Genomic DNA, 144,179 nt, shown 5'->3' with positions numbered 1-144,179 from the left:
TGGCCATGTGTATTTCTTCTTTGGAGAAATGTCTGTTCATGTCTTCTGCTTGTTTCTTGATTGGATTATTTTGGGTGTTGAGTTTTGGTGTGTTGAGTGTGATAACTTCTTTATAGATCATGGATACTAGCCTTTATCTGATATGTCATTTGCAAATATCTTCTCCCATTCTGAAAGTTGCCTTCTAGTTCTGTTGATTGTTTCCTTTGCTGTGCAGAAGCTTTTTATCTTGATGAAATCCCAGTAGTTCATTTTTGCATTGGTTTCCCTTGCCTTTGGAGATGTGTCTAGCAAGAAGTTGCTGTGAGAGAGGTTGCTGCCTGTGTTATCCTTTAGAATTTTGATGAATGCTTGTCTCACATTTAGGTCTTTCATCCATTTTGAATTTATCTTTGTGCATGGTGTGAGAAAATAGTCCAGTTTCATTCTTCTTCTTCATGTGATTGTCCAATTTTCCCAGCACCAGTAATTGAGGAGACTTTTTTCCATTGGATATTGTTTCCTATTTTGTTGAAGTTTAGTTGACCATAGAGTCAAAGGTCCACTTTGGGTTCTCTATTCTGTTCCATTGATCTATGTCTCTTTGTGTGCCAATACAATACTCTCTTGATGATTACAGCTTTGTAATATAGCTTGATGTCTGGCATCACGATGCCATTAGCTTTGGTTTTCTTTTTCAACCTTCCTCTGGCTATTCAGGGCCTTTTCTGGTTTATTTGTTACAATTCTGTGAAAAATGTTGATGGTATTTTGACAGGGATTTCATTGAATCTGTAAATTGCTCTGGGTGCAATAGACATTTTCATAACATTTGTTCTTCCAATCCATGAACATGGAATGTTTTTCAATTTCTTTGTGTTTTTCTTCACTTCTTTCATAAGTCTTCTAGTGTTTAGAGTAGAGATCATTTAACTCTTTGGTTAGGCTTATTCTTAGTTATCTTATGGTTTTTGTTGCAATTGTAAAAGGGATTGATTCCTTAATTTCTCTTTCTTCTGTCTCATTATTATCATATAGAAATGCAACTTATTTCTGTGCATTGGTTTTATATCCTGCCACATTGCCAAATTGCTGAATTCTTGTATAAATTCTAGCAGTTTTGGGGTGGAGTCTTTTGGGTTTTTCACATATAGTATCACATCATCTGCAAAAGAGGGAGAGTTTGACTTTTTCATCAATTTGAATGCCTTTTATTTCTTTTTGTTGTCTGATTGCTGAGTCTAGGACTTTGAGTACTTTGTTAAACAACAGTGGTGAGAGTGGGCATCCCTGCTGTGTTCCTGACCTTAGGGGAAAAGCTCTTCATTTTTTCCATTTAGAATGATATTCACTGTGGGCTTTTCATAGATGGCTTCTATGATATTCAGGTATATTCCCTCTATTCTTACATTGTGAAGTGTTTTAATCAAGAAAAGATGCTGTATTTTGTCAAATGCTTTTTATGCATCGAGAGGATCACACGGTTCTTGTCCTTCCTTTTTCTAAAAAGGATTTTATTTATTTATTCATGAGAGACACAGAAAGAGAGAGAGGCAGAGACACAGGCAGAGGGAGAAGCAGGCTCCGTGCAGGGAGCCTGAGGCAGGACTCAATCCCCAGACTCCAGGATCACATCCTGGGCCAAAGGCAGGCACCAAACCGCTGAGCCACTTAGGGATCTCTTGTCCTTTTTCTTACTAATGTGATGTATCATGTTTATTCTTTTGTGGATATTGAACCACCCTTGAGGCTAGGAATAAATCCTGCTGTCCTGGTGAATAATTATTTTAATGTAGGGTTGGATCCTATTGGCTAGTATCTTCGTGAGAATTTTTAAATCCATGCTTATCAGGGATATTGGTCTGTAATTCTTTTTGGTGGGGTCTGTGTTGGTTTTAGGATCAAGGTAATGCGACACTCATAGAATGAATTTGGAAATTTTCCTTCCATTTCTATATTGAAACAGCTTCAGTAGAATAGGTATTCGTTCTTCTTTAAATGTTTGGTGGAATTCCCCTGGGAAGCCATCTGGCCCTGGACTCTTGTCTGTTGGAAGGTTTTTTGATGACTCTTTCAATTTCCTTGCTTGTTACCAGTCTGTTCATGTATTCTATTTCTTCCTGTTTCAGTTTCTGCAGTTTATAAGTTTCCAGGAATGTGCTCATTTCTTTCAGATTGCCTAATTTGTTCGCATACAGTTGCTCATTATATGTTCTTAAAATTGCTTGTATTTCTTGATGTTGGTCATGATCTCTCCTCTTTCATTCATAATTTGATTAATTTGGGTCCTTTCTCTTCTCTTTCTGATAAGTCTGGCCAGGAATTTATTGATTTTATTTTTTTCAAAGAACCAGATTGTAGTTTCATTGATCTGTTCTACTGTTCTTTTGGTTTTTATTTCATTGATTTCTGCTCTGATCTTTATTATTTCTCTTCTGCTTGGTTTAGGCTTTATTTGCTGTTCTCTCTCTAGCTCCTTCAGGTATAAGATTAGGTTGTGTATTTGAGACTTTCTAATTTTTTGAGAAAGCCTTGTATTTCTATTTACTTCCCTGTTAGACTGCCTTTGTTGAACAGCTTTGTTTTAATTTTCCTTTGTTTTTGTGAATTTTTAAAATTCTTCTTTAATTTCTTGGTTGACCCAATCATTCTTTAGTTGGATGCTCTTTAACCTCCAAGTCTTTGAGTTTCTTCCAAATTTCCTCTAGTGATTGAGTTCCAGTTTCCAATCACTGGGGTCTGAAAATATGCAGGAAATTCCAATCTTTTGGTACCTGTTGAGACTTGATTTGTGGCCCAGTATGTGATCTACTCTGTAGAATGTTCCATGCACACTCTTGAAGAATATGTATCCTGTTGCTCTAGGATGGAATGCTCTGTATATATCTGTGAAGTCCATATCATCCATGTATCATTCAAAGCCCTTGTTTCCTTGTTGATCTTCTGCTTAGATGATCTGTCCATTGCTGTGAGTGTTGAAGTTCCATACTATCATTGTACTGTTCTCAATGTGTTTCTTTAATTTGATTATTAATTGGTAGATATAACTGGCTGCTCCCAAATTAGGAGCATAAGTATTTATAATTGTTAGAATTCTTGTTGGAGAGATCCTTTAAGTATGACAGTGTCTCATTGCATCCCTTACTGCAGTCTTTGGTTTAAAATCTAATTTATCCGATATGAGGATTGCTACCCCAGCTTTCTTTTGAGGTCCACTTGCATGATAAATTATTTTCCATCCCCTCACTTTCAATCTGGAGGGGCCTTTAGGTCTAATAGGATCCCCTTTAATATTTCTTGCAGGGCTGGTTTAGTGATCACAAATAATTTTAGTTTCTGTCTGTCCTGGAAGCTCTATATTTCTACTTCCATTCTGAATTACAGCCTTGCTGTATAAAATATTCTTAGTTGCATGTTTTTCTTATTTAGTGTGTGAGTATATCATGTCTGCACTTTTTGGCCTGCCAGGTCTGTGTGGATAGGTCTGCTGCCAGTTTAGTGTTTCTATCATTGTAGGTTAAGGAGCTCTTGCCTCGAACTGCTTTCAGGATTTTCTCTTTATCTCTGCAATTTGCAAGCTTCACTAATATATGCCAGGGTTTTGATCTATTTTTATTGATTTTGAGGGACATCTCTCTACTTCTTGGACTTGAATGACTATTTCTTTCCCCAGCTTAGGGAAGTTCTCAGTTATGATTTGCTCAAATATACCTTCTGTCTCCCTCTCTCCTTCTTTCTTCTTCATCTGGGACCCCAATAATTCTAATATAGTCTTGTGTTATGGTATCACTGATTTTTTGAAGCCTCCTCTCATGGTCCATTAGTTGTTTTTATCTCTTTTCTTCAACTCCTTCCTTTCCATCCTCTTGTTTTCTATGTCACTGATTCTCTTCTTTGCCTCATTTACCCTAGTTAGAGCATCCAATTTAGACTGCACCTCAGTTAAAACATTTTTAATATCAACCTGATTAAATTTTATTTTTGCACTAAGAGGTTTTCTAGTGCATTTTATGCTCTTTTCAAGCCAAGCTAGTAGCTTTATAGTTGTTATCTTGAATTTCATCTCTGATATTTTACTTATATCCATATTGATTAGATCTGTGGCAGAGTATTACCTCTGGTTCTTTCCTTTGTTGTGAATTCCTCCTTCTAGTTATTTTGCCCAGAGAAGAATGGATGAGTGAGAGGACAAAATGAAAAATATCAACCATGACCCAAGCAAAATACACATTAGACAAATCTGAAGAGGTCAGGAACCAAAAAAGAAAAGGAAAAAAAGGAAGGAAGGAAAGAATACAACTTCCCAGGTGGACAAAACAGGGTGATTCATTTGTTCCTGGGTGAATTTTGGTCTGTTAATTAGGTGGCACTAAATCCCAAAATTGTAAAGATATCTATATCTATATCTATATCTATATCTATATCTATCTATATCTATATCTATTCACAAAAATGGAATACAGTGAAAGGAAGCCAAAAATTAAGACTATAAAATGCTATAAAATGTAAATATAAAAATAAAGATAAAAAAAGACAAAGAGTTGATAAAATAAGAAAGTAGGTGAAAGGAAGAAAAGAAAAAGGAGAGGAAAATTTTAAATGGAAAGATAAAAGCATCATTAAAAAGTCCTCAAATTCTATGTTATTCTCTCTGAGTGCTCAAGTTCTGCAGTTCTGTGTGCTTTGTAAACTTTGTATTCCCCTGATGTTACAGCTGGACTTCTGAGGGAGGTGTCTGCTGCACTGATTCTCAGGTGTCTTTGTCTGGGCAGAGTTGCACTATCCTTTGCCAGTGAGTTGGTATTGGTGTAAACTGCTTGGGTTCTTCTATGTGGCATTTGCTCCCTGAAGTCTTTCTACACCACTTCAGAGAATAAACATAAAAATAGCTACAGGATTTTTGAAAAAATAGATATTTAACATAAAAATGGAAGATTTCAAAGTAGTTATCATAAATATGTACAAAAGAACCAAAGGAATTTTGTTTAAAGACATAAAGGGAGGTATGATAATGTCAAATCAAATGGTAATTGTCAATAAAGAGATTTTTTAAAGAACCAATGAAGTTTTTGGAGGTAAGACTGACAATAAACAAAAATTCACTAGAGGGCCCAACAGTAGATTAAAACCAGCAGAAAAGTGAACTTGAAGAAAGATCAATAAATATTAAGCAAGCTGAAGAATAAAGATAAAAGAAGAATGAACAAAAGTGAAGAGAGCATCAAAGAAATGTAGGATACCATTTAATGCACCAACATATGTGCAACGGGAATACCAGCAGAAAAGGAGAGAGAAAAGAAAAAAACTGAGGATAAAATTGTAGAAAAATCCCTGAATTTATCAAAAGCAGTAGCCTTCACATCTAGTAATCTGGACACTCTCCAGAACACCTCATTTGCTGGGTCACATATCAGGCCTCAACAAGTTCAAAAAGATTAAGATCATCCATGCATATTTTCAGACCACACTATAAAACTTGAAGTCAATCACAAGAAAAAATTTGGAGACAACAAATACATGGAAGTTAACAGCATGCTATTAAAACATGAATGGATCAATCAGTAAATCAAAGAAGAAATTTTTAAAAAGCATGGACACAAATGAAAATGAAAACATGACAGTCTAAAACCTTTGGGATGCAGGAAAAGTGGTCATAAAAGGGAAGTATATAGCAATACAGGCCTACCTCAAAAGGCAAGAAAAATCTCAAATAAGCAACCTAACCTTACACCTAAAAGAGCTAGAAAAAGAACAACAAATGAATCCTAAAGCCAGGAGAAAGGAAATAATAAAGCTTAGATATAGAAACAAACAAACAAAAAATCCCCAACAGAACAGATCTACGTTCTTTAAAAAAATTAATAAAATTGATAAACCCCTAGCCAGACTTATCAAAAAGAAAACAGAAAGGACCTAAATGAAGACAATTACAAATGAGAGAGGAGAAATAATAACCAACACCACAGAAATATAAACAATTATAAAAGAATATTATGAAAATTATATGCCAACAAATTGGACAAGCTGGAAGAAATTGATCAATTCCTAGAAACATGTAAGTTGCCAAAACTGAAACTGGAAGAAATGGAAAACTTGAACAGGCCAATAACCAGCAGAGAAAATTAATCAGTAGTCCAAAGGCAGATTTCAAACTGGATAAAAAAAAACAGTCCAACTCCATGTTGTTTAAGGAGAAACATTTTAGATACAAAGATAAAAATAGAGTGAAAGTAAAAAGGATGGAGAAGATATATTATGCAACCACAGGAACACTGGAATGCCTACTATAAATATAAGATAGAACATACCTTAAAACAAAACAAAGTAAAAATTATTATGAGGGGAAATTTATAATTACAATGAGGTAAGTCCGTTAGGAAGATATTTTAAAAATATAAACATAGATATACTGAATCCCAGAACGCCAAAATATATAGAGAAAAAAAAAGAAAGAGGTAATACATACAAACAATAGTTGGAGGCTTCGGTGACTCACTTTGAGTAATGAACAGGACTAGGTTGGCAAGAAAGATAGGAGAGTAGGATGATCCTAAGTTCACCTCATCCCTCAGATACAACCAGATAACACTCACATGAGTGCAAATAACCCAGAACACCACCTAAACACTGGTAGAACAAACTCTACAACTAAATGTAGAGATGAGGCAACATTGAAAAGAGGTAGGAAGAGTGGAGACTCAGGGGGAGCTAAATGGACTGACAGGACTGTCTGCAGTAGAGAGGGGCCCATAGGTGCAGAGAGGGAAGAGAAACAAACTGTCACACTGGGGAATCCACATGGGAAAGATGAATCCTCCTAACGTTTGGCTTTGAAAACCAGAAGGGTGGAATTTCATGACTTCTTACACCCGTGGTACTTAAAACAAGGAATTTTAAAAATCAGCAATCTTAGTTCTGTGAGAGCTTGGAGAACAAGAAGAAATTGAGTCCCTGCCCTTAAAGAGACAGCACAACAAACAGCTCCCTGGGAAATAGCAGTTTGAAAAATGTCTGGGGCATAGAGGACAGAGAGTAGTTTATTAATCTCAGAGCATGTCTTAGAGGGACAAAGTTCATTGAGAGACTCCTCCAGGCCAAAGGAGCTGACAGGTACCGTTTTCCATCCCCTACTCTTGCCCCTCAACATAAACATGTGACTAACTGCAGAAACCAGTGTGATGCTGACATTCATTACCAAAATTGATAATACCAAGTGTCTTGTCCTATACACTCCCAATGCTTTGATGAATTTGCCTACCATAGTCTTACTGATAAGGTCCCCTGTCACAGAAGACTGGCTTATGCCCCACCGTTCTGCATGTTGCAATCCACCCCCTCCAATACACTCTTGGCTGGAGTCCATCTAAAATGGTACCACATCTGGCAATGTGAAAACAGTCCCAACAGGAGCCAGCAGCACTCCAAAATGACTCATGCCTTGGGGAGAGGGAAAGATAACCACACACACACCAGTCACACTGCAGCCACAGCATTGGACAAGGGGCAGAGAGCGGATCTGATGGCAGGCCATACCAACCAATGAAAACTTCTCAGGGGATGACACAGAGAAAGCTCACTGTAGTTTAGTTCTATTGCATTTCTTTCTTTTTGTCTTTCTTTCTTTCTTTTTTTTTTCTTAGAGAGAGAGAGAACAAGAGCAGGGGTGAGGGGCAGAGGCAGAGGAAGAGAATCTCAAGCAGACTCCCTGCTGAGCATGGAGCCTGCTGCAGGGCTTGCTCCCATGATCGTGATCTGAGCTGAAATCAAGAGTTGGACACTTAACCAATTGAGCCACCAGGGGCCCTGGTGCTACCACATTTCTGACAAATGTCTGGTCTGACTTACCTTAAGCCCAAGATAGCTCCGAACTGGCTCACTAACACTATAGGAATCAAACCCTGCCCACAACAGGCAAAAAAGAACTATTATAGATGACTGAATTGAAAGCAAAAGCAGCTAAGCCACAATAGTAGTGGGCATGTAACACACATAGGAGACACCTCTAAAATTCTAGGTTCCAAGGAACAGAAGACATTGCAATGTAGAGCACTAGAGGGCCTCCCCTTCATAAAGTCATGACTCTAAAGAGCAAGGAGACATAGCTTAATTTCCTAACACAGAGAAATAGACACACAGTCAAAGAAAATGAGACAAAGGAATATGTCCCCACTGAAAGAAGAGAACAAAATCATAACCAGAAGCCTAAGGAAATGGAGATAAGTAATGTGCCTGATAATTAAAGTAATGATCATAAGTATACTCACTGGACTTGAGAAAAAGAAGAGGACATTAATAAGAACTTTAATAAAGATATTTAAAAAATAACCAATCCAAGAAGAGCACAATAAATGAAATTTAAAAATACACTAGATGAGAACGCCTGGGTGGCTCATTGGTTGAGCATCTACCCTCGGCTCAGGACGTGATCCCAGAATCCCAGATCGAGTCTCATTGTCGAGTTCCTTCAGGGAGCCTACTTCTCTCTCTGCCTATGTCTCTGCCTCTCTCTCTTTCTCTGTATCTCTCATGAATAAATAAATAAAACCTTTAAAAATACACTAGATGATATAAAGAGCAGATTTGAGAAAGCAGAAGGTCAAGTGAGTGACCTGGACACTGACAATGTAATAGAAAGTAATCAAGTGGAACAGGTAAAAGAAAATGAATAATGCAAAATGAGAATAAATTTAGGGAACTCATATATACCATCAAGTGTATGTGCATTGTAGAGATCCTAGAAGGAAAAGAGAGAAAAGGGGGCAGATCATTAATTTGAAGAAATAATGGCTGGAAATTTTCCACGTCTGAAGAAGAAAACAGAAATGTAGATTCAGGAGGCAGAGATATTCCAATGAAATCAACTCAAGGAAGTTTACACAAAGAAGCATAGTAATTAAAACAGCAAAAGTAGCAATAGGGGATATTTATTTATTTGTTTATTTATAATAGTTTTTTTTTTTTTGAGAGAGAGAGAGAGAGAAAGAAAGCATGAGCAGGGGAGAGGGGTAAATGAAAAGGAAGAAGCAGACTCCCCACTGAGCAGGGAGCCTAATGTGGGACTCGATCTCAGGATCCTGGCTGGAATCATGACATGAGTGAAAGGCAGACACTTAATTGATGAGCCAGTCCGGTGCCCCATGATGGAGAATTTTTTTTCTCTTTTTTTCTTTTATTACTTTTTTAATAATAAATTTATTTTTTATTGGTGTTCAATTTGCCAACATACAGAATAACACCCAGTGCTCATCCCATCAAGTGCCCCCCTCAGTGCCCATCACCCATTCAACCCCACCACCCCGCATTCCTCCCCTTCCACCACCCCTAGTTTGTTTCCCAGAGTTAGGAGTCTTTATGTTTTGTCTCCCTTTCTGATATTTCCTACCCATTTCTTCTCCCTTCCCTTCTATTCCCTTTCACCATTATTTATATTCCCCAAATGAATGGGAACATATAATGTTTGTCCTTCTCCGATTGACTCATTTCACTCAGCATAATACCCTCCAGTTCCATCCACGTTGAAGCAAATGGTAGGTATTAGTCGTTTCTAATGGTTGAGTAATATTCCATTGTATACATAAACCACATCTTCTTTATCCATTCATCTTTCGATGGACACCGAGGCTCCTTCCACAGTTTGGCTATTGTAGACATTGCTGTTATAAACATCGGGGTGCAGGTGTCCTGGCGTTTCATTGCATCTGTATCTTTGGGGTAAATCCCCAACAGTGCATTGCTGGGTCGTAGGGCAGGTCTATTTTTAACTCTTTGAGGAACCTCCACACAGTTTTCCAGAGTGGCTGCACCAGTTCACATTCCCACCAACAGTGTAAGAGGGTTCCCTTTTCTCTGCATCCTCTCCACATTTGTGGTTTCCTGCCTTGTTAATTTTCCCCATTCTCACTGGTGTGAGGTGGTATCTCATTGTGGTTTTCATGTGTATTTCCCTAATGGCAAGTGATGCAGAGCATTTTCTCATGTGTGTGTTGGCCATGTCTATGTCTTCCTCTATGAGATTTCTGTTCATGTCTTTTGCCCATTTCATGATTGGATTGTTTGTTCCTTTGCTGTTGAGTTTAATAAGTTCTTTATAGTTCTTGGATACTAGCCTTTTGTCTGATAAGTCATTTGCAAATATCTTCTCCCATTCTGTAGGTTGTCTTTTAGTTTGTTGACTGTATCCTTTGCTGTGCAAAAGCTTCTTATCTTGATGAAGTCCCAATAGTTCATTTTTGCTTTTGTTTCTTTTGCCTTCTTGGATGTATCTTGTAAGAAGTTCTGTGGCCGAGTTCAAAAAGGGTGTTGCCTATGGTCTCCTCTGGGATTTTGATGGAATCTTGTCTCACATTTATCTTTCATCCATTTTGAATTTATCTTTGTGTATGGTGAAAGAGAGTGGTCTAGTTTCATTCTTCTCCATGTGGATGCCCAATTTTCCCAGCACCGTTTATTGAAGAGGCTGTCTTTCTTCCAGTGGACAGTCTTTCTTCCTTTATCGAATATTAGTTGACCATAAAGTTGAGGGTCCACTTCTGGATTCTCTATTCTGTTCCATTGATCTATGTATCGGTTTTTGTGCCAGTACCACACTGTCTTGATGACCACGGCTTTCATTAATTCTTTCAAAGAACCAACTCCTGGTTTTGTTGATCTGTGTTCTTCTGGTCTCGATTTCGTTGAGTTCTGCTTGAATCTTTATTAACTCTCTTCTTCTGCTGGGTGTAGGATCTATTTGCTGTTTTTTCTCTGGCTCCTTTAGGTGTAAGATTAGCTTTTGTATTTGAGTTCTTTCCAGTTTTTGAATGGATGCTTGTATTGTGATGTATTTCCCCCTCAGGACTGCTTTTGCTGCATCCCAAAGATTTTGAACGGTTGTATCTTCATTCTCATTAGTTTCCATGAATCTTTTTAATTCTTCCTTAATTTCCTGGTTGACCCTTTCATCTTTTAGCAGGATGGTCCTTAACCACCATGTGTTTGAGATCCTTCCAAACTTCTTGTTGTGATTTAGTTCTAATTTCAAGGCATTATGGTCTGAGAATATGCAGGGGACGATCCCAATCTTTTGGTATCGATTCAGACCCGATTCGTGACCCAGTATGTGGTCTATTCTGGAGAAAGTTCCATGCACACTTGAGAAGAATGTGTATTCAACTGAGTTTGGATGTAAAGTTCTGTAGATATCTGTGAAATCCATCTGGTCCAGTGTATCATTTAAAGCTCTTTTTCTTTGGAGATGTTGTGTTTAGAAGACATATTGAGTGTAGAGAGCGCTAGATTGAACTCACCAAGTATAAGTGTATTTTTTATCTAAGTATGTCTTAACTTTGGTTATTAATTGATTGATATATTTGGCAGCTCCCACATTCGGGGCATATATATTGAGGATTGTTAAGTCCTCTTGTTGGATAGAACCTTTAAGTATGATATAGTGTGCCTCTTCATCTCTCAATACAGTCTTCAGGGTAAATTTTAGTTCATCTGATATAAGGATGGCTACCCCTGCTTTCTTTTGAGGACCATTTGAATGGTAAATGGTTCTCCAACCTTTTATTTTCAGGCTGTAGGTGTCCTTCGGTCTAAAATAAGTCTCCTGTAGACAGCAAATAGATGGGTCCTGCTTTTTTATCCAGTCTGACACCCTGCGACTTTTGATGGGATCATTAAGCCCGTTCACATTCAGAGTTACTATTGAAAGATACGAGTTTAGTGTCATCATGATATCTATTCAGTCTTTGTTTTGTGGATTGTTCCACTGGACTTCTTCTTTAAGGGGAATTTTAATAGTTCCCCTTAAAATTTCTTGCAGAGCTGGTTTGGAGGTCACATATTCTTTCAGTTCCTGCCTGTCTTGGAAGCTCTTTATCTCTCCTTCCATTCTGAATGAGAGCCTTGCTGGATAAAGTATTCTTGGTTGCATGTTCTTCTCATTTAGGACCCTGAATATATCCTGCCAGCCCTTTCTGGCCTGCCAGGTCTCTGTGGAGAGGTCTGCTATTATCCTAATACTCCTCCTCATAAAAGTCAGGGATTTCTTGTCTCTTGCTGTTTTAAGGATCTTCTCTTTATCTTTGGAATTTGCAAGCTTCACTATTAAATGTCGAGGTGTTGAACGGTTTTTATTGATTTTGGGGGGAGGGGAATCTCTCTATTTCCTGGATCTGAATGCCTGTTTCCTTTCCCAGGTTAGGAAAGTTTTCAGCTATGATTTGTTCATATACATATTCTGGCCCTCTCTCCCTTTCAGCACCCTCAGGAACCCCAATTAAAAGTAGGTTTTTCTTCCTCAGGCTGTTGTTTATTTCCCTTAATCTATCCTCATGGTCTTTTAATTGTTTTTCTCTTTTTTCCTCAGTTTCCCTCTTTGCCATCAACTTGTCTTCCATGTCACTCACTCGTTCTTCCATCTTGTTAACCCTCATTGTTAGGACTTCTAGTTTGGATTGCATCTCATTCAATTGATTTTTAATTTCTGCTTGATTAGATCTAAATTTTGCAGTCATGAAGTCTCTTGAGTCCTTTATGCTTTTTTCTAGGGCCACCAGTAGCTGTATAATAATGCTTCTGATTATAATAATGCTTCTGATTTTGCTTTATGACATTGAATTGTAATCCAGATTTTGTAACTCTGTGGGAGAGAGGACTGTTTCTGATTCTTTCTTTTGAGGTGAGGTGAGGTTTTCCTTCTAGTCATTTTTCTCATTGGAGAGTGGCCAAAAACAAGTTGTATTGGGAAAAGGAAAAAAAGAGAGGAGAGAAAGAAGGAAAGAAAAGAGAAAAATAAAAAAGAAGAAAGGAAGAAAAAGAGAAAGAAAAAGAAAGAAAGGGAAAAAAGGGTGGGGAAACCAAACAGAAATCAAAAAGAAAAAAAAAACAACACGGGGGAGTATCTTCTGATTCTGTATACTTTAAGTCCCTTGACTTCCCCTGGAACTTGTCCATCTAGCTGGTCTTCTGGGGGAGGGGCTTGTTTGCTGATTTTCAGGTGTTAGCACTTGGGGGAGCTGCTCTGCCCCCCTGCCTTGTGCAGGGCTCAGTGGGGGTTGTTGTTTACCCCGTGAGGCCCCAGGAAGATCAACCACAGTGGCGTTGACCAGCTCTGGAGCCCGTGATTCAGCTCCCGCAGTAACTACGGAGCTCTCCGTCGGCAGGGTCTGGATGCTCCGTGGCGGGGCTGCTGATCTGCTCAGCTCGGGGCAGGAGCGTCCTTGCTGTCCTGGGCCCTCCCGGCCTCTGCCTGTCCCGGGGTGAGGCCGGATCCTGGGCTGTGTCCCAGGCGCCCTGTGTCCCGGGCCTGCGCTGTTGGATTCACGCTACCGGGGGCAGCCCCCTCCATGCGGAGCCTCCGGCCGAGCCCATGATGGAGAATTTTAAAAGCAGAAAGAGGAAAGAAAACAGTTACATGCAAGGTAAAATCCATAGGCTACCAGCTGAATTTTCATCAGGAACCTTACAGGCCAGAAGAAAGTAGCATGATATATTTAAAGTGCTGAAAGAAAAAGAATCTACAGCTAAGAATACTCTATCCAACAAGGCTATCATGGAGAATAGAAGAAGATATGGAGTGTTCCATACAAACAAAAAAGTTAAAGGAGTTCATGACCACTAAACCAACCCTACAAGAAATGTTAAATGATAGTATTTGAATGGAAAGGAAAGAAAGACTATAGTACAAGAATGAAAGGTAGGAAGCAAAAAGATAAAAGTAAAAATAAGTATATCTGTAAAAATACCAGTCAAGGGACTACCAAAATAAAAATATGTAAAGGATGACACCATATGCCCAAATGGTGGTGCTGGGGGGGGGGGTGGGGGGAGAATGGGCTCAAAATTAAGCAATCAACAATTTAATAATAGACTGATATATATATATGTATTCATATTATGTTATATGCAAACTTAATGGTAACCATAAATCAAAATCAGTAATAAATATAAAAAAGAGGAAGAAATCCAAATATGTCACTAAAGAGAGCCAGATTATAGTCAGAGAAGATAACAAGGGAAGAAAGGACAGAGACCTACAAAACCAACCATAAACCAAGTAACAAAATGGTAATTAATAAATATCTATCAATAATTACTTTGAATGTAAATAGATTAAATGCACTTATCAAAAGCCATAGGGTAACAGAATGCAAGAAAAAACAAGAGTCATCTGTATGCTCTCTACAAGAGATTCATTTCTCACCTAGAGACACATGTAGATTGAAAGTGAGAGAATAGAGAAATATTTATCATGCAAATGGATGTGAAAAAAAACCCGGGATAGTAAAACTTAGATAAAAGACTTTCAGACAAAGACTATAACAAGAGATGAACAAGGACACTATATAATCATAAAGGAGACAATTCAACAAGAAGATATTATAATTGTAAATATTAATGCACACAACATGGGAGTACCCAAATACATAAAATAGTTAATAATAAACATAAGGAAATGAATCAATAGTAACACAATAATGGTAGTGAATGTTAACACCCCACATACATCAATGGACAGATCACCAAACAGAAAATCGACAAGGAAACAGTGACTGAATGAAATACTGGACCAGATGGACTTAACAGATACATCGAAAACATCCCATCCTAAAACAGCAGAATACAAATGTTTTTCAACTGCATAATATGTGACCAGAATAGGTCATATATTAGACCACAAAACAAGACCCCAAAATTCAATAATATCGATGACATCATGCATCTTTTTTGACCAAATGCTATAATCTTAGGAATTGACCACAAGAAAAAATTTGGGAAGACCACAAATACTTGGAGATTAAATAACACACCTCTAAACAATAAATGGGTTAAAGAAATCAAAGAAGAAACCCAAAAGTATATGGAAACAAATGAAAATGAAAACACAAAGGTCCAAAATCTTTGGGACACAGCAAAAGCATTTTTTGAAAGGTTTACTTACTTATTTACTTGGCAGAGAGAGAGAGAGAGAGTGCCCAAGCGGGAGGAGTGGCAGGCAGAGGTAGAGGGCGAAGCAGACTCCCCACTGAGCAGGAAGCCCAATGCAGGACTCAATCCCAAGACCCTGAGATCATGATATGAACTGAAGACACACTTGATCAACTGAGCCACCCCAGTGCCCTGACCAAAAGCATTTCTAAGAAGTAAATCTTCTCTAATTTCCTGGTTGACCCTTTCATCTTTTAGAAGGATGCTTTTTAACCTCCATGTGTGTTTGAGTTTCTTCCAAATTTCTTCTTGTGATTGAGTTCTAGTTTCAAAGCATTGTGGTCTGAAAATATGCAGGGGACAATCCCAATCTTTTGGTATCTGTTGAGACCTGATTTTTAACCTAGTATGTGGTCTATTCTGGAGAAAGTTCCATGTGCACTCGAGAAGAATGTATTCAGTAGCATTCAGATGCAAAGTTATGTATATATCTGTGAAATCTGTCTGGTCCAGTGTGTCATTTAAAGCCCTTCTTTCTTTGGAGATGTTCTTCTTGGAGTATCTGTCATTTGCAGAAAGTGCTGTGTTGAAGTCTCCTATTATTAGTATATTATTATCTATGTCTTTACTTTGGTTATTAATTGATTGATATACTTAGCAGCTCCCACATTCGGGGCATAAATATTCATGATTGTTAAGTCCTCTTGTTGGATAGATGCTTTAAGTATGATATATTGTCCCTCTTCATCTCTTATTACAGTCTTTGGGATACACTTTAATTTATCTGGTATGAGGATTCCTACCCCTGCTTTCTTTTGAGGACCATTTGAATGGTAAATGGTTCTCCAACCTTTTATTTTCAGGCTGTAGGTGTCCTTATGTCTAAAATGAGTCTCTTGTAGACAGCAAATAGATGGGTCTTGCTTTTTTATCCAGTCTGAAACCCTCCGCCTTTTGATGGGATCATTAAGCCCATTCACGTTCAGAGTTACTATTGAAAGATCTGAATTTAGTGTCATCATAGTTCCTATTCAGTCCCTGTTTTTTGTGGATTGTTTCTTTGGGCTTCCTCTTTCTTTTATAGGGTCCCCCTTAATATTTATTGCACAGCTGGTTTTGTGGTCACATATTGTTTCAGTTTCTTCCTATCCTGGAAGCTCTTTATCTCTCCTTCTATTCTGAATGAGAGCCTTGCTGGATAGAATATTCTTGACTGCATGTTCTTCTCATTTAGGACCCTGAATATACCCTTCTAGCCCTTTCTCACTGCCAGGTCTGCTGTTAATCTAATATTTCTCCCCATATAAGTTAGGGATCTCTTGTCTCTTGTTGCTTTAAGGATTTTCTCTTTATCTTTGGAATTTGCAAGTTTCACTATTAAATGAACCGTGCTGAACGGTTTTTATTGATTTGGGGGGGGGGGGGAACGTCTGTGTCTCCTGGATCTGAATGCCCTTTTCCTGCCCCAAATTAGGGATGCTCTCAGCTATTTTTTTCCAATATGCTCTCTGCCCTCTGGCCCTCTTGGGGTTCTCTGGAACCCCGTTATATGTAGATTTTTCCTTCTGAGGCTATCATTTATTTTCTTTAACCTTTCTTTATGGTCTTTTAATTGTTTTTCTCTTTTTTCCTCAGCTTCCTTCCTTGCCATCAAATTGTCTTCTATTTTGCTCACTCTCTTCCAACTCATTAAACCTTGTCATTAGGACCTCCAGCTTGGATAGCATCTCGTTTGATTGATTTTTTTTTTTCGTTTGATTGATTTTTAATTTCAACCTGGTTAGATCTAAATTCTGCAGTCATGATATCTCTTGAATCCTTTATGCTTTTTTCCAGAGCCACCAGTAGCTCTTTTTTAAGATTTTTTTTATTATTCATGAGAGACACAGACTGAGAGAGGCAGAGACATAGGCAGAGGGAGAAGCAGGCTCCTTGCGGGGAGCCTGATGTAGGACTTGATCCCGGGACCCACAATCATGACCTGAGCCAAAGGCAAGTGCCCAACCGTTGAGCCACCCAGGCATCCCACACCAGTAGCTTTATAATTGTGCTTCTGAATTGGCTTTCTGACATTGAATTGTAATCCATATTCTGTAACTGTGGCAGAGAATACTGTTTTTGATCCTTTCTTTTGTGGTGAATTCTTCCTTCTAGTCATTTTGCTCAGTGCAGGGTGGCTTATGAGTAGACTGAATCAAGAATACCAACCATAACCTAAGTAAATTTCACCCTAGATGATTCTGATGAGGTCAGAGCTCAGAAATTGAGAACAATGATGAGAAAAAAAATAAAACAAAAAGACCACTAAAGTGAAAAACATTTTTAAAATAAAGTAGTAAAAAAAAAAAAAGGCCAAGAATCCCAAAGCAGAAGGAAAAAAAAAAGAGAAAAAAAGAAGAGAAAAAAGAAAAAGTAAAGAAGAAAAAAGAAAAAAAAAGAGAAGAGAAAAGGAGGGGACTGGGAGATGGTGGTGGTGATTAAGTTGTAGTGGAGGGAGAATATAGTCTAGCTGAGGGGTCCTAGAGAACCTCTTGGTTCTGAGCGTATTAAGTTCTGTCTGTTAGAAGATGCTCAGTCCCACATGTATATAAAGCAGAAATACTTTTAGAAAGCCCCAACATCAATCACCAAAACATAAATGAAATAAAAGAGGGGGGGCAGAATGTGAATTAAGAAAAAATATGATCTCATAGAATGAACCAGCATGGTATACCTCACGCTCACCATTTTTCAGAAGGTATTAACTTCCGCCATTATAGAACAAAATGAGGCAGGGAAAACAAAAAACACAAAACAAAACAACAACCAAAAAAAAACCCCATATCTTGTATATCTCCCAAAATTAAGTTGAATATGTTGAAGGGAATCTAGAAGTGGAAAATATATCTAGGACCTGTAATTGTAGAAATATGAAAGTCAAAAAGGAAGAAACTTAAAAATGAAGAGGTGGTAATATATTGTAGTTAAAATGGGAAAAGAGAAAAAATTGGAAATTTATGGTCTGTTATAAAAACGAGTCGTACTGGGGGGAGGGGCAAGATGGCGGCAGAGTAGGGTCTCCAAGTCACCTGTCCTCAACAAATTACCTAGAAAACCATCCAATCATCCTGAAAATCTACGAATTCGGCCTGAGATTTAAAGAGAGACCAGCTGGAACGCTACAGAGAGAAGAGTTCGCGCCTCTATCAAGGTAGGAAGACGGGGAAAAAGAAATAGACACAAAAGGCCTCCGAGGGGGAGGGGCCCCGCGAGGAGCCGGGCTGAGGCCGGGGCGAGTGTCCCCAGGACAGGAGAGCCCCGTCCCGGAGGAGCAGGAGCTGCACCAACCTTCCCCGCGGAAAGGCCTCTCGGGGAATTGGAGCAGGATCCCCAGAAAGGCGGGGATGCCCTCGGGCTCCCGGGGACAGTAACAGAGGAACTGCGCCCCGGGAGAGTGCGCCGAGCTCCCTAAGGGCTGCAGCGCTCGGCGGGACCCGGAGCAGCTCGGAGGGGCTCGGGCGGCGGCTCCGCGGAGGGGGCTGCGGGGCTCCGGGAACAGCTCAGCGGCGGCGGCTCGGGCGGAGGAAGAAGCTCCGCACGGAGGGGGCGGCGCGGCTCTGGGAACAGCTCGGAGGGGCTCAGGCGGCGGCTCCACGGAGGGGGCTGCGGGGCAGGAGCGAATCCAACGGCGCAGGCCCCGTAGCACAGGGCGCCGGGACACAGCCCAGGACCCAGCCTCCCCCCGGGACAGGCAGAGGCCGGGAGGGCCCAGGACAGCAAGGACTCTCCTGCCTGGAACTGAGCAGATCAGCGGCCCCGCCCCGGAGCCCCCAGGCCCTGCAGACGGAGAGCCCCGGAGCTACTGCGGGAGCTGACTCCAGGGTCCCAGAGCTGCCCCCGCCACTGTGGCTTCCTCCCGGGCCTCACAGGGTAAACACCCCCCACTGAGCCCTGCACCAGGCAGGGGCAGAGCAGCTCCCCCAAGTGCTAACACCTGAGAATCAGCACAGAAGGCCCCTCCCCCAGAAGACCAGCGACACGGACCAGTTCCAAGGGAAGTCAAGGGACTTAAAGTATACAGAATCGGAAGATACTCCCCCGTGTTTTTTTTTTTGTTTTTGTTTTTGTTTTTGTTTTGTTTTGTGCTTTTTTTTCTCTCTCTTTCTTCTTGATTTCTGATTGCTTCCCCCACCTCCCCTTTTTTTTCTTTTTTCTCCTTTCTTTCTTTTTCTTTCTTTTTCTTCTCTTCCCCCCCCTTTTTTTCTTCTTTCTCTTTTTTCTTTTTCTCTTTTCTTTCCTTCTCTCTCTTTTTCTCCTTTTCCCAATACAACTTGTTTTTGGCCACTCTGCACTGAGCAAAATGACTAGAAGGAAAACCTCACCTCAAAAAAAAGAATCAGAAACAGCCCACTCTCCCACAGAGTTACAAAATATGGATTACAATTCAATGTCAGAAAGCCAATTCAGAAGCACTATTTTACAGCTACTGGTGGCTCTAGAAAAAACCATAAAGGACTCAAGAGACTTCATGACTGCAGAATTTAGATCCAATCAGGCAGAAAATAAAAATCAATTAAATGAGATGCAATCCAAGCTAGAAGTCCTAACACGAGGGTTAACGAGGTGGAAGAACGAGTGAGTGACATAGAAGACAAGTTGATGGCAAAGAGGGAAACTGAGGAAAAAAGAGACAAGCACTTAAAAGATCATGAGGATAGATTAAAGGAAATAAATGACAGCCTGAGGAAGAAAAACCTATGTTTAATTGGGGTTCCTGAGGGCGCCGAAAGGGACAGAGGGCCAGAATATGTATTTGAACAAATCCTAGCTGAAAACTTTCCTAACCTGGGAAGGGAAACAGGCATTCAGATCCAGGAAATAGAGAGATCCCCCCCTAAAATCAACAAAAACCGTTCAACACCTCGACATTTAATAGTGAAGCTTGCAAATTCCAAAGATAAGGAGAAGATCCTTAAAGCAGCAAGAGAAAAAAAGTCCCTGACTTTTATGGGGAGGAATATTAGGGTAACAGCAGACCTCTCCACAGAGACCTGGCAGGCCAGAAAGGGCTGGCAGGATATATTCAGGGTCCTAAATGAGAAGAACATGCAACCAAGAATACTTTACCCAGCAAGGCTTTCATTCAAAATGGAAGGAGAGATAAAGAGCTTCCAAGACAGGCAGGAACTGAAAGAATATGTAACCTCCAAACCAGCTCTGCAAGAAATTTTAAGGGGGACTCTTAAAATTCCCCTTTAAGAAGAAGTTCAGTGGAACAATCCACAAAAACAAGGACTGAATAGATATGACGACACTAAACTCATATCTATCAATAGTAACTCTGAACGGTGAATGGGCTTAATGACCCCATCAAAAGGCGCAGGGTTTCAGACTGGATAAAAAAGCAGGACCCATCTATTTGCTGTCTACAAGAGACTCATTTTAGACAGAAGGACACCTACAACCTGAAAATAAAAGGTTGGAGAACCATTTACCATTCAAATGGTCCTCAAAAGAAAGCAGGGGTTGCCATCCTTATATCAGATAAATTAAAATTTACCCCAAAGACTATAGTGAGAGATGAAGAGGGACACTATCTCATACTCAAAGGATCTATCCAACAAGAGGACTTAACAATCCTCAATATATATGCCCCGAATGTGGGAACTGCCAAATATTTAAACCAATTAATAACCAAACTCAAATACCTTGATAATAATACACTTATACTTGGTGATTTCAATCTAGCTCTTTCTACCCTGGATAGGTCTTCTAAGCACAACATCTCCAAAGAAACGAGAGCTTTAAATGATACACTGGACCAGATGGATTTCACAGATATCTACAGAACTTTACATCCAAACTCAACTGAATACACATTCTTCTCAAGTGCACATGGAACTTTCTCCAGAATAGACCACATACTGGGTCACAAATCGGGTCTGAACCGATACCAAAAGATCGGGATAGTCCCCTGTATATTCTCAGACCATAATGCCTTGAAATTAGAACTAAATCACAACAAGAAGTATGGAAGGACCACAAACACGTGGAGGTTAAGGACCATCCTGCTAAAAGATGAAAAGGTTAACCAGGAAATTAAGGAAGAATTAAAAAGATTCATGGAAACTAATGAGAATGAAGATACAACCGTTCAAAATCTTTGGGATGCAGCAAAAGCAGTCCTGAGGGGGAAATACATCGCAATACAAGCATCCATTCAAAAACTGGAAAGATCTCAAATTCAAAAGCTCACCTTACACATAAAGGAACTAGAGAAAAAGCAACAAATAGACCCCACCCCCAGCAGAAGAAGACAGTTAATTAAAATTCGAGCAGAACTCAATGATATCGAGACCAAAAGAACTGTGGAACAGATCAACAGAACCAGGAGTTGGTTCTTTGAAAAATTAATAAGATAGATAAACCATTAGCCAACCTTATTAAAAAGAAGAGAGAGAAGACTCAAATTAATAAAATCATGAATGAGAAAGGAGAGATCACTACCAACACCAAGGAAATACAAACGATTTTAAAAACATATTATGAACAGCTGTACGCCAATAAATTAGGAAATCTAGAAGAAATGGACGCATTCCTGGAAAGCCACAAACTACCAAAACTGGAGCAGGAAGAAATAGAAAACCTGAACAGGCCAATAACCAGGGAAGAAATTGAAGCAGTCATCAAAAACCTCCCAAGACACAAGAGTCCAGGGACAGATGGCTTCCCAGGGGAATTCTATCAAACGTTTAAAGAAGAAATCATGCCTATTCTACTAAAGCTGTTTGGAAAGATAGAAAGAGATGGAGTACTTCCAAATTCGTTCTATGAGGCCAGCATCACCTTAATTCCGAAACCAGACAAAGACCCCACCAAAAAGGAGAATTACAGACCAATATCCCTGATGAACATGGATGCAAAAATTCTCAACAAGACACTAGCCAATAGGATCCAACAACACATTAAGAAAATTATTCACCATGACCAAGTAGGATTTTTCCCCGGGACACAAGGCTGGTTCAACACTCGTAAAACCATCAATGTGATTCATCATATCAGCAAGAGAAAAACCAAGAACCATATGATACTCTCATTAGATGCAGAGAAAGCATTTGACAAAATACAGCATCCATTCCTGATCAAAACCCTTCAGAGTGTTGGGATAGAGGTCACTTTCCTCGACATCTTAAAAGCCATCTACGAAAAGCCCACAGCAAATATCATTCTCAATGGGGAAGCACTGGGAGCCTTTCCCCTAAGATCAGGAACAAGACAGGGATGTCCACTCTCACCACTGCTGTTCAACATAGTTCTGGAAGTCCTCGCCTCAGCAATCAGACAACAAAAAGACATTAAAGGCATTCAAATTGGCAAAGAAGAAGTCAAACTCTCCCTCTTCGCCGATGACATGATACTCTACATAGAAAACCCAAAAGCCTCCACCCCAAGATTGCTAGAACTCATACAGCAATTTGGTAGCGTGGCAGGATACAAAATCAATGCCCAGAAATCAATGGCATTTCTATACACTAACAATGAGACTGAAGAAAGAGAAATTAAGGAGTCAATCCCATTTACAATTGCACCCAAAAGCATAAGATACCTAGGAATAAACCTAACCAAAGAGGCAAAAGATCTATACCCTAAAAACTATAGAACACTTCTGAAAGAAATTGAGGAAGACACAAAGAGATGGAAAAATATTCCATGCTCATGGATTGGCAGAATTAATATTGTAAAAATGTCAATGTTACCCAGGGCAATTTATACGTTTAATGCAATCCCTATCAAAATACCATGGACTTTCTTCAGAGAGTTAGAACAAATTATTTTAAGATTTGTGTGGAATCAGAAAAGACCCCGAATAGCCAGGGGAATTTTAAAAAAGAAAACCATAGCTGGGGGCATCACAATGCCAGATTTCAGGTTGTACTACAAAGCTGTGGTCATCAAGACAGTGTGGTACTGGCACAAAAACAGACACATAGATCAATGGAACAGAATAGAGAACCCAGAAGTGGACCCTGAAATGTACGGCCATCTAATATTTGATAAAGGAGGAAAGACTATCCATTGGAAGAAAGACAGTCTCTTCAATAAATGGTGCTGGGAAAATTGGACATCCACATGCAGAAGAATGAAACTGGACCACTCTCTTTCACCATACACAAAGATAAACTCAAAATGGATGAGAGATCTAAATGTGAGACAAGATTCCATCAAAATCCTAGAGGAGAACACAGGCAACACCCTTTTTGAACTTGGCCACAGTAACTTCTTGCAAGATACATCCACAAAGGCAAAAGAAACAAAAGCAAGAATGAACTATTGGGACTTCATCAAGATAAGAAGCTTTTGCACAGCAAAGGATACAGTCAACAAAACTAAAAGACAACCTACAGAATGGGAGAAGATATTTGCAAATGACATATCAGATAAAGGGCTAGTTTCCAAAACCTATAAAGAACTTATTAAACTCAACACCAAAGAAACAAACAATCCAATCATGAAATGGGCAAAAGACATGAAGAGAAATCTCACAGAGGAAGACATGGACATGGCCAACAAGCACATGAGAAAATGCTCTGCATCACTTGCCATCAGGGAAATACAAATCAAAACCACAATGAGATACCACCTCATACCAGTGAGAATTGGAAAATTAACAAGGCAGGAAACAACAAATGCTGGAGAGGATGCGGAGAAAAGGGAACCCTCTTACACTGTTGGTGGGAATGTGAACTGGTGCAGCCACTCTGGAAAACTGTGTGGAGGTTCCTCAAAGAGTTAAAAATAGACCCGCCCTACGACCCAGCAATTGCACTGTTGGGGATTTACCCCAAAGATTCAGATGCAATGAAACGTCGGGACACCTGCACCCTGATGTTTCTATCAGCAATGGCCACAATAGCCAAACTGTGGAAGGAGCCATCCATCGAAAGATGAATGGATAAAGAAGATGTGGTTTATGTATACAATGGAATATTACTCAGCAATTAGAAACGACAAATACCCACCATTTGCTTCAACGTGGATGGAACTGGAGGGTATTATGCTGAGTGAAATAAGTCAATCGGAGAAGGACAAACAGTGTATGTTCTCATTCATTTGGGGAATATGAATAATAGTGAAAGGGAATATAAAGGAAGGGAAAAGAAATGTTGGGAAATATTAGGAAGGGAGACAGAACATAAAGACTCCTAACTCGGGGAAACGAACTAGGGGTGGTGGAAAGGGAGGAGGGCGGGTGTTGGAGGGGAATGGGTGACGGGCACTGAGGTGGACACTTGATGGGATGAGCACTGGGTGTTCTTCTGTATGTTCGTAAATTGAACACCAATAAAAATTAATTAAAAAAAAAAAAAAAACGAGTCGTACTGGAAAAAGAAAAAAATAGGAGGGATACCCTCTGGTTCTATATACTGTAAATCCCTCGACTTCCCCTGGAGCTTTCCAGCGCTGCTTGGTCAAGAACTTGCTCTTCCCCCGCCCTTCCGGCAGGTCTGGGAGAGGGGCCTGCTGTGCTGATTCTCAGGTGTGTGCACCTGGGAGAGATGCCCCGCCCCCTTCCGGGTGCTGGGCTCAGTGGAAGCAGTTTACCCCATGAGGTTCCTGTTCCGTGGTGGCCCTGCTCCGTCCCAGGCACAGGGTGACACCAGTAGGAACAACAGTACTGGCAGCGGCTGGGTCTCCAGCTCTGGAGTCAGCTCCCCCAGTAACTAATGCAGTCTCCCTGTCCACACTGGCCTGGATACTCTCGGGTCAAGGGCACTGATCTGCCTGCGCCCTCTCTGTCCTGTGCCCTCTCCACCTTCGCCTGTCCTGGGGGGAGTGCAAGATCATGGACTCTGTCCCCCGGCGCCCTGGGATCCAGGGCCTGTGCTGCTGGAATCGAGCTCCTGGGGCCACAGCTCCCGAAGGCAACAGGGCATGGACCCCTCCACCTGGAGCCCCCGCCTGACTGACTGGCCTCTCCCCAAGACCCTACCAGGCGCTCCAGCCCTTTACCGAGATCAGCCGTGATGTGGGTGAGCTCACCCCTGGGGCACACTTTCTCTATTAGTGACTCTGGGAGACTGGAGGCTCCACTGCCCCTCCTGCAATTCTGGTTGATTTCCCTGCTGAGCGCCTTTCTGTCTGGGAAGAATGCAGTGCGGATTTTTAAGGTTCCTGCTTCTCTGGGCCTCAGCACTCCTGTCCCTTAGGCTCTCACCCATGGGCTTTAATCCAGCTCCTCATTGGTCCCCTCCACCACTTGATTCTTTTTTATTTCTTTTCCTGCTTTCCTACCTTGTTAGAAGTGAAAACCCTTCTCTCTGTAGGGTCTAGCTGTTCTCTCTTTAAATCTCAGGTTGAATTCGTGGGTTTTCAGGATGATTTAGTGGAAAGGTATCTAGGTAACTTGGGGGGACCTGGCGTGTTGAGGACCTTACTCCTATGCCATCTTGCCCCTTACCCAATCCCAGTCTTTAATGTCAGAAAATCCATGTAAGCAAGTGTTTGGTAGGATATGGAAAAATTATAACCTTCAGACCTTGTTGGTGGGATTATAAAATGATATAGCTACTTTGAAAAAGAGTTTGGAAACCCTTAAATTTATTAAAGATGCTTACCATATGTCCCTACTTATCTTAGATATTTAATTGAGTAATGAAAACATACATCCACCAAAAACTGCACTCATATTGATATCAATATTAATAATAGCCTCAATGTAGAAACACAGATTTGCACCAATTGATAAATAGATAAACAAAATATATATGGTGTATATTTATATCGTGCATTTTTTGGCATTGATAAAAGAGCAATAATGAATCTTGTTGTTCTTGGGGTTTCGTGTTTTTTTTTTTTTTTTTGATTTTAGTAATTTGAATCTTCTCCCTTTTTTTCTTAGTCCATCTAGGTAATGGTTTATCAATTTTCCTGACTTTTTTCAAAACACCAACTTTTAAAAATGATTTTCTCAATTGATGTCCTATTCTCTATTTAGCTGCAATCTCTATTATTTCCTGCTGCTATTATTTCTGCTGCAATCTCTATTTTTTCCTCATTTTTTGCTGTTTTTGGGGTTAGTTTTCTTTTTCTAGTTCATTAACTTATAAATTAGGTTTTTGATGTACTTTGTAGTAATGTACTTTATTATATTTTTTAATATAAGCATTTATAGTTAAAAATTTCCCCTTAGCACTTCTTTTAATGTGTCCCACAAGTTTTGGTCATAGGGGAAGAGAGGGAAAAATAAAACAAGACAAAATCAGAGAGGGAGACAAACCATAAGAGACTCTTATCCATAGGAAACAAACTGAAGGTTGCTGGAGGGCAGAGGGGTTGGGAGATGGGGTAACTGGGTGATGGGCATTAAGGAGGGCATGTGACATAATGTACACTGAGTGTTATATACAATTGATCAAGCACTGAACTCTACCTCTGAAACTAATAATAAGCTATATGTTAATTAGCTGAATTTAAATAAGATAAAATTTATAAATAAATAAATAGGGCAGGGAAGATGGAGTTGTGGGGTGCCTGCAGGGCTCAGTCAGTGAAGCTCCCAACTTGACTTCAGCTTGGGTCATGATCTCAGGGTTTGTGACACTAAACCCCACATTGGGCTCTGTGCTGAGCATGGAGTCAGCCTGAGATTCTCTCTCTCCTTCTCCCTCTGCCCCTCCCTCAAAAATGATGATTTGAAATATTCCCAGCCCATTTGTGTTACAAAAATAAAGAAATCATGTTTTCAAATAACACTAACTGTATGGCTAAACACTCTTTTAGTAAAGAGATTATAGGTTTTTGTATCCCTCAAAATCCAAATGTTGAAACTTATTCCCCAATATGATGGTATTTAGAGGTAGGGCCTTTGAAAGGCTCCATTAGGATGGAGCCTTTATAATGGGATTGGTGCCCTTCTAAAAATGAGACCCAAGATAGCTCCCTTTCTCCTTCTTCCATGTGGTGATACAGTAAAACAATCAACCATTAACCAGAAAGAGTGCCCTCCCCAGACACCAAAACTGGTGGCATTTTGATTTGGGATATCTTAAGTCTCCAGAACTGCAAAAAATAATGTATGCTTATAAACCACCATATTTATAGTATTGTTGCAGCAGCCTGAATGGACTAAGACAGGATGTTACTCATGGATCCAACCAGCTGTCTCAGCAGAAGCTAGGAATAGAGAGATGGGGTTATACCAGCAGAACATTGCAAGCTTGAAGGAGACAGAGATAGGAAAATATAAAGGCAGGCTATTAGACTTTAGGGGTACTACAGAATTAGACCCCAGGACTATCCATCTGTGAACATATTTTATACTTCAAGAAAAAGGAAGAATGACCCTAAAGGTATTCGGAGATCAAGAAGACTGCCACTGCTATTATGGGATCATAAGGCACAGGTCCAGGGGCCAAGGCTTTGTTTCCTCTGATTCCAGAGGACAGAACCACTTTCTGGTTTCAGATTGCCACCCAGGGCCTCAGAGGCAACACACTACCACCCTATCAGGCTAAGAAGGTGGGATTACTCCCCATTGGAACTGGAAGACAGAACACTGAGCTAAAGAGGGTTATTCTCCAGTCTTAAAATCTAGTGAAATGTTCCCTGCTAGGTTTTGAATTCTTTTTTTTTTTTTTTTTAGGTTTTGAATTCATATGAGACCATGACTCCTCTCTTCATTATGGTTTCTCTCTTTTGAAATGGAAAGGTCTATCCTATGCCTCTTCCATCATTGTATTTTGGAAGCAGATAACTTATCTGGCTTCAGTTTCACAACTGGAGAATTTTGCTTCATACTTCCAAGTCTTGCCCACATTTGACTAAGATGATATTTAGAGGAGATTTGGGATTTAGAGTTGAATATGAAATGAGTCAAGACGTTTAGGCTATTGTGATGTATTTTGTATATAAGTACATGAATTTTGGTGGTCCAGAGTGCGGACTGTTATGGGTTGGATTGTGAGTTCTCAAAATTCATATGATGAAGTCTTAATTCCTAGTACCTCAGAATAAGACTATTTTGGGAGACAGAGCTTTAAACAGGTAATTGAATTAAAATGAAGCCATTAGGGTGGCCCCTAATCTAATCTGATTGGTGTCCTTATAAGAAAAGAAAATTTGGACAAAGAAACACATGTGCATATATGAGGACATGTGTAAATAACACAGGAAGAAGGCAATCATCTGGAAGCCAAGCAGATGCCTCAGAGGAAACCAAATCTACTGACATTTTGAAAATGGACTTCTAGCCTCTAGAACTGTAAAAATAAATAAATAAATAAATAAATAAATAAATAAATAAATAAATAAATAAATAAATTTCTGTTGTTTAAGCCACCTAATCTGTGATTTTGTTATGGCAGCCCTAGCAAACAAATATAGAAGTTTTCTATTATACATCACATAGAATTTTGTTTTGCTTTTTTTTTTGAAAGATTTTATTTATTTATTCATGAGAGACACAGAAAGAGAGAGAGGCAGAGACACAGGCAGAGGGAGAAGCAGGCTCCCTGCAGGAGATCCTGAGACTCCAGGATCACTCCTTGGGCCAAACGAAGGCAGGCACTAAACCGCTGAGCCACCCAGGCTGCCCCTAGTTTAAGTTTTCTATTGCAAATTATATCACTTTTGATAAACTACAATTTCTTTTTTTAAGATTTTATTTATTTATTCATGAGAGACACAGAAAAAGAGGCAAAGACACAGGCAGAGGGAGAAGCAGGCTCCCTGCAGGGAGCCCAATGTGGGACTTGATCCCAGGACCCCATGATCATGCCCGGAGTCGAAAGCAGACGCTCAACTGCTGAGCCACTCAGGTGTCCCAGATAAATGAAATTTTCTGAGCAGAACTGACATTTTGTTGAAAATATCAAATTTATTGCTATACATTTATACAATGTGGTTTATCAAATTTTTGCTTCTTCAATTATCTCCTTGATAGCTAGCTGCTTTTTGTACATTTTCATACTTTTAAGAATGAGTTTAGCTAAAATGTTAATTGATCATTCCTCACAGGATCAGTTTTTCTATTTTCTTTTTAAATTTTTACTTAATTGAAATAAATAAAGAAGTTTAAATCTTAAGCATTCAGTGTGAGTTGACTATTGCATATACCTGTTACTCACATTTATTACAAGATGGAGAATGTTTGCATCATTCCAGTAAAATCTTTGCATTCATTTACTAGAGTCACCATAACAAAGTACCAAAGACTAGGTGGCTCAAACAAATTTTTCACAATCTTGGATACCAAAAGTCTGGATCAAAGTGCTGGCAAAGGTTAGTTTCTTTCAGGCTTCCCTCTTTGGTTTGTAGATAGCCATTGTTACCCTATACTTTCATACAACCTTCCCATCACATATGTCTATATTCTAATTTCCTCTTCTTCTAAGGACAACCACTAAATCAGATTAGGGTCGACCTAATGACCCTATTTTAACTTAATTACGTACTTAAAGACAGTATCTCCAAATACAGTCATATTCTGATGTACCGGGAATTAAGACTTTAAAATGTAAATTTTGAGGAGATACAATTTGACCCATACTATCCCTCCTGCCCCTTTCCAATTTTTCCCACAAAGCAACCACTTTGACTTCTATTACCATAATTTTTTCCTATTGTGCTTCAAATAAGTGAAATGATAATTATATTTTTATATCTGTGTGGCTTCTTTTGCTTAATACAATGACTTTGTGATTCATCCATATTGTTGTAATTACCTGTAGCTTTTTCTTTTTACTGCCAAGCGGTAAACCATTACATAAATACAACTCAAGTTGTCTATCCATTTTCTTATTGATGGGCATTAGGGTTATTGCTACACCTGGACTATTATTTAAAAAAAAAAAAAAAAAGGTTGCTGGGAAGATTCTTGTTACAGTCTTATTGTGAACATGTTTCTATTTTTCTTAGGTAAATTCCTGAATGGATTTTGTAGGGCCTCTGAATAGGTATATATTTAACTTTGGAAGAAATTACCAAGCTGCTCTCGAAATTGCTTTACCAGCAACACAATAGGTTATGCCTCATACTCTTATCAATGTTTGGTATAATTGGTTATATTTATGTATATATATATACACACATATGTATGTATATATTACATATATGTATACATACATAGATATCTAATTGGTAATACATATATATGGAGATTTCCATATATTTCCATATATTCCATATATTTCATATATATGTGTGTGTATATACCTCTCTATGTATCTATATATACCTATATATATGTATATATCTCCATACTAGTGGGCATGACATCTGATTCTGGCACTTATTTCTATTACTCCATGGTGTGCATCTTTTCATGTACAGTTTGTCCATTCATATATCTTTTTCTGTGAAGTATATGTTCAAATCCTTTGCACATTTGACAAAAACAGGATGGTTAATTTTTTTATTTGTTCATGTTCTTTATATATTCTGCAAACAAGTCCTTTGTAAAATATACATACTGTGAATATATTCACACAATCTGTGGTTTGCCTATTTAGATTCTTAGGGGTATCTTTTGATGAACAAAAACCTTAAATTTTGAAAAAGTCCCTTGTATCATTTTATGTTTCTAGAAAAATTTTGCCTTCCTCAATGTCACAAATGTGTCCTCATACATTTTCATCTAGAAGCTTTATGGTTTGGGTTTTCCTGTAAGTCTATGAAACACTTCAAAACGTCTGTTTAGGACTGGGTAAAGGTTGAGGTCACTGTTTTCCATTTGGGTGGTCTGGTTTGTAAAAGCATCAGTTGTTGATGATGATTCAATGATTCTCATTGAATTTTCTTGACTCTGGTTGAAAATCAATGGACTATGTAACGTGTGGTCTATATTAGGACTTTATTATGTTCCAAGGTGTATTTGTCTATCCATATGTCAACACTACGTTGCCTTGTTTCCTTTAATTAGAATACATCTTGAAGTTGGATAGTGTAATGTAAGTCCTCCAATTTTTAGAAGATTGGTTTTGCTATTCTAGATGTTGTAAATTTCCAAATTTTACAATCAGCTTGTCAATTCAAAATATCCTGCTGGGGTTTTGTTAGGAGTTACACTGAGTCCATACATCAGGCAGAGATTGGCATCTTAACAATATTGAGTCTTCCAACATAGGGATGTGATATACGTTTCCATCTATTTAAGCATTTTTAAATTATTCACAGAAACTTTTGTATCTTTTAGTATAAAGTCTCATACAGTGTCATTAGATTTGTTCCTAAGTATGACTATTTTATGCTATAGATCATATAATTTGTTTTCAAGTGTTCACTGTTAATATGGAATTAACAGTTTATTATCATTATCGAACTTCTAACCTGTAACCTTTCTAAATTCACTTATTCATTCAAAATTAGTTTGGGAAATTTCATATAATTTTTGTAAATATACAATTATTTTCCTTTTTTCTTAGTCTTTTATTTCTTTTTCTTGCCTATTGTTTTGGGTACAGCTTCTAACGAGATGTGGTATAGAAGGGGCAGGAGCAGATATTTTTGCCTCCAATTCTAGGGGAAAAGGATTTATTTTGTGTTTTTATTTTTATAAATTTATTTTGTATTGGTGTTCAATTTGCCAACATATAGAATAACACCCAGTGCTCATCTCATCAAGTGCCCACCTCAGTGCCCGCCATCCAGTCACCCCCACCCCCCTCCTCCCCTTCCACCACCCCTAGTTCGTTTCCCAGTTAGGAGTCTTTCATGTTCTGTCTCCTTTTCTGATATTTCCCACTCGTTTTTTCTCCTTTCTAGGGGAAAAGGATTTAATATTAAACTATTAAGCATGATATTAGCTGCTACACTTTCATAGATGTCCTTATCAAATGGTAAAAATTGTCTTCTATTTTTGGCTTGCTAGAATTTTTTTTTCATATTCAGTCTTGAATTTTGTCAAATTATTTTGTTATCTGTCATTTCCCCTTTATGTTAGTTTGCTGAATTATATTGCTGGGGTAAACCCAATTTGATCATGCTATATCATTTTTTTTTCATCCTTAAGTTCTGTTTCCTACTATTTTAAATATTTTTACATCTGTATTCATGAGGGATATTAGTCTTTTTCTTTTCTCATATTTGTCAAGTTTTGTTACTGGGGTTATGCTGGTTTCATAACACAAGTTGAAAACTCCTCCTTATTTCTTGAATGAGTTTGTGTAGAATTGTGTCATTTTTAACCTAAATATTTAGTAAAATTCACCAGTGAATTAATCAGGTCTTCAAAGTTTTCTTATTGGAAAGATATGTAATTACAAATTCAATACTTTAGTAAATATAGAAATATTTTTAGATTTTCTTTTTCTTGCATAATTTTTGACAAACTATGTGTTAAAAGGCAATTTTCCCATTTCATCTGAGTGGTTGAATTTCTTGGTAAACATGCTCTTATTATCTTTAATGTCCAACAAGCTATGTAGTGATGTCTTCCTTTTCATTCTTGATATTAGTAATTTGAATTTTCTCTTTTTCACTTGATTGGATTTTTTTGTTTGTTTCCTAGGCTGTCATAACACATTACCATAAACAGAGTGGCTTGAAACTATAGAGATGTATTCTCTCACATTTCTGGAGGACAGAAGTGGAAAATCAAGGCTCCTTTTAAAGGCTGTAGAAGAGAATTATTCCGTATTTCTCACTAGTTTCTAGTTGCAGGCAATCTTTGGCTTGAGGATGCATTAATCCAATCTCTGCCTTTGTCTTCACTTGGCTTTCTGTTTCTGTATCTATGGTCTTCTTATAAGGACACCACATCACTGGATTTAACACAATTCTCATATGATCTCATAATTAACTATATCTCCAAATACCCTATTTTCAAATAAGGTCACATTCTAAATTTCTAGATGGACATGACTTATGGGAAATACTATCCAAGCCAGTATATTAATCTTGTTAGGTGTTTATCAATTTTAATCATTTTCAAAATCTCTCTTGTGATTTTGTGGATTTTCTGTGTTAATTTTCACTGATTGTGGATAAGTTCTCAGTCAATATCAAGTCTTCAAACATTTCTTCTGTACCATTCTTTTTCATCTTCAGAAACTCAATTATGAGATGCAAGGCCACTTCAAAACTCAAATACTCTGTCTTCCAAGTTTATCCAACCATTTCTTCTATCTGTAGTCCTATCATGTCAAATTCTAGAACTTTGTTTCCCATAGTTTACAAGTCTCTGCTGATATTCCTCAACTTTTCATGCATGTTTTCCACCATTTTTACTACTTCCCTCAGTGTTTTTATCATAGTTCATATACCTCTGATAACTGCAACATCTGGACAATCTCTGAGTTTGCTTCTATTGATCATTTGCTCTCTGGATCAGATTTCTTACTCCGTTGTAGGTCTTATAATTTCTTGCTGTATGCTAGAGATTTTCTATAATAAAACAATGAATATAAAAATAAATAATAGTTACCTTCACAAAAGGGCATGCCTATTCCTTTGTCAAGATCTTACAGTGGGAAGCTGAGTTAATGTAATCTGTAGTTGAGGTGGAGATGAGTTTTGCCACTGATTTAGTTTAACTTTACCACTTGCTTCAGATATTTTAAATGAAAAGTTTCCTTTTAGCAGGGATTGGAATCTGAGTATTGGTGAGATTCTAATGGAATCTTTGTGCTCTTCAGCTAAACTGCCAGGTTGCCAAACATGGGGACTTACCCTCTGAACTGCATTCCCATAGCGTATTTTAGAATTTCTGAAGTATTCAGGCTTCCTGAATAGGTGAACTCTCTCTCAAATTACCATGCCTTTTGGAGGATACAGTTGCTTACACTCACAATGCCTCAGAATGATTTTCTTTGTTTTAGTTCTGTTCTATATTCTTATCTTCCTAGTAGATGAGTGGTTTTCTAAAATTAGCAATCTGGATGATTGAAAAGAAGCAAGACATGCATGGATTTACAAAGATACTAATGAACCAATGTTTGCTAAACTTCATTTCACAGTGAGTCTATATAGAACATTAAAGAGGAAATAAAAATTCTCTTTCACAAATCCACTGAACACTTACAATATATGACACTATTCTGGCAACATACAATATAATCTTAGTAACTGGGATGGATAAAATTGGAGTTCCTAAATTATATATCTCGTTTGATTTTCTAAAATCTAAAATTAGAAGTGAACATTTCAGGTTCATTTTCCTATGTGATTCTATCATCTCCTTAAATCTTGTCATCAATATCCATTTAATTTAAGGAGAAAAATTGGGTAAGAGCATTCCCATTTTTCAGAATTTTGATATGAAAATGACAAACGTCCATTTCATTTATATTTCACTGGCTAAAATTCAGTCTCATGCTCATACTTAATTGAAAGGTAGGCTGGGAAATGTAGTCTTGCTGTTTATCCAGGAGAAAAATAGATACGCTCAGTTCACAGAATCTGCCAATTTTGTCAGTTTAAGACCTTCTATTCTTAAAGCTAAATATTCAATACAAAATTGTTGGTTGAATTGAAAAGGAATGCCTTCTGTTTATCCAAGCTACTGTACAGACAGTGGAGGCAAGGCATATTTTGAGGGAGGGTGTGGTTATCTTCCATTACTTCAGCCATAAGTGAGGGATAAACACATATTCAAAAATCTCTTTACAATCTCCTTCCGAATTTATTAATATTTTCATCTTCTGTTATGCCTAAGGGTAAAGGTTAAATGATGAGATTAAAATACTATCAAAGTAACATTTTGTCTTAAAATAATTTCTTTAATGTGTTAGTGTATATGTTTTAGCGTATATCTAAGCCTAATATTCTAGGACAGACCTGTAAGTCCAATTCTTCCCCGTGCCATCCTCCCTACATGTAATTTATAAACTTTGATTCTATCAATCCTTCTCTCACCACACCATGGTCCTTCACAACTTGAATTTCAGCTTCCCTGATGTATAATAGCCAGGACTGAATGCTTTTTCTCAGGTGTGGTTGCACCATGATTTGCAGAGGCATGATAGAAATTTTTCATGGTTTGTATCCAAATGTTTTTTCTAGTGGTGCCAGATTTCAATGAATCAATGTTTACTAAAATATCTCCCATGTTTGCTACTGAATCTTATACGTAAACAGTATTTTATTCCATTTTGTCTTATTAGCTCAGAAGTCTTCAGAAATATTATTTACACAGTCCTGTATCTAGCAACTTATTCCTAATTGAGATCTTGGATTCTACTATATATATATCCATTTTTCTTTAAAAGTGCTCCTTTTTGTACTTCAAACTTGTTCTCACCACCTTTTATTTTGGCTATGGAACTGTTTCTTCTAAAATGATAAACCTTGTTAATCTTCTTCAACGACTCTTTTGAGAACCAGTCCCTGAGCACCTCCTGGATAAGCATTTTCTTCTTTTGAATTTTATCTGAATCTGTAAACCATTCTTTCTTTATCTGTATAGACAGAGATCCAAGCAGAAGCTATCTGATCATTTGCATGACAGAGAGAGAAAAAACCATTTTGGTGGATACCTATATCACAATTATTTTGTACTTTTGGGGGGAGGGGGTTTTTTGGACTGATTTTTGTCCTTTAGAATTTGGGTTCTACAAAGACCACACCCTGTTTAAAAGACTTAATATCTGCCCATTCAAGACTACTTTAAATGATTGTAATTTGTTATAAATGAAAATCTAAGACACTCTTGACTGCAGTTTGTGGTCATTTATATCAATCATATCTGCTGTTATTCACAAACTACTCAGCCTTATTTATGAGCACTAATCCTTGTTTTATGTAAAATGCGATTGAATAAATCTACCTATCATTACTTCTCTCATGTGATAGGGATTAAAATCTCATTTCAGAGACTAAGCCTCAGGAAACTATTGCAAGCATATGTGACAGACCACCTGGTACAGTATTGGGCTTTGGAGCAGGAATCAAATCCATACCTGCAGAATCACTTGGGCAAATCTTAAGTACTGAAAGCACTTCCATGAATTCAGGTCTGCTCCCTTTAATAAGTGGATTCCAGAAGAAAAAATTGTATAGACTTTAAGAAATGTATTGAAATGGTAAAACTATTACTTCAAAACCTAATTCTAAAGGAGCTGCTGAGCAACACTGATGATCTGGGATCCTGGAAAACGTCTTATAAAAGTGTTTCCCAAAAAACATAGTTTACAATGCTTTAGAAAATATGAAAGGCTAGATTTTGTAGACTGCTTGGTACATTTCTTGCTGCTTCTCTTTAAATAAAGTAGGAAAAAAATCTACAATGTTGTAGTCCTTTGGCTTTATTTTCTGGGATTAAAAAAAAAGTATAGGCATAAATGTTTTTACATGGTCTTCTTGAAGATAGCCTTGAAAGTAACTTATCAAGTGGCTTTGTTTATATTTCTTGATTATCAGCATTCATCAGTATCACTGTCAACCTTGATTAACTGGTTAAAAATGTCGGAGCAGAATAAGGAACTTTCATGAACATTTCCCCAATCCCTGAGAATCATTAATCATCACAGATATATTTCATTCCTTCATCATAAATCTCTAGAAAGTAGCCGTGTTCGTTCATTGTTAACCGGGCAAGGAGCAGTGTCATAGAGGGTTAATCCATGTAAATTGGCTTCCACATGTAAAGAAATTTTCTGTAACAAAAAAGAAAATTATATATAGAGGTTTATTCCTTAAAGGATCTTCAATGTCCTCGACATCACATCTTAAATATGTTCTGAAGAATATTTTTGGGATTGGAAATGTAAATCAATTCTAATAAGTAACAAGATTGAGATAGATGTCGTACTGCCAAAGGTGTCATCTATAGTACCAACAGTTAGGAAAACCAAGCTTTTCTACTCAGAAGTTCTTCGTTTTTCTTTGTTTTTTAAAAGGAATCAGTGAAACTAAATGTTGAGGTTGGCCTATGTAAACATAGGCAGAGTTGATAAAAATTTGTAAAAACAGTTTTGCAAATTTACTTGCTTTACAATCCTCTTTTCAAGGCTGAACACCTTACTAATGATACACTACTTCCCCAAACCAGAAACAATTTACCTGAGAAGCTCCTCTTCTGGCATTGCTGCCTGTGAAATTAATTTCCAAAAAGGATGGAGACTTGCCTATAGCAATTTCTTTTATCCCACCTGAGGGAAGTTTGACTGTATATCTAATGCTGTGTTTTCTTACCTGAAAATCACGGATGTAAGTCAGGAAAAAACCAAAGAAGGAGAATGACATAGACCATTCTGCTGCAGTGGTGATCATGTGAAGCACGTAACCCTTGAGGGACAATGGAAAAAAAGAAGAGTTCTGTGAAATTTCATTTGAATGAAGTAGAATTTCTGTCAAATAAAAAAACCCATAAAACCTATAAAACAATCTGCCTTCTGAAAATCAAAGGCCATAGGTAAACATTAAGAACATATTAATCTACTATGGCCTTTTGTAAAAAATGTATCCATGTGAATTTATTAATTGTAATAAACATGCCATACTAATTAAAGATGTTAATTAAAGGGGTAGGTACAGAATATATTGATAACATAGAACCCTCTGTACTATTTTCACAATTTTTCTGTAAATATGAAACTGTTTAAAATAAGGTTTGTTTAAAAATTTAATTCTATTTATACTTAACACTTAATTTCATAACTGAACTTTCTAGAAAACAAAACAACCTTTAATTTATTAAATATATCTCAAGAATTAAAGATAGACATTAGGAAAGTCCTTCTAAATCATCTAGCTATTGTAACTTCAAATAGAGCAAATAAAATTTCCATCTGAAGAACTAAGAACAGGAGAACTTCTACTCTATAATTGGAAAGTTACTTCCTTTCCCACAGCCATAAGATTCATTAAATGACACTAAAAATGTTTAAGTAAAAAATGTTCATGATAAACTTAGTTTTAGAGCATTAAATAATACATGGATTATGACTGAGAGAATCTAGTAAATTATTTCATTCTTTCATTCTCACAAACACGCCCTATCCAAGGCTAATTCTTTTAAAATAATTCATAATGAAATGCCACTGAGAGGTTTGTGAAAACAGATGAACTTATTTTATCACCTATTTAGTATATGCTCCTCCTCCTTTTCTCCTCAGGATCAAAGAAGTTATCTCTATTCAGATACCCACTATATCGGTGTCCAAATGCAGAGTCCATAATAATAAACTTCTGGATAATAATTCAGAAAATAAGTATTCTAATAACAAAAGATCTCAGTTGGGTATGTTATACATTACATCCATATTTAGGGGAGCCAATTTCTGAGAAAACTCTTTGCCATCACAATTTTCTTCGTGTCTTGAAAATATTCACTGTTCAAACGTGACAGAAGAATACAGGTGGTTCAACATAAACTCGATCATACATAGAAAATAATCCTAATTTAACAAAATGATTATTCTACTGAAAAAGTTTTTTGTGATGACATGAAAAATACATCAAAATCAACCAAAATAGTCATCTTAAATATAAAACTAAGTTTTATAGATTCCAAGTTCTTACTTTGTCCTCAGGATTCCAATGGAGTTTCTGTACTATATCTGTGCCAAAATTCCCACTGTACAAAAGTGATGAGCAAGTCAGCACTATAAAAAAAGTAAGTCAAGGAGAATCTCAGAGAAGACCTGTAAGTTTAAATTAGATTTAAAATAAAAATAACTTTAAAGGTCCACAAAGATTACTAATACGTTTGTTTCCAAGGTCCAAACCCATTTCCTTAAAGGTCGGGTATTATACAGCTGTAGTGAAAATTAAAAATGGACCTGGAGGATTACTATGAAATGGTTTGCACAGTCATTCCCACTGTGCTGTCAATTGGCAGTACTACCCTAAAATTCTTCTACATAATTGTTCTCAGGGAGGGCATTAACCCATCCTTCATATCTCTGAAATGAGTACGATCAGGCTAAATGTTATCTTTGTTCCTAGCTCAATTACCGAGGTCCTATGTAGAATTTGAATTTCATATTTCAAGTCCTCTAATTTAGGGTCACTAACCAAAGAATCTCACCCATAAGATGTCAACAGCGTTCACAGTCAATTCCCTTCCAAGTGTAGCCACATTTTACAGCAAAGGATACTGCTTAATGCACTTACTCCACACCAGATAACCACCAGTAGTCTGATCCAGAAGACTTGTTTGCCATGTATTTTGGGCTGCATTTGGTAGGAAAGGATGGTCTGAACGAACATATATAACGAGCCCATACCAAAGGTGAGCACAGCTCCACATACATGTACAATGAAAAAGGCTGTTTTCTGAGAGGTAAAAAGAAGAAATAAAGTAAATAACAGAAACTCAAAACACATTGCCAACACAATATTTAAAAGCACAAGCCAGTGATTTCAGGAGGACACTCACTGAATGGAAAAGCACTATGCATCCTACAGATAATTTCCTGAAGCAATTCTTAGAGTACTCCATATAAGCCAGATTAACAAATTGTTCATATGTCACTACTGAAAATATGACAGTAATTATTCATTTACACATTGAATAATCTGTTTATTTCGGTGCCTCTTCTGTGTCAAGCACTGTTCTAAGTACTCAGATGTATTAGTGAACAAAACAGACAAAAATCTGGCCCTTAGAGTTTACATTCAAATGAAGAAGCACAAACAATAACTAACAAACTTTAGAAATAAATAGAGTCCATCATATGTTAGATGGTAATAAGGTCTATAGAAAAAGAATAGTACATGGCAAAGGAGGATCAGGATGGTTAGGAAGCTGGAGGGAACGAGTTTCAACTTAAATCTAATTTAATGTAAATATAATTAAAGGCTCAAAAAATTAAAACATTCATTCCCTCTTGGCTCTCATTGATTGGTTTTGATAAATTATACAGGGGAATACAGTGAGAATTATAAATTCTCACTTTTTTCTTCTTTACCTCACTCTTATCAATATCCATTTACATTTTATTTTTTACCACATATACCCTCTGCTTAAAAGTGACAACAGTAGCTCTCCAAAAATCCTACAAATATTTTCAGTTGAACCACTCTAGTTTTCGAGCTGATGCAGCCTGTATCTCATTTGGTTGAGAATTCACTGTATAGCACCTGGCACAGAGTGTATGATGGGGTAACGAGGGGAGAGGTTAGGGCTTGGGTCCCTTCTTTTACAATTGGCTGTGCTAATTCACAAACACAGAGCCCAGATTTTTTAATTGAAGCTTTATAAGAAGTTTTTGGTGTAAAGAAGCAAAAGATAACAATGTTTTTGCCAAAGCCATTGGTTTTCTTTTGGAAAGAAAGGGATGCTTTGATTCAGTTTGGGGTGTTATAACTGGCAATAAGTTATGACTGCTGGGAAGGGAAAAAAATGCACACTTTACCACTTTGGGTAACAAAGAAAGAAAATTCAGCACCTGTGAAACATAAAATGAAATTATCTTATCTTCTTATGGGAATTTATCTACATATATGGATGGATAAAGGCTGGAAAATATAGGCAAAAACAAAATTAACTATTTTAGGGCTACAAGCAGGAATATGGGTGAATTTTTCCTCTTAAAAATATTCTCATATATACTGATGAAGCTAAATACAGAGTAGCCTGATCGATGCCCACCTGTGATCAGTACACAGTCCCAACAAAATCCCGTGAATTAAAAAGTAAAAATAAAGAACGGAGAGCGCTTACTTCTATATTTTTATAATTAAAATAAACGCATTTAAAACTGGTTTTAACTGGCAGTACTACTGCTTGTATATTCAATTTTATCATTTTAGAGACCAGGAAAACAGCAAAAGATCTTGAAATAGGCCAGAGAGTATTCTTTCAGTGGAATGTTAGAGCCTCTGGGACTGGTTCTATACAAATGGGAGTTTGATTTGCCTTTCATCGAGCTATTTTTCACAGAAAATTTCTGTAATGATAGAAGTTATGTGCAGAGACAGAAGTTAACATATTGAAAACTTGGGCAGCCCAAATGGCTCAGCGGTTTAGCGCCGCCTTAAGCCCAGGGTGTGATCCTGGAGACCTGGGATTCAGTGCCACGCTGGGCTCCCTGCATGGAGCCTGCTTCTCCCTCTGCCTGTGTTTCTGTCTCTCTCTCTCTCTCTCTCTCTGTCTCTCTTGAATAAATAAAAGTAAAAAAATAAAATAAAAACATTATTTAAAAAATATCAAAAAAAAAAAAATCGAAAACTGATAGTAATGTGAATAATCCATGTCTATATAAATGCAAATTGCGTCCTTTTAAATGTTATTATCACTCAGTTTTGCATCATAAATTTATTTTAGCATTCCTTATCTGACTACAAATGTGTGGTACCTTGACTTCTCTTTTGGGCTGATCTGTAATACCTACCATTTCCCTCATTAAGAAGTTAAATACAATCTTTGACACATGTACAAAAGTCATTATTTTATCCTCTTTAAAAATATCTCCTTTAACAAAACAAAGACAACCTGATTCTTTGACAAACACAAGAAAAATCATAGAGATATGTGTGGTCAGGAGCAAATGTCTGATAAAGAACTTATAAATTATATATTGAGTGGTCTATAATCTTTACCTAAAAGCAATAGATGAAACTTCAGGAACTAAATTTCTGCTTACTTATCCTCTATCCAAAGTCTTCTTGAAGATAAATTTTATAGGAAGAAAGAATGGTTTGTGATGAGAGAGGCACATATTATAGTTATGTTGCCATGAGCCATGCAATAACAAGGATTACTGGTAACCATCAGAAACTAGAAAAGAGGCATGGAATAAGTTTTTCCCTGTGTCCCCAAAAGGGACACATCCCTACTAACACCTTGTTTCAGATTTCTGCCTTCTGAACTTTGAGAGAACAAATTTCCATTATTATAAGACACTCAATTTATGGCATTTTGTTATGGTAGCCCTAAAAATTAATGCAGATTTCTGCTTATTTAACCCTTCCAAGTTTCCTCCAGGATAAATTTTCTAGGAAGGGAAAAATTCCTCTAAGTAGGCACCGAGGACACTTACCATGTGTTTGTTTTGCTGAATGCTATTATATATGGTTGTTTTCAAAGAAATTAAATTTGTATTTTTTAAGTCAGAGTTTTTCTAACCTCATTAGGTCTCTTTAAGCATAGACAACCACAGTAATAGCAAGAGAATTTTTATTCATCCTGCTTAGTCTCTTTGGCTTCTTTAATAAGTTACTAAGCAATGAGAACATGTTTGTTTGAAGTAGTATGTTAGGTGCTGAATATAAAATGGTGAACAAAACCACTGTACTTATAACTAATGGAGAAATAGATCAACTAAGAACTTTAAAAACCATAGGTATAAAATTAGTAAGTGCTATGAAGAATTTGTTTCCAGAGGCTTAGAGAACACAAAGAAAACTCAAATTATATAGGAACAAGTCTATTCACAGAGAAGACCTCCCTGAGAAAGTAGTTTGTGTAGAGATCTTGAAGACATCTAGATATATTTAGGTTTGGGGTTGTGAAATGTCCAACAAAAGAAACATGTGAAATGGAGTGACATAAACTTGTCTTATTTAAGGAACAAAGAAACTCCAGTGCTATGTACAGGGGAGGACATTAAGTGGGGGAATGATGGGGACACCTGGGTGGCTCAGGGGTTGAGTGTCTGCCTTTGGCTCAGGGGTCTGGGATTGAGTCCCACATTGGGATCCTTCCGGGGAGCCTGCTTCTCCCTCTGCCTATGTCTCTGCTTCTCTGTCTCTCATGAATAAAGAAATAATATCTTTCAAAAAAAAAAAAAAAAAAGAGGAGGAATGATGCAGAACAAGGCTGGAAAAGTAGATCATGCGGCTAGATCATGCAAGACCTTTGAATTAATTAAGCAGCTTGGTAGTTTATCAAATTCCTTTTTCTCTCTTATTACATCTTTTCTTTTTTTTTTTTTTAATTTTTATTTATTTATGATAGTCACACAGAGAGAGAGAGAGGCAGAGTCATAGGCAGAGGGAGAAGCAGGCTCCATGCACCCGGAGCCCGACGTGGGATTTGATCCCAGGTCTCCAGGATCGCGCCCTGGGCCAAAGGCAGGCGCTAAACCGCTGTGCCACCAGGGATCCCTCTTATTACATCTTTTCATGGAACTTTGGAGCTATAGAGCTTTAAGCAGGGGTACAGGGAAACAGTGAGATGTATATATAATTCCAAAAGAGTATACTGGCTGCAGTATTAAATGAAAGGGATCTAAGAGTGAACACAAAGGAAGTATTTAGGAGGCTATCACAGTAGCCCAGGTGAGAGATAATGAAGTCTGAACTGGTTGAGAAGGAGACGGTAGAGAGAGAAGCAGAGATGGAAATGGAGAGAAGCAGATATCTTCAAGAAATGTTTAAGAGGTAAAATCAACAAGTCGCTACTTTAAAACACAGTGCTAGACTCTCTTCCAAGTCAAACTCTAGAACTAGAGTTAATTTCTGCAAGAGATAAGTGGGAAGAGGAGGGAACAATGCACTCAATGCACTCATCACTTAAAACAGGCAGTAAAAGTTTACATGAGAAAGGAAGGAAGGACATGAGGTGCTGTTAGAGTCTGCTTATAAACAGGGCCCAGCAATCAAGCCATCAGTGAAGGATGTAGAGGAAATTCAAAAGGTCCAAAGTTGCATGAAAAGGTATGATCAAGAGAGTAAAAGAAATTTGATTCAAAATTACAAAGCCCAGGACCCCTGTGGTGAAGGTGAATTAGAATGAAAACTGAAAGGAAAACAGTAAAAAAAAAAAAAAAAAAAAAGTATATAAACTGTTTTTGTAGGTGGATTCAAAAAAGGTAGAAAGAAGGGTGCATGAGTAGCCCAGGAACTGACATTGGAATTCACTGAACTGTATAAACAAATACCAGTTACTAATAGGGGTAGCAGCTTAAGTATGGAGGTCACTTTGGGATTCATTTTTAACATACAGTGATGAGAGATACTGTTAAATTGATAAAGGGACAACTAGAACAAAGAATCACCAGCCATATACTAAAAATTCCCCAAAACATTTTTAACATTAAGCTTTAGAAATTGATGAGTGAAGGCAGGACCCTATTTGGGTCAAAGACAGCTAACCACCAAAAATTTTGTGTCCCTTCTATAGTACACAGTTACCCCCAAGAACTGATGCTCAGTAAGACTTCACTTCCCAGCCCCTCTTGTGTGTAGCAAATAAATGTTAATAGAATGAAGTGAGTCACTGCCACGTCAAGGTTGTTAAGAAGGAGGTGTGATTTCTGCATGTTCTCTTTAACTGTTTCAACTTGCTAGATGCAGAAGATAATAAGGACTTAAGGAATGGGAGAGCTCAAAGATGGACAGTGTCTGAGCCTTAAATCATTGTGGAAGAAAAGCCATCAGCCAAAATTACGTGCAGTGGATGCATGAATATGCCTCTATATGAGTATCTGCAGGAGTGTGTATAAATAATTATTAGATGTCTAAATAGGTTATCAAATGTCTAAACTGAAACTTTGAAGACTGCAAAGATATTAATCAAAAAACACCCATATGCCCAGGATACAACTGTTATTACCAAAGACTCATCTGAAAGAATGTCAATAGAAAGGTATGTGAAGAGTTTGCAAATATTTGTGAAGGTTGACCTGCTACTTTAAGAATTCCCTAAGAAAAACCTGGAAAAGCTCCATATCCTCTCTCTACTTCTGCATATGAGGGGCTCAGCACCTAGAGATAAAGGTGATCAATGTAACAAGAATGTAAAATAGGTAAATGCGTGTAACTTATTAGGTATAGTTTTTTCCCAAATATCTTTATTTTTAAGTAATTGCTACACCTAATATGGTGCTCGAACTCACACCCTGGAGATCAAGAGTCACATACTCTACCAAACAAGCCAGCCAGGCAACCCCTAGCCACATATTTTTTTAAAGTTTAAATTTATAATTGTGTCACTTATAATTTATACCAATTCTCTCTGGTCTTGGAGTAATCTCCAAATAAGTAGTAATGAAGAGTCTAATAAATAGAGGCCTGTGAATCCTTAAAAGGTCGGAATAATTTATAGGTGTTCAGGAGCTTACCGAAAATGCAGTTTTCTCATTGCATGTGTAATGATCTCAAAGATGGCCAAATCATTTAAAGGCAGGGGACTCTACTTTGCTAAGGCAAAAAAACAGTGACAATGTGTAACTGAATGTTTCAGGTTTCCTTTTTAACATGTATGAATTTATGAACCTCAGGAAAATGCCTATGCTGGGTTAAAACACAAACCTGGAAATTTGCCACAACAGAAAGTCCAAAACAACTCAGTAATCCAAGTACAAGGCCAGCCTTGTTTAATTTGATGATATGAGTCTCTTCAGGACTCAGAGCTTGAACTTGCTTGTAACGAACATAAATGGTAGCAATGCCTGGGAAGAGATAACCCAAAAGACAACAAAGTAATAAGTAACCAGGGAATAAAGTTGCCAATAAAGAGTTAACAAAGGTCACATAATATGAATCTTCCTTTCAAAGTTGGTTTGAAAGAAGAGAAAAAAAACAACAGGAACAGCTGTTGACCTTAAGAACATTTAAGGTTGCATTTTGGAACTAGTAATATCTCTGGCCTCTTGTGGGCCTCACATTTATAAATATTTAGGATAAAATTTAAGAGGTAAGTTTGATGCTTTTGGAAAATCTCTAATGATAAACTTTATAGAAAACAAAATATTCTATATGATTAGCATTAAAGTCTAAAGTAATTGGGGGAAAAAAAAGACAAAAAAAAAAAACCCCAAAACACCAAAATATGATTTATTTGCCCCACTCTCATTTAGTTTTATTTCAAATTATTACAACAGGGCTGAATCAGATATAGCAGTCAATTACACAGAAAACAAAAAACAAAAACACTCACTTTACCATCCTTGTTAGTCAAGGAAGGGTCAAATCAAATTTTCCATTGCAAAAACATTGCCAAAGAACTTAAAAGTATAGAAAATAAAACAGATATGCTTTTGTAGACATATTTTTTAAAACTTTAGTCATAAGATAAACTTCTATGCACTGAATCATTCATTTCCTTAACTTCAATTTTTGACCCAAGCAGATAATAAATATATGAAGAATGCAAATATTTAAAACAATCATGATTGCTGGAAAAATATTTTAGTAAATTATTTTTTTTATTTTAGTAAATTATTAATAAAAGTTTGATTCAAAAAATAAATAATGAACAAGAATGCAAAATACAGTAGAATTTCATTCCTTTGGTGACAGTACATTTTTCAAAAACCAAAACATGGGGCAGCCCCGGTGGTGCAGTGGTTTAGTGCCGCCTGCAGCCCGGGGTGTGATCTTGGGGGCCCGGGATCGAGTCCCACGTCGGGCTCCCTGCATGGAGCCTGCTTCTCTCTCTGCCTGTGTCTCTGCCTTTCTTTCGCTCTCTCTGAATAAATAAATAAATAAATCTTAAAAAAAAAAAAAAACCCATGGAGGATCCCTGGGTGGCTCAGCAGTTTAGCGCCTGCCTTCGGCCCAGGGTGTGATCCTGGAGTCCCGAGATCAAGTCCCATGTCAGGCTCCCTGCACGGAGACTGCTTCTCCCTCTGCCTATGTCTCTGTGCCTCTCTCTCTCTGTGTCTCTCTTGAATAAATAAATAAAATCTTTAAAATTAAAACAAAACAAAACATGGTTCCAATGCTACTCTGAAAACTTCTAAATTATTTACCCTAAATGAATTTAGTTGGTGTTAGTTGTGGTCAGTTGGTTTATAGCTTTTTGTCCTCTACTGGTCATGTGAAATCCACTTCACGTCTCAAGAAATATTTGGTTATACCTTACAACTTCTATTTGGAAAATAGCCTCATAGATATTTTTTAAAGATTTATTTCTATAATTTAGCATTTCTAGCAATTGCTTTTCTTTTAAAAGAAACATCTGTGATTAAAATTTAGTGATAACATTCCCTCAGGTATAACCAGAAAGTAAAACAAGTCACCCAAGTGTTTAAAGAAGGAAAGGCCAATTTCACTATTAATTTTGATTTTTAAAACAATTTGCATTACTTACACAGAACTGCAGCAATATTTAACATTGCCCCAAACAAGCATTTTTCTGGAGCTACTGTACCAGTGTCACTGAAAGAAAAAAAAAGAAGGTGTGTGGATTTCTCATACTAGACATACATGTGTATTTTTCCTAAGGAATAAGAAATAACAGGGGTTATTTCAAATCCTGTATCTTTTCATGTATTTGTAAATTTAATTCATATAATTTTATGAGAACATGACATTTGGGCTCACAGTGCTTACCTTGTTTACTTTTTTCTCCTATCAGTTGAAATTATTTCTTTTTCACATAACAGAAATCAATAGAAATTGATTTTAAAAAATAAAATATTTTTTTGTTTTTTACCCTATGCTGGGAACGTTAGGGCTGTGTTACTGATTTCCATCAGTTAGACAGGTATGTTCAACTGTCTCACCTGAATGTTCCCTAGGTCCTTTCACAACTCTGCTTTTGTCATCTGTTGTTAACCCTGTCTATAATTCCATTAATACCTACTCATTTCCTGTTAACTAAAAAAAAAAAAAAAAAAAAAAAAATACGGGATCCCTGGGTGGCACAGCGGTTTGGTGCCTGCTTTTGGCCCAGGGCGCGATCCTGGAGACCCAGGATTGAATCTCACGTCGGGCTCCCGGTGCATGGAGCCTGCTTCTCCCTCTGCCTGTCTCTGCCTCTTTCTCTCTCTCTCTCTCTGTGTGACTATCATAAATAAATAAAAATTAAAAAAAAAAAAACTTATCAAGTACCTACTGTGTGCCCAATAGCATTTTAGGGACAGGAATATAGTAGTTAGTAAATGAGATAAATCTCTTGCCCTCCTGGAGCTTCCATGCAAGACCAATTTTTCCTCCCCCCCATAGCCTTGGCCAACTCCTCTAGCAAAATGAGGACTCACAGAGCATCTGTCCAGACTTCTGTTGAAATCACTTATCAAAATGTATTGGAATGCATTGACTTACATGTTTGTGTTTCAGGGCAGCATGGAAAACACAAATTCGGATCATCAGCCCACCTACCATTTACTGTAGAACCTTGGGTACTCTTTCATCTCTCTATGACTATTGTTTATCTGCAAAATGAGGCTATTAATTCCCTCCCAGCCTCATCAGCTCAACATGAGGTAACAAAACTGACAATACAGGTGAAGATCTAGCACAGCAGCAGACACAGGGGAGACACCCATTAGATGTTAGTTTCTTTCCCTTCCCTCAAACTAGTAAAGATAAAAAAGATAAAGTCTTTGGCCATGAATTGAAGTACTAGAGGAAAGAGATAATAAAGATCTCAACTAACGCGATGTAATCAGAATAGAAAAGAGGTGGAAAGTCATGTCTGGTAAGGAATCAATAAGGTCTGGTGAACATTTGGGTTAGGTTTAGGAAAAGTAAAGTAACACATATAAATTCTAAGGATTGCTCCTTCAGACTCTAAGATGTATCTTTAGAAACAGAAGATTTTGTTACACTGATCATCTTCAGGGAGTGGAGATTATGGTTTTGTTGTTTGTTTCCTCCACCTATCAAATTTTCAAGAATAATGTAAATATATATTCTTCTAATCAGAAAAAATTTTCAGATTTCCTAAAATTTGACTACCTGTATTTCAAGAGACACTAGAGTTTCCAAATATCCCATAAGGAAATAAAAGCACGCATTTCCGAGATGGCTAAGTGTGTTCCTGCCTCGGCTCTGGAACAGACCGATACAAACTGGCCTACAAGTGAAAAGAGCCAAGTCCATCACCTCATCAGCACAGCACTCCAACTCAGTGGTCATCAAACTATTTGAATACCTGCCATTAAAAAAAAAAAAAAGTCTGATAATGTAACTTCAAAATATATGTATTTATTATATAAGTTTAAATATTGAAATTAAAAAATATACATAGAGATTCTAATAATTTGTTTTCGTGCCCTAATACTCATCTTGTGCATTCTCCCTAGGCATCCACTACTTAAACCAACTAAGAGAACACCTGAGGCACACTTGCACTGAAATTGTCTTTGGAGTGAAATTAACATTTGGTAGTCTTTTGGGACTATTAACAAACCTTTTAGATGAGGTCTACGAACTGAAAGGAACTTTGCAAAGTGTCTAGTCTAATTTAATCATTCTGCAGATGAAGGAAATGAGCGAGAAGTAAAATTAAGTAGTTCTGAGTTTAAATGTATGAGAATGTTGAAAAAGATCCCAGGGTAATAATAATAAGGTCAGTAGCAGAAAAATAAAAGGGCAGGAGAGGGACGGAGAAGGAAGTGTCTACAGTACTATAAGAAAATCACGTGCAGTACCATCAGAGAACTGAAACTCTGAAAAAGAACCCAAAGGCCTCTTAAATGATTAAAAGCACTTTAAAGTGAAAGCAGACAAGTTCTCAAAGGGGAAAGAAAAATGCTGAAAGACACTCCAGAATAACAGATGTATGTTCTCTAAAAAGTTACTAAAGAATGAACTGGTTCCCTAAGCTACATGTTCCTCTAGCAAAGTGGTAATCAGTGGTGATTATTCACCATATTATTCCTAGAACTGGAACCTTAAATTCTAAAGTATCTTTGGTTTTTGTACATATTCCCAAAGTGTACCAAATTTGTTGATATCCTTTGCTCCATACTATACCATTGTGGGTACAAATGTAAATGGTAACATTCGATCTTTTCTCAATATTCTAAAAAGATAAATTTATAGCCTCTTGGTTTATCATCTTTTAAAAGTTCATTATTTTCTGTGTTGGAGAGGTTATTTTTCAGAATGGAAAAAAATAAATAAATGAAACAACTTATAACAACAAAACAAACTAAGGAAGGAAATCAACCAAACCATTAATTACCTCTGGATGGGAAGGAACTGGAGAGGGGTTGAAACAGACTTTCATTTTTTACTTTTATAATCAGTTTTAGTTACTTTTATAATTGTTTAAAATGTGTTAGTTAGGGTAAGTATATATTGTCTTTAAAATTGGAAAAAAAGAGTTACAAACATAGCACAAGCAACTGAGTACCCATACTTCCATCATTATTAGTTTTGAAATTTCTAAAATATTACTGATAAATTTTGATACTTAATTTGTCAGAAAGATCTAGATAATATGCCATAAAGATTAAGAGTAGAGTCTCTAGAGTCAAATTGCCCAGACAAACTGCATTTTGGTTCCATCACTCACTAAGTCATGTGGCCCTCTCTCAAAATAATAATTCTTACTTCAAAGGGTAGTCATAAGGTTTCAAGTATTCCTCACCTGAAGAATGCTTAGAACATTATTTTGTGCACAGTAAGTAGATCGAAAAATAGTTGTCATTATCATTATCTTATAATACTATTACTGTTGTTTGCAGCATTTTTTGAATAATTCCACTTCAATCTTTTTAAATTTTAGTTTGCTGACATACATATATGTACATCATTATTTTCCAATGTAGTTTTCAATAATTCGCCAGTTGCATATAATACCTAGCACTCATCACATCATGGGCCCTCCTTAAAGCTTGTCACCCAGTTACCCCATCCGCCCACGGAGTAACCCTCAGTTTGTTTCCCAGAGTTAAGAGTCTCTCATGGTTTGTCTTTCACTCTGATTTTTCCCCACTCAGTTTCCCCTCCTTCCCTTATGGTCCTCTGCACTATTTCTTATATTCTGCATATGAGTGAGACCATATTCACTTTTATCTTCTGAGACAACCTCAAATACTTATTTAGAAGACAAGGCCCTTAAAGTGTTGTAATTCACTAAGTGAATCTTACCCCTGTTTTTACCCCACCTTCCTCTATAACATGGAAAGAGCCAAATGTAACTTCCTCTTTATATTCTTTTTTGTATAATGGCAAAAAAAAAATCTGAATTTTAAAATGTTAACATGCAATGTTTGCTTCGATGTTAAAATGTGAATGATACATAAACAGCCTCCTATGAAAGAATATGTTTCACTGACCTGATATAAGGCAAAGCAGGGTCAACATGGTGAAGTGTTATGGCCGTAATGTACGAAAATATGAAAGCAGCAGCTGTCCAAATTACTAGGGCAGAAGGGAGGAAACTGAGACCTTGCTGAAACCACCACATCTCAAACAGGTCTTCTGAGGTGGAAAAAACAAATTAGAGATTATTCACAAGTATTTAATCTCCTACTTTAGCCATCCACTCCCACAATCTTTTATACTCATCACCATTAGCTGTTCCACTTCTGAAATCATCCCCCACACCATCTACTAACACCTGGTTGCTTTCAATTTCTCAGTAAATGGAACCAAGCTTCACCCACTGCCATACCCAGAAATATTTTTTCTCCTCCAGCTTTACACACATAATCTAGTAGTTAGTACTGTTTATTCAACCTCCTAAATTTCCTTCAAATCTACCCCTTCTGTCCATCTCCATTACCACTACTCTACCTAAAACATCATCTTTTCTTCTCCAGATTATTATTATAATCTCCCAAATGGTCCTTTTCTAGTGTGGACCACAACCCATCTAGACTCCACCCTAAAACCAGGGTGATCCTTCTAATTCTGAAATACCAATCTGACCACCTATTCTCCTACAGAGAATCTTTCAGGGCCTCCCTGTGCCCTTATAAATTGTCTTTCCTCCTTAACTCAGTCTATAAGGTCTTTGCATCGTCTGATCTCTACTCACCTTTTGGTAATTCATCTCTGACTACTTCTCTGTTCCCAATTCCATGCTCTAGCTCTCATCTTCATCACCATTAACAAAAGCAAACACAGAGTCTATTCTCTGTCAGCACGTGCTAAGCGCCTTAAATACACGATCTCATTTACTTCTCACAACAGAGTTACAGAGGTTAAGAGAACTGTCCAAAGTCACAGGGCTGGGACTTAGTAGAGACAGAATTCAAACTCAGGCAGTCCTGTTCCAACACCAATCACTATGCCATACTGCTGTATATGTTCAAATGTATCAAGCTCTCTTGTACACTTGCAGACCTTCATGCATACTGCTGTCTGGGTAACAGACACCATGCTATCACCCTCCAGCCCCACTACCACCTATTAACTCCTATATATTTTCAAATACCGACTCTTCTGGCTTCAGCTGAGTGTCCCTACTTTGTTTCCAAGAGCACCCTTTACTTCCTCGATCAGGGCATTCATCTCACTTAACTATTGCTTGTTTGCTTGGTTTTATCTTCCTCACGAAACTAGGTTCTGACAGAGCAGGAACCAGCTGTTTTGTTATATTTCTAGCTCCTAACATAAGAGGGGAAAGAAAAAGAGCATCTAAGTATACACATATCACACATCACCACCTTCTGTCTTAAATTCCAGACTGAGGATGTTATTAAGTTACCATAAGTGATTTTGGAAACACTAATGTATCTGAATGCACTTAATTTTTAAAAATACAGAAATACTTTCAAATTTTAAGAAATTACCCCTATGCATGTGGAAATAATATCATATCATGTTTGGAGGACTATCTTCTCATAGTTTGATGGACAAAAACTGAATATTTCCTGTGAACTTTGTAAGAACAATTTTTTTTGTTGTGGTCAGCCATTTTTGACTTACGCTTGTCATTTACTTTGATCGTTTGACTTGTTGCTAAATATGTATATTTATTTATTTATTTATTAAAGATTTTATTTATTTATTCATGAGAGACCCAGAGAGAGAGAGAGAGGGCGCTAGAGACACAGGCAGAGGGAGAAGCAGGCTCTGTGCAGGGAGCGGGATGAGGGACTCAATCCCTGGTCTCCGGGATCACGCCCTGGCCAAAGGCGGCACTAAACCACTGAGCCACCCAGGCGTCCCTTCTTCATTGGATTAAACATGGCGATTCCTTGCCACATTCCTATAGTGCTTTCTCCGGCATAAGTTCCTGGGACAATAATTCTCAATTTCTATAAATTTTTATTTACTTCTAAAATCTTTAATTTTTCTTTCTTTGAACATTATTTTAATTTGTTTTGTATAATTCTAACATAATATCCTTAGAGGAATCTACTTTCATATTGTTGATTTCACTAACCCTTGCACCTGTTTTATAGCTTTTGACTATAAACTTGTATTAGGACAATTTTAATTGGGAGTATTCTAAAAGGCTTGGTTTTAAGGGTGAATCATTCCAGGGAAGGTCTATATCTATTTTTATCAGGCACTCTGGCATATTACCAACCCGGGCCAACTTTAATTTCCTAACTTCCAGGTTTTTTTAGACCATGCAAATATGTACATTTGAACCCCGAATCTGAGTGGTCCCAGACTCTGTAGTTTCAAGTTCTCAAGGGGTAGCTTTACTCCCGGACCTGGATCTAGGTGAAAATAAACACATTTCTTTGTGATCCCCCTTTGCCAGGAAGGAGATATTTTTCCTAGCCCTCCTTTCACTGAGTAGATTTTTGAGGATCCCGGCCAAATTTGGAGGAAGGTGGTTCTTCAAGGCCATGGGTTGTACAATTTCAAGTAGAAATACTCATGTTTAACTTTTATGAAAAAAAATCACTCCCTGAAACACATTTATACAAACTACCACGTGAATGGTGCCTCTTGGAGTTATATACCTGGGAGGTCAAAGAGGTATGAATTCTCTTTCTACCTTGGGTGGTGAGCAAGAGGAAACCTACCACCTGTCCTTAATTGTGCTTTACTTCTGCTACCAGCCAAACAAGAAGATACTCTGCTAGTTTATTACTCTGATTTCTACTCTTTCTTTGACCTTTTAGGCCTGGGGATTTCCCTTTCTGTTCTACAGGCCTGCAATGCATTTTAAAGGCTAATATAATTTATCCAGCATTTAGGTATTTTGGCAAAAGGAATTTTCAAAACATTTGTGTCCACCTCACTGCCAGAAGCATAGCCTCTTCCTCCTTTAACCATTGTTGTATGCCCACATCCTTCCTAGTCTTTAAAATCGAGCTCAAATATACCTTTTTCCACACATGACCTTCCCTAATCTCTTTGCATCTGTAAATAAGCATTCCTTCCTCTGAGAACACTTGATTTGCACATCTCTTATGACTTACTGTCTTCTACAGTATGATAAATAAGGAAAAGGTCTTAAGTGGATAAAATCCTTGATGAGAGACTCTATTTCACTACCTATGCACAATAGAGGGCCTAGCCCATAGTAATCACTAAATATTTTCTGAATGAACAAACAGCCAAAAACAAATCCTCTTAAACCCCAAAAAGGTTCATGATTTTTCTATTTCAGTAAACAATATTGCCATTTTCCCAGGTTATCCAGATTCTAAGACCTTAGAGTAACCATAAGTCCCAAACAGTATCCTCTAGCCACACATGGCTATTTAAACTAAAATTTCAATTGGCTAAAACAAAACTTAAAAATTCAGTCATTCAGTCATACTAGCCATATGTCAAGTCCTCAAAAGCCACATGTGTCTAGTGGCTACCACTAAAGGATGGTGAACATATAGAACATTCCCATTATCATGGAAAAGTTCTATTGGTCTATGCTGAACAGCTATTACAGGGATTGCATGACAGCACAAGTAAAGAAACACATTACTGATACATAATAAGAGGTAGCTCTTAGTACTGTTAAATGGTCTAAAACAGTACATACTTCAAGGTTTATGCAAGAACTATATGTAAAATACTGTCACAGATGATCAGTAAATGGCTGTTTCTCTTTTAGACTGTAAGAGATGAATTACCTGTTTTACAAGTTCATAAAATATTGGTCTTCAAATCTCCATAAACCTGCACCTTTTTAAATCCCGAAATCTACATACAAAGAAAATAAGAATGTTTCAAACCACATTCTTTTAAACATGAACAATTTCAAGTCAATGCACCAATATTTGTTCATGGGTAGGACACTATGCTACAGAATTATTAATAAGCTATTTTTCTTTAGAGTCAATACTTGTGTTTTTTTAAATTAGTTTGGTGAACATACAGGATTATATCAGTTTCAGGTGTACGATACAGTGATTCAACACTTCCATACAACACCTGGTGCTCATCAGGTTAAGTGTACCAGTGTGCTTTAAAATAATGTACCATCTGAAACTAAGTACTATTTTAAATCTAGGATATCAATTTTCCTACCCTTTCTCACAATAGACACCTTTTGCTGATCTCAAAAAAGATAAACGGGAAAACACTGAAATTTCCTCCTATAGAAGGAAAGACAAAAATGAGGAAAGAAGGATAGATTAGGCAAAATAAAACATTAACTAGTCCATGTGGTGCAATGGAAAGAACACAGCTATGTGATCAGCTTTACCCAACTGCAAATCCTAGCTTTATCCAAGTCCCAGCTGTATGATTTTAGAAAAGTTACTAAGCTCTGAGTTACAGTATTCTGATTTGTAAAGTAGCTATCTCAAAGGGTTTTTTCCTAGAGTAGAACAGAAAAAGCACACAATATAACAATGACAGCTAGATTTACCAATTCTGTACAACTGTAACTAGCCACAGGGATCCAGAACAACACTTAATTCTTTGCATGTATGAATCATCTGGGATTCCTATCTCCTCAGGCTTTGAGGGTTCTTATTGTTTAAACAGTTTAGGAGAGAAGCAAGGCTTGAAATGATTTACCAGTATGCTAATGACAACTGAAAAATTTAAGCGCACTGACTTGATGAGGAAAGGCTCTTATGCCCATGCATTTTCATAGTTGAAAGCTGGAAGTAAGGCTGGCTAACTGCCAAGCAAACAAAGTTAAAATTTTAATGGCTAATAATTTAAGAAACCTTTGAAAATATGCAGGAATAACCTTCATATAGTAGTAAGAGTGCTTAATGAAATATTCTTGCATCTCTCACCTACCTTCCCTGCTTTCTTTGAAGATCCATGAAATCAGAACTGCAGTTACAATTCTTAAATTTCACAAATATTTGAATGGCACTAGTAATAAGAATTCCTTAATACTGTCCCCTCTACGTGGTGACTGCTAAAAAAACAATAAGAAAGTAAATTTTGGATATTCCACGTGAAGAAAGCCCTAAACTCTTTATAAAAAATCCACAGAACCATAAGGCCCAAAGAAAGCATAAGACAAAACAGTTATTTTTCTTAAGTCTAACTTGGTCTTCTGACAAGTGTGATATTCTTGTAATTGTTAATCCTAAAGAGTCTAGAAGATTAAGTAATTTTTTTTTTAGTAAATTGGATCAAATGGGTTAAAACCTGATGATGTCACAAGAACTACAGAACTGCCTTTGGGGACTGATTTATAAAATTAAAATTTGGGGGAACTGGACCAATCATTTCCCCGGTGTGTTTTCTGGTTTTCAAATGTATCCTAACGTAAAGAAAGCACAGAGTGAGGATGCAAAAGAGCAGCATTAGGCTTTCTGCCTTGGGCCCACAGACCCCTCAGTCCACGTAGATGAGCTTCAGATAAACACAAGGTCACCGCAGGTCTCAGCTTCAAATCTGCCCCCAATCCCTTTGCCAAGGAATCAGAGCCCAGCAGTGAAAACTGGAACGCGTACCTAACCGCAGCTTTTGTGGGACTGGGGCGACGGTTCTTGGTAGCCGTTTAAAACAAAACCAAGGCATTATTTGCCAAAGCCCCGGGACGCGGATTTCCGCCAGGCTCTGCCTGCGGCCAGGAAAGGATGCGGGGGGCGGAGCCTGGCCCTGCCCGCGCGCCTGGGGTGAACAGGACGCGAAAGGAGCCGGGAGGCAGCAGGATGGGCAGGCAACCGGGAGGCGCGGAGAGCCGACCCAACCGCACCTGCCCGCCCGCCCTCCAGGACCCCAAGCCCGCGCCTGCCTGCCCGCCCTCCAGGTCCCCCGAGCCCGCGCCGGCCTGCCCGCTCTCCAGGTCCCCCGAGCCCGCGCCTGCCCACTCTCCAGGTCCCCCGAGCCCGCGCCTGCCCGCCCGCCAGGTGCCCCCAGCCCGCGGCCGCCCGCCCTCCAGGTCCCTCCAGCCCGCACCTGCCCGCCCGCCAGGTGCCTCTAGCCCGCGCGTGCCCGCCCTCCAGGTGCCCCCAGCCCGCATCTGCCCGCCCGCCAGGTACCCCCAGCTCGCGCCTGCCCGGTCTCCAGGTCCCCCCAGCCCGCGCCTGCCCGCCCGCCAGGTGCCCCCAGCCCGCGGCCGCCCGCCCTCCAGGTCCCTCCAGCCCGCACCTGCCCGCCCGCCAGGTGCCTCTAGCCCGCGCCTGCCCGCCCTCCAGGTGCCCCCAGCCCGCATCTGCCCGCCCGCCAGGTACCCCCAGCTCGCGCCTGCCCGGTCTCCAGGTCCCCCCAGCCCGCGCCTGCCCGCCCGCCAGGTGCCCCCAGCCCGCGGCCGCCCGGTCTCCAGGTCCCTCCAGCCCGCACCCGCCCGCCCGCCGGTCCCCTAGCCCGTCCGCGCTCCGGCCCCCAGCGGGCGCCTCTCCCGCGCTCCGCACCGTGCGGTCCCGGGAGGCAGGGCCCCCGCCACGCGCCTCGCGCTGCCCGCCGGCCCCCGTGCCCCGCCCGCCCGTCCGCGGTCCTCCACCCGCACCGCCCCCGGGCGCTGAGGCCAGCCTCGCCCGCTATTCGGCCTACCTTGCTCGCCCGCCTCGCCAGTGCGGGCCGCGTCCCAAGCCCGCGGGCGGGACGGACGCGGGGTGGAGCACAGGGCGCGCTCCCGAGCGGCCGGGCCGGGGCACCACCCCCGAGGAGCGCACTCCCCGGTGCGCTCCCCCCACCCCCACCCCGAGCGGCGCGCTCCCCCCCACCCCCACTCCGAGGGGCGCGCTCCCCCCACGCCCACCCCCACCCCCGAGGGGCGCGCTCACCCCCCCAGGAGCGCGCTCACCCCCCCAGGAGCGCGCCCGCGCCGCCGCTCGTTTCCGCCCCGTGTTCCTCCTTTACGGCAACGCGAAAGTGTCGCGAACGGGCCGCCGCGGCTCGCAGAGGCTCAGCTGTCTGGAGTCGGAGGTCTCATTTCTAGCCGTGTGATTCCGGGGTCGGGGTAAGGCTGCGGGGCTCGGCCCTGGGAAGATGGCCGGGTGCGACGGCCGTGCTGGGGGGCGCGACTGTCGAGAGGCTTGGCGAGCGCTGCGTGCTCTGGGGTGGGGCCCTGGAGGCTAGGTGTGTATGGGCTCGGCCCGGCGAACGCAGGGCTTCCCGGCGCCGCCGGCCCCGCGCGCGGCCTTGTGGGGCGGGTGGGGTCCGGCCCGCGGCCCAGGGGGGCACGGAGAGGGGCACTGGGGCGCGGGCGGGGGCTCGGCCGGGGGGCCGAGGGGGCGGGAGCTGCGGTGGCAGGGGGGGCGGGCTGCTGGGGCGCGGGGGGGGCCCGGCCGGCCGGAGTGGGGGGCGGGGCTGCGGGGGGGTTCGGCCGGGGGTGGGGGGGCTGCGGGGGCTGCAGGGGGGGTCGGCCGGGGGGAGGGCTCTGGGGGGCGGGGCTGCGGGGGGGCTCGGCCGGGAGGGGGTGCTGCGGGGTCGCACGAGGGCGCGGCCCGCGGGGAAGCCACCTGGCGCTGCCAGGCCCGCCGCCTCCTGCGCAGGTACCCCGAGCCCCTAGCCCCTAGCCCCTAGCCCCTAGCCGTGATGCACCCGGGCCGGGCGGCCTGCCTTTCGGATGCGATGCTGGCGATTCGCGTCTGGGCCGCACTTCAACTTTTCTAGAAATTTCAGCGTACATCTACTTAAACACAGCTAGGGTTTATTTCAGCAGTATTCTTTGGAGGAGGGAGGACAGGAGGGTTCCGAGGCTTGCGGGTGTTTCCAGGCACCCCGCATGAGCAGCATCTTTACAGCTAGCTGTATTCAACGTGTTTTCTCCGACTCGGTGTTTGCGGTTGTGTCATTTTGCTGTTTGCCTCCTTGGTATCAAACATACAATTTTGTGTGACGGCTCTTCGTTCATTGATGAATCCGTATCATGATACGCAAGTTCATAGTTGTGTTTCAGCAAATATCAGCGTCTTGTCTTGTGTGTGGGCAGAGAATATTGTTTCCACCCTCGCACTAGTAGGGTAGGAATGTGTTCAGTGTGTGTGTTTCACCGTCCTAAGTACATTTAGCATTACTGCTTTAGAAAATTGGTGTTCGCATAAAGTTCCAGCGATTGACGTTCTAAAAGCGTTTGTTTTGCTGCCTACTTGTTCTGTGCTGAGGAAAACCAGCCAGAGCCCCTGTACGACTCGTCTGCACAGTGCTTCCACTTGAGAAACGAATTTGATAAATCTGCCTCTTGGTTTAACCTGTTCTGTCCCGCCAGAGGCATCTTTATTTCTTGTCCGGTTAATAGATTGTTCTGAATGTTTACAACTTTGGTTTCATGAATTTATTCTCCTTTCTTTCCCACACCCAATCTCTTTTCAAATTTATATTGTAAACAGTTAAATGTTTTTATATGTAAACTCTAAACTTTTTTATGAGCCATATTACGTTTTATTGCATATTCAATTTGTTTTCTAGGCAGCAAAAGAGTTGTTCTTTAAGCTGGCTAAAGTGCTGCTGGTGCTGTTGAGGGTCATGCTGTGCTGCCTTTTTAAAGGGAATATGAAAATAATCTATAAAATGCCAGGCTTTTTGCTCTTTTTTCTTTTTTTTTCTTTTGGAGGAGGTTGTTTCCCTTTTTTAAGGAATGCAAGATTTCACTTCAGCAAAACAGTAGATCTAAATTGTATTACACAGTACTGTTTTTGCTTCCAAGTCTGCTGAAAAGGCTTTTGTTTTTCCTAACTTGTTCTGTGTATCACTTGTTAAATAATGCTGAATGTAATCCTGTGATCCTATTAGTTTTCCTTTTTTTTTTTTTTAAGACTTTTTATAATTTGCTCTGCCTTCCAAATAGTGTTGGCTATTGTACTTCACTTTAGTAGTACCATAGAGGTTAGAAAGAGCTGTGTAGTCACTAATTCCTGTGAAAGAACTGTAAACATACTGCTGAATCAGTGCAGCTCGAAACTTGGAGCCTTTAGACTTGTGGGGGAATGGGAATTCGGGAATTTCACACTACAGGTTGGATATTGTGTAAGCTTACCTTATGCTCTGCTGAGCAGTTGGAGATTCCTTTTTTAGTGGGCTACTTCTCAGATGTTTCCCAAAGCTGAACACAGGAATAATGTAGGCAGCATGCCATTTTCCTCAGCTGCTATATATAAGCACAGATGTTCTGTGACATAGATTTAGCTTTGTAAATTATATGTAATTTTAGTAAAGATATTCATTAAATCTCTCCGATTATATTTTTGTACCTTTGTTGGGCTTTTCACATAAATATTCATGCCTGCACAAAGAAAATTTTTTGTTAGACCATATGTGCCCCCCCTCCTCTGGACTCCCACTATAGTTTGTTCACAGCACATTATGACTGAGCTCCTTATAAGACTCCTCTTCACCCCCCTTGAGTTTCTTGGGGTCATGGATGGCATAGTTCAGTCTGTTTCTTCAGGGTCTAGAGCAACAAGGTGCTCATTAAATACTAGATGAACCATTCTTGTTCTTTGTTTCATGAGTAGGTCCTAATTACTTAATGTTAGATATGGTAGGAAAGTTTGGAGAAAGAATCTTAAGATGAGCATGGTCTTTGCATTTGTGGAGCTTATAGACCAGTGTGGGGAAAAGACCAAAAACAATACAACAAACAAAAGTTCAAAATGTGATGAAGTGCTGTGAAAGGAGTATTGCACTAGAGCCAGGGTATAACAGAAAAGGGGAATTTGCTGATTACAAGTGGAAAGGTTACAAAAGCTATGGCCCTGTGATCAATATTACACTAAAATGAATTCCAGATGATGGGCAGTTTTTGAGTTTAAAATACTTCTATTAATGATTTATGAAAACATCCTGTTAATAAATAGATTTTGTATTACAAAATTACAATTTTTTTATAAGCTCATTGGTGACTTTTCAAAACATCAGAACAAAATCTCAGTTCTTTATCATGGTCCATAAATCTCTGCATTGTCTGGCTTTTCAGACTTTATTTTATGTCACTCTTCCATCTGATTTATTGCTGTCCAACCGTAGTGATCTCAAAGGTACTTGAACAAGTCCAGCTCTTTCTTGCCTCAGGACCTATTCCCTCTTCTTGGACTCTTCTTCCTCCTGCTTTTGGAACGGCTAGCTCCTTTTCTTCCTCGGAATTTGATTTAAATGCTACCTCTTCATAGATTTCAACCACCTTATCTAAAATGTGCACCCCTAACTATTTTTTGGCTCCACACTTTTCCTTATAGCACCCATCACAATGTGTAATGCTATTTGCTTGTCTACCTGTTTTTATTTTCCAATTGGACATGGGAACCAGGACCATGTCTGTCTTGTTTACTGCACTCAGCATTGGCTTGGAACTTGGAATTAATTTTCTCAGAAAATCTTATGACTGGTAGTTACCAGGATAGCCAGCAATAAATTTTAGCTCCTTATATTATTTTAGTTCCTTATAGTGTGTCGCAGGGAAAGGACAGTTTTTTCTTCACTCTTTTAGGCATAGGCCTGACTCTAGGTAAAAAATCTTAAGTGGCTAGAATAACTTTAGTACTATTTGTTTCTCCATTTCATATTCCCATCCCACATCTTATTTCCCTTTTTCCCCATAAAGTTAAGTCATCTTGTTATAGTCACCTACCCTGTTGCACTCCCTTGAGATATGCTTACTTTCATTTGCTAAAGTTCAAAAGCTCCTGTTTTCCTGAGATGGTTTGAATGCAGTAACCTCTGGGTCTCAGATATGATCAGATGAAGGAAGAGGAGATGAATTTGTGGCAGTGATAGCAACCTCTTTGTTCATCAATGTGTATTGAAAGCAAAGTAGATACCTATATGTCAGGCTTCATGTGTCTGAATTTATATTTGAAAACTTGTTGCTAATAGCTTCACAGAGACAATGTTGCCAAATTGAAATTAAAAACTCACTGGCTTTTTTATTTATGCATGAATTATGTAATGGCTAGATCTAGAAAGTTTAGTCAAAATTTAGATTTTTCTAAAAGAGAAATAAAAGGTAAAAAAAAAAAAAATCTAGGTCAGAAGGGGGAAACACTCAGAAAGAAAGTATCAGTTTATCATATAATCCTGCCAAATGCTCAAACTTAAAACCATAGGATCAGTTGCTTGTAGTTGTTTAGTGCCAAAAGCAGGCCAGCACCCTCAATATGTCACTTGTTTTTTTGCAATAGGAAACTGGAATGCTACAATAATAAAATATAAATTGAGATGACTAAACTTTTTATCCCATTTTAAGTTGAATTTTGCAAAAGCTGATGGATTATAGCTCACCAAACATGAAGATGCGCCTTCTAATTTGACTATAGAAAATTTGCCTACTATAAAGTTAAGTTTTTGGCAGTTATGTGTCTGTCACTTTCTTTAAAATGATCTTATAACCAGTTTGACATTAGTCAATTGTTTTGTGATACAGTTGGGCGTGTGGAAGAATTCTTTGAAATAATAGTAATTTTTGTTTACCTTGGTCTGAAAATTATTTCAGTATATTTATTTCAGAGCACCTTAAGTGAATTGTGGCACTGATGATTCTTTTAAGACTTTTGAAATTTTATTTAAGGCAACTGAAAATTACAGAACTTTTTTGCTGAGCCTATTATTGAGATACACAATTGGGATTTTGGTTGTCAATGTAGATTCTTAGTGACATTGGAACTTTGGAACTTGGTATGTATGGGAATAGAGAGTAGTAGTCTTGGGCATGTTTGATACTGGGTCCATTGTTGGAATGTCCTACTTTCTGTATCACCTTCTGCATTCCCATAGTGGAACATTTCTGGTAATTTCATGTTGCATTCTAGATAGCTTTCTACCAAAAGATCAAAGTACACCTCTTTTGGTTTGATGCCACTATCCTTTTAGTTCTGTTGAAATCCACCACCACCACCACCACCACCACCCCCCCGGGTTTGTTCTTTTATGGCTTCCATTTCTTCTGCTGTGTAACCCTAAGTTTCTTGCAAGTTCTTTATTATTTTCCTTTTTTTCTTCATACTTAATCCTTTTGAGAACTTTTCTAATTTAAGAAACAAAACAAAACTAGACTTCATCCAGAGTTGGTAACTTGAAATTTTCATCACTTGCTTAAACTCCAGGATTTGAGCTTGTCTAAAACATGTCTCCTTAAAAGTTACTGTTATGTCTTTCTAACCTCCATTTCCAGATCCCCCTTCCATCACCCTCCAAGCCAAAATAACTGGTTTTCTTTCCTAACTTCCCTTTTTTAGTCTCTGTTGATTCATGTTTTCTCTGTTCCTTCCTCACCTTTCATGTTTAATTCCCTAAGTGCTTTCCCTTGATTCTTCCTTCTAAGTAGAAATTACATATAGATTTGACTGGCTTTCACATTTTTATTTCTATCACCCTCTTTTAGGTACTTACCACTTCAAACATTTGAAGTCATCATACTAGTTTTTGAATGTTCTCACTACTTTCCGCTGATAAATATATTTAATTACCCTTTAATCTTGAAAATAGTTTTGTCATTATTTTCTTATGTTGCTTAGGAGTTTATAATAATTATATTATCTGTAATCTTTTCTAAGTCAAGTGTAAGTACCTTAGGATTAAACTCAGTGTCCTTTATGAACAGTCAATACACTTAACACTTCTTACTACCTCAGTTCATCAGGTCACTTTGGTAATACATATATTCTGTCCTCTGACACTTAGGGTTGTGGGGTTTGTTTGTTTGTTTTTTTCCCCCCCGCTCTTCATCCCTGCCTGATAGGTTGCCAATATATATCCCTTTCCACTTCATAAGTTTTTTCTTTCAGTTTATCTCAGGTAGAAATCCTTTGTTCGTATGAACCTCATTTACCAGCTGTATGAGTTTGGGCAAGTTAATTAGCTCCTGTGCCTTACTTTCATTTTCTGTAAAAATGGGAATAATTAATAATCCTTACCTTCTAGATAGAGTTGTTATAAGGATTAAATGAGGGATCCCTGGGTGGCGCAGTGGTTTGGCGCTTGCCTTTGGCCCAGGGCGCGATCCTGGAGACCAGGGATCGAATCCCACGTCAGGCTCCCGGTGCATGGAGCCTGCTTCTCCCTCTGCCTATGTCTCTGCCTCTCTCTCTCTCTCTCTCTGTGACTATCATAAATAAATAAAAATTAAAAAAAAATTTAAAAAAAAAAAAAGGATTAAATGAGTTAATATATGAAATGTGCTTCGAGTGTTAGTATATAAGTGCCCAATTAGCATGAAATAAAAATCTTATGTAAGACCCATGTTATTCAAATCATTCCTCTGATACACTAATTTGCTAGCTATCTTTGGGGATGCCTTTGGACCTGTTGTCCACGTATGTGAAATGATTAGGTTTAGAAATCATTTAAAAATGATTTCTAAAATTTGTTCCATTATATTACTGAAATTAGTGTGAGATAGAAAAAAAATGGGAGAGCTTTGAAGTCAAACTATAAGGTATCAAGAAGCATATTACTATAAAAATCCCTTAATATTTTTCAACTGAGGGCAGCCCCGGTGGCGCAGCGGTTTAGCACCGCCTGCAGCCCAGGGTGTGATCCTGGAGACCCAGGATCGAGTCCCACGTCAGGCTCCTTGCATGGAGCCTGCTTCTCCCTCTGCCTGTGTCTTTGCCTCTCTTTCTCTAGCTGTGTCTCTATGAATAAATAAATAAAATCTTTAAAAAAAATATTTTTCACCTGAGGGTGAAGTTATTTGACTTCTTTTGGCTCACACCATCAGTAAGAACAAGAACTAAAAACAAATTCCTGGTGTTCTGATCTGATAGCATTACTATTACCAGTTTGTTTTTAAAATTTACTGACATTGATATAAATAGTGATTGACAGATGTATCTTTTTCTCTTTTTTTTCAGGTAAAGATCAGCCACAAAAAGCTGTGAAACAAGATAAATTATTCTTTTAAATAAAAGGCAGCCAAGATCCATGAGTGGGCATCGGTCAACGAGGAAACGATGTGGAGATTCTCACCCGGAGTCCACTATGGGCTTCGGTCATATAAGTACTCCAGGATGTGTATTAAATAAATTGTTTCAGTTACCTACACCACCATTGTCAAGACACCAACTAAAGCGGCTAGAAGAACACAGATATCAGAGTGCTGGACGGTCCCTGCTTGAGCCCTTAATGCAGGGGTACTGGGAATGGCTAGTTGGACGAGTTCCCTCCTGGATTGCCCCAAATCTCATCACCATCATTGGATTGTCAATAAACATCTGTACAACTGTTTTATTAGTCTTCTACTGTCCCACAGCTACAGAGCAGGTAAGATTAATTTTTTAACAGATTTGAGCATCTGTTATATACCCAAAATGCTGTAATTGGGATTCTTAGGTCCATTTTAGCTAAAGATAAGACGATTTGACAGCTACATATCAACTGCTTTGAAATATTGTGTCACCTATACTATTAATAAAGCTCATGACTACAATCTGTTTTATACTCTCTGTTTATGAAAACTAGAAGCAAAGGGTAGAGTCTGATTCTAGTAGGTAAATTAATATTACCAAGGATTAATGTGTACGATATTCCTTTTAAAATTAGTTAATCTCAATATAAAAAAGTTTTTAAAAATGACTGAATTTTTAAAACAATTTTTTAAGAGCTGAATTAATGAAATCTTAGCAAAGTTTAAAATGATGAGAGAAAAAGTCTCTGGTAGTGAAATGGCAATCAGTCTTAACAAAAGTGATTTGTTTCCTCTCCATTCCAGTGAGAATTGTTTGAATATCCTTTTTCTCTTCCTGTAAATATATGTGACTGATAGACCTCAGGTATATCTCTATTCTAACAAGGCAAAAGATATGTAAGAAAATGTCAACATAACGCATTTCCTGTTCTGTATCCTGCAATGGCTGCTGTTAAGAAGGGGAGCAGTTACTGCTGACAAAGACTATTTTTCCTGGGCCTTCTTAAATACAAGTCTCTACTGCTGGTCCTTCTTTTACCCTCTCTACTCATTACTTAAAACCAAAACTGGAAACTAGAACTCTTCATTGGAATAGGTAAATTAATGTTTATCTCTTTGGTTTTAAAATGTCATTGATAAAAAGGAAATGAAAGTTGCTAGATAAATGGAAGAGAATCAGAAACATTTGTTGTGCCTATATTAATCCAAGTGATCAGTCCCAGATAACCAAGATAGAAGGTGATCCTCAACTAAAGGTGTCAGAGGTACCTCTGAACCATATGAACTCAAAATGGTCACATTATGGACTTTACCTTGCTTTATGCTTGAAGTAATCATTTTTAAGTAGTCTTTTCAGATGATTTGTTCTTTGCGATAAAATTTTCACCATTCAAACCTATCTATCCCTTTCTATTTCCATCAATTTATTTCCACTTATAGCTCTTAAAGTTAATGGCTACTGAACATCACAGTTACCCTAAGATTTTTTTTTTCAATTTTCTCCCAGGTGTTCATTTCCTTCTCACTCTTGAATACTTTTAATTCCTCTTTACTATACAAATCCAGTCCATACACATTATATGGGTATACTTCTGATTTTCTGTCATCTTATTTTGCTTTATATCAATCAGGAAACTTAAAAACCAAAAATCAGTATGGTTGTTGTGTCCTGGGATTCTTTTTTTTTTTTTTTTTTTTTTTTTTTAGGATTTTTATTTATTCATGAGAGAGAGAGAGAGAGGCAGAGACACAGGCAGAGGGAGAAGCAGGCTCGACACAGGTAGCCTGACATGGGACTCGATCCTGGGTCTCCAGGATCACACCCTGGGCTGAAGGCGGTGCTAAACCACTGAGCCACTGGGCTGCCCCATGTCCTGGGATTCTTTATCACATGCCCTTTGAACTATTTTATCTGTGGCTTATTTGAGACCCTTCCAGAGGAATTTGGTCCAGCTCTCACACATCCTTAGAGATTCAGCAGAAAAACAAGGAGTTGTGTTGATTCTAAAAGAAGCCCTCCAACAATTCTAAGCTAGTTCCATGATCAGGGACTGAGGGCAAGTTCAAAGGTAGTTCAACCATTAATAGTCATTTCTTGAATACCCTAGAGTGTACCAAGTACCTACCATGTTCTTTATAGTACTTTTCTTCAGCCTTTGTACTTAAGTGATTTGGCATTATTGGAGTAATCCTAGAATTAGTTTAAATCTTTGAGGAAACTTACAGAATGGGAACCATTCTAATCAGAATTGAAGAGAAAAGAGAACTTTTCAGAATTGCTGCTAGGAAGAATCAAGGTATGATTCTGCAAGGGAATCATATGATTGAGCCACTGTCTGGTGCTCTGCAAGGGAAGGTAGTGTCCTACAAAAGCTATGCCTGGATGCATTTATAGCTGCACAGTAGAAATCCTTGTTAGGCTTTAGATCACAGTGAGTTAAATAGGCCATGACTGTCTTCCATGGTATGTCCTTATTATCTCTGTAATCTTCAATAATTTATGTAAATTCTCCAGGTCACAGTTGTTCCTTTGAAATTTTGTTTTGTAGTATAAGAGAAATAAGATTATCCATTCAGAGTGCCTAACATGTAATGTTCAACAGGTGGTTATATTTCATTGGTCAAAAACATTAAGTATGTACATTGTTCTTCCCCACAACCTCCCTCTTGTTGTGAAGAGGGGTCACAATCAAGAAATTCTTGATTTCTTCTAATAATATATTATATATGGAATCACAATTTATATAAGTCCTTATTCAATTTCTTATTTTCTTTATCACTGTTTTGGAGTCAAAGAGTTCCATAAATTTATTACCCAGGGAACTTTCTCATTCATTTCAGCTCTGATTCCTTTGGGCCTTGTTCTAGTGGGTGAATATTAAATTTCATATCCTCAGGTATTACGAACTTTCCATATATTTTTTGTGTTACTGATTTTTTTTTTAATACATTAGCGTTTCAGATACTGATCTTTCTAGTAGAAAAGAATGTTACTATTGTGATGGTGTCAGTGGAGTTTGCCTTTTTGTCAGAAAAAAAAAAACCTCTTCAGATAAGAAAGGAAAAATCACCCCTTATTTTTCACATTTCTGAGGTAGAAATGTAAACTTAACCCCTTTTATATGGATACCAAAATATCCTCATGATCTGTTTCTGAGACTATTTAAATCTCATCAGCTAGTAGCTCTGGCTTTAGTTTCATGAGTTAATTTGGAATTTATCTTGCAGTTGATGTGTTATACATACGCTTCAGTTACCCTTGCCACATAAGACAGGTAAAAGAAATTGGTGTTAGCTATTTTATACACAGGAAAACCAGAACTGAGCCATGTGCTATTACCAATAAGAGCTTTAAATGTGTGTGTGTGTGTGTGTGTGTATGTTTACAACTTTTCGGAATATGATCCTAAGAGTTTTTTGTTTTAATGTTCATTTTGTTTTATATTGCCAAATTTAATGTTTTTCAACTAACTCACTGAAAAACTTTAGATTTTTTTTTTTTAATCTAGAAGAATGGAAAGAAAATTAAAGTGGCACATTGCCCATAATCTCATTGCCCAGTTAATTCCTACTGACATTAAAAAGGAAAGGGGAAACATTACATAGATAAAAAATTCAAACAAAAGTTTAAAACAAACAAACAAAAAAAGTATAAAACAAAAGTAAAATCTCTTTTACTCTCCTTCCCACGCCTTACCTCTAATTTCTCTTCTCATACATAACCTAAACAAGTTTTTGATGTATCCTCCTAGAAAAAGAAAAAAAACAACACTATTGCATCAGCATAGGTACACATTTGTACATATGTAAACCCCACAGTTCTGTTTCAGAAGCTCAGTAAAACCATATTTCTTAGAATTTTTCTCCTGAGTTGTCTCATATAAGAACACCTCTGCAAGATTTTGCAAGTTAGTTCATTGCCTGATTGTGATAAGATTATTTGCCTATTCTGGTTCTTCCCTACCCACCTACCAGGGTGTGATGATTCCCTGAATGATACATGTGTTCCTTTATTGATTCAGTGTATCTCTCAGACTCTTAACCCAGCTGAGACCAGGCCTATTCTTGAATGAGAAAGCTTTCTTCCTAAAACACTTCCAAGTTGTGAAACAGTGAAAACAAGGAAGAGATATATAAATATTAGTATTCTACAGATTGACAGTAAGAATTGTCTGAAGACCACAAGACCTTGCTTTCTCTTAAAATATACGTGGTTACTATCTCAATATTTTCTAGGATTGCATGTATACTAATAGTTGAAGTTGTCTCTATTGCAGACTAACACATTGCGCCCATTAAAATCCTAAGTTTAGACCCCAAGAAGTCCCTAGCTTTCTGGTCCTGTAAAACAGTATTGTCCAATAGAAATTTCTGTGATGATGGTTATGTTCTGTGTCTGTTTGATCCAGTATGATAGCCATGGCCACATCTAGCTGTTGAACGTTTGAAATGTGCCTAGTGTAGCTGAGGGACTGAGTTTTTAGTTTTATTTAATTTTAGTCTAAACTAAAATAACTGCACATGTCTAATAGCTACTGTGTATGACAGTGTAGCTCTAGAGAGTTACTAGATTCCTTTAGGAGCAAGAGGAGGTAGACTCAAAGTCTGGAAGGTGGGGTTCTTAATCATACAAGATTAATCGGTCCAGTGAGCTTGCAATAAAGCATGCTTACATAATCACAGTAATTGTTTTCAAGGTTTGTAACTCTGGCTTATGCTATGGTCCTTTTGACAGCTTCAGTGTTCTAACATATGAGACTCAAAGAAAATGTTTAAGAGAAGATTCTTACCTTTAATATTGAGAACTAAATAGAATTTTGAGAGAAACCTCTTTGCAGTGCAGAATATGAATATTACTTGCAGCTCTGAGTAGTTTTAATTTGCTACTGTGGGCATTTAACACTCAGTTTAACTTGACAACTGATATTTGAGGAAATACCTTGTGATTATAGAATTTTTTTCATGGCTCAGGCATGGGAAAATAGTGAAAAGTAATATAAAACACTCTTCTGTATTCTTGAAGAACAACATGTCAAATAGAAGCCCTCCTTTCTTAACACCCAACATTTAAATCTGTTATTAGTGGTTCAATTGCTGTCTGGGAAAAGAGAAATTATTCCTTGAAAATGTGACCATAAATATTTGAAAAATAATGTTCTAAGCACTCTGTGTACTAGCTCATCATTTCGCTGGTGCTGTTCCATGGAACATTGAAGAAGTGTGTTGAAAATAGGTTACGTGCTCTAATAAATTTGGAAAAAGGCAGCATATCATGTCCCCCTTCTTGAATATCCATAATGTACATGAGCAACCTGAAGGGCTAGAAGTTGTCCTGCAATAAAGAAGTCTCTTTAACATTGTGTAACCCAGTGTTTCCCAGAGGAGGGTAGCATGGGATTCATTTTCTTCATGTAAGAACTGTAGACATCTTGAAAGATACAATTTGGAATAAACTATATTAGATTATTTTTTGATTGACTCTTAGAATCTAAACATTAAGAAGAATCTTATGGAAGTTACCTAGTCTGATCTCTTATATAACCTTATGAAGCAGTTATCCAACATCTGTTTGAGCACCTATACAAAGCACAGAATTGGATTCTTTTTTATACTTCCGATTGTCTCAAAGTTTTTCATTAAGTAGCCCTTGGATTCTCTCTCATAGCTTCCAACCAGTAGTACTTCTCTGGAGAATGAAGATAAAGTATCTGCAAGTAAAAATGTATCAGTGAAACATAGTAATGAATATCTTAATAACTCGTGTTTCTTTGTTTCACAGGCTCCTCTGTGGGCATACATTGCTTGTGCGTGTGGCCTTTTCATTTATCAGTCTTTGGACGCTATAGATGGGAAACAGGCAAGAAGAACTAATAGTAGCTCTCCTTTGGGAGAACTTTTTGATCATGGTTGTGATTCACTATCAACAGGTATTGTTGATTTTTTAATGTTAATGACTAATAGTGATAAAAGTAATGTGATGAACAATGTTGGAATACATAAGAGGTTTATGTTATGCTAGTTATCAGAATAAGTGATTTATATCAAGCTTTAAAGTTTTCAAAAGACTATAAATATGGTTAACATTTGTTCATTATTGGCTATATGGGGAAATTTAGAAATTAAGTTAATTTCTACGTAAGTTATTTTTAAACCTAAATATTATTCTTTTGACATCTGTTGTTTTTAAAATCTTAGGGCATAGAGACACCTGGGTGGCTTAGCGATTGAGCATCTGCCTTTGGCTCAGGGTGTGATCCCGGTCTGGGGATCAAGTCCTACATGGACTCCCCGCAGGGAGCCTGCTTCTCCCTCTCCTGTGTCTCTGCCTCTCTGTGTCTCTCATGAATAAATAAATAAAAATCTTAAAAAAAAAAGTCTTAGGGCATAATTGTCATCATCAAAAATCTCACAAATTATAGACTAGTACAGTAGTGGGAGACTAGGAAATTCATGGTCTTTATATTTAAATGGATCTTCTGTTGATGTTTAAAATTATGTTGCTGACCTGGACTGGTAATGGACTCAGATAAAAAGACTAAAAAGAAATATACTAAAGGCTAGCAATAGATGAGTTACGATATCTTACATTATAGATAGTATAATTTTGTACTTAAAAAAAATAATATTGTACTTTTTTAAAGGGAAAAGAGATTTAGAGATTTAGAACTAAATGACAGTTTCTAACTACTCTTCCTGATAGGAATACCCCTATCCCCTTATGCACACACATATTTTTTTTTAGGTTTTCTTGTCACTTGGCATAGCATTTAAAATATTTTTAAAAGAAACAAACAATCCTGCAATAGTTTTACCTCTTAAACTCGGTTTGCAGTTGTAGGTTCATGTGAAAATCATTGTTTTGATACGTCCCAACAATAACCCACTTAGTAGAGGAAAGTGAGTAGCTAAGCACTTATAACTCAGTACTCAAGAAAAATTCAAGACTTCCACTGAATACAGAGGCTTGTTGGGCATCTTGAAAGGACATTATAATTGGGTGACTATGGAATGATAGGTATCCTATTTTTTAAATGATAATTTTTTTTAAGATTTTATTTATTCATGAGAGATACACAGAGAGAGAGGCAGAGACACAGGCAGAGGGAGAAATAGGCTCCCTGTAGGGAGCCCAATATGGGACTCCAACCCAGGAGCCCGGGGACACGCCCTGAGTCGAAGGCAGACCCTCAACTGCTGAGCCATCCAGGCATCCCAAGTAATGATCATTTTTGTTCTATAGTTTGAGTTCTAAACTTTTATAGGAAGTATTTTTCTATATAAGACACTCATAATTATATCTACTACATAAGAAAAGATAGCTATGAATCTAAAATAAAAATCCGTCGTTTTGTGAATTATTTAGGCCTTTAGTTTTTCTTTTTCTCAAAAATCACATAGTATTTCAGGCACTATTTGAAATCCTTTACGATACTGATTTATTTTTTTCTGGTTTTTATCGTCATGTTAAAAGTAAGGAAACTGAAGTATAGGAGATGGGTTTTGTTTTGTTTCTCACTCTGGCTTGTAATTTTTTACTGTTCATTATTATCACTATCACTAAGTTGGGAGAATACTCAATAAAATGCTCAAGTATTTTAGTTGCTTTTGATTTGGTTTCACTATGTGATATAGTGAAGAAACTGAAATTTTGAGGGGAAAGGTAATGTAAAAGATTATATCCTGCTTTCCTGGTACCCTGGATAACTGAGAGAAGATTGTACATTCATAGCAAGTCTTCTTTTTGCCTAATCTAAAATCATTCCCAATAAGGGAAGGGAGAAGAAATGTGTGGGAAATATCAGAAAGGGAGACAGAACATAAAGACTCCTAACTCTGGGAAACGAACTAGGGGTTGGTGGAAGGGGAGGAGGGCGGGGGGGTGGGGGTGAATGGGTGATGGGCACTGAGGGGGGCACTTGATGGGATGAGCACTGGGTGTTATTCTGTGTGTTGGCAAATTGAACACCAATAAAAATAAATTATTAAAAAAAATAAAAATGAAAATAAATAAAATAAAATAAAATCATTCCCAGCTCAGTTAATGTTGATTATTTAGATTGTTCAGTTTTTATTGTAATCTTTCTCTTGCAGTTTTTGTGGTTCTTGGAACTTGTATCGCAGTGCAGCTGGGGACAAACCCTGACTGGATGTTTTTTTGTTGTTTTGCTGGGACATTTATGTTCTATTGTGCACACTGGCAGACTTATGTTTCTGGAACATTGCGATTTGGAATGTAAGTAATGCTTGATGGTAATTTGTTTCCTCTTTCAGATATGGTTTCTGTTACAATTAGGTATTTCAATATTAGGAATTAATCGGAGTACTAAATTAGTTTAGCAAATAAAATAAATTTAAAACTCATTATAGCTGCCAGTGGTCTCTGTTGTCCTATCATACTGTTTAAAAGAAAATATTAGAACCTCTCAACAAATATTTTTAAAATAATATGAAAAGCAGTAGCCCCTTTTCACTCATACCCATTTGTTTTTCCCCCAGATAAATTCACTGTATTTTCCTGTTGTTATTCTCCTTAACTCAGTTTTCTTTTGACATACGAAAATGCATTCTCAGGAAAGGTAAGATAGTTATGACAGCAAAGAGCAACTCTCATCTCTAAACATCATAGTTTAATTAGATTTTTTTCTTTTCATATTATTTATGAATGTATGAAAATCTAAGCTCTTGATAATTCGGCTGACATGACATACCATATAAATTACTACCACCGGGCAGCCCCAGTGGTGGCTCAGCAGTTTAGCACCGCCTTTGGCCTGGGGTGTGATCCTGGAAACCTGGGATCGAGTCCCACATTGGGCTCCCTGCATGGAGCCTGCTTCTCCCTCTGCCAGTGTCTCTGCTTCTCTCTCTCTGTCTGTCATGAATAAATAAATAAAATCTTTTAAAAATATAAATAAATAAATAAATAAATAAATAAATAAATTACTGCCACCAACAAAATGCCCAAGAATTTTAAAAATAAAATACAAATTCCTTTCAAACTCTAAAATGAATGGTTGCTACTTGGTCATCAGTATTTTTCTTTAAATATTAATGAGTAAACTAGTCTTGGAATGAGGTAAAGGATGGAATTCATCAACTAGTGTTTAATTAAGTATCACAGATCCTGTTTACACTGCTGAAGCTAGTCTTATTTTTTTCATGGTGTAGGATTAAAAGAGAAAACTTGAGAAAAGACTCTGAATACTTCATGAAATATCCAAATAAAAGTCTCTGATTGAAAATGATACAACATCTTAACCTAGTCTTTTTAAGATCAATCATTAATGGATATTTAAATTTTAGATTTCTCATAAACTTTGTTTTCTAGGTCTTGTAATAGCCAGAATGCACAGAAATTCTTACAAGTTTAGTTCAAATGATTTTTGCTACACTTATTTAAATAGAACTTAAGATGTCCTTAACTTACGACAGTAACAATAATTATTAATATTTTGGATGTTAACTAAAAGCTTGTCCTGGAAGAATTTCATAATAAAGAGGTTTAGAAAACATATTAAAGGCCCATCTTAAGGTACACATTACTCTTAGTGACAATAGTAGACATGTGTGTCCAGTTGAAAATCATATGCCTGTGTGTTCTTCAGCAGTTTATAGAATGATCAGTGCTCAGAAAATGTTAGGGATTTCTGATATTAAAAAACAGTAAGTGAAATATTGTGTGCAGATATTTCTTCTCAATGCTGTTTTTATAGCCTTTAAGTAAGGTTTTTATAGTATGATGAAGTGATGTTACAGTTTTCAAAAGTAGCAGAATTTGTAATATCTGGATTCAACATAGTTTATTTCAGTGTTTACTACCTCATAGTTAACTTTCAAGCCCTTATTTGAAAGCTTATTTATCATCAGCCCTAATTAATTCTCTTTCCCTTTCAAGTAAAGCAGTACCAACCATGTATTAGGGGAACTGAAGAAAGGAAAGTGAATAAACCATGGAAGTGGGGAAAGAGTAAATAGTGGTTTTTTGGGGTTGTTGTTTTTTTTTAAAGATTTTATTTATTCATGAGAGACACAGAAAGAGAGAGGCAGAGACACAGGCAGAGGGAGAAGCAGGCTCCATGCAGGGAGCTCAACGTGGGACTCAATCCCAGGTCTCCAGGATCATGCCCTGGGCTGAAGGCGGCGCTAAACTGCTGGGCCACCAGGGCTGCCCATAAATAGTGTTTCTAGGAGTGATTTGATATCACAGCTTTTTATTTGCGAGTCTTAGAACATCCTTTGTAATATATTCCTGTGATGAAATGTGTACTTTGACAACTATGAACAGTTCCATACTGTTAAATCATAAGATGCCTGTAGGGGAGTGGCAGGAGATAAGGCTGGAGAAGATCCAGAGAATCAGGGACTTCTGTGTCCTGCCAAGAAATATAGGCTTTTGTCCTGAATCTGTCTATTAGCCTTTGCAGGATCTAAACCAGGGAAATGACTAAAGGACCGTTTGGAAGAAGCAGGCTGGCAATATTCAGAGGGTGAATTATAGTGGACTGTGATAGAAGTAAGGAGACCCTTAGGAGTCATCAGCATCATTAACGTGAGGAGTGCTGATGCCTGAGCTAGAGCGGTAACAGCGCAAGCAGACAGAAAGTCATAGGTTGGAGAGAAGCCTAAGAGGTAGAAACTAGGACTACATCTCTATCTGCTTATGGAGAACAAATGAGCGAGCAGAGACTGGAGTAACTCCCTGTTCCCCTCCATGGGTGGTTAGAAGGAAAGTGGAGAAAGGCACCACAGGCAGAGGAACTTGCAATCTATTTGAAAGGAGAAGTTCTACCTAGAACGTGTATGTAAGAGATTTTAGACATATAAGTAGAATGAAATAGCTTAGAAAACTTAGAAAGCGAGCCTAGGAAGAAGCCTATGAAAATTACTGAACAACCAGAGAAGGAGGCATACCAGAATGAAAAGCCAGAGATTTCAAAAGAGAACAACACTAAGTGCTGCCAAGACTCAAAAGGAGGACAGAAAATTATATGCTGAATTTGGCAGTTTGAGACCATCCAGTAGCGTAGAAGCCAGATTGTAGAGGGATGAGAAGTGAAAGGAATAAATAAGCACACATTTAGTACAGGTGACTTACAAAATATGTGGCTGTGATGATGGGAAGAAGCAAGGCATCTACTAGAAGAAAGAACATACATTCAAAGGAAGGAGGGTTTTATATTTACACAGAAGAACTTGACTAGAGAAGAGATTGAAGATATTTGGGTGGAAAAAGGGAGAGATGGATATATGGAGCTTGAAAATGCAGGACCAGAGTTTATGGTGACAGGCAGAGGGGCTACATGGAAGGACACTCTCCCACTCAGACTACAGTGCTTCTTTGTAATGCTGTGAATATATATATAGAAATATTGGGGCCAGTTTGAATTCAATATCTCAATTTAAATGACTTGTTAGTATTGCAAAGAATTGGTTTTGATTTGGGAAATTTGAATATAATTTTCTGAAATACTGCATTCATATTAAGGCTGCACCATTTTTTAGAGTAAAAGCAGTTCTCAACATTCATAGAAATGTGCTGCAAGTGCTTACATTTAAGGAGGTATTTATCAAAAAAACCAATATAGTGGAGGCATATGGAATAATAGCAATATTCCTAAAGAAATTTTTAAAATGCCATTTTAGATTTCACATTCTTTTAAAGAGTGGAGAGAATAGGCAGATGTATAATAGGCTAAATATCGAAGTAAAGTTTATATGTATGGAGGAGAAAGTACAAATTTTATTTTCTTTAATTAGAAAAGAATAAGATAAACTCTGAAATGTAATTTGACTAAAGAAGTTTTTTAAAATCCCTTGCTTTTTCTTACTCCTTTTTGGAGAAAAGTGAAAGCAGCTTTAGATACCTTAGGAATTTTATTTTAAAATACTTGTATTTTGTTTGTTTTATTTTGATGTTTACACACAAGTGAAAAGAATCACGAGGATTTCTTTTTCATAAATAATCAATTCAGGTTGTTGTGTGTTTAATAACCACATAGCATATTTACCAAATAAGAGATTTTTATTTTTTTCTTAATCTCTTAATGTCACTAATTTAGTTGCTATTGTTTGCTCATAGTATCTTGACCAAAAATAGGCACCATAATTTAATTAATCTCTAACGAAACTGAATAATTTCCATTCAGAGTCAGATATTATGTGAAAGCCAATGTGATTTGGATACATTGTCCCTGAAATTATCAGCTAAATCTTCCAGTACTTTGCTCTGATCACAGCTGAAAGCTGCCTTGTACAGAGAATATTAGTACCTTTCACATCTAGACAGACCCTTGTCCTGACAGTGCTTCTGGACTGAGCTAGTAGAGGTCTGACGGAGATGAGTACTGATCATCGGGACCCTTCTAGGCCCATCTTTGCCCATTAGGATTTTTACGAGCCTGGATTTGAAAGACTGGGAAGGGACCGGGCTCAGAGGCTAGAACTTCACAGAAGGATCAGATCAATGGAAGAAAATAAGAATTATGAATTGAAGCTCATTTGTAAACATTTGTAAAATATTCTTTAAGATGTTTATGGATTATATTGAATGTAAGAGATCATGTTTCCTCTCGTAAGGCTTAAACCCTATATATCTAGATATTTTAAAATCTGTAATTTATATATGTATGTGTATAGAATCATTTTTTATAAATTAAATGCTTAGAAACTCTAATAAAACTGTTTATGCAAAAACACTCGCCTTAAAAAAATCCTCCACCCTATGAAAGGTAGAATTCTACCATTTCAGGGAAAAAAAATTTTTTCACAAGACAAAAAAATTATCATAATAAATTGAACTAGGTCGACCATACCTTGTCTCAAGTGTTATCTCCAAATTATTGTCTGTATATTCAGCTTGAGCAAGGCCTATTTCCTAATTTGTAAATCAAGAATTTTGGATTTGATGGTATCTAAGGTTCCTTCTATAAGTCTATTAATTTCACAAATGTTATTTCCAATGTACTTATTATTTATAGTTATAGCAGGCAGAGTATTTCTCTTTATTACATTTTCTAATTCGTGCTTCTAATGTTTCACATTTACATTTGCTAAAAACTCTGCCACCACATGTTTATTTCTATGTAAGTAGATAACTTCTGACTTTTTCTTTTCTAGTTAAACAAGAAAAGTGAATAGGCTATATATTCTGATAGTCTGATCAATCCAATTCAGTTCTTACCCAAGAAACCTTTAAAGAATAAGTATTTGAAGATATCCTAGTAATTAAAAACTGTTAATGTTGTAATCCAAACTGTCTGTTAACATATAATCCACTTCTTGTGGATTAAGAATTAGGAAACTTCCTCTTGAATGCCTATATAGGATATTTATATCTTTAGAATTTTAAGATTTATCACATAAACTAATAAATATCAAAGATTTTTCCTTTCAGTTTCTAGCTTCCCGGTGTATTTTTTGTTGTTGTTTATAGTGATTCAGTCATTAAGATTGTCCTCATTTTAATTTTATTAAATTGCTGTAGAGCATATCTTAAAATATCTTAAGTATATTAATGTAAAGCCTAGATTGCAGTTTGAACTCTCAGATCATCAGGTAATAATATAGACTTGTTTTTATCTCCTTTAGCATTCCTCAGCTCTTAATTTTGATTATGTGGTTTTGAATTGAAGCCTGTTGTATACCGCTACTTTTTCTGTCACCAGCTGTGTCCCAAAACTTCTTTAGTGATTGAATTGGACATCTTACTTATTTTTACTACTAATAAACTAATCTGATACGGAGTTACAATCTTAATATGGAATTAAAAGAAAAAGAGGAAGAAAGATAAGATTCTGGACTAGAGATTATCAGGAAACAGGACAAGGAGCTGACTGGATTGATTTGGTTCTAGCCATATCCAAAGAAGTCAGTTTCCCCTTGCCCTTTCCACATACATGTACTAATTCTACTAAGATAGCAGAGGTAGGAGCATGGTGAGATGTATGTGGGGCGGTGAAGGGGTGAGGGACAGGGGCCTGGGAGCACTCCTGTCCAGAGAAGTCTGGATAGGTTCTGGCACTGAAGGGACCTGTGTCAAAGATAATATGATTATTTGGCAAGTAGTATTCACTACTTGGCTAATTAAGAGTTGATGGTATTTTTAGTTTTAGTGTTTCCAGCTCCTATTTACAAGTCATTTATTCAGTATGTTACAGTTTGAATTTTTAAACTTTTCTACTATTTTGGTTTGGGTAAGAAATATACATGTTTACATAAGGATAGTAATAGTACTGTATAAATTGTATAATTGAATCTTTAGATGTCTTTATAAGGGTAATGCTACCTTTTAAATCTGTTTTTGCTACCTATAAGGCTCTTTGGCAAAAGCTCTGAGTAAAGTTATTTTGAAATGTTTGTTTCCTTATGCATAGATTCGATGTTACAGAGTCCCAGATCATAATTATAATATGCCAGCTTCTCACAGGAACCCTGGGACCTTGGTTCTGGAACTTCACGGTAACTGCTAGAATATTCATGCTGTCCGATGAACAGTGGCGTGAACTTGATAAAGACAGCACCTTTGTCATGCACAGAGTAATTAAACTACAAAAAATAAAAAGTCTTCTGGTGGTATTTCACAGACAAACAGGTTAATAGAAAACCATTTAAATATATATAGGGCAATAAAAATCCACCCTATTAAATTTTTTTTAAAATAATATTTCTAGTGATTTGATGCTAAAAACAATGATCTCTCTCACATACTATACCTAATACCATTTTTGCTCTATGTAATATTTTTAAAACAAATACCTTTCCACCATTAACTAGATTTTTTTTTTTTTTTGGTATTTATATTTTGAAAACAATAAAGCAAGCAGTTTCCCTTTAGACAAGTAAGTTGAGAGGACTCTTAATAGTAATGTAGGAAAGGTTCTATGTATTCTCTTAACTCCTGTAGAATATTGTTTAAGCAGTCTAGTACCACTTCTGCTTCTGTTTTCAATGACCTTGGTTTTTTAAAAAATTAATCTTTGAAGCTATTCTCATTCCTATTTGTGTTGTTTATTGTTTTCTTCTCTTAGTTGTGCTTTTAAAACTAAGTATCCTTTGCTTTTCATGTTACCATAGCTATCTTTTGAATACTCTCCTTTTTCAGATTTGGTTTGTTTTCAATAAAGTACATATTTCCTTAGTACCTTTTTCCTCTCACATGAAAATTATAATTTTGACCTTAATACTTTTAAAAGTAAATAATAATACCTTTTTCCTCTCACATTAGAATTATAATTTTAACCTTAATGACTTTTAAAAGTTCAAAAAGATTTGTTAGAAAATGGTTTCCCAGTAGTATAGTCCAGAATCCTTCACACTTTAGTATGAAAGATATATTCACAAGAAAAATAGTTTAAATTCCTTTTTTTTTTTTTTTTTGCAGTTTATGGAGTGTTGGGGAACTGTTCATATGGACACATAACAGATCATTCTGGCAATACAAGGCTGCATTAGGTTTTCTATATTGAATCTCCATGCTTTAAAATGTTTCAGTAAAAAAAAAAAATAAAAAAAAATAAAATGTTTCAGTAATGTGATAGAAATAATAAGTCTGATAGCAAAGTTCTTTCTGAAAGATATCTTGCAGCATTGTAAATCCATTTATTCAGTGGCAGAAGTGACATCTTTGGGGACAGATTAATAGTGATTAATAGTCTACATGTTTTTTCTTTTTTTTTTTTCAGAATAAGCTTAGAATTTGGAAAATATTGAAATACTATAGGCATGATATAGAAGCAAAATGAGAGCCATTTTCATTTGAATTTATAATGTGTTTGCATAATTATTTGTGGGAGTCCTTCCTATGGTAGAATAATGTGCATAGTTCAGAATGTAGCATCTTTTTAGCACCACCCTACCCATAACCTGTCTTCTGGTACTTTCCTCAAAGACCTGAAACTTGATGCTCACTGCAGTTGTCTAGATTTATAATTTTTAATGGCTTTTTATGTTGTTATTACACTCACCGAAGGTCTTTTCTCTCAGTGTTCTTAGTGAAAATAGTCAGGATATACTTACTTACTTTCACCTTGTCTATGATAACAAAGTACCTGTACTTATGAAGACTTTTCTATTAAAATGTTTCTAGAAACTAATGCATTTTAAATTTAACATCCTGAAAAATCTTTTGGAAATACATTATTTTATCAGTTGCTAACTTGCAGAGATTTTCTTTTGCTTCTAATATTTGTTGCTTTTAACCAATTTTATCACTGAAATGAGACTGTCATATGTTTCTTTGTGGGTCTTTTCCTTTTTTTTTATAAAGTTCAGGGGGAAAAAAATAAGCTTAAGAAATAGTTGTTCATTATATTTTGTTTCCAGTTAATTTAACTTATTAGCATCTGAAATTCCTATGCTATTGCCTGTTGTTTTCTACCATTTTAAGGAAAGGTGTGTTAGAATACAAGAAGCATCATCCTGTGTGGGCTCCTTAGTGATAACAAGTTAAAAACTTAGGAGTTTTTACCCCAGTTGATCACTAAACTAAAGATTTTTAGCACTGTGTAGGTACAACGCTTCCAATTTCTTTCGAGGCTCTGCCATGTATTTCTGTAACCGTGGAAAAGTCAATTAACCTAACTGAATTTCTTCATCTATAAAATGGTGGCAATAGTTCCTACCTCCTAGAATAGTTGCAAAGATTAATAGTCAAAATGTAAAGTGCTAACTAACTATAGTGCCTGGCATATAGTTAAGTGTTTGTTACCACTATTATCATATTAATTTTAAGACCTGTGTTAGTAATTCCAAGCAGTTTCCAGATTTCTTCCAGAATTGATTATGCTAGCTTGAGAGGAAGAATAGGTCCGTGATCCCTTCATTTTACTCCATCAAGATTGTTACTAAATGAGATGAGAGGACTCTCCTAATCCTTCTGTTTCCAAGGGTATAAGGGCCTGCTATCCTCTTAAATATGAGACCTAAACTTTAGTTCCTCTTAGAGGACTCACTAAATGTTCTAGCCTTTGGCTTTTTTTGTCTTCCTATTCAAAAAAATCACTGGATAGATTATTGTTTGGTTTTTAGTCTTCCAGATAATTGAAAGATCCATATAGTCATTCATGTGGTAGATAACACGGTTTTAAATAATTCAGCTTATCTCAAAAGTAAATGCTTAGACTTTGTATGTACCACTTGATCATAAAATATCATAGTTATCATTCGCCAGTCTGGTTAATGTTGTTTAACATTTAGCTTGCCATGCCCAGTTTGCTTGTCAGAGGTAAAAAGTAAAATATTGGAAGGCATTATGGTCAATTTCTAGGCCAGTCTTCATTGAAATCTACCAAGATTTCACCCCACCCATTGGTATTTATAGTATAATAAAAGTTGTGGTTATAAGTTCCAAGAACTTCCGATCCATTTACAGATAATTGCAAATCGGTAGTTAATAGCACTCTAATACTTGAATAGGATTCCAGACACACTAAGTGGATGTCTTTTCAAACAAAATTATTTTTAAATAATAAATAGCTCACAAGTCAAGTTGTACAAATCTGGGTTTTTTGGACATTGTGAATTTAGCCCTAGTGCATATTCTGTGTTAACCAAGCTAATAGCCAACCCAAATTATAACACAATTACATTTTAAACTATGTAGTTTAACAACAAAAAAAAATGTTATATATATAGCTGCAAATATATCTTTGAATGTGTATGTCACACATAGGAAGAAAAATAGATTAACTTGTTTTATTTCTGATATTAGAGTGGAAAGACATAAAACATTCTGGGAAAAGATTAACATGCTTACCAGCTTTCACAGAATGTCAGTTAAATCCCTTCACATCCCTCAGGTAGTCTGTTGGAATTCAAACCAAATGCATTTGTTAGGTATCTTGCTGAACACTGGAAAAAATAAAAATGAAACTCAAAATGGAAATTTTCTTCGTAATTAGTTAACTTAGGTAGTTTGGGGTTGTTACACCCGGGCCACATTTTAAACCTGTAATTCTGATGCAATAACTGATCTAGGCTGCCTTTCTGTTGTGATGAAGGCCCCATGAGTTTCTCATTCCAGCTACAGAGTTTCTGTTCTCTGTTTAGTAGTTAAAATTACTCATATTAATTTGAGATCTCTTTACCTCTTAGTCAATAGACCATTGAGATGTTGTTAGGAGATTTATTATTGAATATTCAAAGTTGCTTTGCCACATTAGAGTCTCCCCATCAGAAGAGGGACCTTAGTCTTTACAACTGGTTTGCTTCTTTTCCATTTTTCTTCTGGGACAGCCATCAGAACATTGTTTATTGATGGCTTGCTATAGTAATTTAAGTGGATTGTACACAGCAACTAGGAACATACCTTTTGCACTTTGATAACCTAAACTAAAATAAAGTAGAAATAAATTATTTAAAGCAATATCATTCAGGAAATTCAAATACCTTCATGGTTACAGAAAATTAAGTGTATTTTCATCTAATTTTCCCCCTCTGAAACTTTTATGCTATGGTAATCTAATGCCGTGGAAAAGAGATTTATTTTCCCATATGTCTTTTTTGGTGTGGTTATGGAGGATTTTTCGTTTTTTAGTTTTTAAGTAGTCATCCCAACATTTGGGAATTTTATCACCCATGTTATTTTGAAAATAATAATGAGGAATTGACTATAGAAATGCCAGATTCCTGCCTTTATATAACATTCTTCCTTCTGGATAATTTTCTTTCTTCCCCAGGCAAAAGGAGTGAAATGAGCTCCCTCCTAATATATGTTACAGTAAATTCAGCTTATGCTAAGAGATTTCTTAGTGGAAAGGTGGGAAAGTGGACTGCCACATAACCAGCTCTTTTCTAAATAGAATCATTGACTCTTTTGTTCATTGTTAATCGCTTCTGCCACCTGTCCTCTTGGCTTGCTTAGTTCCTGTCTCTGGGGATGGCCTCTTACTGCACCCTTTTTCATTGACAGTCAAGATTAGAGCCACACCTCCAGGAGTGGTGATTGGCAGTTCTCATGATTCAGAGCAGGAGAGGCTCATCCAGGAGTACTGAGTATTCCTGTAAATCAGATAAGCAAACAGGAAAATATATTCTTAACTACCTACAGCTGGTAAGTAAGTTATTTTGGACTCTCTCTAACATTAAGGCATTGTTGGTCTAAATACAGTGACAGTATCTGAATGGTTTAGAAAATTCTGTCTTCTGTCTTCCAAAATTTCCAAACAAGCTAATCCATAAAACTACCTAGGAATCCTAGTTTGGGACTTTGTAAAGATCTTTCATGTTTCCTATTCTCTTTTACATTCATCCAAGGTACAAAGATTAATTGCATGAGGTTCCCTCCATTTTTATTTTGTAATTCTATACTTCTGGCCCTTCCCCTCCCAGAAGGCTACTTCATATATCCAGCAAAATGTTGTAAGATGTCTGCCCTCCTCCACCCAAGACAGAGTCGATCATCTCTGACACCTGCTTAGTCTCCTGAATCTGCTACTGAGTGTAATTCCCCTTATTGGCAACACCACTCATCAGGTCAGCTCTACAGATTCTTTTTAGCCTAATTCAGTCCATTTTTTACCCCCAATAAATGTGTATTTAAAGATAATTACATCACTATATGTTTGCAACTTAAGCTTCTGTTCAGTAAACACTCGAGCAAACAAAGCTCAGTTTTTTAGTTGTGAGATACTGGTTTCAACTTATTTATTATGGGTGTGAGGCTTACATACCTATCTCACATTATGTTTTAAGTGTCAGTTTTGGAAATGGGGGCTCCATTCTGCTCTGGGAATTGAATCCCCTTACTGCTTTGATAATCTATTTTCCATAGACTAATATTTTTAAAAATTACCTTCTTAGTAATTATTCACTTTGTTTAAAACTAACATTTTAAAAAAGGTATGCAGTGTATGGTCTCCTTCCCATCCTCATCTCCCAGCTGTCCATTCCCACACTGTCCTGTCCAATAGGTAACCACAGTTCTTACTTTGTAATATATCCTTCCAGAAATATGTTATGTAATTAATTGGCAAAATATAGAATATTTATTTTCTATATCACTATATAGGGAGCTGCCCACTTTTTTTAAAAGCTACCAAATATTCTGTTGTATGGAAGTACCAGGAATTCTGTAACTGCTCCCTCACTGAGGGCTACTTTAAAATTTTTCCTATTATAAATAATGCTGTAATAAATAACCTTGTACAAACATTTTGTGTGAGCATATCTATAGGATAAATTCTGAGAATTTTAATTTTGGATCCAATAATCTGAGAATAATAATCTCAAGATTATATATACAAAGTGCTAGTCTGTAGAAGGAAAGGAATACCAGTTTGTGCTTTGCTCCTCAATCTTTTTGTCCATATTCTTTTTTTCCAGACTTTCAGACTTCTAATTTCTACTGCCCTGTTTTTATACCAGGTTTGTCTTTTCTTGACTATAAGATCATTTTCAGCAACCTCAAAACTAATTCTTGGCTGCTTTCAGTTCTTCTTTCTAGAAATCTTAGGGTAGTTGACCTAATAAGCATAAGAATTTGATTGGGAATTGAAACTTTTTTCCACACCCCTACCGTGGAAGACATTAAATTAATATAACTAAAGGGCAGTAAGTTTTGTAAGATCTCAGTGATTTATGTTACTTCAGTAAAAACTCACCATTTCCTCCACTTGGTAATACAGAACACTTATTTCAAGATTTCATATTATATAAGCAGTACAATGCAGTCCTCTCTGCTTGACGCTCAAAATTTAATATACACATATCCTACCTCAGCCCCTTTTTTCTTTTTCTTGGTTTTTGTAGTTTTCTTGGTTTTTGTTTTTGTTTTTTGTTTTTTTTTTGTGTGTGTATGTGTGTTTTTTTGTTGGTTTTTTGTTTTTGTTTTTTTTGGTGGGAAAGGTTAAGCTATAGTTTCAGCCCAACTCAATAAGTCAGAAATTTCCTTGTGGAAAGGAGGGGTTTTTATTGCTCTGTGAAATTCATCAAATTAAATTAAAAGCCTCTGGATTTTATTTGATTTTGCTCATAACAAATTTTTGACACCTCCTTTTCCCCCTCTCCTCAATATTTGAGATTTTTTCTATTGTGCATGATAGAGGAATGCTGCTAAGCTTGCAAGTAATTAACTTGAAATTGTTTTGAGTAATTCTGCTTTTTTGGCTTTTTGTACCTAATCAGAATTGATGTGACTGAAGTGCAAATCTTCATAATAATCATGCATTTGCTGGCAGTGATTGGAGGACCACCTTTTTGGCAATCTATGGTAACTTTGTTCACATTGTGTATCCCATGTAATGCATGTTGTCTTTTGCTTGTGTTTTCTAAAACAGGATAATTCAGTTAAAGGGTGATGTGTAAAATTATTTTATTGTTTCTGAAAATGAAAAACCACAGCAGTGGTAGGACACAAACTTCTCTTTGGGGCATGGTGAATTTTAGTACTTGGAGTTAGGTGGTACATTAGGTCCATTCCAGGGCTATTGTTTTTAAAGGCTGTTTGAATTATTATTTGTCATTCCATTTTACATCTGAGGAAACAACGGATAGTATAGCAAGTTAACCAATGACAAGATGAGACTTTTTTCTCTTTCTGAGGTATATGAGTCTACTAGTTTTTCTATCATATGCTTAAAGCTGAATAACAAATTTGGGGTAGTAGATAAACTAGCCCCCAAACAGAACAAATGCTTATTTAAGTCAGTGCCATAGAATTGTTTTAACAAGCCAGGACCTTGATTTTCAACCTGACCTATAAACACAAAATTTTTTTTCCCCACAAAATTCTGAAAGAGAGATCATAATATGTATAATATCCAGACCAAGACTTAGGAACCAGACTGCCTGAGTTCCATCTAGGCTCCACTGCCTATTATGTGGTGTTCAACTCTCTTTGGCTGAGTCAGTTTTTATTTCATAGGATTATTCTTTTTTGTTAAATGAGTAATACATGCAAGGCATTTAGAACAGTGTGTATCAAATGCAGTATCAGTGAAAGCTGCTCTTACAGTTGGAATTTCTCTTTCCAAATTTGAGTCAAGGTAGTTTGTAATCTCTGGTCCAGTTAACTGCTGATCACTACCACCACCCCTTCAGAATTTACAATTCATTTGATGTGATCTTACCAAAATAGATACTACTCCTAAACAAACAATTCTTAAAAATCAGGTTAATTTTAAAATATAAGGGAAATTGACCTAACAAGATCTTTTCCATTATGATAGTAAATTAGATACTTGAGGAGGTATAATTGACATACTTTTCTGAGTATTCATCACTAGAGATGGTTTAATGCCTTGTCAAGAGAATAGGGGTGTGAGGAAGGAGGAGATAAAGGAATAAAAATAATCCATAGTTAACCAGGAAAATTCTGAAACTATCCAGTCACGTATATAATATCATTCAAATTCACATCTTTCCTACACATTAGTCTCAAAAGCCAATAGGATCTTTAGTGAAATCTAAAATATATTCTAGGGGATCCCTGGGTGGCGCAGCGGTTTGGCGCCTGCCTTTGGCCCAGGGTGCGATCCTGGAGACCCGGGATCGAATCCCACATCAGGCTCCCGGCGCATGGAGCCTGCTTCTCCCTCTGCCTGTGTCTCTGCCTCTCTCTCTTTCTCTCTGTATGACTATCATAAATAAATAAAATTAAAAAAAATATATATAAAAAAAATAAAATAAAATAAAATAAAATATATTCTAGTGAAATCTGAGCTCTATGGAATAGATATATGGATATAGATATATAGAGAGATATGTAGATACAGAGAATTTTATTACTTTTACTTTTCAGTAGGTTGTAGTTATTTTTATATATACACTTGACCCCTGAACAACACAAGTTTAAGCTGCAAGGGTCCACTTATATGCAAAAAAAATTTTTATAGATATAGTACAGTAAATGTATTTTATCTTCCTCATGATTTTCTCAATATCATTTTTTTAGCATTCTTTACTGTAAGAATATAGTATTTGATACATATCCAAAATATGTGTTAATTGACTATGTTACCAGTAAGGCTTCTGGTCAACAGTATGCTACTAGTAGTTCAGTTTTGGAGGGAATCAAAAGTTCATGCAGATTTTCAGCTGCATAGGGAGGGGGGGCACTCGTAATCCTCATGTTGTTCATGAGTCAGTTGTAGGTTGACTTAAATATATTTGTGTCTCTTGACCAAATTGATTATTATGTTTATAGGCTTTGAGTTTTATACCAAAATCTCCCTTCTTCCAAAATGTTTTAAGTATCTTAAACATATATAAATTACCTATAAAGTAACCAAAACAGTAACCAAAAAAACTGTGATTTCTGACTTGATCATTGGAAATCAAGGTCAGTATCAGGTATATACCTGATTATCCTTATCAGTATGGAAATACATAAAGCATGATTGCAAATGAAGTTATAGGCTATGAAGTTTTAAGAGAGAATGCATGAGTGAGGGGGGAAGAGGCAGAGGGAAGGAGGATTTTTCTTTTTAATTTCTTTTTTTTCCTTTTTTTTTATATATATATAGAATGGGTGGGAAGAGAGAGAGTGCACATGAGGGGATTGGAGAGAATCCCAATCAGGCTCTACATCCAGCACAGAGCCCACCTCCGGGCTCAATCTCATGACCCTGAGATCGTGACCTGAGCCAAATTCAAGAATTAGACACTTAACTGAATGAGCCCCTAAATATCCTTACTTTTTTAGGTGGTTCTTGGCAGTGAATTTGCCTCAGGTACATTTGTTACCTTTTTTATTAGGATTTATATATATGTACTTAACAGAAGTGATTTTTTTTTTCTTTTAAAAGGATCAGCTGGGGATCCCTGGGTGGCGCAGCGGTTTAGCGCCTGCCTTTGGCCCAGGGCACGATCCTGGAGACCCGGGATCGAATCCCACGTCGGGCTCCCGGTGCATGGAGCCTGCTTCTCCCTCTGCCTATGTCTCTGCCTCTCTCTCTCTCTGTGTGTGACTACCATAAATAAAATAAAAATTAAAAAAAAAAAAAAGGATCAGCTGTTTAGTCTTGTCTTTATTGATAATTAAGATAATATAATCATCCTTTTTTACTATATGTTTTAAAAGTAACATTAGGAACTCTCAGATCCAAGACTGAAATAAAATCCCCAGCCCAGCAACCAGTTCCAGTAATAGGCTAGGTTGCAAAGGGAAACAGATTCTTGGGCCTTTGTCTTAGTGTTACTGGCCCTACTGTTACCATCATTAAACTGAAAGGGAAGGGCCTAACTTCTCCAGGAGTATTTGGAGGCTCAGTACAGATTCCCATAATTGGCCTCAGAACCACTATATTTCTTTTTTTGTGCTGTTTCAAATTGCATTAGGAAAGATTACATGGAACACTTTAACTTACTTTTGTGTCAAAATGGAGAAAAGATATCTGTTTAAGACACAGCTGTGAAATTCCCATCTCTTTTGAAGTTGAGGGCATAAAATGGAAATTGTTTTCCAAATCCTTGTTAAAAGGCTTTTACTGATAGTAAAGAAGCAAATTTAAGTTAACAAAATCAGTACAAATGTCTTCATAAAGCTGATCCAGAAGATCAGGTATTTTGCAAAAAGATAAGTGATTTATATCTGGTGCTCACCTATTTCCTGCTTTTTTTTTTTTTTTTTTTTTTTAACTTCAGAGGTAAGTTTTTACCAAAGTTTGTAATTAGTTCTATTGGTTTTAGTTGTTTGTTTTTTTGTGGGGTTTTTTTTTTCCATGCACAAAAGTCAGTGCATGGGTTTATACATTGCAAGAAACAAAACAACAATCCATATTGTTGACTTTCTGTATTGTTTCCCCAAAAGAATGTATAATCTTTTGGCATGTCTCGAAACTATCTTTTATCATATCACTTTTTTTTTTTTTAAAGAAGAATATCATTCTGAAAGGGACCCATATATAATCCCTTCATGTTTACTTTCACTGATGTTTGACTCTTTTAAATGTAGTAGTTGATTAAATGTGTACTCAACCATAAGACACTTTTGGAATCCAGTTAAGACAAGTCATGAAAGACTATAGGTGAAGTTTCAGGATTTCTTAGGTAGAACTAAAAACTTACTATGTAGTGTAACTTACTTGTGTCTCATTCTTAAAGACTGAAGAAGTGCCTAATACTTAAATCAGACCTGGTGATTTTCCTTAAACTTTGGTAGACTCTAATTATTGTTACAATAAGTTTTGGTGGAAATCACTTACACTAAAAGTATTTGAAGACAATGTATCTCAAATTGATACATTATATTTCTGCTAAAATTTGTAAAGCCTTTAAGAACATTTTATTCCCCTAAGAATACTTATCTTAACGAATTAATAATTGATATTCTATAATTATCCAAACTATTGAACCAAAACGTGTCCATTGTAATCTGGTAAGTCTGAGAATTTAATATAGCTTTTCATTCTCTAACCTTATTTAAAATGAATTATGTTGGACTGATATTATTTAGATGCATAATGTGATAGCATGAATCCGGAGGATTTTTCCCCTGGCTGTAGAGCAGACACCATGACCCAAGGGAGTTCTTTCTTTTCCTAGTCTGAAAGACCCAGAGCTCTGATAAAGGTGTTTTCAATACAGCCTTCTTGCTATTTCTGTAGAGTGGATACTCCTTGGTTGCTTTGGATGAGTTCCAAGAGGAGGAGGACAGAAAGGGAAAGATTAAGAAAGGTAGAATGTGCCCACCCTCCTTGATCCTGGGTGGGAGTAAAAATGGCAACAATTTTAGTGCTTTTTGTAGGTGGTTTACTTGGTACTGATTTTTCAGGGATTGCCTAGTGAGGCTTCGGATTCCTCTCATTCTAGCTTTCCCTTCACTTTGCCTCAGATTTTCTTGTAGCTAACATCCTTTTTCCTTCTTAATACGAGGGAAGATGTGTCTTCATATTCTCCTGTGACAGTAATTCTACAGAAAGAGTAAGAGAAAGGGAGATCTTAATCTTCATTCAACAAGTATATATTGAGAACTTAAAATATATTCGTGGCTTTAGAGAGAGTATAAAAATCAATACAAACAAAATCCTACAATCAAGAGCTTAGGGTTTGGTGTATATAGCTATACTGCTATATGAAGTGGAAAGGATCCTAAGAATGTTTATGACACCTTCCTTACTTTGTGGTCCAAGCCATTTACTAATTTGCCTGGCTTTTTTAATGTTTCTGTTTATTCTTTCAACAGGCAACAGTTTCCATTTACCTGAAGCATTTTCACCAAATTTTAATTATAGTTGTGGTATTATTCAGTTCAGTTGTGGCACAGATTACTGCTGTGCCAGAGTTGGCACTCATTCGAAACCCTGGCCCTGATACAGGCATGCCCCTGTAATGGATTAATGCTTTGTTTCTTTTGAAATCTGAGGGAGTATAGTATTTTTTCCTGTTTGCCATACAGGTCTTTTGTCTCTGGAGGGAAAAGGAAACTAGCCAGGATATTAAATTAAGCCAGGTGCATTAGATTAAGATTGTACTATCCCTAGTTTTTTTAACTAGAGCAGAAAAATCTTTTGGAGCTCAAAGTATCGATGGTGTTGATTTTCTTCTTGATGGTAAACAAGTTTTGATTTGGGCTGTTGGGTTTAGAAATAAATTAGGGAAGGAAGAAGACCATTTAGGATGCTCTGTAAAGTTCTGGGCTTAATTTTTAAGTTGACCTACTTCATTTTAGAAAACTAAGGACTGCCATAGTACAACTTGAAATTTGAACAGATTACAATTTATTTTAGAGCTGAGTTTTGCAAGAGGTCATAGAGTTGTGTAAAACTGAGTTCTTCAAAGTTTTGAAGAAATAGAGTATGTAAACGTTAAGATTTATGTCTGTGCCTATTTTACTTGGGTTTTATATGTACAAAAAAAATAGGAAATGTGACATTTCCTATTTGGTTTTGAAATAGTGGCCCTAAAAAGTATAAACAGCCCTAATTAAAACGTTTTCATTTTAACAACTCAATGCCTATTAAACCCTATGCACTTCTGGAATTTTGTACCTATACTCATTTGTTTCTATTAATAGAATATATCACTTTATGTTGCTTTATTTTCAACCCATATTGGACAAAATGTGAGCTTTCTTGAAAGCTGAATGAGAGATGCAAAGAGGAAGAAAATCTTAAATGATTTTCTAAAAAGTATATTTCATTTGAAATGGTGGAAATCATGCTTGCAAGATTGAATGCATGATCCCAGTGCACTGAACCCTCCTCACTTTAGGTAAATCAATCCATATTTTGGTACAATATAAAAATATATTATTTGCTTCTTTTGAAGAGGAAACTTAACATGTTAAAATTTTGGATACACAATTGTACCTGCTTCAGTGTGCTTGATGTCTCTTTTGCCCTGTATATGAATGTCTTCGTGGCTGCCCTCTGCATTTTCAAGCTGCTTGTATCCTAACAGTTTGGAGTTTGGAGCTCTTTTGAGTACAGCTTTCATCTTCCATTCCCTAATCTGCAGATTTTTAAAATCTACTTGCAAATATGTATAGTCTTTAATGCTCCATGCTTTCTCTATCATAACAATTAATTACAAACTACAGACTTAAAGGTAGATTTCCAAAAATGTATTAAGAAAAAGGCAAAGTACACTTCATTTATACAAAGTCCAGAAGACAGCCTGTTCCACTGTTCCCAGACTTCTGGAATATATTAGGTGAACTCTACTTAGCTTATGGCACAAATTAATAAAGTTGGATCAGTAATTTTTTTAAAGGTTGGAGTCAGAAGTGAGATTAATTTCTACATACCCTTTTTTTCTTGGTTACATTATTTATAATGGAAAGAGGGAAATGTTCATTAAGGATTTGCCAAACTGGAGGGAATGGAGGATATACGGGGTATGAATCAAATGTCTGTTACATTTTCTTATTTTAATTTGTATATATTTTAATTGTTCTCTCTCTCTACCCATTAAAGATTCCAGTGCTGAATATTCAAATGAAAATTTTTCCTGCACTTTGTACTGTAGCAGGGACCATATTTTCCTGTACAAATTACTTCCGTGTAATCTTCACAGGTGGTGTTGGAAAAAATGGATCAACAATAGCAGTGAGTACATCTTAAGATTTCCAGCGATTATTTATACCAAGATTTGGTTTTGTAGTTGCTCTTTCATTGGAATTGTATAAAATACTTGTTAATTTAGAGTTTCTGTTTAAACAAAAAATAATATCCAAAACTTCTCAGTTTTACCTATATATGCATATGTTTATATGCTTACATGCATTTTTTTCACACAGGCACAAGCACATTTATTACACATACATATTTTTTAAAGTATGATTGGGACCCCTGGGTGGCTCAGTCAGTTGAGCATCTGGCTCTTAGTTTTGGCTCAGGTCATGAACTGGAGGTCCGCAGTTGAGCCCTGCATCGGGTTCCGTACTCAGCTTAGAGTCTGCTTGGGATCCTCTCCCTCTCCTCCTTCCCCACTCATGCTATCTTTCAAATACATAAATAAAGATAAATGTAAAAGTAAATAGAAGTATGATCTGCTTTGTAAAATAAACCTGGCCATGTAAGTAAAATCGTCAATTTGCCTAACCAGCCCGTGCTGCTCTTTTCTTCTTTAGCTGTTCTGGTATTCAGTTATAGGAACTGCTGGCTGGCAGGTACCATGAGGTTCTTAAAAGTTTGAGCTGATCTGTCTTACAGCAGATCCACATAGTATCTGATAATATTGAGTGCCATTAATCTCTCCCCTCTCTTTACTCTGCACAGGGAACAAGTGTCCTCTCTCCTTTTCTCCATATTGGATCGGTGATTACCCTAGCTGCAATGATCTATAAGAAATCAGCAGTTCAGCTTTTTGAAAAGCATCCCTGTCTTTATATACTGACATTCGGTTTTGTATCTGCTAAAATCACTAATAAGCTTGTGGTAAGCCCCAGAGTTTTTATTTGTTTTTACATTCATCTCATTTTGATTTTATGGCACCAGTTTTCATTCTACAGCTTCCTGACCAGTTCTAGAGTTCACTCTCCTCCATCAACAAGTGAAGCTATAACCTGAGGTTACCAGAAGCTCCGTGGATCTCCATAACTCTTCTTTCTGCTGCAGTTTAATTTAGTGCTTTAGTTTATCTGCCTTTTCCAGTCTCAGTCTGTACATTCAAATTAAGGCTCTTTATTAAAAGCATCTTTGAGGGGCTCTGCTACATGGGCTGTTTGGTGTATAACTCTCATACACCTTGTCAGTTTTTTAGTTTTGGAAATTCAACTTTTTATCCAGCGTTGCTAAATAATTCTTGAAATTTGTGATTTGAACACAAAATTGATTTAGTGTACACCTCACAGTTACTCTAGTGTGAAAGCGCCTGCACATCCATTTCTCTTTTATTTGCAGGTGGCACACATGACTAAAAGTGAAATGCATCTGCTCGACACAGCATTCATAGGTCCAGCACTTTTGTTTCTGGACCAGTATTTTAACAGCTTTATTGATGAATATATTGTACTTTGGATTGCTCTGGTAAGTATCATACTGTCTCCTATTTTATGATTTGTTTTCTTGTTTCTGTGGGCCAGTGCTGAAAGATCATATAATGGTAACGATTTGGCATACCAAAAAACCACAATTACAGGACTTGGCAAGAGTTCGTGTGGTTTCATCTTTGAGCCATTTTTTGCATTATTCTTATTCGTGTTGCCTTCATCGGGGCTCAAAAATTCCAGATTTCTGACTGTGTAGAGCAGGAGTGAAGTTTTATCGGAACACAGCCATGGCCATTCATGTATTGTCTGTGGCTGCTTTCAAGCTACAATGGCAAAGTTGAGCAGTTGAAATGAAGATGGCATGGTCCACAGAACCTCAAGTATTTACTGTCTCTCCGGAAAGAGTTTGTTAATCCTTCGCATAAAGGAAAAATCCGTGAGGAAATTGAGTTGTTAAATCATATGGAATTGAAAACAAATCTGAAAAGAAGGGAAGAAAGTCAGAGGAGCCCGTCCTCTTTGCTTTCAGGAAGCTTAGGTATGGCCTAAGCAGGTCCTGAGAATCTAATAGTCTCTCTTCTTTCCAGGTGTTCTCTTTCTTTGATTTGATCCGCTACTGTGTCAGTGTTTGCAATCAGATTGCGTCTCACCTACACATACATGTCTTCAGAATCAAGGTCTCTACGGCTCATTCTAATCATCATTAATGAAGTTAACTTGGTGTCGTTATATAGGAAACTCATGTTTTCTGCAGGAAAGAATCTGAACATATTAAGGAGAATGGGGTGTATAAGAACAACTATAATTTATAATAATCAATGTTGTATAACTTTTCTTTGTTCTTGGTAGCACTCCTTACCTATCCTGTGTGAGAATGAGAATTTCAAGTTCCATCCTGTAATTGTCCATATTGTCATGCAGGATTTGGCCAAAGGAAGCATGCAGGAAAAATTGCCATGTGTTTGTAATTATCCTGGATTCAGAATAAAATTGTCCTGGGGAACCAATCCCTAGTGGTGGAGATTTCTAATGTAGAATATTTGCAGGCCAAAAAATGGTTGCTTTATAATTTTAACAAATCATCTTTTAGTGACATCCTTGTTTAGTGTCTTCTCAAGCTTTCTTTAACTAAGGAGCTCAGCTTGTGGCACAGATATATCCCACTAGCTTGTGAGATGGAATTAGCGATAAAGACCTTGAATTTGGATTGAAAGGTTTCCTGTCTTTACATTGTTGAGAAAGTCATTTTTTTATTGCTCAAGAAATGGTAATTCTCATGGGTTTGGGAAATCCTGTTAGCATGCAGAGTAATGTGATAACTTTGTTGATCCATTTTATTTTTTTAAATAAATATATGATCTGAAAGCCAGCCTTTTTCTGTTTTATTCAGTGGAAAGATAACTGAGTTTTAATGTCATTTTTTAAAATTTAAGCAAAATTTATTTCTGTTCTTTAATAAGGAAATTCAGTCAGCCACTTTGTCATGTGTCCTGCGATCTATTTTGTATAAGCTACTTAACTTAAACATAGAACTAAAAAATAAAATAAAAAATCAAATGAAACAGAACTATATTCATTTTCCCTCTCAATAGGTTTTTTTGCTGTACTTGTTACCTTTGAGATTATGTCTTCCCCTAGATTTTCAAGAAGGGAGGTTTAGGCCTCTCTGAGGCAGTTAGTAAAAAACTGTACTTCTATTCTGGCTCCATAATATACTACAGTTTGAAATGAGGACCAGATATCTTTAGTAGATATAATCCAGATCTGTTTCCTTTGTATGTAGATAGTACAGTTGCTTGAAGGGAGGGGGTCCGCAGAAAAGAAACTAAAGAAAATAAACTATCTTCTTACTGATTTTTATTTATACCCTGTTTCCATAATCCTGGGTGAACAGTGGCTGCGCTGCCTCAGCTGATAGAACTCTGGTTTCTTGCACTATTAATGCTTCCATTAACCCCATGTAGTCTTGAGTAGCAGTGACAGTGAACCCTTCAATTTCTTTGCTCGACTGTAGCAATAAAGAGAAATCTCTTTTTATTTTTGCTTGTTAGCAACTTCTCCAGCATCTGGGGTAGAGAAGTACATAGAGGAAAATGCCAGAGCAGGTCCAGTTTAGGACAAAGCAGGAAAAAAGAATGATTCTACTTATTTGGTACAGTTAACCTGTTGCCTTGCTTGATTATTGCAATAGACACAGCAGATGTTAGTTACCTACAGTGGGAATTGAGGTCTGGGAGAGGCTAAGTGGCATACCAATGACACACAGTTGTTACTTTTCCAAATGGAAATTAGACCCCGTATCTTCTGAATCCTGGTCCAATGTTCTCTCCTACACCTTAGTAGGTTTGGGTGTCAAAAGCTGTAAACTGAAATGTTCAAATCTTTTTCAGCTGAAGGGAATCTGGAAAATGCTCAGATATTTGGTGTGTGCTTCCTTAGCTCTTGGTACCATTGTCATCAGATCAAGGGTATGTTTATAGAAAACCTCAGCTGGCCTTGCCTCTTCTTGAGATCATATATACCTGGTAAGATAACAGAATCACCTGAAGGAGCTTTAAAAATCACGGCTTCCTGAGTCCTATCTCTAGAGATGATTGGTAGGTTTGGGATGAGGTCTCAGAAAGTACTTTCAGAAGCTTCCCAGGATTCCAGTCCTTACTCTAAAACTTTTTGAGGTACAGCTAGGTTTAGGAACCAGTGCTGTAAACTAATCTACCTAAAAAGATGTGGTGATTCTTCACAAAAAGTAGCAGCATACTTAACAGGTGGTGTGTGGACAGTGGGACACCAGTAGTATGTCTCTGTGCTTCCCACATCAAATTCCATTGGCTTTAACTTCAATTTGGCCATCCCAGTCCTCTCTTTCGCCCCCCAAAGACATTTGTGCTCTGTATAGAATTCAGGGACCTCTGAGGGCCACACATATATATATACATTAAAAATACATTAAAAAATGAGAGTTTTGAAAGACGAGGCTTCCCATCCCTTACACTGTTGAAACAGAAGCTGTCATTGGTAGCACAGAGGGAAGGGGCACTTGGGTAGCTCAGTCAGTGAAGCCTTTGATTTGAGCTTAGGTCATAATCTTCAGGGTCATGGGATCGAGCCCATGTCAGGCTCTGTGGCTCAGCACTGAGTCGGCCTGTTCCTCTTTCCCAACTGCGGGTCCTCTCGCTCTCTCTCACTCTAATAAAATCTGGAAGAAAAAAAATTACAGAGGGAACATGGACAAGGTGATTACTAAACTACTTTGGGTTCTTAAGATGATGATACTATTTCCTGAAAGAGGGAAAATGACAATGAAGCAATCCCTCTACCTTTAGCTAAAGATTGAACTGGGCTTCTCAAAATAACCAAGTAGGAAGTTGGATTGAAGGTTCCACAGTTGGATTGAAGGTTCCAAACCAGAAGTGATGGGCAGACAGACCTGGCTTTGGAGGCAATGTAGAGGCTTTCACTGGCTTCTGGGAACTGAAATTTCCTACCTTCAAGTTGCCCTAGATGGCAGGTGCTTCCTGGCCAGCAGCCCTTCCTCCCAGATTCTGGAAGGCACACCTGACTGGAACTGAGAACTGTTGCCCTGTCCAGTACTATTGCTCCCTCTACCCATGTCCCCCCACCTTCTTGTCTGAAGTGGAGCTGCCACCCCAAAGTTCTGGCCCACTATGGCCAGTCCCTCCCCCCTCACCTCAGTCCAGCTTCTCATACCTGTTGCCTTGTGCTCCTGGTTCTCTCCCTCTCTGCCCTGGAATGGAAGTTAAGGATAACACAAAAACAAGAAGATTTTCATCTTTATTCTTATCTTCACACATCTACAGACTTGTTTTTTTATGTGAAGAGACTGAGCCTTGGGCCACAACTGCTTTCCCTTTTGAGGATTTTGTGATTGTGGTTCCTGGAAGACGGCAGTCCCAGCAACTTCTGAGGCTCCATAGCACCTGTGCCACTCTGCCACTCTGTGTCACATGTGCGGAACATGAGCTCGGAGCCCAGCTCTGTGAGCACAGATGTCAGAGCCTTCCAGAGTCTGGAGAAAGTGGATTCCAGGGACCCTGAACTCAAGACAGCAGCCTGAAGCGAGACCTGGTTACCATGTCTCAGAGGAGGCCGTGGATTCTGGAGGCTGTGAGCTTTGCCAGTCCCACACCGTGCTGGCAGGGGCCAAAGTCCAAAACTGGCCTGTGAGTCCAGTCGCTCCTGTTGACCACAGTTCTTATTTCACAGTCTTCTCCCTTGATTTCTTCTGTTTCTTCTGTTCCTCATATTCAAGTATTTTACGTTGGAAGTAGCCTGTGGGTTCAGACACCGGTGTTAGAGGACTGTGATCTGGCCAGCTGGATGATGATGAGTTCAGGAGTGAGGATCAGAAATAACCTGTCTGTTCCCTGTGCTCCCCCTCCACACCCACATTCCTATCAAGATTTCCATCTCCTTATGGGCTTTTGGAGATCCAGGTATTCATTTTGGCCCAAAGCTGGAGCTACAAATAGAACAATTAATAGAAATTAGCTCCAGATTAAAATAAAGAGCAACTTTTACAAAATGGCAGCTCAGAGGCATCTTTTGAGACTCCAGGTTATTTCAGTTCAACCCCACCAAGACTACATTTATTTTGTGGGCCTCCAGAGCCAGTGCTCTTCATCATAGGGCCATGCCCAACTTGGAGGCAGTGACCCTTCCTGGGCTTGGAATGATAGGGAGCTGTCACCGTCTACCTGCAGGAGGGTTCCTGCTCTTCTCCGCTTCCTGGATGAAAAGGGAGAAGAGCTGTGTCTTCACAAACTTCTTCACGAATCGGCGGTTGGTCTTGGAGGTCAGAGCCTTATAGAAGGCTCGTTCTTGGAAGTGGCCTTGCCCGTCTGCCTCCCGCTTGATATAGGAAGCATAGTGGCCCACAGTCTTGACAAAGAACTGCACAAATGGGCCCGAAACATGCTCGTTGAGCTGTTCTGAAGCTGCAGGAGACACAGAGGCCAACTCAGAAAAACCACCCACTTCTGCCTCCAGGGGCTATAAGGCCGACTGAGAACTCCTGGGGAAGCAGCTAGGATTAGGGTCATAATTACAGATTAAAATGGGAGACAGGGTATGGATTCTCCACTATTTCTTGGGAAGAATCTCACACTCAGACTTGCCTTAGAATCTAGGCCCCTGGGACTGGCCCAGGACTGCTGGGTGGGATTGGCAGGGATGGTTGGGAATCCTGCCCTCAGGTTCTGTGAAGAAACCCAAAATAAGGGGCACCCAGGACTTACTCTGTGACTCATTGGTCCCCTGACCAAGGGAGTCCAAGATGTCATCCTGAAGCTTGGGTGGAAGGATATCTTTTTCGTCACCAACCTAGGAGAGGACAGAGCTAAGAAGTCAAGCGGTCTGGGAGGAGGAGTGCAGTATTGGCAGAAAGCCCGGGGAGGTGTGAATTCTACACTCCGACTCCACCCCCAAATAATTGGCCACATAGGAAAGAAGCAACAGAAGCTGCTTCTTGGCCTTCAGTCTGACTGTAAACATTAGCAAGTCTCCCCTGTACCCCTGGGGCACTGGGTTTCCATCCCTGCGCCAAAGGCACCGGCACTGACTGCCGTTCGTGAAGCTGTGTGCATCTTTGCCGAGGGCTCCTTGGGGGAGCTCTCCCTAGCATGAGTTCTCACCCAAGGAAAGCACTTCAAGCTCAGAGGAGGAGGAGCTTGGGAGACATGAGAGTGATGGAGTCAGTGGTGGGCCTGGGAGCCCAGACACTTACTGACATTAAGAAGGTTCCTTCACAAAGATTCACCAGCAGGACCTGAAATAAACACAGAACGAATGGCTGTCTCCCCGCACATCAGAGACCTCAGGAGCACTCAGCACCGGCAATTCTCCTTTCCTGCCCGACACCCTCCTCTCTCCATCCCTGGAAGCCCCAGTTCCCCTCCTTTGGAGAAGCGATGAGGGTGTAGGAAGGGAGAGGAGGAGCGCTGAGGTAGGAGGGAATGTGATCAGGAAAATCAGAGCCAGTTGCTCTCTTAATGAAACACTAATGGTAGGAACGGCTTCTATATATGGAACGCTCAGCACACTTGAACCAGCTTTGCACATTTTCTCTCATTCAATCCTACCCCACTGCACTTACAGGCAATATCCCCATTTTGCAGGTGAGGAAGCAAAGAAGCTGCCCAAGGTCATACTGTAGAACCGGTTTCCAAGCCTAGATCCAGCTGTCCTAGCTGCTGTATCTGTCTCCTCCCCACTGTGCCCCCTGCCCTCTGGTCAGATCTAGGCCAGCGTGGACACCTTTTGATCTTTTAAATGCTTACCACAACTTTATGTACAACTGCCCGGAGTCCTACTTTTAAAAAATTCCCTTGGATCTTTGGACCTTCCTGCAGGAAACAGGAAGCGAAGGGAGTGAGCCCAGGGCAACAGGAACAGGGAATGAAAGGCAGTGAGGAGACCATGTGTCTGCAGGCTGCAGGGGAAGTGAACACAGGGCTGGCACCTGAGCGTGTCACTGCTGGAGGGGCCCTCAGTCCAGACATGACATGACAAATTGGCGCCCTGCTGGTTAGATTCCAACCTGCCCATCTATTTCTTTGAGCCTCAGAGTATTTTTTTAATAATTGAGTTGGTTTCCAATATTTAATTTGGAAATTTTCACATAAAATTTGGTTTGGGGGCTTCTGAAAAGTCAGTAACTCTAACATTGGCTGGTCCATGTTTCGAAAGGACCAGGCTTGGATGGAATGGAGTGCAACTGCCTCTTTAGGCAGGGCATGTGCTCCACAGTTTACCAGGATCCTCCCAGAGCCTGGGTTGGTCACTTAAATTCCTGTGGGGCTCGTCTTTTCACTTTAGACTCTTGGTCTGGTCAGTACAGTGAATGATCCTTCGAGGCACCCTCCTTCCAAGTAAAAAGAGGGCCCGGAAAGTGTGCCAAAAGACAGAGCAGGCCCTGTAATTATTCATCATTGGGAGAAAAGCTGAACTCATCCAGGCCTGAGACCACTTGACTACATAGGCTCAACTGCCTATGTATTATTCAGGGAAGGCTGTTCATTTCAGGGAACTAAGAATGTACATGCAGCATATTTTTGGGAAGGTTCCCCAAAACCTTTCTACTATTCGCTGTCTTCCTGTCCCTTGCGTAATCCCTCCCAGGGCTCATGTGAGCAGTCAGAGAATCCCCACACACCCACAGTGGTCGCTGGCCCTTCCCCTTCTTCATCCCCTGCCCATTTCACAGAGCAGCTGCTGAGGACTAAAATAGGCCAAGGCTCTTGGATAGCAGGAGCTGCAGCCTGGCTGGCCTTGGGGTGTCTTCCTGCCGGGCTGTCAGGGGAGGAGCTGGAACTGCAGCATCAGCGAGTTTCATAACTCTGAGGGTTGGGACATTTTAAGTCATTGCCAAATGTGGGGCTGATAGTCTGACCCAGTCAGTCACATGGCAAAGGCTCCTTCAAAGGGCCTGTCTACTCAGCACTTCTGAGGAAGGCCAGGGAAGCTACGAAGGGAAACAGCCTGCTTCTTGACTTCCCAGCAACACTTTGTATAGGAGGGCTTTGGTTCTATGGTGCGAGGTTCCATCATTACTGGGGTGGCCTCCAATAAGTCCATTGAGTTCTCTGGACCTCCATTCTTTCTTATACAAATGGAGGAAGTCCTCCCACCAGAGCTGGTTTCTGCCTCTTTAGTAGCTTATGATGGGAGCCCACCTCTTCCCTTGGCCAGCCCTATGCACAGAGGGGTTAATGGTTAGCCAATGCAGACATACCTAAGTAACTCTTGTAGCTGGAGATTATAGTAACATGCAATCTCTGGGAAGTTTCTACTGACAAACCAGAGCTCATGTTTTGAGTTGTTCGTATGCTACCAGTGCCCATTTTCACCACTGAGCCAGGCCTCTGGTGTGTCTGGTGCATTGACAAGAGAGATAAGCTGACAAAAGTCAAGGGGGATCTGGACCTGTAGCCTCATTAGCCAGGTGAGCTCTGATATGATCAAAAAATGGAGGCACCTGTGTGGCTCAGCTGGTTAAGCATCCGGCTCTTGATTTCAGCTCAGGTCATGATCTCAGGGTTGTGAGAGGGAGCCCTGCATTGGGCTACGCGCTGAGCGAGGAGGAGCCTGCTTAATATTCTTTTTCTCCTCCCTCTGCCTCTCTCTCGCTGCTTGCGTGCGCACACACACGGATGCTTTCTCTCTCTAAAATAAATAAATAAAATTTAGATTTAAAAAAGAAAAAAGGATAACTCTACCTACAAAAATCTGCAACTTTTAAGACTCACAGTTTGCAGGAGGGCTATGTTAGCTCACTTGCAAGGAATGTGAATGAATTCTAGTGAGCTGTGTATTGTATAGACCAGCTGTGCTTATGCATCTAGATGAGAGATGGGACGCCCAGAGCCTGCCCTTGGGAATTAACTGGCCTAGGACAGCTGGATGACCCCTGAATAAGCTGCCCCTTAGGTCCAAAAAGAAATCGTTCAGGGGGAGGATGCAGCCACTTACTGAGCATCAACTATGTGTTAGGCACCAAGCTATGAGCTTTTTGCAGGTTATTTCCCCTTGCATCCCTGGCACTTGAACCCTGCCATCCCCATTTCATAGATAAGAAGCTCAGGCTTAAAGAGGTGAAGCACCACGCCCACCGTCACACAGGTCACACAGCTGTTAGTCGCAGAGCCCAGGTCTGACTCCCGCTGTGCCCGGCTCCGAGTGACACCCTCTTCTTGCTGCACCGTACCTCTTCCATGGGGCTATCCATAACCTGCTGCTGAAAGCGCATTTGTACTCCGACCATGAAGGGAGTGGGGCAGCAGACAGTGTCCAGAAGGCTCTCGGGGACAACGGGGATGTAGGTATGTGCCCAGCTGAAGGGGTAGAGCAGCGCAGCAGCAGCATGGATGCACTGAGACAGGGTGCTGGGAACAGGGCACAGGGAACACCAGTCAGAGAGGCCTCCCTGCGCCTCTACCCCTTCACACCCCCTGCCCCCCCACCCCCTGCCCCAGAAGTAGAAGCAAGTCTGGGAGCTGTGCTGGTCACACAGCTTGTGGCTACTGGTAGCTGGGAGGAGAGGGAAGAGGGAGTGCCTTCGCTCCCGCAGATGGCTGGGTGAGCCCTTCTATATGAACGCCACTGCGCTAAGCATGTGGACACTAGGAAGTACGAGGCACTGACCCTGCTTAACGAACTCACACTGTAGTCAAGGAGACAAACATGTAAACAGTAGAGCACAGCACAGAGGCCAAGCCTTATTTCCTCTTTGTGGCTCTCCACCCTCTCAGCCCCAGTCTTTACCTCTCACAGCTCCCTCTGGCCACTAGAGGTTATTTCAAGTTAACAGGTTGGTGCCTGAGCTAGCTTGGGAAATTCCTAGATTCCAGGAACCTTTGCTCGGCAATTTCTACCCGGAAAGTCCCAGAGAGGTGGCTCCTCCACCCTTCCAGTGAAGCATTCCCTGTGTGATTACTGCCTCCGGCACAGCTCTGCCGACTCCTCACCCCACCCTCCAACACACACAGCCCTGCTCTCTGGCCTCTCTTCTCCACGGCTTCTTCATGGCTCTTCATTTCTCCAAACAACCCTCATGCCAAGGCCAATAAAAACACAGAAACAGAAACCCTGTTTCAGTTCTTGGTATGGAGCTTATACTTCCTGAGTTAGAAAGCTTGAGTCTTTGAGGGTCTAGCCAAGGCTTAGGCTGACTGGAAGTCCCCCACACCCCCCACCCCGCCTGTGCTTCAGGGATCTGACATGCTCAGTGTGGGAAGGAAGTGGGGAGTGGTGGGATCTCCCTGGAGAAAGTGAGCACCTCCAAGGCAAATCCTGCCAGCCTTGGCCCGTGTCCAGGTCAGCTGACACCTGGAGTCACCTTTACTTCCTATACACTGGTCTCGGGAAAGACAGGAGCCCCAGCTCTAGCCACAACAGAAACCTCTCATTTTTCTCCAGGGTTCAAAGTAGAAGCACTATTTCCAGAGCAATAGATTACACCACTTCCCACAAGGATTAGGCCTACAACTAGTGTCTTTTTGGTTATCACTGATTTTAGAGACTGCTCAACCCAAAGCCCTCACTCCCTGCCCAAACTTCCTTTCCTCTAAAACCCACGATATTCACCTGACCCTCTGGCCTAACATTTGAGTCCCTAACATCCTTTTCTTCCTCTTCCCTAAAAGACAGAATGAGGGTTGTCAGCCCAACATTGGCTTTCTCCCCTGCCCACAGCAATAGGTCAGTCTCCTACTGTTTCATGATATTCTCCTCCATTCTGTCACATGTCTCCCCATATCTTTCTCAGACTTGAGGCCCCTAACAGGCAGAGACCAAGACATGACAGTACCCTTCTTCGCCTGTGCCCAGGGATATATTCAACTGTGAACTTATTATTAAGGATAACAGGTTTTGTACAGCAAGGGAAGCCATCAATACAACGAAAAGGCAACCTACTGAATGGAAGATGTGTAAATGATATATCTAATAGAGGGTTAATATCTACAATATATAACAAACTCCTGCAATTCAACACCAAAAATCATCATCATCATCATCATGTGACTAAAAAAATGGGTAGAGGACCTGAATAGACACTTTTCTAAAGAGGACATACAACAGACACAAAAAGGTATTCATTGTTAGTAACTGTCAGGGAAATGCAAATTAAAACCACCATGAGGTATCACCTGACAGCAGTCAGAAGGGCTAGGATCACAAGGACAAGAAATAACAACTGTTGGCGAGGATATGGAGAAAAGGAACCCTTTTGCAATGCTCATGGGATGCAAACTGGTACAGCCACTATGGAAAACAGTATGGAGGTTTCTCAAAAACTTAAACATTCAAACACGGTACAACCCAGTAATTCTGCTGAGCGTATACCCAAAGAAAACAAAAGCACTATGTGAAAAGCTGTATGCACCCTTATGTTCACTGCAGCAATATTTACCATGGCCAAGATATGAAAAAACAACCTAAGTGTCCATCGACTGATGAATGGATAAAGAAGATGTGTATACCATGGAATATTACTCAGCCATGTGAGATAGGAAATCTTGCCATTTATACCAACATGAATGGACCTAGAGGATACTACGCTAAGTGAAATAAGTCAGACAGAGAAAGACAAATACCATATGATTTCACTTATATGTGGAATCTTTTTTTTTAAATTTTTTTTTATTATTATTTATTTATGATAGTCACAGAGAGAGAGAGAGAGAGAGGCAGAGACACAGGCAGAGGGAGAAGCAGGCTCCATGCACCGGGAGCCCGATGCGGGATTCGATCCTGGGTCTCCAGGATCGCGCCCTGGGCCAAAGGCAGGCGCCAAACCGCTGCGCCACCCAGGGATCTATATGTGGAATCTTAAAAACAAAACAAACGAAAGCAGAAACCTACTCATAAATACAGAGAACAAACTGGTGGTTGCCAGAGGGGAAGTGTGAGGGAGGATGGGCAAAATAAGTGAAGGGGGTTAAGAGGTACAGACTTCTAGTTATAAAATAAGTCACAGAGATGAAAAAAAGTACAGCATAGGGAATATAGTCAATAATCTTGTAATAATATTTTATGGTGATGGGTGTTGACTACACCTATCTTGGTAAGCACTGCATAATGTGTAGAATTGTTGGATCAATATGTTGAAACTAATGTAACACTGTATGTCAACTATACTTAATAAAAATAATGATTAAAAAGTAAAAATAAGTAAAATTAAAAGACCAAAAAAAAAAATCCCAGCTAGCTCTTACCAATAGGTGTGCGCCTGGCAGGGTGGTAGGTACCTGGTATGCACTGTTTCATTTAATCCTTGACACAACCTTATGAGGTAGTTGCAATCATTATCTTGATTTTACAGTTAAGGAGATAATGACTTTAAGAAGTTAAGAAACTGACCTAAGGGGAAGCACAGAGCTACAGGTGGAAGAATATATTGGACTTGAACCTTGTTCTGCTGATTTCAACACCTATGCTTTCAAGCATTACAGGAGTCTCCGTACCCTAAGGTCAAAGACCATGTCTTGTTTGTCTGTATCTTCCTGATGTTTGGCATCTGGCAGTTGACACATAACAAATGTTTTTTGAATGAGTAAACAAATGGATAGATGAGATGTGTTGGCCATTAAGGATGATGAGCTTGACCTCAATACCAGTATGCACCTTCTTACCCTGTCCTAAGCCTAAGAGTAGAATCCCTAAGCCATCAAGAGTAGAATCACAACTGCACCCATCCCTTCCACTCTCCACCTGGGCTGGCCCAGAACACTTCATGCCCTGCTCAGAGCTACATCTGGAATTTTCTTCAGGCTGAGGAAGCAATCAAGTTTGGAGGCAGAAGCAAGGGAATTGCAACAGCTGTTTCTCCACGAGGCTTGGTGCAGAATCAGACCCAGAGGCAGGAAGGAGAGTGCAGGGGTCCTACAGCCTGATTCCCTTAGAAAGCCCTCTGACCTGTCCCCTGAACCCAGGGGCACCGGTCAGCCCAGGAGAGCTGCTCAGCAGCCAGACCCACCTGAGACCTTCTGCCAGAAAGATGATTCTTCTCTCCAGCACAGCAGAGGCAAAGATCTGAAGGATCTGCTCAAAACTGAGACAGCGCAGCAGAACACTAAAATCCACGTGTTCTAGGTGGGAGTCCAGGGGCCGCGTCAGGGAGATGAACTGCAGGGGAACCAGAGAGAGGAGGCATCACCACCCTGGAAGGTGCCAGAGTCCCGGAAGGCTGGGTCTCTGCTGGTCTCCACTGGATTCTCCCCGCCCCTCCCCTGCTGGAAGCCCATCCTCGGTTGGTTTCCCTCAGCACCAAGGGTCACGCTGACCCCCATCCCTGGCCTGGCCCACACTGTGCTCTTCCTGCCTGAGGGCCTTCTCAGGCTGGCTCCCCCACCCCACCCCTGCTCAGTCTTCTTGTCTCCCCCTCCCTCCGCCTCAGAGGCCCTCACTAATGTGTTTCCCACCGTGTTTCCTCCCTTTCGTCACTGCTGTGCCTTGTTAAACCATGCACTTTATCCATGTGTTTACTTATTTAATGTCTGTATCTCCACTAGACTGTAGGTGCCAGGTCAGGAATCACACTCATTGTATCCACTATGGATACAACGGAAGCAAGCATTCCGTGCTTATTTTTGGAGAAAGGGAAAAAGCCTGACCCCTCCCCTTATTTTATGTGGGGAAGACAAGGTTCAGGGAGACACACCCATCTTCCAAAGTGCCAAGGGTCAGGACTGGGATTCTTAAAATAATGTGCTATTTGCTGCCCCAGGCTGCTTAGTAGCATCCCTCTGAGGCATGGATGGGGACACAGGGGTGGGGACACAAGGGTGGGGATGGATGATAAGAAGTAGACAGATGGAGGCCATAAGGTAAAGGCACTGAACACACATGGGAAGATAAGGGGGTGGGGGGAATGATGAAAAGTGGCAGTTTGGGGACACTGGTTTTCTTTATAAATACAAGTCTTGGTGGCTTTAACGAGGTCCTTGAGAGCGTCAGGTTGGGAGAATCAGAAACCTTGGGTTTGATTTTCAGCTCTGCCCCAAAATTCCAGCTAGGCCCCAGTCCCCGCCCGGCTCATGTGTTAACCCCACGAATGGCAGGGCTGTGAGAGTGGTGCCACCAAAGCCCCCCTCTCCAGCCAGGGAGGGGCTCACACTCAGGAACCCACCTCAGTGCCCGAGTCCGGGATGAAGCTCTTGAGCATGACGGTCTTCCCGGGAGCAGGGAAGGCCGCCTCTCGGAGGCCCTGCATGAACGGGTAAATGACCGCCACAGAGATCTGGTGCCTCTTCTCCACCTCATCCAGGATCTGCAAGGCAAGGGATGGTGGGACTCAAGGCTCAAAGGAAGCCACTGGGAGGCGGTAGAGGCCCCACGTATGAGTGTCCCCCTGCCTCTCCCCACCCCACAACCCCACCCTCCAGCTGCTTCCCTCTCCTCCAGGCAGAGCCCAGTCTGCGGTTTATCTCCTACAGCTTCTTCCTTTTGCCCTCATTACCAGTCCACAGTCCTCCCTTCTCCTAGACCGACATAAGCTCCTTTCTCCCAGGAGCCATCCCAAAGTAAACCATCGTCCACAATGGTACCATGTCCCATCATGCTAGATGCAGTGGGAGCCCAGAAGCCTGGGCCTCTTGGGTGACTCCCCGCCCACAGGGCCAGGGCCAGACCCCATCCCTCAGAACCCTGAACAGATGAACACTCCACCAAGCAAAGGCCGACAGTGTCCTGCCCTCATCCTCCCAAGGCCTGCTGGGGGCAGAGCACCCTGAAGCTTTTGCGTGGCCACCGAGACACGCCCCGTCCATTCTGAGAACTGACTCAGATGTCCTGGCGCTCCAGGTAGCTCCAGCAGGAGAAGCCTTGCAGACCTCCACCCTCAGAGGAGTCAGAGGGAGTCTCAGGAACCCCAGTGTATAGTAATTGTCTTCATATTTGTTCAGTGTCCATGTTTCTCATGTCAGTTCATTGGAGCCTCACACCAGACAATGAGTCAGGTAGGTGAGGGATCATTGCATGCATTTGCCTGATGAGGAACTGGAAACTCCCACCCCCTAACCTGGGGCTCTCCCCGCTGTCCTGCTCCAGCTGCTTTCTTACCTGACCAGAGGGGGAGCATGGGCTCTCTTCAGGGGAGACAGTCCCTGGGCTCAGTTCCCACTCTTCTCGAAAATAAAGTGGAGCCCAAGCACCTCTCTGCCTCAGTTTCCCCAAGTGTGCCTTGGTTTGACCCCAGCTGTGAGGGAAGAGCTCCACTAAAGGCCCAGGGAACACAGGTGGGTCAGGCAGCCAGGATGCTAAACAGGCCCAACAGGCCCCGAGGAATCCCACTCCACCTCTACCTTGGAGAACAGGCCGAAGCAGCCGATGCAGCTGATGATGCAGTACACCTTGGGAAGACGAGGGCCACGGCCAGCGGGCTGTGGAGGGACAGAGAGGCTCCTTCAGCGCTGATGCCTCCCTAGGGCTTCTCCCAGCTGGGGCTGATGGGGCAGAAGGCTGGTGGTGGGGCTGGGGGAGTCGTGGGCAATGGTGGGTCAGATGGAGAAAGGCCTGGCTGGGTAGTGGTTCTCTTTGTGGCCCAGGCAACAGGGAGGCCAGAGCAGCCACCAAAGCCAAAAGAAGATGGCCCTGAAGGGGCCAAGCACCGCCACCATCAGCACCAGTGCCATCTGGGGTCTGCAGAGAAAGGGAGTGAGTGCGGTGTGGAGAGAACATTGGCTGGAGAGGACAGCACTGTAACAGTGACTTGGAGAATCCCCGGAGACCCAAGAACCACCGTCGGAATCCCAGTCTCTGGGAGGCTCCAGGAGCTGAGGCAGACAGGCCTGGGTACAGAAGGTGGAGAGAGGATGAGGAGCCGCCCCCAGGGTGAGCTGCTGAGAGCTTGGGAAGGGCAGAGACCAAAGCAAGGCCAGCAAAGGTCCCCTGGGTGGCCAAGGAGGGGCTTGTGTCCCCGTTCCTGCAGGGTTGCAGAGGGCACTAACATGGCAGCAGGTGCTGGGCTGTGCTCTCCCTGCAACCACCACTGCCAGGTTTTGCAGCTGAAGGTTTTTGAGCCTTGGCTTTTGCAGCTGAAGCTCGAGCAAGCCCAGCTGCGGAGCAGAGCGGGCCGCAGAGAGGAGGGGCAGTTCTGAGCAGCACAAACCAAGAGGCGCCTGCAGTATCCAATCTTCCTGCTCCCATCCACGTTGGTCAGAACAAAGGAAAAGGTCTCCCTGCAAAAGAACAGACACATATTTGCATTTACTCACTGGATCCTAAAATCGGAAGGCAGTCAGTCAGTCTCAGAGGGATGCTGAGGGGGGGTCAGGAGGGCAGAGGGGAGCTGCCGATTAATCATGAGAGTAGTAACCACATCAGTAACTTATTAAGTGCTTATTGGCATCCAGCTCTACATAGGCCACCTGGTTTAATTCTCAAAACAACCCTTTGAGGTGGGTTCAATTACTCTTCCCCACTTGAAACACAAAGGAACTGAGGCTGAGGTGATTCTTATCCAAAGTCATTTAGCTCAAAAGTGGTAAAGCCAAAATCCAAACTCAGGCAGCCAAATTCCAGGGCTGACACTGAAAGGGACTTTGCCACATTGCTTTCTTAGAAGCCAAGGGCTTTCTGCAAAGTCTGGCTTCTGCCAGAGGCAGTCAAAACACGGCAACGGTCATTCCCAGGATGGGTGAGACAGCCTTGCCCTTCTCTGGACATAGGCGACTGACTGGTTAACCTAGTTGGCCAGGATCCTTGACCCTGGAGGACTCCAGGCAAGATGTTCCTAAGTGAATCAACTCTAGTCCCACCCCATCAGGAGGGAAGCTGGTGAGAACCCGGCACACACAGCAGGTGAGGGAGCCAGGGGACCCACAGAGCTCACACCTGTCCCTTCCCCCCCAGAACCAAATTCCTCTGTCCCAGGCCCAAGCAGTCACCTGGGGTACTCAGTGAGCGGTGCCCACGCATTCCCGTCTGGGAAGCAGAACAAGGGAATGGCTCCGAGCAGCCGCTCCTCCTCCTCCTGTTGGCCCCGAAGCAGGTTCTCCCGCTAGAAGGAATGGCAAAAGAGACCAGTGACTTGTGGAGGTAGGGGCAGGAGGAGAGGGCTGGGGGGTTGGCAGGCTTCTTTGGCGGCTCGGCTCCGAAGCAGTTTGAGAATCAGCTTTCCTGGGGGCTCAGCAGGTGCCTGTCCCTCTGCACAGGGACTTCATTCCGGGGCAGGCCAGCTCAGGCTGAAAGCCCCTCCCAGGCCAAGTCTGCATGAGCCTGAGTGAGACATCAGTACCCTACACATCCACACAGGCAGGGAGGAGGCCAGGGCCTCACTGAATCCAGAAAGGCCCAGAGGCTGCCTGGTCTCCTGGGAGGGCCGCATGAGAGAACCACCACATCAGAGCAGCGGCCGCCTCAGCTGTCGAGCTATCGGGGTTAACGAGAAGGATGCCCTGTCCCACCCCTCCCCCAGTGTGGAGCAGACAAGAAGGAGCCTGGTGTTTGGGCTGTGGCCACAGGCTGAGCCTGCCCACCAGCTGTGATCCTGCCCCACCCTCTCTTTCCCACCCACCCCGGGGCCGGGAGGCCTGCTAGGGGCCTGGCACAAGGCAAGCCTCTCTAGACAAGGAGACTGAGAGGGGAATTTGGAAGAGCGAAGAGGCCCATAGGGGCAGAAGAACCAGCCTGGTTTCCCAGCTAGGGAGCCCAGGTCAGTTCCTCACAAAGAAGCCAGACCTAGATTCTGTGGGTGATAATAGGAAACAGGGCTGGGCCCTAAAGAAATAGGAGCACTGGGCACAGGGTGGCCCTAGACTCAAGCCCGCAGGGTGGAGTGGGGGAGAGGGCACCTCCACCCCTACCCTCCTGCCACCCAAATCCTGGCTCCCCCTGCCCTTTCCTTCAGCCCTTACCTTGGGAAACTGGTAGATGATGATGGGCTCATAGTCATCCCCTGAACTCTTTCTTTTGAGGGAAACCACCAGGAGGTATTCAAAGAAGTGTTGCCCTCCAGCAAAGGTGGGCAGACTGATCTCCTGGGCCCTTTCCGGTTCCTTTACAGCTTCCCTCTCCTGGAGAGATCCTGAAACCAAGACACCAGGGCCCACTTGGTATCTCAGTGGCCGGAGCCCCGAGTGGTCTGTGTGGCTCCAGGCAACTTCTGCACCTCGGACCCCCCATGCCAACGCTGAGGTCCCTGGAGCCTGCCCAGTTCCTCCGGGCCTGGAACAGGGTCAGGGCCAACTGGGCAGTTTTGGAGACTACCCTGGGAGATTTGTGAAAGCACAGGGAGCCAAGAGGAGGACAGAAACCTCTGATTTGGAAGCCAAGGAAATGTACTGGGGAGCCAGTTGGGAGGCCCTCTGCCCCAGAGGCAAAAACTGTGCTCACCCATGGGTGCCCAGGGCAGTACCTGAAACAGTAAGCCCCAAATGGACACATACCCAAATCAGAATAGATCCCAGGGCCATGTGTCTGTGACCACAGAGGGCATGACCAGCTCTAAAATCTAATAGGGGAAGCATCCTGGCCTAGTCACATGGGGGACCAAGTGGAGGTCAAACTATAAAAGACTCTACACTTAAGAGGAGGAGGAAGAAGCATTTCAAGGAAGAAACAGCCTCATCGAAGAGGGTCACCCTAGAAAACAGGAAGTGGGCAATCCAGTCCAGACCTGCTCGGAGTCGAGGCAGCCGGTTGCGGAAGAGCCTGAGCATCCCGCCTACCACTTGTCCTTCCATCTTCTCCAACTTTCGGGGCATGGAGTGCTTCCCCTTCCTCCAACACAGACTGGCTACTGAGAGCCTGAGAGAAGGGCTGCCGCTTCAGTCTCCAACCACAACTCCATGAAGCCACGCCGTGTGCTGCCTTCCAGATAGGGGAGGGCGGCTTCCATCCCGAGCACCCAATGATTGAGCAAGAAGGATGTGACGGGACCCAGGAAGGCAACAAAACGACCGCATCAAGAAGGCAGCATCCTGGCACTGCAGCTCAGACCTCAGCTCCTCCCAAGAGCCCCAGGGTGTGGCAAGAGAAAAGGTCAGGAGCAAACACCTCCAAGGCCCAGCTGCTTCTGGGCTAAAGGCTTTGAATTCTGGGCTGCACACTGTGCAGTGAGTTTATTCACAACCTCGGGACAGAGAAGAAGGCCCAGCAGCAGACTGTGGGCACTGGAACCTCACCAGCCCCAGGACAGGGATCTTAGATCCCATAACTTTGACTCCTGACCTTTCATATCTCAACTTGATTCACTACCACCAAAAAAAAACCCTGCAAGGCCCACCGCTGCACTCTGGAGCTTCCAGAGCTTCAGGACTGCAAGCAGGGCACAGGCCCAAACATTCCCCCACAGCCAACATGGCACTGCCTCCCCTGAGGTAGATAAATAGACTTGGCCCATTAATTCTCCAAATGGAAACTTTTTTCTAGCGAGAGAGTCCTGGAAATTGATCCGAACCTAAAACTCTCCTCTCCTGGAGGCAAAAATAGGAGCAAATCCATCTCTGAGCTGGAGAATTCCTGACACCTCAGGATGATGTACAGTGGTCCATCTCTCACCCCGTGCAATATATCCTAAGGCTGACTTCTCTCACGGGACCGTTCCCAGGGCTCCAGCAAAGAATCCCTCTTCCCAAACAGGAAGCACCGCCTCAGGTCGTCCTCCCTGGCCTACAGGAGGGGACTGGATGCATCAGCAGCCTTGGGGGGTCACTCAGTGACGGTGGAATGCAACTGGGCTGATCTCTGCCCCACTCCTGCTCAGTCGTTTTTGCCTGCTGGGCCAGGTCAAAAGTTCTGCCCAAGCTAAAAGCAGAGTACCTGGCCCCTTGGGCTCTACTGGTGTCTAGAGGCTGTGTCTGGAGGCTGGAGAAGAGAGAAAAAGAGCAACAAATCACCTAGGATTCTCATGTAAACTGCTGCATGACTAAATGCATGGGGTAAGAGCCAGGAGGTGAAAGGGTTTGGTGTCAGCCTCTGCCACTCTGGCAAAGAATTAGCAGCCCTCTGGGGGAAAGTGGGTTGTTGGAAGAGGGAAGATGGCTGCCTTGTTCTTAAGACCAGGACAAACATTATATGGTCTCATTCATTTGGTGAATATAAAAAATAGTGAAAGGGAAAAAAGGGGAAAGGAGAGAAAATGAGTGAAAATATCAGTGAGGGTGACCGCACATGAGAGACTCCTAACTCTGGGAAACGAACAAGGGGTGGTGGAAGGGGAGGTGAGAGGGGGGTTAGGGTGACTGGGTGATGGGCACTGAGGGGGGCACTTGACGGGATGAGCATTGGGTGATATGCTGTATGTTGGCAAATCGAACTCCAATTAGAAAAAAAAGAGCAGGCTTTGTGGGACTAGTGAGAGCCAGTACTCAGGGGCCCATACGTGACTCATGGGGAGAATTCCAAATAAGTAAGGATGTCACAAATGCTGTAATGGTGAGGACAATGACCCAGAATACTCAAAACTGCCATCACAAAGGCAAGATTTGCCTTACATATCTGCACAGACTTATTGCCCAATCCCTACCACCTATCTGAGGAACAAGTATCTGCCTGATACAGATGGGGAAACTGAGGCACAGAATAATCCAGGGACTATTAATAGAATCTGTTGGGAGTTGGAATTACGAGAGTTGCATGTCTATGCTCCCACCTTCCGGAGGCAGTACATACCAAACATCCCACAAATGTGAGGTGCCTCCTGTTTGCAAGTCTTTGAGAAACCCAAATTGTTTCACTGATCATTCCAGAACCTCAGAAAATTATTCCTTTCCCTAAAGCCTTTGAGTTGCATTTTCAGCCCATTTCCTCCTGTTTTATCAGGAGAGCCAGGAGAACAGCAAAAGTCACAAAATCAAACAAAAGAAGTTACTAGATTTTTGGGCTGAAGCCCAAGAAATCTGAAAAAAAAAGAATTTTTTTTTTCTTTTCAAAGAGGTTTATCAACAGAAGAGAAAAGCTGAAGAGAAAGCACTCTCTCCTACTAATATAGGTCAGCTCATTTAATCCCCAGGGCCCTGGGATGAAATTACTATCTTGAGTTTTTTAGTTGAGGAGGGAGCCACCCTTTCTAGGGAAGTCAGGAGTCTGGTTACACTTGTTCCTCCAACAGGATGCCCCTCCCACACCACCTGAATAGTCACAGAACCAGCCAGAATATAGGTGAGGGGACTTTCTGGAACTTTGATTTGGAAAGCGAGCCCTTCCTTTTCTAGCTCTATTGCTCTCAACTTAGGACCAGCACCACTGCCACTTCTTCCCACCAGGATGGTTTACACACCATGTACACACATACACACACACACCCTCTTACCACACAATTTCCCTGAGCCCGAAAGGACACAAGAAGGGGAACACCCCAGAAAGGTGGAGGATGGTATAATAGATGGGGAGGGCACGCTCTTCTGGCCTGACAAGTGGCTGACCTCAGGACAGGTAATACAGGCTGCTCATCTCACAGCTACCCCATGCCCAGGAAGCTGCTCCAGACACAACCAGCCCAGTTTTGGGGCTGGGGTGGGTGGGAACAACTGCAATGTTTCCTCTGAGCTGCAAAAAAAGCAGAACTCTTCAATTCACACACATTTCGGAGGCGATGGAGCCCTGGAAAGACCAGGCCAGTACCCTCCAGAGAGCAGAGAACACCAGGCCCGCCAGAAGGGCTGAACTCTGCTCCAGCCATTGTGGTCCCGCTCCCTGCCCCCACTCCGGTCTCTAGTCTCTCCTCCTTGAAATGACCTGATACTGGACGCCTATGTTTAGGGGGAGCAGCAAGGACTGGGGGTGCCCGCCCGGGCGGCCACAGAAGGAGCACTGATGCCTCCGCGGGGCCTCCGCCATTCCGGGGGCTGGAGGAGGAAGGGGTCTCCTTCAACTCTTGACTGCCAGTGTCTGAAGGCGCCCCGATTTACTTTCGATGCTCCTTTCTCCTCGGTAAGTGGGGCCTCTGGGCAAAGGGCTTACGGGGTCCTGTGCGCAGCCTCAGGACCGGCGCCTGCAAGCCGGAACGCAGGAGCTCCTGGAGCAGCGCCCAGCGCGCTGGGGGGCCGCAGGGGGCCGCAGCGGGGCCCCGGGGCCGGGGTTGCTTCCCCGCTGCGAGGGGAAGGGGAGGGGGCGTGAGGCGGCCCGGGGCCCCGGAGGCAGCGGCCGCGGGGCGGGCTCCGCCGGGGGCGGGGGCGGGGGCGGTACTGGCCGGGCCGCGCCCCCAGGTGCAGGCAGCGGCGGTCGCGTCGCGAACCGGGTTTCCGGGAGCCCAGCGGCGGGGCGGGGCTGAGGCCGGGCCCGGGGCGCCTCGAGCACCCCGCGGTTACGCCACGGCTTCCTGGCTGGAGGGACGCGTGGCCCCGGGGCCCCACCACGGCTTCCTCGGCAGCCCCCCCGCGGCCCCCAAGGGCCCGGCCGCTCCGCTGGCCTCCCGCCCGGCGCCACCTGGCCGCGCCCCCCGCACCTGCGCCCCGCCCCCCGCCCCGCGGCCCCCGCCCCGGGCCCCGGAGCCAGCGCCCCCCGCCCCGGGCCCCGCGCCCCGGAGCCAGCGCCCCCGCACCCCGCGCCCCGGAGCCAGCGCCGCCGCACCCTCCCGCCCGCACCCCCGCGCCCCGGGTTCCCCGCCCCGGGCCCCGGAGCCAGCGCCCCCGCACCCCGCACCCCCTGCCCCCCGCGCCCCCCGCGCCCGCACTGACCCCCGCGGCCGCGCTTCCGTCTCAGGCTGGCTCGCAGGCGGCGGCCGAGCCCGTCCATGGCCCGGCGAGCGCGGGCGCGCGTCCCGGGTCCAGGGCGAGCCCCGCACTTTCGCTTTCCCTCGGGGGGGCGGGCGGCGCACCTGGGCGGGCCGGCTGTGCCCTCGGGCTGCGGGCGCGGGCTGGCCGAGGGCGCTCACGCGCGTCCGGGACGGGGCGGCGCCACCGCCCCCCCCCCCGCCCCCGCCGCGGGGCACCCGGGACGCGCGACCTGCCCGGCGACCTGTCTCGCCGCCCTGCTCCGGGGGCTCCCGACCCAGGGGGCGCGGAGCTCCGGGGGGCCGCGCAGCCCTGCACCTTCCAGCGCCCCCGCCCCGCCCCCGCGCCGCCGGTGGGCCTTCCGAGCTCCCGGGGCCGCCGGAGCCTCCCGGGACCGTCCGAGCTCCCGGTGTCCTGCGCCCGAGCGGCACGTGCCCTCACTCCTCTCCCTATTCCACTTCCCTGAGAACCAGCGAGCCAAGGGCTTCTCTTTGGGCTCCAAGGACGGACAGGAGCGCCGAGGATTCTGACCCTGCCTTTCCTCCAGAGTGTTCTTGGGCAAACCAGCCAAGTGGGGGTAATCCCTCCCCTTCCACCCCACGGAGACGTGGAAGCTAGGGAATAGAAAGCTCTCTGTGGACTCTTATGGGACCCAAATGCAAGGGATGATGATGATGTCAGATGCAGCTGTAGGCACTCCTGGTCTAACGAGAAACCCCCTACAGCCTTTCAGCTCCTTCTCCATCCTTCTTATATTCATTGGTTTTCAAACATGCAGAGAGTTCAAGCTTTCGTTGTCGGACTAAAATTTGCATCCGATTCACCCCGCTTGCTTCTGGGCCCTCTGTGGGTCTCCCCTCTCCCTCCCAGACCTGCATCTGTAGGGTGGGAAGTGTAGAGGTGTGCAGAGTCCAACTGAAGTGTCTCCATTCACAGAAGTTTTAGTCTCAGTTTCATGTGTGGGAGGCAGAAGACAGGGGCAGAAATGTGTTTGGGATCCATAGAGATGACCCTCAGACCTACAGCTCCTTTTCTTCTCCTAAGAATGGCCTCCAGGTACCTATGCTGTCACAGACAGGGTGGATGAGCAGGAGTAGAGAATCCAGCCCTGGTATTAAACTGTCTAGTCTTTGCCAGGAGGTTCTAAAAGTTGTCTGTATTCTGAGCCTATGCAATTTTGTACATAATTACATGGTCTGTTTCTGTCCCCTATTCTCTGCGTGTTACATCCACATGCAAGGACATATCTGTTCCCCAAGTATCTTCTTTTGGCTGCATTGTTGTCCTATGCTTCTCTAAGTACAGTAGTTGTTCATGATCGACCTGTCCAGCTGGCTGAATATTGTGGTGCCTTAATTTTCCCAACCTATTCTACAGTGGTCCCAACCAAACTAGTTCCTTCCTTTGAAAACAGATGAAGAAATATGTACACATGTACACTAGAAAGACATGCACAGATGTTCGTGGAAATCCTATTTGAAATAGCCTCAAACTGAAAATGATCTCGAATGTCCCTAAACACTGAAATGGATAGACCGTGGCATATTCTTACAATGGAATACTGTACAGCAGTGAAGATGTAAATAAATCCCTGCTGCTTGTGACACGGCTACACCACATAAACATGATGTTGAGCCAAAGAACCAGACACAGAAGAGCACATAATGTAAGTTTCCATCTATATAAAGTTAAAAACAAGCAAAACTAATATATGGTATGAGAAGCCAGGATGATGGTAGACTCATGAAGGAAGGATTTATGAAGTAATGATTGGAAGAATACCATAGGGCTTCTGGGGTGCTGGGATTGTCCTAATTCTTTATCTAGTGGCACATACATAGATGTGTTCGCTATGTGATCATTCTTTGCACTGTACACTTTCATGCATTTTTCCATATGTATATGAGTTTAATTTAATTTATTTTATAAAAAGATATTTATTTTTTTAGAGAGACTGTGTGTGTGTGTGTGTGTGTGTGTGTGTGTGTGTGAGGTGGAGAGCAGGAGAGGGAATCTGAAACAGACTCTGCACTGAGCACAGAGCTCCACACTGAGCCCGATCTCACGACTGCAAGATCACAACTTGAGCTGAAACCAAGACTTGGCTGCTCAACTGACTGAACCACCCAGGCACCCCTATATGAGTTTAATTTTAAAAGATTTTTTAAATACTCAATAGGACCTTAAGGTGACATAAATAGAAGTATAAGCCAGTTGAGAATTAGAAAATACAGATAACAGTAGGAAAGTTAATTGTTGCTTAGTTCGAGGGACATACGGGTTTGAAATGGCAGGTTAAAATGGGAAAGGTTAGTGATAAGCCTAGTGATGAAATAGCAGGAACAAGATGTAAAGTATGAGAGAGTGGCAGGTGGATCAAGGTCTGAGAGGAAGGGAGAAGGTGAGGGTACAAGATTGGCTTCAAAAGGGAACTTTATTTGAAGGGGAAAAAAAGAGATGAGAATGGGTATGGATGCTGACTGACTTGGTAGATAGGAAAGTTAAAAGTTATAAGATGGAACAAGAGGCCTCAGTTTCTGCTAAGAGAATGTTTCTCCCCCCCCCCCCCCTTTTCTTCCTTTAACTGTCATTCCCCACATTATTCCACAGATTATTCTTCCAGAGTCTGGCTGTAGAGTGTAAGAAAATGACATGAGCCTTTTTTTCTTGAAGATCTTGAAAGGAAGCTCCCAAATGAGTTTTGTTCAGGGAGGTAGAGTGATAGGAGAAGGATATTGCCAAAGACGGAACTTAAAAGCAAAGTATCACTGCTTTTGGGGTCTGCAGTGGGGTCCTCTCCTGGATACTTCTCTGCCTACCCTCACACCTGCCCCTATGCTCCAGGGGCCAGCTGACCTGACTGCAGTGGAAATGCTCTGGAGTCCAGCCTTGCCTCCATATTCACATATTCTAGAATGATAACTGTTTATTACACTCCAGGGGGAATAAGGATACATACACAGGATATGATATTGCCCTTTGGCACAGACACCAAAACAACAACAAAATCAAAAACCTGTCCGGAGGATGGGCTTTCTGGTACAGAATAACATTATCAATAGTCCTGTACAATTCCTCTTCATAGCTTGAGATGAGCAGCTCAACTATCTAGCCTTCAGACTATCTTGGAGTCTTGGCTTCTGATCTCCTGTGATAAATGACTTGGACGACAACCCATACATCTGTCAGGAAAAAGCAATGGTGGCCAGGATTTTTAAAGGACATCTGAATAATGGAAACAAAGATGACCTTTGATTTACAGCAAAGAGCTTCTGGAGCCAGTGTTCTCAAACCGCTCTCTTTTAGACAAGAGTCTGTGCTCTATATTTGTATAACCTTGACCAGACCTTGACCCTTTCCCATTTAAATCAGATCTTCCTGTTAGCCTCAATCACACCATTTCCTTTGTTTCTGTAAAAGCACTTATTCGTAGTTACATATATATTTATGAGATTATTTAACTACTTTCTCCTTTTCTAGAGTTTTCCCAAGAGGCAACAGTTTTGTCTCTTTTGCTTGACTCTGTGGGTGCACACGAGGTAGTCAGTAAATATTTGAGTGAATAAATGAATGGATGACTCCAAGGGTAGTCTGCCCTAACCTTTTGTCTCTAAGGAGACAGGAAATTGCTGGAAGCATGTTTGTTCTGGGTTCTACTCAGGGCAAACACTCAGGTTGCTTAACACCCATTCTGCCTTTATCTTGGCTGGCAGTCTTTGGCTAAAGTTGTATCACGTGGGCGGAATCTGATCCTTGAAGTCCAAGTTTCCTATCTCGAGCTTCATTTATAGTGGGCATGCAACTCAGCTCTGACTAGTAAGGAGCTATCTATTCTAGTCGGGGGGCAATCTGCTGGAGGTATCTGGTACACGTTTTTCTAGAAGGGATGGTATTTTTCTGCCTCTGGACATCACTGGGTTTGTACATGACAGGAGCTGCTGAGATGAAGCCAGCACTTGCACAGAACGAGGCCAACATGCTCTCAGAGTAAGGCGGCAGGTGCCAAGGGTGGCTGGCAGGAGCTGGCAGCTGCCTCAGCTCTGCACTTGTTACCCGAGATAATAGTTCTCACAGATTAAGGTGGTCAGCTTTCTAAATACATTTTACATGGCATCCAACACAAATACACATGCATGTAATATACAAAAAACATAAAACTTTCACAGGACAATACCACTCCTACTCTGTGCAAGATATTTCTCCTTTTTTCTTCCATTCCACTATTGCATTTTTTAAAAGAAATAATTGAGTGGGGCACCCGGGTGGCTCAGTTGGATAAGGGTCCAGCTCTTGATTTCAGCTCAGGTCATGATCTCAGGGTTATGGGATCATCCAGCCCCTGTCAGGCTCTCCGCTCAGCCGGGAGTCTGCTTCAGATTCTCTCCCTCCCTCCCCCTTTGCCCCTCCCCACCCCTGTGAGCTCTTGCTCTCTCTCTCTAAAAATAAATAAATAAATAAATAAATAAATAAATAAATAAATAAATAAATATTAAAAGCTATAATTGAGGCACCCTAAAATGATTACACCACTCCCCCAAAATGTGTGTGACTATGCTTTAAAAATTTGGGGCTTTTCTGGTACTTTTTCTGCAAATTCTGTAGTCAGACTACCTGGGTTGGTATCCCAGCTCTGCCAGTTACTAGCTTTGTTAAATTGGACATGTTTCTTAACTTCTCTGTGAATTCTTGTGCTCCAGGCCATCCCTGTCATGTGCTGGCACCTCTGCTGGCATGGTCTCCACAATGGGAAGATCCCCGCCTTGAGAAAATGAGAGTCTTCCAGTTCCTGGCCTTCCCAGCAGGGGCAGGGGGTGGGGTGTAAGGGTGTGGGGGGGATGGTAGGGAAGTCTGGTCACCACACAACTAGTTAGTGGCTGTCAGGATCAGAACCTAAGATGGCTCTGTCCAAGCCCTTGTGTTTAGCCCAGTGAAGGGATCTGAGGAAGAACTAACTACCTTCTATCCTTTCCCTTTTATTCACTTAATGAGCAGAGACAGGAGCACGTGGCACTGCCCTACGACATGGAAATCAGTATATATTTGTTCACTGACTGATGAATGACATCGACACCCAGCTGTCCACGTTCACCCTCATTACAAAACCCAAGAAGGTATGACCTCCATGCCCCCACAATTCCCCCTCCTCTTCCCCTGCCCAGCCCAGGAAGAAGCTGTGCTGAACAATGGTGGCCATGGCCATTTTGGGGGAAGCTAAGGAAATGATGAAAGGCTTTGAAAGACAAGCATGTGAAGAAAGGAGGAAGGAAGGGGGGAGAGTCAGGGTGGAGAGGGATGAGGAGGGAAGAGAGGAACGTGGTTGGGTAGAGAGGCTGGGGGCAGGACTGGAATCACCCACAACCATGGCCCCCCACCAGGGTCTCAGAGACTGCCCTCTTCTCTTCCCTTTCGCTCCTGCAGAGAATATCATTCCACCTTATGTCCTGGTCATACTTAAAGAGATGATGTGCATAGATGTGTGTATGGACTGATGTACACACTCACATAGGTACCTACGGGTCTATTTACCTATATGCCTCCAGTTGACACCTGTTCCAAAACTGGACTCTACTGAATACAGCCACTCAAACTCGGTGCACTTGGGAGCTTGCACACTTGAAATTAGACACCGACTCAAGGGTAACGGTTAGCCTCAGACTTGGCAGGTGCCCTTACCAGACCTAAGAGCTGAGAAGGGCTAAGCCCACTTCCTCATTTCTCCTCTTCCCAGCTCGCCTCAGTTGTCACTCTAACACCTCTTCCTGCAGCTGTCCTTTGCTGAGCGTCTCCTGTATCCCAGGCCCGCTGCCATAGATTGAGTCGCGCAAACCTGAACTCAGCCCCAAGAAGGCACCGTCTCAGCTCTCAGAGTTTTCACACCCAACAGAACCTGTGGGCTACTTGCAAAGGCCAGGGGAGACTTTAGTTGTGAAAATGCTCTGAATAAGCTGTATCTGAGCTAATATTATGCTGTGTTGTACTTCAGTGTTGTATATAACAGAGCTCATGAGGGAGCTTACCGCTGAGAGGAAGCAGAATGTAACAGCACTTGGCACCTTCTGGACCGCATGACAAGTGGGAGGTCTGAACAGCAATCCAGGTGTGAATACATGGGAGACCACGAGCATCAGGTTCCCAGGGTGAATGGGGTTATGAAATGAAAGCTGCTTTCTTTTGCTTTTGCTTTATCATTTTTGCTTTTTGTGACACACCAAAAAAAAAAAACAAAACAAAACAAAATACACAACAACAAACAACCCCAAAGGAAATCAAATTCAGATTGCTACTTATTCTCAAGGGGCCCAGATACCTGTTCCCTGCTTATCAGGAAATTAAAAGTATCGGTTGCCCTAGTAACAGAGGCCTGGCTGCTGGAGACCTGGGGGGTGGAAGGTAGGGCTAACGTTGTTTACCAGCATGTTCTGGGGAAGGAGGTGGAACCGTCACCCACAGCACTAACCAGAGGAAACTGCCTGTTCCCCAAGGTTGTCACAAAGCTTCCTGCCAGAGCCTCTGACTTTACAACTGAGGTGGGCCGTCACCTCAAAGTCTTTCCATAAATGTAGACAGGAGGGTTTGTGAGTGACCAAGCACTTGCCGCCTCCCTGTTTGGACCCCAGCTCCTTCATGCTGGCTGGGGTGGGGTTGCAGGTGGAGACAGCACCAGGCTTTTGTTTGGTTCTGGGTTTGGGTTTGTTTTTTTCAGGCCTTTGAATTTCTGTGTTTAAACCCTGGGTCTCCTGTGGGAAAGCTATGGGATTCCTTCCCTGTAACAGGCAGGCAGGCTATAATGTCCACCAGCTGAGGGTCATGGAACTGTCTTTCCCATCCATCTTCATTTTCCCCTTCCCTTTTGGGTTCCCGGGATCCCTTTACCCCTCCTCTTGCATGGCCGGCGGAAATTCAAAACTCTTTTTTATTTGGCAAAGCAATTTTGCTTAATTTGTGTCATGTGTGGTTCTCTAAACCAAATCCTGGGACATAATTTTTAAGAATCAAGTGCTAGGCAAGTGCTTTGCTGACAACAATGACGAAAGTTCCCTAAAAGTGATTCTGCCTCCAGCTTTAATATAATATAACACATCCCCACCCCTCCTTGGCTATACTGGTTCTTTACTCTGCATTCCCTTGTTTCTCAAGATAACCTTCAACAAATGAGACAGACAGTTCAACAGGACAGTAGACCTGGCCTACCCTCTTCTATAGACTTCATGAATCTCCAGTGCATTGCTCCCCTCACAGGCCGGGTTCTTCTTCTTCTTCTTCTTTTTTTTTTTTTTTAGTTTAAATTCAATTTGCCAACATACAGTATAACACCAGGTGCTCATCACATCATGTGCCCTCCTCAGTGCCCATCACCCAGTCACCCCATCCTCCCACCCCCCTCTCCTTCTGCAACCCTTTGTTTCCCAGAGTTAAGAGTCTCTCATGGTTTGTTTCCCTCCCTAATTTTTCCCACTCAGTTTCCCCCTTCCCTTATGGTCCCTTTCACTATTTCTTATATTCCACATGAGTGAAACCATATGATGATTATCCTTCACTTACTTCACTCAACATAATACCCTCCAGTTCCATCCACGTTGAAGCAAATGGTGGGTATTCGTCATTTCTAATGGCTGAGTAATATTCCACTGTATACATAGACCACATCTTTATCTTTTCATCTTTCGATGGACACCGAGGCTCCTCCCACAGTTTGGCTATTGTGGACATTGCTGCTGTGAACATCGGGGTGCAGATGTCCCGGCGTTTCACTGCATCTGTATCTTTGGGGTAAATCCCCAGCAGGGCAATTGCTGGGTCATAAGGTAGCTCTATTTTGAACTTCTTGAGGAACCTCCACACTGCTTTCCAGAGTGGCTGTACCAGCTGGATGTAGCTTGTAGGAAAGCTTTTGCTTTCTTGGGTTAAAAAGAGACATGCTCAACTGGCAGGGCGCCTTGGCCATTTCTTATTTCCTGAAATACTGATAGTATGCCTGGAAGTACAGCAGCCACCTTGGGACCATGAGGCACAAGAGCAAGCGTAAAGAAACAATCTGTTAAAATATGGTTTAATAGAAGGATAGCAAGAGCCTGGGATACTATGGCAACCTTGAGTAGTGGACCAACCTGGGTCTAACCAGTAATGTGAAATGAATAGGCCTCCATTTGTTTATGTCATTGGGCCTTTTATTATGCACACTTAAATGCAGTGCTAACTGATACATAGTTTTTGCTCTTAAGAAATAGTCAGTGGCTCAGTGTATACGACTTGACATCACTCTTCATTGTAAATCCAGGACATGAAAAAATCCTGTCTGCTCTACCACCAAATATATCCAAGGGGGTGCCTGGCTGGCTCAGTCAGTAGAGCATGCAATGCTTGATCTTGGGGTCATGAGTTCAAGCTCCACATTGAGTGTAGAGCTTACTTAAAAAAAAAAAAACAACAACTAAAAAATACATCCCAGATTTCAACCATTTCTCTTGTCCTACTATTAACCTAGATTAAGCCACCATCATTTCTCACTCAGAATATTGCTGGCACTCTGCTGTCTGTTCTCCACAGGAGCCAGAGTGATTACACTCAAAGGTAAATGAGATGGGATCACTTCTACCATCAAAACTCTCCGGTGTTGTCAGGTTACCCCGAGTGGAGGTCAAAATCCTTAAAGGACCTACAGGACACCTGCACGATTTAGCTCCTGGTTTTTTGTCATTTTGTTTGGTTTCTATTACTCTGCTTTGCTATTTTCTTCTCCAGAATCTCATCTACTTCTATGCTCATCCAGTGAATTTTTCATTTTGAGTATTTCATTTTTCAGCTCTGAGTTTCCCTTTTTTTCTTGGTTTTTCTCTTCAATTGTACTCACGATTCCCTTACATCCTTGAACATACTCATAAAAGCGGCTGCAAGGCCCTTGTGTGTTAATCTCCGTCACTTCTAGGCCTGTTTCTAGACAGAAGTTTTTCCCCTGATTCCGAGTCACATTTCCTGTTTTGTTAGCATATATAATAATTATCATTGGATGTCGGATGCTGTAACTATTCTGTCAACGCATGTTTAGAGTATGTGGGCAGGCAGTTCATTTACTTACAGATTGACTGGAGCATTTTGCAGCTCATGTTTCAGCTTTGTCAGGGAAGGGCTGGAGTTGTCTTCAAGGGCCAGTGTGTCCTTTACAAGCATTGAGCTTTCTGAGATATCAGTTTAATTTCCTCGCTGCTCAACCGACACTTTCCACTCTGGCCAGTCTGACAGAGAGAGAGAGAGAGAGAGAGAGAGAGAGAGAGGAAGGAAGGAAGGAAGGAAGGAAGGAAGGAAGGAAGGAAGGAAGGAAGGAAGGAAAAGAAAGAAAGATAGGAAAAAAGAAAGAAAGAGAGAGAGAAAGAGAGAGAGCGTGCAAGCACACAAGCAGGAGGAACAGCAGGCATCTGGAGAAGCAGGCTCCCCATGGAGCAGGGAGCCCAATGTGGTGCTTGATCCCAGGACCCTGGGATCACAACCTGAGCTGAAGGCAGACGCTTAACCCACGAGCCACCCAGGCATCCTGCCCTGGTGTTTGTTCAGTTTTCAGCTGTCTGATGGCGAGTTGGTTTGTTTGTTTTTATCATTGTTGTCTATTGTTCTGGAGCCACACCCTGTGTACATACAGCTTTGCATTCAGCAGAAGATCCAAGGGAGGACCATACAGGTTTCTGAAGCTCTTTTCTTGGATTGCTCCCTCAGCTCTGGTATTCCATAGCACAATTTCATACAGCTCAGTGAGACTTCCAGACTCTTCAGTTTCCCCTCCCTTGTGTTGCAGTCTGAAATTATCCCAAAGCAGAAATCTGGGGTCGCGGTGGGGATCACCTCATCTGTTTTCCTTCACTCAGAGCTCACAATCCTGCAAAATGTGTTGCCTAACATCTGAAAACATGGTTTCGTATATTTAATCTAGATTTCTAGTTATGGCATGAGGTTACTCAGTTGTAACAGGAAGTGGGCACAAACATTTCTTTTTTTTATGATTTTTTAAGATTCCATTTTGCCATTTTTACCTTCACATGACATGATTTATATATAATGATGCTGAGAAGGGAGGTGAAGGTGGCAACAGCTCTTTGGAATATGGTTGTAGCTCAAGTGGATTTAAAAGTTATGAAGAGCAGAGTGACTCAGAGCACTGGTCCCCAGGTCCTTCCTGCACAGCAACCACCAAAAGCAAGTATGTGTTCAGGCTGTGTAGAAGACAGAGTATCTCATGTTTGTTTCCTTTTTCAAGTTTTTGTTGAGATTCTAGTTAGTTAACATATATGGTTAGTTTTTGGTTTCAGGTATAGAATTTAGTGATTCATCACTTACATATAACACCCAGTGCTCATCACAAGTGCCCTCCTTAATACCCATTGCCCATCTAGCTCATCTCCCACTCACCTTCCATCAACCCTCAGTTCGTTGTCTGTCATTTGGAGTCTCTGATGGTTTGATTCCCTCTTTATTTTCCTTCCCTTATGTTCATCTGTTTTGTTTCTTAAATTCCACAAGTGAGTGGAATCATATGGAATTTGTTTTTCTCCGACTGACTTATTTCCCTTAGCATAATATTCTCTAGCTCCATCCACATCATTGCAAATGGCAAGATTTCATTCTTGTTGATGACTAATATTCCATTGTGTATATACACCACATCTTTATCCAGTCATCAGCCGATGGACACTTGGGCTCTCTCCATTCTTTGGCTACTGTTTATAATGGTGCTATAAACCTCAGGGTGCATGTGCCCCCTTTGGATCTGTATTTTTTTATCTTTTGGGATACTACCACCTAGTAGTGCAATTGCTGGCTTGTAGGGTAGTTCTATTTTTAACTCTTTGAGCAACCTCCATACATCCACAAACACTTCTTAAATGTGTAGTGTATTTCAGCTTCCATGCTAGTTCCTAGGATACCAAGTTGAGTGTAAGTCCATTTGCATGTGGTAGAGTAAGTGAAACTCAGAGTGGGGAAATAATGTGCCTAAAGACAAAGCTGTCCTCAGAGCTAGGAGTAGCACCCAGGTGTTTTATGCTCTTAGGATGATCTTTATGCTCAAACCGTATCACCCTTCCCCCGACTTAGTGCCTCTGAGCACTCCCTCCCTTTCAATTCCTGCCTTCTAACACTTGCAATACTGACTTCTTCAGTCAGCTTCCCGTCCAATACCTACCCCCACTCTCTTTCAGACTAGCTGGGAAAGGTCTTTCAAGCCCAGTGGATCAGGCCATTTAGAAGGACTGAGACCCACTCCATCACTAGCCAGTTCAGATGAGCTTTCTGATTCTTCCCAATTTGACATCTGCCTCAGATTCCCTTAAAGGCCCCTCTTACCAGCTTGCAACATGATGAGACCAGGTCTGTGATATTGTGTTGTGAACAGCAATGCTTAAGCAAATGGGACTCATCCAAAAATAATTACAGTAGAAAATATGTGCTTTTGTGTGTCAGGTGATGAGGTGCTAAGGGTCACAAAAAGCTTATTTTCTCCAGAAGGACTCCTTTCAGGGACTTGCTGCCCAGTTGCAGAGGTGCCTCTGCTGCTGGTTTTCTCAATCTGCTTTGATGCAGATATCCTTTTTCCCAAGGCCGTGCCCTGGCTAGATGACTGAATAAGGTGGAAATATAAAGGCACAGGCATTTTAGTGTGACGCAGGACAACTCTGATGACAGCACTTGTTCTGGAACTCCTGGCTAGGTTGGCCAAAGCTTTGTCAGGGCTGCATCATGACTCAGCTCCTCCCCCTGCCTGCTCCTGCCTCCTCCTCAGTCTTTCACAGGTGACAATTCTTGGTGAATGATCTGTGTCCAAGTTCTGCTTCACATCCATTTCCAGAGAACCCAACCTGTGAGTCCAGGAACCATCACTGCGCCATACAGTCCATGTTTCCTGCAGCCAGAGCCTCAAGGTTAGGGAATGGGTGATAATTCCATAGGACCGTCACCCTAATACAATGAGGTATGGGCCCCTCCCAACTTTCCACCTCCCTCCTTTACCAAAGTGATAGAGAATCGAAGTGAACCTTCAGAATGTTTTGGAAAATAATATCAGATATCTATTGAGTGTACATTTGGAGCCCAGGCACCGTGCTGTGCACATGTGATCATATTTAATCTCCACAAATGATCCCACAGGGAAAGTAAGCCCACTATCCCCCCTCAGTAAAGACCTTTCTTAGCCTCTTTCTGCAAAGAGTCAGGGCAGGTACGTGGGTAGGTGATGAGTGACTATCTCAGGTTCCCTCCAGGGTCCTAGCCCCCCCTTCTACAGCATGAGCCCCTGATAATGGTTTCCTTCTCACCTCTTGCTGGCTCCCTTTCCTCCTTCCTCCCCCAATTCTTAATTCTGCAAGTGTAGCAGCCCATGCACTGGCCCCACTAGCAAAGCAGAGGCACTTTCAGTGCCCAACACCCACCCTCGAAAGTAGCAACATGCGAAGCTCTCAGCCCACATCCTGTATCTGAGCAAAGTTCTCACAGGTGGTTCAACCCAGGCAAGGCTTTATGCAACACCTTTGAGCTTACCACCAGTCTAGCAACCACCAAATCTGGGCTCCCAAGAGGTCATTCATTCATTCATTCATCCATTTATCTACACTGAACCACCAATGATGGCCCTACTGTGTACAGGGGCCGGCTGGAAGTACACAGATGAATCATCTCTTCTGTTATTCATATGCGTGTTTATTTAACAATGACTTACTGAGATCCTGTGCTTTCTGAAGCACACATCCTGGCCATATGGTGGGAGCAAGAAGCAATCTTAACCTTGCATTCCACAGGAAGGGAGAAGGCTTAGAGCGTATTATTCAACTACACACGAAGTCCAAAGGGACGTACAAGAGATTTTTAGTTCAGGTTGGACAGTGACTTCTCACACAGAGGGGTTCTCTCAGACAAGGTGGGTCTTTGGGCATCTCCTTTGGTTAGTTCCTTCTTAGTTCTTTTTTTTTCTTTTTAGATTGTATTTTTATTTATTCATGAGAGACACACCGAGAGAGGCAGAGACAAGGCAGAGGGAGAAGCAGGCTCTCCGCAGGGAGCCCAATGCAGGACTCGATCCCAGGACCCCGGGATCATGACCTGAGCCAAAGGCAGACACTCAACCACTGAGCCGCCCAGGTGGCCCCTCCCTAGTTCTTTTGGGGCTGGGAGTTTTCAGTTAGGCTGAGTGCCTCACAGGTGTGCTCTTCTCACCAAGAAGCAAGTCCCTCTCTCAAAACCTGCTCTCTCCTCTCTTCCCTCCCAGGGCTCTGTCTTATAGACAGGCCTTTCTTACGATGCCTCCTGTGTGTTCCCAAGGCTGACATATGCTGAAAAAGCCCATGCCTTCCTCTGCCTAGAGGCACATAAACAAAATGCCCCTTATTGTTACACCAAGTTTAGGCCTGAACCAGGTCCCAGAAAGCAAGGTGGGGAGGTGCCAAGCCTTAGGAATGCATGCATGTTGGGGCAAGCAAGGAAAACCTATCTTGCCATATTTAAAACAGAGTGCTTCTTCCTCATTTTTTATGCATTTTCTCCTTGGACTTTCCCTGGGGTTCTCCCTCTGCTTCCTTCTTTTTTGGGGGTCCATACCTATTTCCACAATGAGCCAGGTTATGGACTCATTCCTCTCTCCCTATTTATCCTCCCAACTTTTCAGAGACAATCCTTATCCCAGGAAAAGACTTGAGAGGCTGGAGGAGACTACTTTCCCGGGCGCCTCCCCGGTGTTGAGCCGCCTGCCAGCCACCTCCAGAGGGCTGGGGCTCCCGTCCAGGCAGCGGGTGGTTCAGGGGCGCGGGGGTCGCTCAGGTCTCTGTCGGGACAGCTGCGCTGCCTCCGTTGCTTCGATGATTAATAAAACGCTGTCTTCCATTTTTATTCCCTTCTTTGGCAGAGCAGGCTTCTGAATTTCCTCCTCAAGCCAATCACTGACCTGACCGTGTAGCCCCCCCCCCCCCCCCCCCCCCCCCCCCCCGCCGTGGCCCAATGGTTGAGCATCTGTCTCTGGCTCAGGGTGTGATCCCGGGGTTCTGGGATCCAGTCGTGCATCAGGTTCCCCACCTGGAGCCTGCTTCTCCCTCTGCTTCTCTCTCTCTCTCTGTCTTCATGAATAAATAAAATCTTAAAAAAAAATAAATCTGACCTTACTAACCAAAAGTGGATGTCCTCACATCTGGCAATTCTCAGTTGCTGTGAGGCCCCCAAAGGCTCTTGCTGCCCCGTCTGCCCAGGGAGACCATATCCATCCCCAACACTTCACTGACGGGTGAATGCTGAGTATGTTTCTAACTTTTCTTCTGCACCCTGGCCATGCCCAGACCCTCTTTCTAATTCTATCTCAAAGTTCACTGCCCCCCCCCCACTTTTTTTAAACTTTTAATTTAAATTCCAGTTAGTTAACATACAGTGTAAGATTAATTTCAGGTGTACAAGATAGTGGTTCAACACTTCCATATGACACCCAGTGCTTATCACAAGTGTCTTCCTTCATCCCCATCACCTATTTCCCCTATTTCCCCCACGTCCCGTCTGGTAACCATCAGTTCATTCTCTAGAGTTAAGAGTCTGTTTCTTGGTTTGCCTCTCTCATCCTTCCTTTGCTCTTTTGTTTTATTTCTTAAATTTGATATATGAGTGAAATCATAGGGGATTTTTCTTTCTCTGACTTTTTTTTTTTTTTAAGATTTTACCTATTTATTCATGAGAGACACACAGAGAGAGGCAGAGACACAGACAGAGGGAGATGCAGGCTTCATGCAGGAAGCCCAGTGTGGGACCCGATCCTGGGACTCCAGGATCACATCCTGGGCCGAAGGCAGATGCCAAACCGCTGAACCACCCAGGGATCCCTTTTCTCTGACTTTTTAAAAAAGATTTTATTTATTTATTCATGAAAGACACACAGAGAGAGGCAGGGACATAGGCTTCTTAGGAAGCCCGATGTGAGACTCGATCCCAGGACCCCAGGATCACGCCCTGAGGCAAAGGCAGATGCTGAACCACTGAGCCACCTAGGTGCCTCTCTCTCTGACTGACTTATTTCCCTCATCAAAGCTCAGTTTCCAGAGGAAGCCAACCCGATTCCTGCCTGAGCACACCCCTTCGTTCCATTCACCAATCTGCATCTCATTTGTACTGCTGTGCTGCTTGGACGCAATCCTCTGCTCCTTCCTCCTGGATCTTACACAGGTTCCCCACTATGTCCTCCTTCCAGGTTCTGTCAGAAGCCATAAATGAAGATTGACAGATTGGACTCCATAAAAGCATTTTTATAATCGCACAAACACAATATAAACAAACTATGATGGAAAAATATGGGGGAAAATGGAAATAAATATGAGAGAAAAGATCAACTTATGTAATACAGAGAGAACTCCTAAAAGGCAATACCAAAAAAATGGACAATCTGATAGGAATGGACAGAAAACTCAGAGTAGCAATAATATTGGCCAATAAATGTATGAAAAACTAATTTCTAAACCTGTAATTTTAATATAAGATAAGAAGGTGTCATTGTTTAATATAAAAGATATAGAAGTGATAATACCCATTATTTGTTAGAATGGGAGTAATGGGTATACTTCATACACTGATGGAACGAATATAAACTGAAGCACATTTTGAAGAGTGGTATAGAAATAGTAAGTGTGTGTTCTTTTATACAAACTCATTGCAGTATTGTCTATTACTGTGAAATCTAGAAACAACATCAGTGGGAGATTGTAGCCATTAAAAGGGCATAACATTGACATATCTAAATTGATGACATGTGAGAATGCTTGATCTTAAATTGTTGAATGTGTGTGGACAGAGATGGAGACAGAGGCAGAGAGAAAGAATAAAGTTAGGAATGATAAATACTAAACATTAATACTGGGGTTTTTGGGGGGAGAATGAGTAGTTACTTTCATTTTCTTCCTTATATACTTTCATATTCTTTAGGGTTTGGTTGCAATGCACATTTGCTATAATTGTATTTTTTTTTCAAATTTCCAGTTTGAGGAAAAAAGAAACAATTTGTTTATGTATTTGTGTCTTTCACTAAGAATATGAGATATTAGAAAGCTGGAACCAAATCATATTTATATTTATAAAGTAGCTGGCATAAATACTCCATTTATATATATATGCAAATATATAATTTTTTTTGAGAGAGAGAACACACATACATGCAAGCTGGGGTGAGGGGGGGGGTAGGAGGGGTGGAGAGAGAGGGAGAGAATCTTAAGCAGGCTCTATGTTCACTGTGGAGCCTGATGCGGGGCTCAATCTCACAACCCTGAGATCATGAACTGAAATAGTCAGACACTTAACCGACTGAGCCACCCAGGTGCCCCACCTATTCACATATTTTGAACTGGTTATCTTTTACACATCTTAAAGTGTAAAAGAGTAAGTAGATGGGATCCCTGGGTGGCGCAGCGGTTTGGCGCCTGCCTTTGGCCCAGGGCGCGATCCTGGAGACCCGGGATTGAATCCCACGTCGGGCTCCCGGTGCATGGAGCCCGCTTCTCCCTCTGCCTATGTCTCTGCTTCTCTCTCTCTCACTGTGTGCCTATCATAAATAAATAAAATTTAAAAAAAAATATTTTTTTAAGAGTAAGTAGAGTGCTTACTCTATTTAGCATATCCTCATTTTATATAGTATTATATTTAGTTGTATTTACATATTTGCCTCCCTAAGTGGAGTCAAATTCCTTGACGCAGAGCAGATGCATCCCTTATAAGCTCCTAGGAGTTCATTGCAAAGTGTAGCTCTCCCATAAAGTTTGTTGTACTTGCTGGATACTGAGTGATTAAAAGTCTTACTCCCTTTCCAGACTCTAACCCCTTCAGCCATGTTCTCTTCCTCTTCCATGGTGGAGCTTTGAATTTAGAACATACTACTGCCTGTTTGGGAAAGAGCACAAGTCTGAGAAGGAATGTCCTCAGCTTAGGCTTTGAGTTCAGATAGGCAGTGTAACAGTAGATCAGAATCCACAGCTTGGACCTGGAATGAGACTTGTTTAAGGTCTACAAACAATTGTCATGACCTTGAAGGTAACAGGATCCCAGCCGGGCTGGCAGTGGGCAGAGAGCTGGGCAGAACAGGACACAGGAGCCTGGGGGAGGGCCATCTTCATATACTACGGCTGCTCTGTTCTGACATTCCTTTGCAACCATCTGCCTTGTTTTCTTACTGATTACGCTGGTTCTGTTCTATTGGTGGGTTTTCCATAGATTTTTAAAATAATAACTGTGATAATTTTGATTACCATTTTCTGTGCATAGTCTGAATTAAAGTCTTTTTCTCATATGTGTAGTAGGGAAACACTACTCTACCATAATCCTTCATTACAAAAGCATCAGTTTTAATTTTCTAAATGAGAATAAATCTGATCTTGCACCCTTAACTCACTGGGCTGATGAGAAATACAATCTCAATCATGAGTAATGCTCCCTCCCCCCACTCCAACAGTTGATCTTATTTTAGTCCAGATATTCAGGAGTTCCCATAGTCATTGTTGCTATGCTCCTGCCCAAGCCTACCTATTGTTCTAGAGGCAGGTGGTTTGGTGACCCCTTCATCCCTGGGTCATAGGTATCCTATGGCCTCTTTGGTAGGTGGGAGCTGTTGCTGACTCACCAGCCAGGACAAGATGGTCAGAGTGGAAGCAGAGGGTTGGGGCCCCCTTGCAGACAGACCTCTGGAGAGGACTGGCCATGCTCTCCTGGAGTGGAGCCCAGAGCAGTTTGAATCTCCTGGAGTAGATGGCTGGGCAGCCACCTTCCAGGTCTCAGCATCAACACTTTAAGTGACTTGGTTCAGGCCTCAGGTTACTAACTTGGGCTTTGAAATATTTTTTTTTCTTTGTTTCCAAGCTTGACTTATTTCAGAATAGGCAATGTGACCTTACTGTGTGCTTCCTATCCAGGAATTCTTGTGTAGGATTCTTGGAGGCTATATGAGCCCTCCAGATCGCCCCCTCCAGGCCTTCCCTTGACTTCCTCTCAGACCTTGAACTTGGCTTTGTTCTCCTGGAGCTGCTGACTTGTTACACACACACACACACACACACACACACACACACACACACATTATTTTGTTCCATTGTTCCAGCAAGTGTGGCCTCATTTGTGCAATCTTGACCCTGTGGTGTAAGGCTGTCCTGTTCCTACTGTTTGTGAGGCCCAGAGCTAGGGTACAAGCAAAGGTCTGCATATCGTATGTTTAAATATTTAAAAGAGCTAACTGTTAAAATAGGATTTATAGCCTATATTAACAAATAGGATTTCACAACAGCCTAGAAGATCAGGTTTGGATTTAGCATTGTCAGATTCCTGGGAATTCTACACCAGCATGTGTTTGGCACTTAGCTCACGGCAACCCCCCACTTCTCCTTTTCAGCTTCTCACAAAGCAGGGGCTTTACACGCATACTTGTGGGCAACTCAGTCTTTGCATCCAAGCTTCAAGTCTACCCTCAAGTAGACTACCCCCATCCCCCAACACACACACACACAGACACACACACACAGACACACACACACACACACACACACCACAAGATCCTCTGGGCCACGCATGTGTACATCAGCTTTGGGGACCACACTCAGGATGACAGGACCAAGGAAAAGGCCTATGCAGCCCTGACAGTGGGCACCAGGCTATTCGGACAGGAATCCTGGGTATCTAGGTCATAGTTTACAAGAGGAGAGATGTGAGTTCCAGGTGGTCATGCTCTTAGCACTGGAATCTTGTCTCGTGGTGAGGGGTGCAGCTGGAGGAAGACAGAGAAGAATCACCAAAAGCAGAGGGCAGCCAACTACAGCCCATAGATCAAATCCAGCCCACTGCCTGTTTTTGTAATTACATTTTTTGGGAATACAGCTATGCCCAATTTGTTGATATATTGACTATGGCTGCTTTCTCTCCACAGTGGCAGGGTTGGGAAGTTACAACAGACACAGTATGGCCTGCAAAACCTACAATATACCAGATGGTCCTTTATAGAAAAGTTGGCAGTTCTTTCTCTAAAGCATGGTCCCCAAATGAAGGACTAAGGCTGTCAGGGTGTAAGGCTGTTTCTGGGTCCAGACACCTTCATTTCACCATAAATTTCCCCTGATTCTCCTACCTCTCTTCTAATCTTTTCCTTCTAGAAGAATAATTTTTAACCTAAACTTTGAACTACACTTTCATGAACCTATTTGATCCTCACAGCTTATGCAGGAGGTCATACAGGCCTGATATGCAGATGAGCTAAGTGGGGCTCAGGGAATGTAAGGTCATATATCTAAGGGGTGGCAGCACCAGAATTTTCTGCAGAGGAGTGGCTGCAGATGGCTATGCACTCCAAAGGGGAGTGAGAGCCATTCACTTGGGGATTTATTTCTGAGGGGCTTTGAATATTTCCTTATGGCTGAGAAAACACCAGATGTACGTCCCAAAGAATGGAGGGCGGGGGGAGCACTGCTGGAGTAGGGGAACTTAGTCCCCAAAGCTCCCTAAACACTGCCCTGGCTCTCAGATTTTCTTATGATAAGGTAGACATTACCTGGGACAACTTTCTGACTTTAGTTTAGTGGTTTCCTCAGGGCATTGTGTTCTCAAGAATCAGAAAAGCAGAATAATCAAGAGTACAGTCTAAAATCAGACTGCCCGGTTTCAGATCTTGGCTTTGTTGCTAACTTACTGGTTGTGCAACCTTGGGCAAGTTATTTACCTTCTCTGTGCCCCAGTTTTCCCATGAGTAAAATGGGAATAATATGCATATTTATCTCCCAGAGCAGCAGAGCTCTCAGCATCACTCTTCCCAGGACCAGCAGTTGCTGTCATTTTTCCTGGATCGTCCTCTCACCAGATCCTTGGAACTACATTCTATGTGTCCCAGTGTCATCCACAAGGGATTCGCCCCTTGGAGTCAGCCATGTGCAGCACAGCCTCACACCAACATAAGGGCTAGCTGCCAGTTCAACCTAAAGCGGATCTTGTGTCAGTTAAATGCTTCACATATTTACTGGCAGGATGATCACTGATGGACTGACGTTTGCTTGGGTGGACATGGCAAGGCTCAGCTATCAGTCTGTTCTCCAGGATTGGTTGGGAGATGCTGGTGACCCCCCCTTGTGCCATGGCTGAAACTTTACATAGCCTGCGAGGTGCACAGTCCTCAGGCCGCCAGTAGTGGGATCAGTGGGAAATGTGGGAAATTTTAGGTTAGGGGTATGTGGAATATGATAGGGAAACAGAAGCCAAGCATTCCTACCACGGAGCTTGTAGAATAGTCCAAATGCTTTCGCTACAGGCTTTGCCACTTTTTGTGTGGCATAAATCTATAGCCACTTATTTATTTTACTGTTTGAAAACATATTTTATTTTGCAAGTAAATGCTTTTGTCAGTAATGAGATACGAAAAATAAACTTAAAATGCCTATTTAATGAAAAATTAAGTATTCAATATCTATTTTCCAAGAAGGTTCAGATAAATGTATAACTTGCATAAAGATAGTAGTTAGCATTTACTCTCTGCCATGGAACTGTCTGACACTGCATGAAAACCAAAAGACACAGATCTGCTGAACAAGCACCAGCATCTACATCAAAAGTACTAATTATTTTAAGGGGATTTTTACCTCAAGAGAACGACTTAGTAAAGGTAGTTGTCAAAGGTGTTTTTCATATCACCCTGTAAAACATAAATTTACATTTAGGTGAATCTAGTAACAGCTGTGCCAAATTAATTTTTCCTTTTTCTCTATTCTTGTTCCGTATGTGTTTGTACATATATAAAAGTGAAGCTCTATTTATAGAACTAATTCATAAGTTTTTAAGTAAGATCAAATTGATATCAAAATGATCAGATGCTTCAGACAGAAAATCAGATAAGTTAACTGCAAAAAATGGGTGAATTTCTTTCACCCAGTTCATAAATTAAAAGTAAGGCTCAGGTGGCACATTTTGTCAAACATGAAACATCTGACATTATTGTAAGTGCTATTGTAAATTCAGTGAAAAAGCTCAACATTGAAAATAACTTTTGATGATAATAATAAAGTCCAATATTAATGGAGTACATTATGTGAAAACAGTATTTTTTTCTAAATTAAAAGAAAAACAACATACAAAGTAGAAATGCCCTGGGGATTTAGTGTAGGCCACAAATAACTCATTGATGTGTCCAAAACAAACTGCAACATTCTGTTGTGCAAAATTAAAAAAAAGTGAAATTTTCAAATATTTTTAGATACATAGAATAACTGGCCGATAACTGTGAAGAGGTAATTGGTAAAACAAAATCATTAGAGTGGGCCCTCATGACTAGTCCAGTATGACTGGTATCCTTACGAAAGAGGATATTAGGACTGAGACACACACAGAGGGGACTATGTGAAGACACAGGGAGAAGATGGCTCTCTACAAGCCAAAGAGAGAGGCCTCAGAAGAAGCCAATCCAGCGGATACCTTGATCTTGGACTTCTAGCCTCCAGAACTTTGAGACAATAAAATTCTGTTGTTTAAGCTGCCCAGTTTGTAGCATTTTGTTATGGCAGCCCTAGTAAACTCATACAGAAGGTATCAGCATTTTCAAAATAATTAACTATGAAGAGTGACTTTGAGGATTTCAGGAAATATTATGAAAAAAACTAAAAATAATAAAACCCTATTGAAAAACTCCATTCTTCAGAAAATGTCAGTGATACTGAATTAGAAATATGGATGAGAAACTGATTGAAACTTGTCAGTATATAGCAAGAATAGTTACTTAGATTATTGTTCATTTTATTAAAATCATTTTCTTTTCTTTTCATCATATGTGTACTCTTTAATCCCCATCCCCTATTTCACCCATTCCCCTACTCACCTCCCCTCTGGTAACCTTCAGTTTGTCTTCTATAGTTAAGAGTTTATTTCTTGTGTTATTTCACTCTCTCTTTTCCTTTGCTCTTTTGTTTTGTTTCTTAAAATCCACATATGAGTGAAATCATATATTTGGTTTTCTCTGATTGACTTATTTCAGTTAGCATAATACTCTCCAGCTCCATCTACGTCATTGTAAATGGCAAGATTTCACTCTTTTTTATAGCTAAATAATATTTTATTGTATATAAACATCACATCTTCTTTATCTATTCCATCAATTGATGGACGTTTGAGGTGCCTCCATAGTGGGGTTATTGTAAATAATGTTGCTATAAACACAGAGGTGCATGAATCCGTTTGAATTAGTGTCTTTGTATTTTGGGGAGTAAATATCCAGTAGTATGATTACTGGTTCATAGGGTAGTTCCAGTTTTAATTTTTTGAGGAATCTCCATGCTATTTTCCACAGTGTCTGCAATATATAACAAAAATGATTACATTTTTAAATTTCGATTTACTCTGCAGACGTATATCATTTTTTTAGAAAATATATTTTTGAAAAGTTTCATTGGAAGTATTTAATAAGTTTATTTGCATAGCAAAGCAATCAAAAATCAATATTCCCAAAGTGAAATAATTCCAACGTCCCTTTCACTCTCCAATGTCTGGGTTTGGATGATGATTCCGTGAAGGGATTCAGAATTGTAGGTCAGACCTGGCATCACAGAGCCCGGCGCCCGGCGCTCGGCGCATCCCTGCGGGGCCGCCCCTCCCCGGGGCGCCCCGCCCCGCGCCCTCGGGGTTCCCCAGCCCTGGGCTCCACGCACCCTCCCGCCAACCCTTAGACGGGCGCTGTCCGCAGGCCGGAGCCCGGCCGGCCGCGCCTTCCCTCGCCCCAACCGCAGCCCGAGGCCGCCCCCGCTCCCAGCGCACACGGCCGCCCCGGACCGCACCCGACCTGGGGAGCTGGCGCCGCAGGCCCGGGGCGCCACACGGACGCCGCCGCCCTCCCCCGACTTCTGCGCAGCGCACCCAGACCCCGGAGCCCTGGTGCCCGGCACACTCCAGACGCCTCTCCGCGCCCTCCCCTGCGGAGCCAGCGCTCCGCCCCCGGGCCCTGTCCGCCCCGCCCCCCGGCCCTGTCCGCCCCGCCCCCGCCCCGCCCCCGGCCCTGTCCGCCCCGCCCCCCCGTCCTGTCCGCCCCGCCCTGCCCCGCCCCCGGGCCCTGTCCGCCCCCGCCCCCAGCCCCGCGCGGCCGGAGCTCAACCAGAGCGCCCCCTAGCGGCGGCCAGGAGAACGCATTGTGACTCGGCGCTCCGTTCCCTCCCCTCCGCCCCTTCTACAGGCCCCATCCTGCGGGTGGCGGCGGGGGGGGGGGGGGGGGCGCTCTCTCCAACCCTTCAAGGAATGTCTTCAAGAGTGGTGGAGCGTTGAGCTGAAGGCTCGGCCGAGGCGCCGAAATCTCCGCTTATGGAGATGAAGTGGCCGCAGGAAGCTGGCCTGTGGGCAAGGCGGCTTGGGATAGAAGGTGACAGGGTGAGGTGCGCCCAGCAAGGAAATCCTCATCCCTGTCCCCGTAACGAGGTGACTAACTGTAAAGTGACACTCCGTGCATTGGAGGTGTCGGTCCCCAATGCCTCGTGCACTAAACAATTCGCGCAGCTACCTGCGCCCTTCCTCCAGCCGCTGGCTGGGTGATCTATTGCCAAAGGCTGTTAAGAGTTTTTCAGGACCTCTGCGCGAGCATCCAACATCCCTGAAGTGGCCTGAGCCGTCAAGCAAGACAAACGCTGGCCCGAATTCAAGGGAAATAGCGCACCTCCAGCCGGTTGGAGGGAGCGTCAGGCTCTGCCCAGGAAACTCACCAGGGAAGTACAGACCCTTACTGGCACCACTGCCTGCCACTGCGGCTCTAAGGACTCTCTGGGCCCTGGGCGCTAGCCCATGTGGGCCACCACCGTGTAGCCAGGGGCAGTCACCACTATTCTCAGCAACATGGGGCAGGGTTTAAAAACTATATGGGAGGATCCCTGGGTGGCTCAGCCATTTGGAGCCTGCCTTTGGCCCAGGGCGCGATTCTGGAGTCCTGGGATCGAGTCCCGCGTCGGGCACCCGGCATGGAGCCTGCTTCTCCCTCCTCCTGTGTCTCTGCCTCTCTCTCTCTCTCTCTCTCTCTCTCTCTCTGTCTATCATAAAATAAATAAATAAATCTTTAAAAAAATAAATAAAAACTCTATGGTCTCATTCATTTGGGGAATATAAAAAATAGTGAAAGGGATTAAAGGGGAAAGGAGAGAAAATGAGTGAAAATATCAGTGAGGGTGACGGAACATGAGAGACTCCTAACTCTGGGAAAGGAACAAGGAGTGGTGGAAGGGGAGGTGTGCGGAGGGGGGGGTTGGGGTGACTGGGTGACGGGCACTGAGGGGGCACTTGACGGGATGAGCACTGGGTGATATATGTTATGCTATATGTTGGCAAATCGAACTCCAATAAAAACATATGCAAAAAATAAAATAAAAATAAAAATAAATAAAAACCTTCTGGTCAAAATTTCCAAGTGCCCAGAACTGATCAGGCAAGACTGTGGGACCAGATGCCCAGACCAAAGTCTCCTCACTGACATTTGTTCCATTCTTATACTGCTGTCTCTAGGTCCTCACTCCACTTTTTTTTTTTTTTTACCTCCCTATCAGAGTTATCATTTGGATCTCAATAGGTGGCCGCTTCCTTCAGCTGAGGCATTTCACAAAATGGGTTCTAAATAACACTAGCATTTTGTAAGCTAGTAATAGACTTAACACATTTGGGGAAATGCTACCCTATATTCATGCTGTGTGTGGGCCACAGATTTGATTCTATACTTTTGGTAGCTAATGAAAGATAGGAAGTGAGTTACACAATTTATACTGTCCAGAAAGTCAGAAAAAAAGAACACAGCAAAACAATTTAGATTCTAGGAGCAGAAATATACTTCTCCCATGATATTTATAAAGAGAACTTTAACACTGTATAATGTTAGGATGAACAGTCTTATAATAAACACAAGGTCTATTTTATATATGGATGCTCCCAATAGCATCCCTCAGAAGAAAGGGAGGACCTAACTGCAACCAATCAAAGCAAACCTATGGGAAGCCTGTAACAGAAAAGCCATATCTGAGCTCTCTGCCAGGCTCTCTAGAGCCGGATTGTCCAATACAGTAGCCACTAGTCACAGGTGGTTACTGAACACTTGAAATCTGGCTAGTCCAAATGGAGATGGGTATTTAAGTATGAAATACACCTCAGATTTTGAAGACTCACTAGGGGAAAAAAATCTCAATAACTTATGTATAAATTATATAAGTGAGTAGAGCAGTCCCATGATGAAATGATAATAGTATAGATAGATTAGATAAAACATTTAATTTCAACAGTTCCATTTTACTCTTCTGAAGGTAGCTATTAAAAAATTAGAGTTACATATGTGGTTCTTAATATATTTCTATGGAACAGAGCTGCAATGTTTCTTGAAATATAGACTCTAAGACATCAATAAATACGTATGACAAAAGGATACTATGGCTTAATGATTTGGGAAACACTGTTTGCACTTAGCCCCTTCATCATGTGTTCTGTAGGACAATAATGCAACGTCATAAGTTTCAAACTTGGGGGGAAATTCCATAAATTAACACATTTATAAAGGAATGCCAGAATAAGCATAGAGGGTTTCTCACAACTTTTTTTTTTTAAGATTTTATTTATTTATTCATGAGAGACACAGAGAGAGAGGCAGAGATAGGCAGAGGGAGAAGCAGGCTCCCTGCAGGGAACTCAATGCAGGACTTGATCCCAGGACCCCGGGATCACAACCTGAGCCAAGGCAGACGCTCGACCACTGAGCCACCCAGGTGTCCCTCTCATGACTCTTAATATAATGATAATAAGGATTTTCCAAGAGCAGTTTCTCATACATAGCATTTCTTCAACATCATCAGTCAAAGAACTCCTATTCATCATGAACTTAACGTTCCATTGATGTCATTCTGAAGAGCAATTTAGGGAACCAAGGGGCCTTACCCCAGGCCCTAAGCTTCCCTATATGGCTTGTGGTTTGGCTCTGAAGTCTTTCCCCTGGCTTCTTTCCCTCCAACTAACATCCTAACCGGTATTTTCACCTGATTTCAAGTCCTTCTCCCAGACTAAACGAATCTGATCCTTTGAGACCACCCTTTTTATGTTAACTTTAGCTACGTAATAAACCACCTCAAAATATAATGCCTTTAAAACAGCCACAATTTCACTTGCTACAACATGGGTGAACTTTGAGGACATTATGCTGAGTGAAATAAGCCAATTGTAATAGTACAAATACTGTGTGATTCCACTTACATGAGATATCTGGAGTAGTCAAAAGCATGGACACAGAAAATAGAATGGTGGTTGCAGAGGGCTATGGGGAGAGGAGCTGGGAAGGCGTTCAATGGGTAATACAGAATTTCAGTTTGGCAAGATGAAAAAGTTCTAAAGATTTGTTACATAACAATGGGATTAGAGTAAACACTATTAAACTATACCCTTAAAAATGGTAAAGAGGATAAATTCTATATTTTTTTACTAACATTTCAAAAAATGAAATTTAAATTTAAAGATGCCAGCAGCAATTGGTTCACTACTCTATGGGTCAGCAGTTTGACCTAGGTTGAACTGGGTACTTTTTCTATTGGTCTTGGCTGGGCTCCCTCATGCATCTATGGTAAGAGGCAGTTAAAGAGATGGGCTTCTGGGAGTTGCCCAGCTGTCAGCTAGGGCCGTGAGCATGACTAGCCACATGTTTCTCACACTTCCTCTATCTAGCCCTGCTCACATGGCAATCTTGGTATTCTAAGACTGTGAGAGCCAAAGCGTCATGGACTGTTCAGGACTAGGCCCCGAAATCACCAGTGTCACTCCAGCTGCATTCAGTTAATCGAAGCAAATCACAAGGCCAGCTCAGATTCAAAGGGTGGGGGAAGAATCTCTATCTCCCAGTACAAAGAGCTCAAAATCACTGTGGCCATTTTTTAATGCTCCACACTTGTCCCATATTCCCACTGATGAAGGAGAAAGGACTGTCTCTATGCGGCAATGAGGAGCCATTAAAATCCCTATCACCACCACCACCACCACTAGGGCCTTGGGGCCATATACTGACCAGATTTAAAAGGAAATGAAATGTGAGGCCACAGTACAGTGTCACAGATGATAAACTCTGAGAGCAGTGGTAGTGGATAATGGAATGGAGGGTACTGAGAAGAGGAGAGACACTCTGGCACCAAAGGGAAAGAGCACTATATCTCAGCGATCAATGGGTTGTGGAGAGTAGAGGAAGGGATAAGTCAGAGAGACTACTGTGCTGTGAACCTCAGTAACCAGGAGAAATTTGGAACCATTTACAGAAATGACAATGGGAAGAGTGCTGGACTAGGTGAAAAACCCACCTGGGGAGGGCCACTCATTAGGCTCAGGGGCTGGTGGGCAGGTCTGCTATGCTGGGGGCAGCCAAGACTGTGGGATAGAGAGCCTGAGCAGAGAGAAACAAAGCTAGGGCCACTTCAACAATAGAAGTCTAGGAGAAAGTAGGAAGAATAGGAACAGGGAAATAAAGAGGAGTAAAACAGGTAATGAATTTGGGGGCAAAATGACAGAGTAGGCTACATGCCTCTATGCCTTTGCTTAAGGAGGGAACTTTCTTCTTACATTGAATGAATGCAAATGATGACTGCAAACAATGAATGAATACAAATGTAGTCAATGCTTCTGCCCATCAAAGAAAGTGTGAAATAGTCAATTAGTGTTTCACTATCAAACAGAGCATAACCCACTACATAAACCATTTTGAATTATGTAACCTACTCTGTAGTGGAGCTTAAAGGTGTGGTTCCTGGGCTTGAGGCCAATCTTTTCTCATAAAGTAAAATCAAGATAGTATCGTTTCCTGGCCAACAATGGAGCTCTTAAATTGGTTTGAGCTTTGTGAGCACTACCAAGGTCAACATTTACTTTAGAGGCAATCACAAAAAAGAAGAATCTGATAAGTCATGAGAGAGGAGGAGAGTCTTAGAAGGTAGGTTTGATGGGGTGGTGTCTACTACTGAAGCAGGATGACCAATCTTACTGTCCTCACCGGCAAGAACCATCACAACTCTGTGTCTGTGAGACACTCTCTCCCTCTTATTTTTTTTGCCCCTTTAAAAGTTTCAAACAAATTACCTGAGATGATTATCTTTGGCAAAAGTACAGGGAC

General features: G+C 41.0%; 3 protein-coding genes and 1 long non-coding RNA gene across 24 annotated transcripts; 2 read left to right on the top strand and 2 right to left on the bottom strand.

Annotated features, from left to right (window-relative positions):
- Window positions 1–33,772: 33,772 nt before the first annotated feature.
- On the bottom strand, window positions 33,773–57,633 carry DRAM2 (DNA damage regulated autophagy modulator 2). 17 transcript variants are annotated; one of them, XR_012000717.1, is made up of 11 exons: window positions 57,250–57,388; window positions 55,540–55,663; window positions 54,417–54,486; window positions 50,712–50,856; window positions 46,790–46,857; window positions 45,007–45,146; window positions 38,907–39,084; window positions 38,329–38,411; window positions 37,887–37,995; window positions 37,000–37,092; window positions 36,088–36,461 (listed from the first exon to the last, which is right to left on the bottom strand). XR_012000717.1 is itself a non-coding variant. In XM_072754349.1 (10 exons), exons 4-10 carry the CDS (start codon window positions 50,840–50,842, stop codon window positions 36,354–36,356), a joined length of 801 nt encoding a protein of 266 aa, XP_072610450.1. In that variant the 5' UTR covers window positions 50,843–50,856; window positions 54,417–54,486; window positions 55,540–55,663; window positions 57,503–57,633; the 3' UTR covers window positions 36,088–36,353. The 17 variants fall into 17 exon arrangements, 16 of the variants coding, with proteins under 16 accessions (XP_025838235.1, XP_072610461.1, XP_072610462.1 ...); XM_072754349.1 differs by lacking the exons at window positions 37,887–37,995; window positions 57,250–57,388 and adding an exon at window positions 57,503–57,633; XM_072754350.1 differs by lacking the exons at window positions 37,887–37,995; window positions 57,250–57,388 and adding an exon at window positions 57,483–57,567.
- Window positions 57,527–95,277, top strand: CEPT1 (choline/ethanolamine phosphotransferase 1). Of its 4 annotated transcripts, none has more exons than XM_025982402.2 (9): window positions 57,527–57,658; window positions 64,488–64,896; window positions 70,320–70,467; window positions 72,632–72,773; window positions 85,661–85,745; window positions 92,392–92,523; window positions 93,196–93,354; window positions 93,820–93,945; window positions 94,496–95,277. In XM_025982402.2, the coding sequence occupies exons 2-9, from the start codon at window positions 64,558–64,560 to the stop codon at window positions 94,613–94,615; spliced, it is 1,251 nt and encodes a 416-aa protein (XP_025838187.1). In that variant the 5' UTR covers window positions 57,527–57,658; window positions 64,488–64,557; the 3' UTR covers window positions 94,616–95,277. The 4 variants fall into 4 exon arrangements, with proteins under 4 accessions (XP_025838187.1, XP_025838206.1, XP_025838197.1 ...); XM_025982421.2 differs by lacking the exon at window positions 85,661–85,745 and adding an exon at window positions 78,913–78,997; XM_025982412.2 differs by having other exon boundaries at window positions 57,624–57,777.
- Window positions 95,278–97,687: 2,410 nt separating this feature from the next.
- DENND2D (DENN domain containing 2D) lies at window positions 97,688–116,220 on the bottom strand. 2 transcript variants are annotated; one of them, XM_072754346.1, is made up of 12 exons: window positions 116,045–116,220; window positions 111,281–111,450; window positions 110,312–110,424; window positions 109,534–109,603; window positions 108,728–108,805; window positions 107,554–107,694; window positions 106,402–106,550; window positions 102,631–102,808; window positions 99,652–99,693; window positions 99,164–99,248; window positions 98,624–98,863; window positions 97,688–98,198 (listed from the first exon to the last, which is right to left on the bottom strand). In XM_072754346.1, exons 1-12 carry the CDS (start codon window positions 116,100–116,102, stop codon window positions 98,122–98,124), a joined length of 1,401 nt encoding a protein of 466 aa, XP_072610447.1. In that variant the 5' UTR covers window positions 116,103–116,220; the 3' UTR covers window positions 97,688–98,121. The 2 variants fall into 2 exon arrangements, with proteins under 2 accessions (XP_072610447.1, XP_025838165.1); XM_025982380.2 differs by lacking the exon at window positions 116,045–116,220 and adding an exon at window positions 112,042–115,492.
- On the top strand, window positions 114,817–122,265 carry LOC112907230 (uncharacterized). Its single transcript, XR_003232742.2, has 3 exons — window positions 114,817–115,298; window positions 121,073–121,191; window positions 121,846–122,265. It is a non-coding gene; the product is annotated as an uncharacterized lncRNA (long non-coding RNA).
- The last annotated feature ends 21,914 nt before the right edge of the window (window positions 122,266–144,179 follow it).

This window comes from Vulpes vulpes, chromosome 3, assembly GCF_048418805.1.
Source record: "Vulpes vulpes isolate BD-2025 chromosome 3, VulVul3, whole genome shotgun sequence".
NCBI lineage: Eukaryota > Metazoa > Chordata > Mammalia > Carnivora > Canidae > Vulpes > Vulpes vulpes.
This window is presented reverse-complemented; position numbering and strand designations above follow the sequence as displayed.

Coding starts and splice junctions, on each gene's coding strand:
- DENND2D (XM_025982380.2), bottom strand. CDS start 112,129: ATGCCCCGAAAGTTGGAGAAGATGGAAGGACAAGTGGTAGGCGGGATG. Junction 107,695..108,727: donor GCTTCGGCCTGTTCTCCAAG/GTAGAGGTGGAG, acceptor CTTGCCTTGCAG/ATCCTGGATGAGGTGGAGAA. Junction 98,199..98,623: donor GAGCAGGAACCCTCCTGCAG/GTAGACGGTGAC, acceptor CTGAACCCACAG/GCTACTTCCAACGTAAAATA.
- DRAM2 (XM_072754349.1), bottom strand. CDS start 50,842: ATGTGGTGGTTTCAGCAAGGTCTCAGTTTCCTCCCTTCTGCCCTAGTA. Junction 39,085..45,006: donor CTGTTGTGGCAAATTTCCAG/GTTTGTGTTTTA, acceptor TTTACCTCTCAG/AAAACAGCCTTTTTCATTGT. Junction 37,093..38,328: donor ATTGGAATCCTGAGGACAAA/GTAAGAACTTGG, acceptor TTGTCCCTCAAG/GGTTACGTGCTTCACATGAT.
- CEPT1 (XM_025982402.2), top strand. CDS start 64,558: ATGAGTGGGCATCGGTCAACGAGGAAACGATGTGGAGATTCTCACCCG. Junction 85,746..92,391: donor CACCTTTTTGGCAATCTATG/GTAACTTTGTTC, acceptor TACCCATTAAAG/ATTCCAGTGCTGAATATTCA. Junction 93,355..93,819: donor AAATCACTAATAAGCTTGTG/GTAAGCCCCAGA, acceptor TTTTATTTGCAG/GTGGCACACATGACTAAAAG.